Source organism: Macaca fascicularis, chromosome 15, assembly GCF_037993035.2.
Source record: "Macaca fascicularis isolate 582-1 chromosome 15, T2T-MFA8v1.1".
Classification (NCBI taxonomy): domain Eukaryota; kingdom Metazoa; phylum Chordata; class Mammalia; order Primates; family Cercopithecidae; genus Macaca; species Macaca fascicularis.
Window position 1 is genome coordinate 122,303,148 of NC_088389.1, and position 144,179 is coordinate 122,447,326.

Genomic DNA, 144,179 nt, shown 5'->3' on the forward strand with positions numbered 1-144,179 from the left:
AGTGAGACTCTATCTGAAAAAAAAAAAAGAGACAAAGTATAAATTCACCTTTTTCTCCTCTTACCCTCTAACGCCTCTGAAAATAACAAAATACCCTGGAAATCATTCAACAGACAATGATAAAAGAATTCTGAGTGCTTGACAGAAGAAGGGAGATAGGTTAGAGGCCTTAAAACTTCAGAAACGACAACATGGTGAGTTCTCTGGTTTTTCTTTTTATCTCCCATATGACCCCAGACTGGATGCCAGAGAGGCCTGAAACCTCCAATAGGCATAGACGAACAATCAGACAGACAAACAAAAGTCTGGCTCGAGAACTGGGTAAAGGCAAAGCACAACAGAGACCAAATGGGGAGCTCTAACTCCTGTTTCACAACTGGGCACAAACAGGTGGCCTGATTTTCCTCCAAAACCCTGCTGGGTTGACCCAACCCTTACTCCACACTTGGGTAATTGGTGAGTGGGCTAATCCATCTACAGGGGCAGCATTAGCAAAGCCCAGCATCCCCCTACCCTATATCACGAAGGGCATGCAGTGCACATGAAATGGCACACGAAGATATAAGCCCAGTGGCTTCAGCCCCCCCGCCTTTTTTTTTTTTTTTTTTTGAGACGGAGTCTCGCTCTGTCGCCCAGGCTGGAGTGCAGTGGTGCGATCTCAGCTCACTGCAAGCTCCGCCTCCCGGGTTCACGCCATTCTCCTGCCTCAGCCTCCCGAGTAGCTGGGACTACAGGCGCCCGCCACCTCGCCCGGCTAGTTTTTTGTATTTTTTAGTAGAGACGGGGTTTCACCGTCTGTTAGCCAGGATGGTCTCGATCTCCTGACCTCGTGATCCACCTGTCTCAGCCTCCCAAAGTGCTAGGATTACAGGCTTGAGCCACTCTGCCCGGCCGGCTTCAGCCCCTTTTAACTCCCATGGCAGAGGATGGCCTAGGAATATCTGGTGATCCAGGAAAGCAGCTTCCACTCCTTAAAGGAGCCGCAGCAGGAATCAAGAGAGAACTTCAAAAGTATCAGAAGAATGAGGCAAACCAGAATAGGACTGCAAGGGCTCTGAAAACTAAACTGTTGTTTAGTACATTTTCTGCTGATATAACAGAATACTTGAGACTGGGTAATTTATAAAGAAAAGAAATGTATTTGACTCACAGTTGTGGAGGCTCAGAAGTCCAAGATTGAGGGGCCACATCTGGTGAGGGCTTTCTTGCATGTCATCCCATGTCAGAAGGTGGAAGAGCAAGAGAATGTGTGTGAGAAAGCAAGAGATTAAACTTGCAGCCTCAAGTCCTTTTATAATTGACATTAATCCATTCATGACGGGAGAGCCCTCCTGACCCAAATGCCTTCCATTAGGCTCCACTTCCCAACACTGTTGCATTTGGGATTAAATTCTCAACACATGCTTTTTAGGGAACAAATTCAAACCATAGCAGCTGTCATTGGAACTATAGCTCACAAAAGTGGGCCAGAAGCCAGACTAAATTGGAAAAGGGTAACTGTCTGCTAACACAGAAGATTTAAGTGGCATCAGCAGCCTCGTAACATGAGCAACCAAAGTGCTCAGGATACAATAAAAATTTACTCATCATACCAAAAATCTGGAAAATCACACTTTTAATGATAAAAACTCAACTGATGCTAATACTAAAGTAAATATAACATGGAAATTATTTGACAATTATTTAAAAAGGTTTTAAAACTTTTGCAATAAGAATGCTTCAATAAGCAATTGTGATTCTCTTGAAACAAAAAATTAAAAACCTCAGAAAGAAATAGAAGTTATAAAAAAAGAACCATATGGAAATTTTAGAACTGAAAAATACAATTGAAATAAAACATTCATTGGATAGACTCAATACTAGAGTAGAGATGACAGGGAAACTTGAAAACAGATCAACAGAAGGTATTCAATCTGGAAAATAGAGGAAAAAGACTGAAAAAAGTGAACACAGCCACAGGGACCTGTGAGACAGATATCCAACTCTCTTAAGTATCTAACATTCATATCATCAGAGTTCCGGAAGGAAAAGAGAATAAGGTGGGACTGGGGCCAAGAAGAACTCAAAAAACTAATGGCTGACAACTTCCCAACTTTGGAAAAAGGCATAAAACTACAGAATCAAAAAGTTCAGCAAAATGAAATGGGATAAACCCCAAGAAATCCACACAGAGACACATCATAAACTTCTGAAAAACTGAAGACAAAAAATTTTTTAAAACAGCTAGAGATAGGCTGGGCACGGTGGCTCACACCTGTAATCCCAGCACTTTGGGAGGCTGAGGCGGGCGGATCATGAGGTCAGGAGATTGAGACCATCCTGGCTAACATGGTGAAACCCCATCTCTACTAAAAAAAAAAAAAATTAAAAAAAAAAAAAATTAGCCGGGCATGGTGGCAGGCACCTGTAGTCCCAGCTACTTGGGAGGCTGAGGCAGGAGAATGGCGTGAACCCAGGAGGCAGAGCTTGCAGTGAGCCGAGATCGCACCACTGCACTCCAGCCTGGGCAACAGAACAAGACTCTATCTCAAAAAACAAAACAAAACAAAACAAAACAAAACAAAAAAAAACAAAAGAACAGCTAGACAGCTAGAGATAAATGATGCATTACCTATAGTGGAAGACCAACTTGAATGACAGTTGATTTCTCATCTGAAACTATCAAGGCCATATTTTTCAAGTGATAAAAAAAAAAAAAAGCAAAAATCAGCCAAACAAAAATCCCAATTATCAACAATGAATACTATATCTAACAAGCCATCTTTCAACAGTGAAGAGGAAGTAAGACATTTTTAGATGGAAAAAACTAAGAATTTGTTGCTAGTAGATTTAGCCTTTTGCTAAACAATGGTCCCCAAACATAAAGAAAATGTTAGGTACTAAATTGTGTCCCCTCCACCCTCACCTTTCTTTTTTTTTTTTTTTTTTTTTTGAGATGGAGTCTCGCTTCGTCGCCCAGGCTGGAGTGCAGTGGCGTGATCTTGGCTCACTGCAAGCTCCGCCTCCCGGGTTCACGCCATTCTCCTGCCTCAGCCTCGGAGTAGCTGGGACTACAGGTGCGCACCACCACGCCCGGCTAATTTTTTGTATTTTTAGTAGAGACGGGGTTTCAACGTGTTAGCCAGGATGGTCTCGATCTCCTGACCTCGTGATCCACCGGCCTCAGCCTCCCAAAGTGCTGGGATTACAGGCGTGAGCCACCGCGCCCGGCCCACCTTCACCTTTCTATACTGAAGTCCTAACCTCCAATGTGACTGTACTTGTAAACAAGGCCCTTAAAGAGGTAATTAAGGTTAAATGAGGTCATAAGTGTGGGTCCCTAATCCACTAGGACTGGTGTCCCTATAAAAAGAGGCAGGCACACCAGCTGTGTATATACAGAGCAAAGGCCGTGTAAGGACACAGCAAGAAGATGGTCATCTGCAAGCCAAGGAGAGAGGCCCCAGAAGAAATCAAACCTGCCAACATCTTGGACTTCCAGCTTCTAGAACTGTGAGAAATAAATTTCTGTTGTTTAAGACATGTGCCCTATGGTATTTTGTTATGGTAGCACTAGCAGACTAAGACAGACAAAGGCAATAGATGAATGATTGTACCTTCAGAAAGGAAAGAATAATGGAATAGGTAAATAGAGAGGTAAGCATAATAGACTACTCTTCACTTGTGGAGTTTCTTTAACCGTACTTTGTGTTTGAAGCTACAGTTATAACACTATTCGGTATGGTATTTGATGTACGTAAACACTTCATACAATTATATTTAAAATGTTGGAAAGGTAAAGAGATCTATATAGGAGCAAGGTTTCTTAACTTCACTCAAAGGGGTAAAACAGTGACATGGGCAGGCTACAGTAAATTACATATATATGTGGTAATGCCTAGAGCAATCACTAACAAAATTGTACAAAGTAGTACACTAAGAAATATTATAAATTGGCCAAGTGCAATGGCTCACACCTGTAATCCCAGCACTTTGGGAGGCTGAGGTGGGCAGATCACGAGGTCAGGAGAGCGAGACCATCCTGGCTAACATGGTGAAACCCCATCTCTACTAAACAAACTACAAAAAATTAGCTGGGCGTGGTGGCGGGCACCTGTAGTCCCAGCTACTCGGGAGGCTGAGGCAGGAGAATGGCGTGAACCCGGAAGGTGGAGCTTGCAATGAGCTGAGATCGTACCATTGCACTCCAGCCTGGGCGAGACAGCGAGAGTCCGTCTCAAAAAAAAAAAAAAAAAAAAAAAGAAGTATTACAAATAAAAAGGAATCTAATTCCAATGAATGTTTAAATAACTCACAAGAAAGTAAGGCAAAAATACCAAAGGAATAAGAAACAAAGTAGACAAACAGAAAACAAATAATAAAATGGCAGACTTAAGCCTTAGCATATAAATGATTAATTTAAATATAAATGGTATAAATATACCAATTCAAAGATTGTCACATTGGATGCCACAGGACTTAATTAACCAAAGATGTAAAAAATAACAACACAGGTAGGAAACAAGAAATGGAGAAAGATATTCCATGCAAACATAAATGAGAAAAAAGCAGGAGTGACTATATTAATGTCACATAAAGTACACTTCAGAGCAAATGACATTATTAGAAACAAAAAGAGCATTACATAATAGAGAATTAATCCTCCAAGATATAGCAATCCTAACTGTGTATGCAGCACACAACAGTGTTTCAAAATACATGGAGTAAAATCCAATAGAGATGAAAAGAGAAATAAATTCAGAATTATAGTTGGGGAATTCAAGACTCAATTTGAAGCAATTGATACCACTACTAGAGATAAAATTAGCAAGGATATGGAAGAATAAACAGCACCATTAACTGATATTTATAGACTACTCCATCAAACAACAGCAGAATACATATTCCATTCAAGTGCTCATGGAACATTCATTATTAAGGCTCTATCCTAGGTCATACGATAAACCTTAACCAATTTAAAAAGACTGAAATCATGCAGAGTATATTCTCTAACCATAATTGAATTCAACTGGAAATCAATCACTTAAAGACAACAGAAAAAAATCTCCAAACACCTGGAAATTAAATAATACACTTCTAAGTCATCTATGGGTCAAAGAAGTCTCAAAGGATATTGAAAAATAAAAACAAAATGGACGTAAATGAAATTTAAAACATAGCTTTATCAAATGTGTGGGTTTCAGCTAAAGCAATGTTGAGAGCGATATTCGTAGCACTTAAATGCTTACATTAGAAAAGAAAAAAATATCAATTGATAAGCTAAGTTCTAGTTCAAGAGACTCGAAAAAGAAGAGAAAAAAATGAAATAAACAAACCAAAGCAAGCAGAAAGAACAAAATAATAAAACAGAAATCAATAAAATTGAATACATGAAGAGAAAATTAATAAAGCAAAAAACCTCATTTGTCAAAAAAATCAATAAAATTGATAAATCTCTAGTAATACTGACAAAGATAAAAAAGAAGACATAAATAATTTCCAGTGTCAAAAGGAAAGTATATCAACATATCCTGCAGCCATTAAAATGACAAGTAAATACTATAAACAACTCTATGCTCATAAAATTGACAAAATTTGGGCTTCTGTTCAATGAGACAGGTAATAAATAAATGACGAATATCTGACAGTGCAATTGCCTAAAACCTGTGAGGGGATGCTACCCAACCCAGCATAAACTAGGAACTCTTATAAGAATGAACACACAAAAGGCAGTAATTTAGATAGCACAATGGGGAAAGGAGATATATAAAAGAGTTACAAAATAGGAAATCCTCATTACTGCTGAAGGTTGATAAATCAGAAAATAAGGGCATCATATCATTTAGGCAAATGTGTGGTTCTTCAGTAGAATGAAAGAGAACATGGTTTAAGTGGTTCCCTCTTGAGAGTGTGGCTGAAGGTGGGGACACTTATGGTGGAAATCTTCCAATTCAATTTGATTTTTAAACCATATGTGTGTATTAGTTTGATGGGTTTTTATGTTAAAAGAAAAAGGAATAAAGGTCAAATAGCTTCACCTACATCTTTCAAAAAATTACAGGAAATATCTCACTTAAGAGTCACCCAGACAATAATATTTATACTTAGCAAGTTGCATAAAAATTAAAAATTAAAAATATAATTCCCAAAATGATGGCAACATATTATTCACAAAATAGGAGTCAAATAGGTAAAGACAGATATTTGACAAATAAAACACAGGTATAAATACAGAAATCTTATATAGCAATTAAATATATCCCATTCTACTCTAAAAAACATTTTTAGTAGGTTACAAGAATATAAAAATACATTAAATAAAAAAATAGATTGTGAATGTAGCAGTTAGGGAACACAAAAATGAAGAAGAATGCACAAAAATATAATAAATATTTAATTTCTAAAGTACTTTATAGTACTTCCAAGTATTTTCCTTTTCTAATACAGATTCATTTTTTTTCCTAAATATAAAATAAGTATATTATTGAATTTTCAAGTAACACCAGAAAATTATAAAGAATCCAGCATTTCTCGGCTGGGCGCGGTGGCTCACGCCTGTAATCCCAGCATTTTGGGAGGCCAAGGCGGGCAGATCACGAGGTCAGGAGATCGAGACCATCCTGGCTAACATGGTGAAACCCTGTCTCTACTAAAAATACAACAACAACAAAAAAATTAGCCGGGCGTAGTGGCGGGTGCCTGTAGTCCCAGCTACTTGGGAGGCTGAGGCAGGAGAATGGTGTGAACCCGGGAGGTGGAGCTGGCAGTGAGCTGAGATGGCGCCACTGCACTCCAGCCTGGGCGACAGAGCGAGACTCCGTCTTAAAAAAAAAAAAAAAAAAAAAAAGAATCTAGCATTTCTCAACATTCCAGCATCTAGAAATAATTACTATTAACATCAGCTGAACATTCCTCCAGACACATTACTTTGGGTATATGTATCTAAGACAGACATCTAACATACATACACACTCAAACAGAAAGAGCACCAAGAAAATGGGATCTTGTTTAAGAAAGCCGTGTGATTTCGTGGTCAGGAGCACAAACACTGCAGCCAAACTGCCTGGACTGTATCCAGAGTCCACCTCTTACAGGTGTGTGGCCATGGGTGAGTCCCCTCACCTCTCTGTGCCTCAATGTCCTCAGCCATAAAATGTGGATGTCAGTAGCATCCGCCTCCCAGGATTTTTGGGAAGATTAAGTGAGTTAACACATAAGGAGTGAATGGAATGGCATAGGGCACATTGCAAGCCTTTAGTCTAGGAATGTTGTTTTCTGGTGTGATTTCCAGTGGCCTGAAGGCACCAAGAGGAGCAGGAGGGAAAGGCTACCCTGGGTCTAGGCTCTGTACACCGGAGATTTTGTCAGACGTTCTAAGCAGAAGTTCATTCGTCATCTGAGGAGGTGTTCTCCCCGGGGCCACAGGCTGCTTCCCATGACTTCTGGAGGTTTGAGAATAGCATGTCTCTTGCTTCCTCCAGAGCCTTCTGCAGGAGTGGTGCATGGCAGACGGCTGTGGGAGAACGTTTCATTTCTTTACTGGCTTTTACCTGTATTTCCACCCTTTCATTTCATTAGACATGCAGCGTCACTGTAGTACATGTCTTTTTTTCTGTTTTTTTTTTTTTTTTTTTGAGACGGAGTCTCACTCTGTCACCAGGCTGGAGTGCAGTGGCGCCATCTCAGCTCACTGCAACCTCCGTCTCCTGGGTTCAAGTGATTCTCCTGCCTCAGCCTCCTGAGCTGCTGGGACTACAGGCACACACCACCATGCCCAGCTAATTTTTGTGTTTTTGGTAGAGACGGGGTTTCACCACATTGGGCAACAAGAGAGAAACTCCTTCTGAAAAAAAAAAAAGTTGGTATCTATCAAAGGCTTTGGAAGCCCTTTGACTCAGCCATTCCAATTCTAAGAATCCATACCCCAGAAACACTTGCAGATCTACGTAACACTACAGGATCAAGGATGTTCATTTCAGCATTGTTTGTAATAGGGTAAAAAAAGAAACTAAATGTCTACGAAAAGAAAATGGGTCAAATAAATTGTACTACATCCCAACTACAGAATACTATGCAAGAATAAAAAGGAATGGGCTGGGCGTGGTGGCTCACGCCTATAATCCCCACACTTTGGGAGGCTGAGGCAGGTGGATCACGAGGTCAGGAGTTCAAGACCAGCCTGACCAACATAGTGAAACCCTATCTCTACTAAAAATACGAAAATTAGCCAGGCATGGTGGCGCACACCTGTAATCCAAGCTACTCAGGAGGCTGAGGCAGGAGAATCGCTTGAAACTGGGAGGCGGAGATTACAGTGAGCTGAGATCGAGCCACTGCATTCCAGCCTGGATGACATAGTGAATGAAGTAATGGTATGGAAATTTTCCTACGTTAAATCAGAACAATGAAGTTGCTCTATGTTTTGTAAAAAGCAATTTGAATACAGGTACATATGTAAATGTTTAGAAACCATTCTTGGAGGATAGCCAACAAACTGTTAAAACAGTTACCTCTGGAGAAGGGAGTAAAACTGGGTGAAAATAGGATTTTCAAGTTTTATTCTTCAGGCCTCCTTACTGTTTGGATGTTTAATAGGAATGTATACCACTTGTGTAATGTAAACAGACACAACGGAATAGCAAGGCGTCTTGTCTCTAGGGACAACAAACAAGGAGCTCCCAGGCCCTGCTAAGTGAGAGTTACATGAAACACACACCGTGAGCCAGGAGGACCACACAGGCACCAGGTGAGGAGAAACAGACGAGGAACAAAGGACGGCGCACAGTTACCGACCCCTGGTCGCGCTCAGCTCCAGGCAGAGATTGTGGGCATCCGCACCAGGGCAAAACAAGGGTTTTATCTTCACTTGAACGAAATAAATCAAGAGTTTTGAAAAGGTCAATGTGACAGCCATTAAGACTGTATCTTCCAAAGATCTGGAGGCTGTGGAAATGGGAGGCTGAGACACACACTGCTGCTCAGTCCTGTTCCAACCCAGTGTCCACTCAGAAACCTTCCCAGGACTCTTCCATGGGGCCCTGCACCGAGCAGAGGGCCGGGGACTTCTTCCTGGGGAGGGCCCCCAGGCTTGTGTGTGTGTGGAGGGCAGCCTCACACTCAATTTATTCGCTCCGAGCTTGCGGGCTGAGGAAAGGCGAAGCTGCAGATAGGACTCTGTCACCTGGAAGGGTTGGGAAAGCCCCAGACAACACCAGCCTCCCGACTGTCACTTCTGGAGGCGGCTCTCCGTGCTGGGATGCTATTAGTGATTTGAACAGAGTTCTCTCTGACTTGTTAACTTTCTTTAGCAGGGTGGGAGGTGCAGAGGTCGACTGGGAACTGACTGCCAGGATAGCTGGATTTCTCAGTGTAGCATCCAGGAAGCTGATTCTAAAGCTGTGCATGTGAGTTAATAAGGACAGAAACATTCCTTTCTCTAAAGCAGGGGTATCCAACCCCCAGGCTGGGGAATGCTTGGTACCAGTCCCTGGCCTGTTAGGATCCGGGCCGCATAGCAGCAAGTGAGTGATGGCCAGCCAGCATTACCACGTGAGCTCCGCCTCCTGTTACATCAGTGTGGGCATCAGATTCTCACAGGAGCACGAACTCTATTCTGAACTATGCATGTGAGGGCTCTGCACGTTCCTTATGAGAATCTAATGCTTGGTGACCTGGGGTGGAACACCCTCAACTCCCTGCATCCCCCACCCCGGGCCAAAAAAGTTGGGGACCACTGTGCTAAAGGATGAACAGCAGAAAACACAGCTGCAAAGAAATCGCTTCAAAGCCATTCATTAGGGAAGGGTAATATTGAGTTTTGGGGGACAGAGACACTCCAGGATAAGTAACAAGAGTTCCAGGAATGGAATACAACGTTTGAAGCTTTTGGTTTGCACACTTTGGTCAAAAAGAACACTGGCACCATGGCTCACACCTGTAATGCCAGCGCTTTGGGAGGTCCAGGCAGGAGAATCACTTGAGGCTAGGAGTTCAAGACCAGCCTAGGCAACATGCCAAGACCCCGTCTCTCTAAAACATTTTAAATGTTACCCCGATGTGGTGGTGCACGCCTACTCGGGAGGCTGAAGTGGGAGGATTGGGAGTTCGAGGCTGCAGTGAGCTATGATTGCACTATGCACTTCAGCCTGGGTGACGGCATTAGCCATCTCTAAAAACAAAAACTAACCGGTTAGTGTGAACAAGAACAAAAGGGATTTTGAACTTTTCTAGAGAAAGGTATGTGTAGTAATTTCTCAATGACTGAGGTGTGTCTGGAGCCAAGCAGAGTTTCCCAATCTGGCCTGGGGAAAATACTATGAGAAGCGGAGGATTCGATAGTTCTGAAAAATACAGCTCTCCAGTGCAACCCCCTATTTTGCAGGTGAGGATGTGTTCAGCGAAGACCGTGTCCTCGGACTTGTGGCTAGGACTAGACTGGGAGAGGCTCTCTGTTGTAAAGTTTGCCTCATGCTGCCTCCTTTCTCTCAGTGTGCCCCGGTGCGTAGACATGCCACTTGTCCCACATCACAGACTTCTAAATGTTTGTTATGGGCAGTCCAGATAAGAAACTCTTCGCTGTAATGACAGAAAGTCGATTCATTAATGCCTCTGCTTATTGTCCTACGCTGGGGCTTGCACTTGACTCAACAGATTTTAGTATATTCACAGAGTTGTACAGCCATCACCATGATCATTTTTACAACGCCTCCATTACCCCAGAAAGATCCCTCCAGCTGGTTTTCAGTCAATCCCATTTGCACTGCTAGCTGTGGCCAACTACAAAATCTATCTTCTGTCTCTTTCAATTTGTATTTTTTTTTTTGTGAGACGGAGTTTTGCTCTTGTTGCACAGGCTGGAGTTGCCCAGGCTGGAGCGCAGTGGTGCGATCTCGGCTCACTACAACCTCCACCTCCCGGGTTCAAGTGATTCTCTTGCCTCAGCCTCCCAAGTAGCTGGGATTACAGGCGTGCGCCACCACGCATGGCTGATTTTGTGTTTCAGTAGAGACAGGGTTTTCTTCATGTTGGTCAGGCTGGTCTCGAACTCCCAACCTCAGGCGATCCACCCACCTTGGCCTCCCAAAGTGCTGGGATTACAGGCATGAGTCACTGTGGTCGGACTCAATTTGTTTTTTCTGGACATTGAATATATATAGAATCATACACTATGTGGTCTGGTCTATTGCATCTGGTTTCTTTCAGTTAGAATGTTTTTGAGATTCATCCATGTTGAAACACTTTGTCCATAGTTCATTTCTTTTTTTGCTGAATTGTATTCCATTGTGTGGACATACCACACTCTGTTTATTCATTCACAAGTTGGTAGGTGATGTGGTTTGGTTGTGTCCCCACCCAAATCTCATCATGTAGTTCCTCTAACCCCCATGTGTTGTGGGAGGGACCCAGTGGGAGGTGTTTGAATCATGCTGCTGTTCTCATGATAGTGAGTGAGTTCTCATGAGATCTGATGATTTTACAAGGGACGTTTTCCCCTTTGCTTGGCACTTCTCCTTCCTGCTGCCATGTGAAGAAGGACATGTTTGCTTCCCCTTCTACCATGATTGTAAGTTTCCTGAGGTCTCCCCAGCCATGTTGAAGTGTGAGTCAACTAAACCTGTTTTCTTTATAAATTACCCAGTCTCGGGTATTTCTTCATAGCAGTGTGAGAACAGGCTAATACTGTAGGCATTTGGACAGATTCCAGTTTTTCACCGTCATAAATAATGCTGCTATTAGCATTTGTTTACAAGTTTTTGCATAAACATATGTTTTTGTTTCTCTGGAAGCAGAATTGCTAGGCCATATTGTCTTAGTCTGGATGGGCTGCTATAAAAAATACTGTAGACTGGGTGGCTTATAAACAAAATCTTTATTTCTCACCGTTTTGAAGGCTGGAAAGTCGAAGATCAAGGTGCCAGCAGGTTTGGGGTCTGATGAGGTCTTGCTTTCTCACAGACTATGCCTTGTCACTCTGTCCTCACATAGTGGAAGGGGCCACTGGACTTCCTTGGGCTTTTTAAGGACTTTAATTCCATTCATGAGGGCTCCACCCTCATGATCTAATCACTTCCCAAAGGCCTCGCCCTTTAATACTATTATATTGGGGAATGGGTTTCAACATACAAATTTCAGGGGAACACAAACATTTAGACCACAGCACACGACACATTTGTAAACTTTTTAAAGAAACTGTCAGATTGTTTTCCAAAGTGATCACACCATTTTACATTTCTACCAGCCATGTATCAAGTTTCTCTTTTTCCATATCTTGCCAATATTTGGTATCTTCTTTTTGACTATTCCAGTGAGTGTGTAATGATGTTGCTTCATAGTTTTAACTTGCATTTTTTCTGATGCCTAATAGTATTAATGACTCTTTCATGTGCTTATTATCATTTCTATGGCTCTCATGTTGAAATACCAACTCTTTCACCCATTTGTAAATTGGGTTTTTAAATTTCTTATGACTGAGTTGTAAGTGTTCTTTATATAGTTGGATATACATCCTTTATAAGTATATAATTTACGAACATTTTTTCACAGTCTCTGGCTTGTTTTCATTTCCTTCATGGGGGTTTTGGAGATCAAAAGTTTTTAATTTTAATGAAATCCAGTATATCAATTTTTTTCTTTTCCATCTCATGCTTTTGGTGTTTTATATATAAGCACTTTTTGCTTAACTCAAGATTTAAAAGATTTTCTCCTAGAAGTTTTGTAGTTTTAGTTCTTACACTGATGTCCATGGGCAATTTGAATTAATTTATATACACAGAGTAGGTCTAAGTTTTTCATTTTCAAATAGATTCTGTATTAGTTTCCAATGGCCTCTGTAACAAATTAGTGCCAACTGGTGGCTTACAACTATAGGACTTTATTTTCTCACTGTTCTAGAGGCCAGAGTCTGAAATCACGGCATCAGAAAGAGATGCTCCCTTGAGGACTCCAGGGAAGAATGGGTGCCTTACCTCCTCTACCTTCTGGTGGCTGTTGGCATTCCTTGGCTTGCAGTTGATATCTCCTATATCTGCCTGTTTTCACACTGCCTTCTCCTCTGTGGGTGACCCCCTCTATGTCTGTGTCACCTCTTTCTGCCTGTATCTTACAAGGACTCTTTGATGGTATTTAGGGCCTACCAATGTAATTCAGGATAAGCTCACATCAAAATCCTTAACCATGACACCGACACAGATTCCCTTTTTTCCAGAGAAGGTAACATTTACAAGATCCGGGGATTAGGACTTGATTCTTCGGGTGGCCATCATTTAACCTACTACAACATCAAATTCTCCCAGTGATGTTTGTTAAGAAGACTATCATTTGCTTATTGAATTGCCTTGGCACTTTGTTGAAAGTCAACTGGCCATAAATATAAAGGTTTATTGATTTCTGGACTCTCAATTCTGTTCCATGGATGTATCCTTGTATCAGCAAAACACATTGTCTTGCTAATGCAGTATTATGGCAAGTTCTGAAATCAGATAATGTAAATTCTCCAACTTTGTTCTTTTTAAAAATTGCCATTGACTACTGTAGGACCTTGTATTATATTTTCACATACATTTTAGGTTCAGCTTATCAATTTCTTTTTTTTTTTTTTTTTTTTTTTGAGACGGAGTCTCGCTGTGTCGCCCAGGCTGGAGTACAGTGGCCGGATCTCAGCTCACCGCAAGCCCCACCTCCCGGGTTTACGCCATTCTCCTGCCTCAGCCTCCTGAGTAGCTGGGACTACAGGCGCCCGCCACCTCGCCCGGCTAGTTTTTTGTATTTTTTAGTAGAGACGGGGTTTCACCGTGTTAGTCAGGATGGTCTCGATCTCCTGACCTCGTGATCCGCCCGTCTCGGCCTCCCAAAGTGCTGGGATTACAGGCTTGAGCCACCGCGCCCGGCCCAGCTTATCAATTTCTGTGCAAAAATCTGTTGGAATCTTGATGGGAACTGAACTGAAACTATAATTTGGGATATGTTTTAGTCCGTGGAATGGCTCTCCATCTATTTAAATCTTAATTTTTTTTTTTTTTTTTTTGAGACGGAGTCTTGCTTTGTTACCCAGGCTGGAGTGCAGTGGCGTGATCTTGGCTCACTGCAACCTCCACCTCCTGGGTTCAAGCAATTCTCCTGCCTCAGTCTCCCAAGTAGCTGTGATTACAGGTGCTCACCACCATGCCCAGTTATTTTTTTTGCATTTTTAGTAGAGACAGGGTTTCACCATGTTGACCAGGCTGGTTTCGAACTCCTGACCTCAACTGATTTGCCTGCCTTGGCCTCCCAAAGTGCTAGAATTACAGGCGTGAGCCACCACGTCCAGCCAATCTTTTTTTTTTTTTGAGACGGAGTCTCGCTTTGTCTCCCAGGCTGGAGTGCAGTAGCACCATCTTGGCTCACTGCAGCCTCTGCCACCCGGGTTCAAGCAATTCTCCTGCTTTAGTCTCCTGAGTAGCTGGGATTACAGGCGTGTGCCGCCATGCCCGGCTAATTTTTGTACTTTTAGTAGAGACGGGTTTCACCATGTTGGCCAGGATGGTCTTGATCACCTCAGCTCGTGATCTGCCCGTCTCAGCCTCCCAAAGTGATGGGATTACTGGTGTGAGCCACCTCGCCCGGCCTGCCAATCTTAATTCTTATAGCAATGTTTTGTAGTTTTCAGTGTATAAGCCTTATACATTTTTGTTAAATTAATTATTATCTTATTCTCTTTGACATTATACATAGAATTGTTTTCTAAACTGGATGCTTTCCAATCTGGATGTTTTTAATTTTCTTTTTTAGCTTTATTATATAGGCTAGATTCTCGAACACCATTTTGAAAAGGAGTTAAAGATATTTGTGTCTATGTTCAGGAGGGAAATTCATATGCAGTTTTCTTGTAATTTGTCTGGCTTTGGAATCAACATAATAATCTCATAGAATGAATTGTGAGATGTTGCCACCTTCTCAATTTTTCTGAAAGAAATTTGTGAGTGATTAGTACTACTTTTTCTTTATTTGATAGAATTCACTAGTGTCTACCTGCATATGGATATTTTTGTGAAAATATTTTAAATTATTAATTCCATTTCTTTAGTTGTGATGGTCTGTCAGATTTTCTATTTCTTCTTTTTTTTTTTTTTTTGAGACAGCCCAGGCTGGAGCGCAATGGCTTCATCTCGGCTCACTACATCCTCTGCCCCTCAGGCTCAAAAGTGATTCTCTCTGGAGTCGCTGGGACTACAGGCACATGCCATGCAGCCCGGCTAATTTTTGTATTTTTAGTAGAGATGGGGTTTCACCATGTTGGCCAGGCTGTCTTGAACTCCTGACCTCAAGTGATCCACCCACCTCATCCTCCCAAAGTGCTAAGATGACAGGCGTGAGCCACCACCTTGGCAGATTTTCTTTTTATTCTAGAGTTTGATAATTTGCGTCTTTCTTGGAGTACATTTGTGTCATTTAAGCTGTCTAGTTTCTGTAGGGTTGGTAGTGATGTTACCTCTTTAGGTCCTAAATTGGCAATTTATGTCTTCTCTGTTATTTTCTTGGTTAGTCCAGTTAAAGGTCTGTCAGCTTTGTTGATGTCTTTTAAAGAAAGTCTTTTGATTTCATTATTTTTCTTTATTTAAAAAAATTCCTCTTTCTGCCCTCCCTCTCCCACATGCTGGTCTGCAGAACCCTACTCCCAAGGAGTACGGCCCTGGGTGGAGCTCAGCAGAGTCTGCCCACTCCCTTCGCTGGCCCACACAGGCCTCCAGGAGCCCTGAGAGGGACCAGCAGAGCAGACCCCTAGAGTGTGATGGGCGCAGCCCTGCCTGAGGCCCAGTCGGGGATCTTTCTGCAGATCTACCTCTGGCTCAGCGCATGCCCCCTGCCCTGAGAACAGGAAAGGGCCCAGAAGGGCTGACTCACCGGGCCGACACTCACACGGAAATAGGATGCACTTTATTTACCGGAGCAAAGGCAGGTGAGAGTGCCTCCTGTGTGACTGTTGGCCCTCCTGCCTGGTGGCTCTGAAGGGAAGGAGCCAGTGAGCCTGACCCTGGGAGCGGCCATCCCCATGTGCCCTGCTTGGCGGGCCCCAGGCGGCTTCCCCAGGCCCAGGTCTGGGACCCCAGGCTCTCCCCTGCCTCGTGGCCGCGAGTCCTGTGCTTTGGGTTTTTTAATGCCAGTTCTCAGTACAGAAGTGCATTCTTAAAGAGGTTCCAGCTATCACTTTTAACCACATATATATACATATATAGTCTACCTACAAAGTGGTTTATTTGCAAGATGTTTCAACAGTGAGCTCGGGCCCCGCCCGCCTTGTGACCATCTGTCCCCAGTCCTCGACCCCGCCCATGCCCTGGTCCCAAGTGGCATGGGGACAGGCCACTGTATGTATTAAAATGACTGCATCAAATAAATGTTTATTGATTTTTTTCCAAAAAAAAAAATCCTCTCCAGGCCAGGCATGGTGGCTCACGGCACTTTGGGAGGCTGAGGCGGGTGCGGATCATAAGGTCAGGAGACCGAGACCATTCTGGCTAACACGGTGAAACCCCATCTTTACTAAAAATACAGAAAAATTGGTCGGGTGTGGTGGTGCGTGCCTGTAGTCCCAGCTGAGAGGGGAGAATGGCGTGAACCCAGGGGGTGGAGCTTGCAGTGAGCCGAGATCGTGCCACTGCACTCCACTCCAGCCGGGGAGACGCTGGAGCGAGATTCCATCTCAAAAAAAAAAAAAAAAAAGCCTCTCTAATCTTTATTTCCTTCCTTCTACTTGCTTTGGGGTTTTACTTTAAGGCGGAAGCTCAGGTTATTACTGAGATTTTTCTTTTCTGATACGGGTATTTAAAAACCTGTATAAATTTCCTCTTACCCACTGCTTTAGCTGCCTCACATAAACTTTTGATTTGTTGGCCTGTGGTGGCAGCACGAGAGCAGAACATGAGCTATGGCTGCTGTAGGAGTCACGGCAGAACCAGCATTTAGAAAGTTTCTTCCACTCTTCAGAAGAAGGTATTGGTTGAAAGGCAAGTATTGGTTGAAAGGAGTACAGCAGAAACTGTAACCAAAGGAGACGTCAGGCTTATGAAAAATCTAAAGGAAAAGTATTGCAAGCAACAGTAGTAGCTGCTGGATGAGGCTATAAGGGAAAAGGTGGAGAGATTCAACCAGTTAGCGTTAAAGTCAGAAATAAATTTCCTCCAGGATAGAGAGACACCAAAATAGTTCTAGATGACAAGGATTGTATCTTATTAAGAGACAGAGGACATTCTTGAAAGTATGTAGACTGAAACAAATCACTATTGAAATGGCATCAACATGAAGCTGCCCACTGAAGTTCTGCAATCTTTCAACATGTAAATAATTTGTCTTTTATAATAAAACTGGTAACTAAATTTTTTTGATATATTGTATTTGCTTCAGTTCATAACATTTTGAAACCTCCTTTGTGTATTTATTTGATCTGTGGGTTGTTTAGGAGCATACTGGTTAATTTGGGTGTTTTCCAGTTTCCTTTCTTTTTTTTTTTTTTGAGTCTCGCTCAGTTGCCCAGGCTGGAGTGCTGTGGCGCAGTCTTGGCTCACTGCAAGCTCTGCCTCCCGGGTTCACGCCATTCTCCTGACTCAGCCTCCTGAGTAGCTGGGACTACAGGCGCCCACCACCGCGCCCGGCTAATTTTTTGCATTTTTAGTAGAGACGGGGTTTCACTGTGTTAGCTAGGATGGTCTCGATCTCCTGACCTCGTGATCCGCCTGCCTCGGCCTCCCAAAGTGCTGGGATTACAGGCATGAGCCACCGTGCCCGGCCTTCCAGTTTCCTTTCTACTGTGGATGTCTGATTTAATCATGTTGCAGCCAGAGAATATACTTTTTATGACTTCAATCTTTTTAGATTTACTGAGACTTGTTTTATGGCCCAGCATGTGGTCTATACTGGAGAATGTTTCATGTACACTTGAAAAGACTGTACTTTGGAATCTCTGGGTGAAGAGTTCTTTCTTACCACCCCCGGCTAATTTTTATATTTTTGGTAGAGACAGGGTTTCTCCACGTTGGTCAGGCTGGTCTCCAACTCCCGACCTCAGGTGATCTGTCTGCCTCGGCCTTCCCAAAGTGCTGGGATTACAGGCGTGAGCCACTGTGCTCGGCCATGTTTAGCTTTTCTTGTCTCTTGTATGTAACAGAGTCTGTGTTTTGCTTTGTGAACCAATTTGAAAATTTTTTCTCAGAGTAGAAATAAAGTGCATGGGCCACATGCGGTGGCTCATGCATGTAATCCTAGCATTTTGGGAGACTGAGGTGGGCACCCTGTTTGAGCCCAGGAGTTTGACATCAGCCTGGGCAACAGAGTTAAACTCTGTCCCTACAAAAATATTTTAAAAATTAGCCAGGCATTGCGGCACACACCTATAGTCCCAGCTACTCAGGAGGCTGAGGCAGGAGGATCGCTTTAGCCCAGGAAGTTGAGGCTGCAATAAGCTGTGATCGCGCCACTGCACTCCAGCCTAGGCAACAGGGTGAGACCCTGTCTCCAAAAAAAAAAAACACAAACAGAAAGTGGATGCCCATTCACTGTATGATATGTTTAAATTAGTCTCAACTCATGCTATTTTGTTGTATTTTTAAAAAATTTTTTATAGATTCAGGGAGTACAGTGCAATTTTGATACTTGGGTGTATTTTCTGTGTGTATTGCATTATATTTATTATTTTTCCCCTGTATAGGCTCTAATTTTGCTTTTTTTTGAATTTAGGAAGTTTCGTTTTTATTCTACTAGTTATCTTTATAATAAAACTTCCTATAATGTACCTAATCCCCCGTTTTTGTACTTCTAGTATTCCCTTTGTCTAAATATTTTTGTACTGTACCCCACCTATTTACATAATACACTATGAGCAAATTATTTTTTTTTCAACTTTTAGATTTAGGGGTACATGTGCAGGTTTCTTACCTGGGTATATTGCATGATGCTGAGGTTTGGAGTACAAATGGTCTCATCACCAAGGTGTTGAGCATAGTACCCAATAGTTTTTCAACCCTTGCCTTGCCTCCTTCCCTCCCAACAGTCAGCATCTATTGTTCCCATCTTCATGTCCATGAGTATGCGGTGGTTAGCTCCTAATTATAAGTGAGAACATGCAGTATTTGGTTTTGTTTCTAATTCGCAAGGTATAATTTACATACATTAAAGTATTTTACTTTTTAAAAACTCCAATCTCATGACAGATTATTCTGCTTTTTTTCTTTGAGACAGGGTCTCACTCTGTTGCCCAGGCTGGAGTGCAGTGCTGGAATCACAGCTCATGACTGCCTTGACCTCCCAGGCTCACATCATCCTCTTGCCTCAGCCTCTCAAGTATCTAGGACTACGGGTGCACACCACCATGTCTGGGTTTTATTTTTTGTAGACATCAGGTTTCGCTATGTTCCCCAAGCTGGTTTCAAACTCCTGATCTCAGGCAGTCCTCCTGCCTTGGCCTTCCAAAATGCTGAGATTACAGGTGTGACCCACCATGCCCGGCCTTGTATTTCTTAATCAGATGCTTTCCCCTAGTGGTTTCCTCAGGAAGGGCTCAACAAGAAGTATTAAATTCTAATTTTAAATTGTTTTTCTATAACCTTGTTATCTGAAAGACTGCTTTGTAGATATAAAATCCTTGAATCGTATTTCCTTCTTCCTTCAAATCTCTAGAAAATGTTGCTGTCGAGATGACTTATTTTACCTGTGTTCCATCATCCTTAAGCTTCCTACTCCTCTTCACCAGGAAATAAGTAAGGAAATTAAATTTAAGCATCCTCCATAGCTTAACCCGTACTCTGAGGTATACGTTATGAATGTTTTTATTTAAGTCATCACAAGGACAGTGTTCTGGAAAGATGCATGGAGATATTTCAGATTTAGATGTTGGACATCTCCATCTTCTGGGACTAAGGTTTTATGTCCACAAGGAAAGACGGCATGAGGCCCACACATCAGATGATTATTATTTCATAGACTTAAAGATACATCTTCTCCACCCACATTGCAATATCTCTAATATTGGAAGACATCTTACAGCATAATACAGGTAGAATTATTTTCTTCTAGTACATTAAAAAAAGTACACATGGTACAATTAGTGAAGTACTGAAATTGATGAAATACTGGTGTATTTTCTGTCCCAATTTGACCCAAAGCCCCATTTTTCCAGAGTTAGAATTTAGTCATAGACAATAAAAAGGTGGTGTGGTTCTCTTCTTCCCTGTGGATGTCCTGCTGAGTGGAAATGGGCTCCAAATGGTCTCTACCCTGCTCGCCCCAAGCCACCGCCTTTTAAAACACAGACTCGTCGGTAGAGCGCTCTGGAAACTTCCCACTCTGTGCAAGAGAAATTTGTAACTTGGTCCAGATTTGAGATGACTGTACTTTCTCAGCATTTTGCTTCAGTTTGATCCAAATTTTACTGTTTCTAGTAGACATTTCTTTGTGGTATATATTACTGGATTATGGTCACTCTATAATTTTAACATAAAAATTTTACTTTTGGTTCTTTTTGTTTACAATGTTGGTTTTAAGGATTGAAGTAATGTGCCTGATCCGCCATCTTTCCCAGAAACTTATGGTCATATTTTCAAAAAGTTTATTACAAACATGATTTTGATGTTGCTATTTTGACTTAGAAAGTATTATAAAAGAAGCTGAAAAGTTATTATTTAAGAAAATAATGGCCATGATATTTTTGTAGTCCTATGAGGTCAGCAGGAACCTAGGACACCTCAGATACCATACATTCTTTGGTTGGATGTGAAAAAAGGAACTAAGAAATTTAGTTGTTTTCTAAAATAAGACAAAACAACACACAGATATCACTACCCCAGTGCAAAAAAGTTAAAATTAAGACACTATTCTGTTGGATATATTACATATGCAAATAGACTAATAATCAGGAATGTAGGTTTATTTCATTAAAAAATAAAACAAAACAAACCAGACTCATCCCCCAAAGAGTACTTTATCCTTTAAAGCAGCAGCAATCACAAGGCACATATGTACAAAATACCTCAAGCAAAATAGAAACTGAACATTCAAAAAATACGTGTTATTTAAAAAGATGTTGAAGACCATTTGAGTAATATGAGCATAGATTATAAAAATGGTAATTTTATTCTTCTACCTTTAACAAGAGAAGGAATGATGGTGTAATATTTATATGCTATCTTGTGGCACATATAACAAACCTTTATACCACGTAACCTGGTTTGCTAAACAAAAAACAGGTGAAGTACTGCTTAAAAATGGTATTTTTAGTGCTTTCACATCTTTTGTACATATCGGGAATCTGTAAGCTGAAAAGAATTTCCTTAGCTTAGAAAAAGCTACATGTCCCTAGGGAAACCCACCATACAGAAAAGGAATACATTTGAGATATTCTCAAATATAAAGGATATGATTTATATTCTGGGATCAACATAATAACCAATCCTCTTCCTAAAACAGATTAGAGGTGAACACATAAGAAATGTAAAGAAAGGTCAATTATATTAAAATAAAATAGCATCTGATTTAAATTATTGCTCACTTAGGAAGTATAATGAACATTCTCTGGCTAGGGATGCTCAGTTTAGAAATGGTGTGACATCAATATTTAGTGTGTACAAAAGTTCTAGGATTCAAATACAACGTAAAGTTTATAATAATCACACAAAAAATGTTCCTTTTAGCCACCATTTAGCTTCACACGACGAAGAGTGGAAAATCTGTGGTTTAATTAGATCTTCAACACAAATTTGTACCACATACGTTGAAGTGTTCCTCTTGGCTTTAATGCTGCAGTCATTTCTACATGAAATAGTAAGGAGTTAAGGAGTGCTTACTGTATCATTACTGTTAGAAGGGAGGGAAGAGACACTGAAGCTCCAGTTTTAAACGACAACAAAAGAATATAAAATACTAGTATAAGAAAACATTTAAATAGTACTAAATGCACAATTTAAATATCAGTTATACACTGTCATTAGTTTTCCTCTTAAAAAAATCAGTTCCTGGGCTTTTAGATGTGTTTTCTTTTTAAAAAAATAAGCATCCTTCTCATGGTCAATTGGTCCATATTGACATCATTTGGTAACAATCCTATCAAAGATCCACATGTTCTTGCTCTCCTTCAGGCCCCTCCTTGGCCAGCGGGAGTCTTGAGTCCTGTCTGCCTATTGTGTGGCAGGAGGCCACGGTCCTGGGACTGTCCCTAGAGCAGGACGGCCTGGGCCACCTCCTTGATGGTGGACGCAGCTCTCTCCAGTTCTTCTGCTGTTTGTTCCACCGTGACCACAACCCGAATGCTGAGAACAGTAAAGGACACAAAGAATTATCTTTGTGGGCCAGGTGCGGTGGCTGACGCCTGTAATCCCAGCACTTTGGGAGGCCGAGGCAGGCAGATCATGAGGTCAGGAGATCGAAATCATCCTGGCTAACACGGTGAAACCCCAACCCCATCTCTACTAAAAATACAAAAAAATTAGCTGGGCGAGGTGGCGGGCACCTGTAGTCCCAGGTACTTGGGAGGCTGAGGCAGGAGAATGGCGTGAACCTGGGAGGCAGAGCTTGCAGTGAGCCAAGATCGCGCCACTGCACTCCAGCCTGGGTGACAGAGCAAGACTCCCTCTCAAACGAAAACAAAAACAAAAACAAAAAACACAACAAAAAAACAAAAAAGAATTATCTATATGAGGTGAGGACCTGCACTCACAGTCAGCCTGAGTTTGCCTGAGAGTCAAATCCACTGTCTCCTATTTTTGTAAACAAACCTCTCTTGGCAGTTGGCCTGTCTATTCATGTACCTGCTGCCCACAGCCGCTTTCTCACTACTGTGGCAGGTAGGTTGCTGTGGCAGGGACTCTGCAACCTGCGGGCCTGGGCGTACGCCACCAGTGCACACCCAGTTAAGAGTGAGTTGCCGTGGGCTCTGCCTCAGAGGCTGGGAAACAGCATCCTGTCCATCATGTACTGCTTCAGGCAGTGCCAGGCACAAAGCAGGAATTCCATCCTTCTCAAATCAACCAGAGTTTGATTATACATATTTATGTCAATAGCAATGTGAAAGCTTTGTAATACTCTAAGGTATGGCAGAAATGTTCAAGTTTTCAGGAAATCAAAGAAATAATAGCTTGAAAGGACAATGCTACCTCTGTCCCTCAGTTCCCTCTGCAAACATCTGCTTCATGCATGTGACACATATTTATTGAGCTGTACTATGCTGTGCATGGAGTCCCGAGGGCACAAAACCAGCATGGCTCCCGTCCTCATGCACCTACAGTCTTACTAACAAGTAAACGTAGGATGTAGGATTATACCTTTGGGTAAGTGCAATAAAAGATGAAGGGAGCAGCCCAGGCTGGAGTGCAATGGAGTGATCTCAGCTCACTGCAGCCTTCACCTCCCGGAACCAGGTGATTTTCCCACCTCAGCCTCCCAAGTAGCTGGGACCACAGGCGTGCACCACCATGCCCGGCTAATTTTTACAGAGATGGGGTTTCACCATGGTGCCCAGGCTGGTCTTGTACTCCTGGGCTCAAGTGATCTGCCCACCTCGGCCTCCCAAGTGTTGGGATTACAGGTGTGGGACACTGCGCTTGGCTGAGAAGGGCAGGGTCTTTAAGGTGCTTTGAGCTGCTACCACAGTGATCTTCCAAATCCTGATCTGGCGCTCCAGGCCAGCAGAGCATTCAAACTCCCCGGTGGGCTCTCCTGCAGCCTCCCTGACTTGGCACCTGGCCTCAGGACCCTTCTCTCCAGCTCTTCTGCAGCTTCCAGTCTGCACTCCCAGATGAACCTGGAGGTCTCCAAGCCACTGACAACCCTGAGCAAAGCACACACCACCGCATCTGATGGAAAGCCACGATGCCCACCCACCGGACGCCCGACACACACACTTCTCCAGGCTTGGTGTAGACATCACCTGCTCTCAAAAGCCTGGGCAATGAATGCCCCAGGGCAGAACTGACCATGTCCATGCCCCCTGCTGTGACTGCCTGGCCCAGTGTTAAACATTCGTCTTTTACTTTTGGTGTTTTTTCTTGATGCTGCAGCTTTTCCCCACCGTTGCCTGGTTTTCCCCAAGTGTTAGTGAGTGTCGCTGACTGAAGGAGCAGCAGAGAGGTGTGCCCGCCCCCACCCAACACTGCCGATCGTCTCTGCAGGACAGTCCTTGTGGCAGAACTCCTGGTCCGGCACGTGCCACCTTTCAGATGTGGCAGATATGAGCTGATGGAAACTCAGTTTGCCCGAGTTCATTCCTGGGCTCCCAGACATTTCTCTGAGTTAACTGAGAGGGTACTCACTGAGTCCTCGGGAGCTTTTCAGTTAAAATTTAAAACACTTCTAGTTTAAGAGCAGAAAACAGGTAATGTACTATATTTTAATGACACATATTCTTCCTTAGCCTATGATAGTCTTTCAAAATTTTTCAAAAGATAATGTATTTCATAGAGCTCAGAGCAGGGGAAAAAACTAAAGTCATATTTGAATGTCACCGACCTGGGAGGAGGGAGACACTTCTCTTCCTTCTCCAAGTAGCGCGCCTGAGTTAATGCGATACTTCTGTTCATGCACTGCAGGAGCAAAAAGAACATGTCAGCAACCTGGACTTCAGACACGGTGGTAATTAAACTGGGCGAATGCTGAAATCCTGCAATGGTAGCTTTAACTCACTTTTCCAATCATAATTGCTCGAAGATATCACCAAGATACTACACCACCACTTTGGCAGCAATGTCCACAGAACTTTCTGCGATGACAAATCCCTCTGTTCTGTAGTGCCCAGCAGTCGCCATGAGCACTGTGTGCCTGCTGGGCACAGGGAGATGTGGCTGGTGCTACTGAGAGGTCACAGTTGTGCCTTTTATTTCCACTTAGTTTAAATTTAAACAGCCATAGATAGCTAGTGGCTACCATTTAGACAAAGCAGAGTTAGAACATGAGGAAATGGTGCGAGCAAAGTCCTGCAGGCTGGACTTAAGACCACCACCACCAGTAGGACTGTGTCAGAGAAAAACCATTGCACTTCAGATATTAGCAAAAACGATGTCCACATGTGGCATCTGGGCATGGGGCCGCTGGGCACTGCAGACTCTCGCGTTAACAAAGTTTTACACAGCTTTCCTACATATTAACCATCTGTCAACATTAAGAAAAAATGAAAACAATCTCTACTAAAATAAAGAAAGCATAAACACCAGAGCAAGGTAATAGGCTACAGTGTTTTCTTTCTGGAGTGATGAAAATGTTTTGGAATGAGATAGTAATGGTTGCACAACCTACTGCATGTATGATACTAAAAGCCACGTAACGATATACTTCAATAGGGTGAATTTTATGGTATGTGGTATGTGCGTTATATTAAAAAAAAGTAGCAACAGAGCAAAGGCCAGTGTAAAGGAAAGAACCACCATTCCACGTGTCTGGCAGTAAAGGCATCTGCCTGAAGAGGGGTCACGTCACAGGCTGCGAGGAAGAGATGGAAAACCCATACCAGGCAATAACAGCCTCCCGCTGACTCTAGGCTCTGCAAGTGTGCCTGGAAAAGTGAACTCCTGCAAACATCTGGACTGGCTCTGTTTCTAGCCCTGGCTGGTTAAGAGACACTATAAACAATAGCTCAGTTTGTAAAAACAGTGTCCTATTGAGCAACTCAAAATAAACTTGGCAAAGCCTCTCGGATCTGCGAAACTTAAGTAAGAGTTACGGCAGCATGGTTCTTTCCTCTCCTTCAAATACTGAAAAGAAGATGAGGCGAGTGGGACGAAAGATCCGGAAGATTTTACAAATGGAAGGTATGATGATGCGCAGAAGTGGGATATATATAGATATATAAATGAAGTTTCTAGATAGTATTCTGTTCCCTACCCCAGACTGTTCTCTTCTCACTCAACTCGCAAGAGGATTTCCTTAAGAGAACCAGTATCAAACCAGGCCCACAGACAGGAGGTTGAGATCTGTGAGCTGTCCACAGACTTTTCACTTCCTCTTTCGTTACGTGGCTAATCCTTGTAAGCACAGTATTTTAACACCGAGTTGCTTCATTCACACGTTCTCCTCTGCGTCTCTCTTTGGTACAAAGCAGTAATAAGACTTTAGCTGTTGCTATCTAATGAAAAGAGAACACAGGTGGATTTACTATGCAATGAATACACTGGCATCTGAAGGAGGCGACTGTCCCTCATCATGAAGCATGTGTGGACAACTGTCCCGATGCAGTTCGAGAAGAGACTCAGTGAGAATGGCGGAGCCATCACTCAGACCCAACACTGGCGTGTGCAGCTCATGAGCCTGCTCTGCGAACACAGCTCTCAGCTGTCCCGCTGGGGCAAGTCTACTGAAAACAACAAATTCACCTGCCTCATGAAGGTAACGAAATGAATGGGAATTTTACTGGCTTGTCCATTTAGTATGTATTTAATTTATACATTTGTTTTGGTTTTCCATTTGTATGAGAACTCTAATCACAAACACGTCATGCTTAGTTTTGTGTTTGTATGTATTTAAGGAACGTCACAACACAAACGATGAGGTAGTAAAGCAGGCAGTGGGATGTTTTCCCTGTCGAGAGAGTCTTCATGTCCAGAGGTATTCCTGAGGGGACATCAGCTGCATTTCCTCACCTCACAAGATAAGCAGCTCCAGCCTGATCATTCATAATCTGACACGTTTCTTTAGAAGCTCAGATCCTGGGGCTTGTTTTATGTTTTTGTTAATGTAACTGACTCTAGAAGGCCACAAATTTTATGAAGTTCTCCACAAATCTGTTATTCCAGATTATGTGGCTCAAACATTTGGGACATAGGACAGCTGAAGCCAGGTAGGCAGCAGAGGCTGCCCGCACACCCGGTCTGTATACTGCACAGCCATGTGGCCTAGAAGAGCCTGCCTGAGAGGCTGTATAGGCAGATGAGCCTTAGGACAGGGCCTGGCCTCGGAAAGGCACATGATAGGTGGTAGCTGCCATTATGACCCCAGAAACCTGGTAGCATCGCTCATAGCTACAGCCTCTGGACAAGGAAGCAGAATCATGCCCATTTGCATTCTCAAATACATACTAGGTATATGTCAGACTTTTCTAAAAGCAGCAGCAGCAGCAGCCCACATAAAAGTCCAGATCCTTCTGAAAGCAGATGTCCAGCATCCCAGGACTTGGAGGAGGGGAGCAGGGTGGGTGGCATTCCACTGCCCCTCCTGAGTCCTTCCTGCTTAGGTTACTCCGCTGTTCTTCCTCCCCCGTTTAAAGAAACTTCTGTTGTCCCTGCACCACTGTAAACCTGCGTGCCCAGGGCAGGAAGCACTCTGGAGGGGCAGTGCTGCCAGATGAAAATGGGCAAGTGGTTTCCCTGGTGATGTGTTTCTTAGACAATTAGTAGTGAAATAACTTTTGGAAGATACAAGAGCATCCTGACTTCAGGGTGACTGTGAGTGGACTGTCCCTGAGCTGTGCTGTGGGGACAGTCAGCTGTCCAGGAATGTGTGCGATGCCCACACACAATGCCTCCCCCAACTACACATAGGAAAGCCTGGCTTTGTAAAACGGTCAGCAAGTGAGTTTTCTGCAAGGCTAATTTTTCAGAGGAGAGGCCAAGTATATTTAAATGCAAAGTGGTACAAAACAGAATAACTTTGGAGGGAGCCACATATTGACCCAATGGGAGGGCCTGCTGCCCGTTACCATGGCCAGAAGCTAGGAAGGACCTGGAGGATTAAGATTCCATGTCCAGAGTAGGTCACCAGCATCTTCCTTTCTACTCTCTTCTCTCAGGGCAAACAGACTTTTCTTAAAAAATAACATTAAAAAATTGCTTGGGGCAAGGGCAGAAGTGGTGTGGGGGGATTTCCTCAAGTAAATGGATACTTACTTGATCTACAATTTCCTGAAGCAGTCTGACATCTTGCTCGCGAGACCCAGTGCTCTCTTCCAGTTGCAGGTGAAAGGCTGGAGAAAGGGACTCCCCCACCACTTTTAATCCAGAAATCCTGAAGAAGGGAAACACACACACAGCCATAAGTTCCTTCCAGGCTCCAAGATCACTCACGGAGAAATAATGTTAGAAGTCCACAATGTCAAGGCACAGTGAATGTACAGAAGCTTGCGACTGACGGGAAGCATTATTCCAATTCCAACAAAGAAAGCGAAGCAAGGCACCCTGGGCGGTGCTTCCTCCTCTAAAAAAGTTTGCCTGTGATGTGGCTTCCTGAGCGCAGGACCAGGTCTCATGGCCCCAGCCTCCCACCAGGGAGTCTGTGCACCGTACTCCGGCCTGGGCGCCCCTCCTTATAGGCCCTCTGGGCCCCAGCTTGGTCTGTGATTCCCTTGCCATGTGCTCCCTCGCCCCTGATGTTTGTTCTTCCCTGTGCTGGCTGCACATGCTGGGGCCCAGCTCCAGCACTGCCTGCTGCTGGGGCCTTCTTCATCACCCACTTTAGGGAAGGCTCTGCTCCATCATTTGCTATTTTTCATCCTGTCTGGATCCTTCACAAGCTACTCACTACAGTTTATGTTATACTTATTATCTATGTCTTTAGTTTTTATTTTGTTTCTCATTAATTACAGGGATGATTTCTAACATTAACAACATTATGCCCCATCTTTACAAACAAAACAAAAACAAAAATACAAAAATGGGCCAGGTGTAGTGGCTTGCACCTGTAGTCCCAGCTACTTGGGAAGCTCAGGTGGGAGGATCGCTTGAACTCAAGAGGTCAAGGTTGCAGTGAGCTGAGATTGTGCCATTATACTCCAGCTTGGGTGACAGAGTAAAACCCTGTCTCAAAAAAAAAAAAAAAAAAAAAACCCCAACAAAAACCAAACATACATTATATTTTGACTAATAGCAATATGTTTAGATAGAAAAATGTCCTTATTTGCATGTTATGTTTTAGATTTTACTTGGATTAAAATTATTTTGTTTTCACTTAGGATTAACAGCACAAAAATCTGTAGCTTCTCAAAGACAGATCTTTAGGGGCCAAATCCTGTATTTTTAAATTAAATTAAATTAAATCCTGTATTTGTACTATAGCTGTCAGGAGATGCTATGCCACATTATTAATATCCAGTCAGGTTCACTTAAAGTCTATTTTATCCTATGATAACAAATATTATTTGAGTTTTGACCTACCTCCTAGGACACAAATGTGATACATGTCTATTTGAAACTGGGCTAAACATTTTAGATCCTTTCATTTAGTTTGTTTCACCTAAAATGATTTGTTTTTCCCTCAGAATGAAATAACAACAAAAAGCACTAGGTAGTACAACTGAATCTTCCCAGTTTAGGACTCGACAAGCCTTTACAGAATGACTACTGCATGTTACAATAATGTGAATTCTGGAAACTCATCTGACCTGGCCTTCCAATCACCCTTGGAACATTATTAATTAGCATCTCCTTCCCTTAAATATAATACATCATGCTAGATCTCTCAATAAAGCAGCCTACAGGTCTGAATCATGGAATCTTGAGGATGTGGAATGGAGGGAACCTCCTAGGTTAGTTCTTTACTAATGTAGAAACTAAGCAATACACTTTCAAAACCCATTTCCTGTGTAAATTCTGACCATGTTAAACACATACATGAAGTATCTTTTTTTTTTTTTTTTTGAAGGTCATATATTCTCAGAGTATTAAAAAATTGCTTTCAGCCAGGTGTGGTGGCTCATGACTGTAATCTCAGCCCTTTGGGAGGCTGAGGCAGGTGGATCACCAGAGGTCAGGAGTTCGAGACCAGCCTGGCCAACATGGTAAAACCCTGTCTCTACTAAAAATACAAAAATTAGCCAGGTGTGGTGGTGGGCGCCTGTAATCCCAGCTACTCAGGAGGCTGAGGCAGGGGAATTGCTTGAACCCTGGAGGCAGAGGTTACAGTAAGCCAAGATCGTGCCACTGCACTCCAGCCTGGGCAACAAGAGCAAGACTCTGTCTCAAGAAAAAAAAAAAAAAAACATTGCTTTCCAAATAGCATTTCATATGAATCAAATGGCCTCAATTTTCCTCAGGAAATACCAAGCGGCCAGGCATGATGGCTTGTACCTATAATCCCAGCACTTTGGGAGGCCAAGGCGGGGGGGAACACGAGGTCAGGAGTTCGAGATCAGCCTGACCAACATGGTGAAACCCCGTCTCTACTAAAAATACAAAAATTAGCCGGGCATGGTGGCAAGTACCTGTAACCCCAGCTACTCAGGAGGCTGAGACAGGAGAATCGCTTGAACCCGGGAGGTGGAGGTTGCAGTGAGCTGAGATCATGCCACCGTGCTCCAGCCTGAGCAACAGAGCAAGACTCCATCTCAAAAGAAAAAAAAAAAAAAAAAAAAAAAAGAAATACAAGGCACCTGAGGTCCAAATCTAACTTGTGCTTTTTGATCAAATGGTCTCATCTCACATGCTGGTGAGAGAAGGAATTAAACAAAATGCCCTATCTCTGGTTGCCTAGATGCTGAATGTCAGATGAGTTTAATTAAAACCAAATGGACACAGTTGTAGCTTGAGTTCAGAGAAGCCATGTTTCAGAGTCTATTACATTACTCTTTAACAAAAGACTTTGCTGGACATATCATCTTATCCCAATGGATAAACAAGCACTGGACTAGCTCCCAGGGACAGAGCAATCACCAAGGTAGCCACGGTCTACACTGTGTGCTTACAGTCTATAGGGAGAACCAGACACCAATAACCACAATTACAATGAAAACAGAGGCAAACCAGCATAGGATGTTAACTTCGTTTTCCAAACTCAACCTCAGGGATGAGAGAAGTGAAAAATTAGAGAAAAATTGAACAAAAAAATTACTCAGAACTAAGCATTGAAGATACTGCCTCTGAAAATATTTATCTTTAATATATTTATTAGAAAATAAGAAATAAAACTGGCCAGGCGCGGTGGCTCAAGCCTGTAATCCCAGCACTTTGGGAGGCCGAGACGGGCGGATCATGAGGTCAGGAGATCGAAACCATCCTGGCTAACACGGTGAAACCCCGTCTCTATTAAGAAATACAAAAAACTAGCCGGGTGAGGTGGCGGGCGCCTGTAGTCCCAGCTACTCAGGAGGCTGAGGCCGGAGAATGGCGTGAACCCGGGAGGCGGAGCTTGCAGTGAGCTGAGATCCGGCCACTGCACTCCAGCCTGGGCGACAGAGCGAGACTCCGTCTCAAAAAAAAAAAAAGAAAATAAGAAATAAAACCAAAAGCTAAATGCAAGAAGCTGAAGAAGAGTAAGAACACAATGCAATGAGACAATGCATTAAAATACGGAAGAAAACACTATGATGAAAACACACAAAACCAAACTTACACAAATAAAAAGTTAAAATAATATGGATATATGAGAAATAATCAACAACTATCCCCAAACCAAAGGCTCCAAGCCTATACGGCCTTAAAGTGGGAGACCTACTCTCAACTTTTGAAGAAACGATTAAGCCGTGTTTTACTCAGTGGAGCCATGAAGTAGAAAGAGTGGAAAATAGCCAAATCATCTACTGAAGCTATCCTAATACTGACTCCCATGTTACATAAAATTGGTATAAAGTTACAGATCCATTTAAATTATAAACATAGATATAAAAAGTCAAATTAAAATATTAGCTAAATAAATCTAACAGTGGAGAAAAACATATTATAATGAAGGGTTTTCTCAAGAATGCAAGGATGGTTTAACATCAGAAAATATTTCAATGTAATTCAGCCATAAGACAAATTTATGATTTACCTTAATAGATGTGTTAAAAAAAAAAAAAAAAGGATAAAGTTCAACATTTATTTACGATTTTAACAAAAGGTCTTCAAATTTAGGAATAATTTAGCCAGGTGCAGTGGTACATGCCTGTAGTCCCAACTAGTTAGGAAGTGAAGGTAGGAGGATTGCTTGAGTCCAGGAGTTTGAGGCTGTAGTGTGTTGACTATATCTGTGAATAGCCACTGCACTCTAGCCTGGGCAACACAGAGCAATCCCGTCTCTTAAAAAAAACACAAAACAAAATAAAACTAGGAGTAATTTGATAAAGGCTACTCACCAAAAACCCATAGCATGATGTTTTATATTTAATGAAGAATTGCTTCTATACTGGGAATAAGAAAAGAATGTTTGCTATTATTGCCACTGTTCAATACAGATTTAGAGACCCAGACCAAAGCAATAAAATAACAAAATGAACTAAGATGTAAAAGCATTAGGAAGCAAAGAGAGAACACTATTATTGCAGATAACAGGACTTCTATGTACATCATCATAACAGAATGAAACAACTACTGGAAATAATAAGAGTTTAGAAAGACTCCTGGATATAAGGTCAGTTTAGAGAAAACAGTAATATTCTTATGAATTAACAATAAAGTAGAAAATATAAGAGAAAAGACAACTCCATTCACAACAGCAACAAAATCTATAGGATGTCTGAAAATCCTCTTTAAAGGTTCCATGAAGGTACAAGGGCTTTATAGGAATTCCATTAAAACACACAAAGGGAGATTAATTAACTAAAGAGCTCTTGTTCATGATGACAATTCCCTCCACATTCATCAGAAAATTTAATGCAATTCCAATCAAGATTCTAGCAATAACTTTGGAGGAACCTGTATTCCAAAACAGTAATAAAAACAGACACTAGTGATAAACCTGTATTCCAAAACAGCGACAAAAACAGATAAAACAAAAACAGTCTGAGTAATGAGCAAATATACCAATGGAATGGAAGAGACAGTTCAAAAACAGATCTAAGTACAAATGGGAACCTGGTATATGATAGAGACAGTAGTGCCAACCAGTAGGAGAAAGGATGTTTTATACTTAGCTAGACGTTATTCAGAAATTGACCTCAGTAATCTTAAACTGAAATATTCTTCTCTTGACCAATTTCTTTCCCTAGCCACTATCTTGTTTCTCAGTACCTCTTTAGAGAAAAACTCCTCAAAACAGTCATCTAAGCTGTGTCCAACTGTCCGGAACCTCCTTCAAGCAGGCGTTTTACCCCACACTCCCGTGAAACTGCTCACCATGTCATAATACCTTTACATGATGAAGTCAAAGGATCAGTGTTCTGTTATCTGGTCTGGCCCGTAAGCAGTGGCATGTCACAGGCTGACCTCCTACATAAGCAATTTCTTCCCTGGCTTCCAGGACTCTAGGCTCTTCTAGCCTGCGTCTTCCTCACTGGTCACTCTTTCTCGGACTAGTCGTGGCTAAGTTTCTGACCTCTTCACATTGAAATGCTTCAAATAATATCTATACCCCAAGACTCAAAAATTTGTCTCTAGCTCAGTACTCTTCCTCACACTTCAGACTTGCACATCCAGCTGCTGCTCTGCACTCCATGTCTGACAGGCACTTCGGGCTTAACACAACCACTGCTGACCTTCCCCAGTAAGTGTTTCTCCCAGTTCTATCCCTCTCTCTCACTAGCGACTCTACCTACTTACTTTGACCAAACCCCCTAAGCTCCACCTGAGTCTTCTCTTTCTCACTCACCCTGCATATGAACTGCTAGATCCAGTGTGCTCTCCCTTCAGAAGATACCCAGACTTCTCACGTCATGGATCCCACCATGGTCAGAGTCACCATCACCTTTCGCCTGCGTCAATCTCCTAACTGGTCTCCCTGCTTCTGTTCTTATTGCTGTTCAATGTATTTTTTCACACCATGCAAAAGTAATTTTGCTAGGGTATCCGACAGGGTGTGTCACTTTTTTGCTCAAAACCATGCCAGGACTTTCTCTGTGTGTCAAAGCTCTCATCAGGGCTCACAAGTCCCTGTGTGTGGATGGCCCAGGACCCAGACCTCATTTTCCACTAGATTCCCTACTCCTTCCCTCCTGTAACTTTGACCTCTTTGCTGTTTTTTCACTCTTCTCTGTAACCATCTAGATACCAGCACGGTTTGCTCCTGCGACCCTTTTGAATGCGTGTTTGCTATGAGGTGCCGTGGAGCCTTCCAACTGTGGATACTGAGCAGGCAACTGGGTGTGAGACCTGGAGCTGCAGTGGTCCAGGGTGGAGATATGAAGCTGGGAGCTGTCTACATACAGGTGTCATGAAATGATGTGGAGCTCCAGGTGTGGAAGAAGGTAATGAGAAGAACAGAATCACAAAGCCTCGAAGAACAAGGTGTTGAAAGAAAGCCTTCAGAGACCGAGATGGAACCATTCAAAGATGTAAGAGGAAATCCAGGCGTGCAGTGTAGCAGAGTCCAAAGAAGGAAAGAGTGGTCACCTGTGCTGAAAACTATGGGGACATCAAGATGAGTTCTGAAGATGGTCCACTGGATTCAGTAGTCAGTGGAGACCTCCACAAAAACAGTCCAGACGAAGGGCAGTAGCAGAAGCCAGGTCTCAGAGCTGCCAGTGCAAATGAAGACGTGGAGATGATAGCTACTGAGAGGAGTAAAGACATGGGAAGTTGCAGAGGGAAATGTCGGGTGACAGGCAAGAGGAATTTAAAGTGGACGTGAATGCTAATCAAATGATGCAAAAAAGGGAACAGGCTGATGACAAAGTAGCAGGGACAAGCAAAGGCACTCAGTCCTTAAAAAAGGGCCTGTGGTTGTTGGAGCAACATTTATTGGTCTACAGGAGGGAAGACTGGTTCAGATACCCATAGGTGTGTAGATTTGTCAGGAAATATGACAGAGTCCCAAGTGACAGCATAAGGCCAGGTTGTTAGCTGAAAGTGAGGGGAGTGAAGACAGAGGGTTAGGAATTTTGGAAAGAATTTAAGTGTGACAGAGCTGGGGAAAGTGGAGGATTGGACTTAGAAACTAAGACAGGTTAACACCATAGAGTGAAGGGTATGTGAGGCTGCCGCTGATCAATTTCCAGTGACTCCAATATGCTAGGCTGTGTTGGCATATTAATATTTCACAAACCAATGGAACTGGAACCAATACAAATATATCTCCCTACCATAAATCATGCAAGAACTGCTGTTACTATCACACAGACACACCCAGAACTTTAATTGTCTCTGCCCCTTCTTTATCTGGAACAGCTGTGATATACTCATTTATCAATTGTCCTTTTCTTTTAGTTAAAGTCTCCAGTTTCCGTATCTGGAACAGAGAGATGACTTTCATGACCAAGAAAGCATGTTTCACCTTAGGAAAGGCAAAAAGAAATACCTTGGGCAATGTGAAATCACTTTCTATAAGACCAGGAATGTGCGTGGAGATAGCACCAACCTCGATCTTTTTTTAACTACAGAGGAATCTTAAAGAGTGACTCTTGTGTAGTTTAAAAAAAGAAAGAAAAAAGAAACACTCACAAAATTTCACTTATTTTTCTTGTGTTAAAACTTAGTAATTTACTAAAAAGTAACACAGATGGTATGAACCCAGTCATCTAATTATGTAATATATAATGGCATCCCTGTATGTGTGCGGACATGGAGAGATGCTTCAATGTTTACCTTGGTTATTTCCAGTGGTAAGACGTTGGGTTGTTATTTTCATCTTTCTATCTTCTGTACTGTTGTAATATTTTATTAATGAGTTTGTTTCATTTTCAGAAAAACAAAGTCATGATTCTTTAAAACAGATGATCTGGTTCTATACAAATTAACCAATGTGAGTGAACTAAGTTTTTGGTTTCTTAGTTGCAATTTGGTCAAACTGACCCAAGCCTATAAATTTAAAACTTTTCATTAGTTGTTTAAGTGTGGTGCAGATAAACTTTATGTTAGTTGAAAATATATAAAACTCACCCTTGTAAAGCTTTATGAATTTGTCTGCACTTTTCCTTCAACACTGCAAAAATACCTAGATGAAAAAAATACATTTGAGAGCCTCCTTGGAACGTATAATAGTACTAACCTAAAAATATTTTTGAAGACCCAGATCAAGTTCATCAATTTAAAATGCTGCAAATCCTTCTACATACGAACAGAGCCAGGAACCCATGCTCCCCTGAAGGCCCAGGCTTCGTCTCTGGTGCATGCTAACTGGCCCCTTCTCACCTCACTATCCCACTTTCAACAAACCTGGAATGATGCTTTCAAGAGCAATCAATGCCTCTTGCTCTCATCAAGATCCTACAGGTAATCTGGCTAAGAATCAAAGGGCACAAATTTACTGCTTATTTCTTTATCCTAAACAATTTGGTAAAAAATCAACTGTAGTAATTTTTACAATCTTTTCTTGATATTTTCCTTTTTTATTCAAGGAAAATCCCAAAACTAAAATATCTGAAGAGAAGTTAGGAGTGCCAGGCCATCTGAGAAGCAAGCATATGAATGAGCACAGAGACATACACCTTTTGGTTCTCTGTATCAGTGATGAAGATTCAGAAATACTTTACCGGGTAGGGCCTGCAGCTCCCTTTCTGTGTTAAGCTTTGCAGAGGTGGCCCTGTCATAGCCAAAGGCCACATTTTAAATTCTTAGACTTTTTATTTTTCCCACTGAGTAAGTTTTTTGCTGGTAAACCGGGCTTGGCTTCGGTACCAACTGATGATTCAAAGGCTAAAGGCGAAAACTCACAATATTTATAAAATTACACAGATAAAAAAGGAGCATGCTTCAGCTGATTTCTCAAAAAACTATTAACCAAATAAGGACTGGCTTATTTACACCAATGGAACGTTTAGGCCCAGAAGTGGCTGAGAGCCCCTCCTCGTCCCAGTATCTCCACCCACTATCTGAGCCAGCCTTGCTTTGGCTCTGGCTCTGGCTCTGGCTCCAAGCACAGGAGAGAAGCTCTGACCCCAAGTCCCCGGGGCAGGAACAGCTTCTTCACTGCCACTCTTCCTACGAAGGCCAGATAGTGTAATTGCAAACCAGTTTTGTCTGGCAAATAATTTCTCCAGTAAGTAAATCCGTAACACAACTAATGTAACCTGAAATCTCTTTGATTTCTCGGGTTTTTCAAGGGTTATACCTGGATTCTCTTCCATGATGTTGAGGGCCTCAATTGCTGCAGCAGCTAACAGGGGAGGTAACGAAGCTGAAAAGCAGTATCCCTGGCCGGAAAGTCGCTGAGAAGAAACAAATCAGTTGAAGACACATATATACATTCTCTGCCCTTTCTAGGTAAACATTTTTAAGGCATCAGTTCTCTAAAACAACTACTGAACAGCGTGTACATGTGGTGACGGGGGTAAGATCCAGCCATAAATAAACATGATACGTGTAACAGAAACAAGATTTTTTGTTAAATGAGAAATCATTTCTAAATAGAAAGTATTTTGAATGATTCTTTAAAAATTGACATTTAAATAAAAATTGTGTGATAAACTAAGTAAAATTTTGTATTTCAAAGTTATATTTTGAGGTGACCAATGGAGAAATTAGTTTCAGTTTTAGCTCCTTTTTTAAAAAAGAACCCACCTGATGGTCAATTACAAAAGACCTGCCACAGCAGAAACCTCCAATAGAAGCAAGTGCATTCTCCATGTTGGCACTGATAAGATCAATATCATCAATCTGCCAGAAAAGGAGTGACAGTTATTCCACAGTGTAAAAAAAAAAAAAGGCCAACTTCAGCCCTAGAGACAAAATTTAACAGCATCAAATGTCTGTTAACATCTGGATTCAAACTACCTATCTACATGAAAATAAAAAATAAACCATATAACATCTATCGCTGAATGAACTGTAGTTTCATGGCCCATCTCTGAAACTGTCTCATTTTATATATTTTTACCATTTCATTATACATGACAAATTAACTCATAGCAAAGACAAATAAATTATAAGAAGATAAAACCCAAAGCTGTTCAAAATTAAAAGCAGTCACAGGTACAAAATAAGACTATTTCCTTGCTAAAACAGTGGTCTAGCTGGCCTTCCCCATGGGATGCACCTGAGATAAATAAAAATAAGTCTCTTGAAGTTTTGAGCACTTTATTCTTGTATTCAACATGATTTTCAGCATTTCATAAATCAATTTATCCAAACGTCGTGGCGATGGAATCTTTGACCGACTGGACAGCAGAAGAACCTAATGTGCTCTAATGACCTAATGGGCTTTGAGTCCTACATCTTTCTGACCACTCAGAACTCCTTTGGTGCTCATCTTCGGCTGCAGCCCTCGGCACCGAGTTCCATTCTGGGCACAGAGTAGGCATTCAATCACTACTTACTGATGGGCATGTTAATGGACTGTCAGAACACAGCTAGTGTTTTCCTCAGTGTTTCATAGATCCAACAGAGAAACTCTGCACTCCTGCTCTTTTTAAAAAATGTTTTTAAACCTTTCATTGCGAAAAATTTCAAGCCTGAACAAAGTAGAACAGAACAAAGAATCCCCATCACCCAGATTCAATCATTATAAACTCAAGGACAACGCTGCTTCATCTATATCCCCTACCACCATCATCATTTCTTTGTAGTGAATCCCAGACTTCATGGGGTTTCATCTATAAACATTTCACTGTGTATTTCTTAACGATAAAAACTCTTTCAAAAACATAATCACAAAACTACTATCATACTTAAGATGTTAACAATTTTTAAATGTTAAATGTAAATTTGATGTTAAATATATTCAAATATTCAGTGTTCAAATTATCTCTGATTGTCTCACCAAATTTTCTTTTAACAGCATCTGTTTGAATCGGGATCCAAATAAAGTCCACACATTCCGCTCTCTACTCTCAGGCGCTTGTGAGTATTTCCTCAGTGACAACTGCTAGAAGCATTCAGAAAACTACAACAGTGAAGTTCGAGTTTTTTCCTTCATAAACATTTTCATGCCTTAAAAAAGGCTGTTGTGTACTGCTAAATTTGCTTGAATTACACTTCCATTTATTCCATTTATCTCCTCGGTGCATGTAACTGCTGAATGTCAGTCTGCCTTGGAGGAGGTGCTTATATCTAGCCTCTCAGGATATTCACTCTGCTCTACATTTTTCTCTGGGACTACATAGTAGTGGGACGTACATAATCTAAGGCAATTTATGTTTTATATTTCAACTCTGTAACATAGGTTGCACAGCTCTTATGCGCATGTTTTGGAGAAAAAGCTTTCTGTAACTCTTCCCTTGGTGGTTGGTAAGACAGCTGTTGAAGACTGGCTGACTTCCTCTGCCCTGAGGCTCCAGGAGCAAAACCCACTCACTAGGCACTGTGGGCAGTCTGGGTCCATTTCCCTCAGAAAAGGAAATATGACACCTCACTCTGTTTGGGACTTTAAGAGGTTTTGCTGAATGCATGCCAGTGCTGTTTCTGACACACACACACACACTGACACACGCACACACTGACACAGACACACACACACACACACATAACTGTATCTACCTCCCACAAACATATTATATAGAATACAGATTTTTAAATACTAGAAACAGTACTGTTTCTCTGCTGTCATGAATACTTCTGAAAAGACTACTCAGGAAATTCTTGATGATTTTAAGAAATAATTGGAAGGCAACATTTAACCATTTCTAGAGAAGAGACACTAAAGGCCAATTCAAATGCAATTTTGCAAACACAGCACAAACCCTGACTACCCACTCTGAGTTAGTAAGTTCAGAAGGAAGATGGGGTTCCCTCTTCTGGCTGACTAGACCCATCCTGGGCTCACTGAGGTGACAGACACCAAAGTTTCGTGACCCTTCAAACTGGTAAGGAGTGCTGTCTTGTGCCTATAAAAATATATGCCTCGCAGAATGGAACTACATGTCTCCCATAAGAAGCGAAACGTTCCTAAAAAGGGGAACTTACATTGATTCCATAGTGTTCAGTGACTCCTCGGCCATGCTCTCCTAGGACTCCAAACGAAAGGCTTTCCTCCAGGAAGATTCTTGCTTTGTATTTGTATTTTAACTTAACCTAAGTGTTATATAAAGGTTAGGATACTAATGATTAGCATCACATAGAACATTATTATGAAGAAAAAAATTAAGATTAAAAAGTATGTACAGCTGATCCTCGATACTTGTGAATTCTGTATGTGCAAATTCATCTACTTATTAAAATTATTTGCAACCTCCAAATCAACACTTTCTTCCTGTCATCACAGACATGTGCATGTGCAGAGCAGTGAAGAATTTGAATTACCTGACGCGTGTTTTCCCAGGTGAGGGTGAACGGGCAACTGTTTCAGCTCTGATCCTGTGAATTAGTACCCTATGGAAGGTCTATTTATTGCCACTTTTTTGGACTTCTGTGTTTTTTGTTGGTGAGTTTGCTATTTAGAGTGGCCCCCAAGTGTCATGCTAAAGTGCCGTCTACTACTCCTAGTGCACAAAGGCTGTGATGTCCCTCATGGAGAAAATTTGTGTGTTAGAGAAGCTCTGTTCAGGCATGAGTTGTAGTGCAATGAATCAACAGACTTTAAATAACACACCTTTAAACAAAAACACACATAAAGCGAGTTTTGTGTCAACTGGTTGATGAAAATGTTGTAACCAGAGGCTCAGAGGAACCTAACCCTATAATTTGCCAAGCAGCAATAGTTTAGTATTTCTTATTCCAGTGTTCATGGCAACTTTACAGAATGTTAAGTAGAGTGAAAGATGAGAATCAATTGTACTTTAGATGGTCTAAAATGATTCAACTTAACAACAGACAGCACAATACTGATTTTTTTTTTTTTTTTTTTTTTGAGACAGAGTCTCGCTCTGCCACCCAGGCTGCAGTGCAGTGGCAGGATCATGGCTCACTATAGCCTTGACCTCCTGGGTTCAAGTGATTCTGCCACCTCAGCCACCCAGTGTGTTGGGATTAAAGGTGTGAACCACCATGCCCAGCTTCAGTGCTTACCTCCACTTGAGCTGTTCCTACACTTCATCTTTAGTTTCACTGCTCTGGCTGTGTATCTGTCCATCAGTACTGCTTCATTACTGTAGCCCTACAGTATATGTCCTAGTACCTCTGGTTCACTACCTCCCTCACATTATTCCATCAACCACTGACACTCTTACAAAAACAGAAAGAAGAAAACAAATACGTCTCTTCTACTGACACTTAAAATATATTTAGATTTCTTCAGAAAGTGAAAAAATTAAAAAATAACATATGAAATCCTTATTTTGAATCCTTATTCAATTAATAGACTCCTAGATTAAAATCTCAATGGCCGAATGCAAGGGTGGTTCAACATGGAAAAATAAAATATGTATTACATACACATTAGTAGAATGTAGGGGGAAAAAAACCCACATGATCATCCCAATAAATGCAGAAAAACACGTTTGACAAAATCCAACAACCTCTCATTATAATACACTCAATAAATTAAAAATGGGAAGGAACTTCCTCAACCCGATAAAAGGTTATTATAAAAAACTCACAGCTAACATCATACTCAACGATAGGAGACCGAAAGCTTTCCTTGTAAGAGCAGGAACAAAACAAAGATGCTCACTTTCACCACCTCTAGTCAACACTGTAGTCGAGGTCCTAGCCAGGGCAATCAGGCAAGAAAGATAAAAGGCATCCAGATTGAAAAGAAACAAGTAAAACTATCTCTATTCACAGATGGCATAATCTTATATATAGAATAAGATCCACAAAAGTACTAGTCGAGCTAAAAAATTCAGCAGAAGTTACATTATGCAAAAGCAATACACAAAAGTCTGTTGTATTTCTATAAACCAGCAGTAAACAATCTAAAAAGGAAATTAAGGAAACAATTCCATTTATAATAGAATAAAAAAATCAAATACTTATTGATGAATTTAACCAAAGAGGTGCAGGATATGTATACTAAAAACCACACAACATTGCTGAAGGAAATATCTAAATAAATGGAAACATCCCAAGTTCATAGACTGGAAGACTTATTATCATTAAGATGGTAATACTTCCCAAAGTGACTACATATTCAATGCAATCCCCGCCAAAATCCCAACAATACCTTTTACAGAAATGGAAAAGCTAATCCTAAAATTCAAATGGAATTTCAAGAGACCCCAAACAGCTAAAACAATTTTGAAAAAGAAAAAAGTTGAACTCACATGTCCTGATTTCAAACCTACTACAAAGCTACAATAATTGACACAGTGTAGTACTGGCATAAGGACAGATATATAGCAAAGAATGAAACAGAATAGGGTCTAGAAATAAACCCATACGTCTATGGTCAATTAATTTCCACAAGGGTGCCAAGACCAGTCAATGGGGAAACATTCAACAAATGATGCAGGCAAAACTGGATAACCACTTGATGACCTATTCATCATCGCACATGCAAAAATGAACTCAAATGAACTACAGACCTAAATGTAAGATTGAAAACTATAAACTCGGCCGGGCGCGGTGGCTCAAGCCTGTAATCCCAGCACTTTGGGAGGCCGAGACGGGCGGATCACGAGGTCAGGAGATCAAGACCATCCTGGCTAACACGGTGAAACCCTGTCTCTACTAAAAATACAAAAAACTAGCCGGGCAAGGTGGCGGGCACCTGTAGTCCCAGCTACTCGGGAGGCTAAGGCAGGAGAATGGTGTAAACCTGGGAGGCGGAGCTTGCAGTGAGCAGTGATCCCGCCACTGCACTCCAGCCTGGGCAACAGAGCGAGACTCCGTCTCAAAAAAAAAAAAAAAAAAGAAAACTATAAACTCTTAGGGGGAAACACAGCAGTAAATCTTGATAATTTTGGATTAAACAAAGATTTTCTTTTCTTTTTTTTGAGATGGAGTCTCACTCCACCCAGGCTGGAGTGCACTGGTGTGATCTTGGCTCACTGCAACCTCCGCATCCCAGGTTCAAGCAATTCTCCTGCCTCAGCCTCTCGAGTAGCTGGGATTACAGGCGTGTACCACTATGCCTGGCTAATTTTTTTTGTATTTTTAGTAGAGACAGGGTTTTACCATGTTGGCCAGGCTGGTCTCGAACTCCTGACCTCAAATGATCCACCTGCCTTGGCCTCCCAAAGTGCTGGGATTACAGACGTGAGCCACCATGCCCGGCCAGATTAAACAAAGATTTTAAAATAAAACACAAAAGCACAAGCAACAACAAAACAGATAAATTGGACATCATCAAAATTTTAAAAACTGTGTGTCAAAGGGCAGTATCAAATAAACGAAACAAACCCCCACAAAATAGGAGAATATATTTGCAAATCATGTATCTGATAAACATCTAGTATCCAGAATATATAACGAATTCTTTTAAAAACAAAAAGACAAACAACCCAATTTTAAAAAATGGGCAAAGCACTTGAATAGATACGTCTCCAAAGATATACACATGGCCAAACAAACAAACAAACAAACAAAACAAGAAAAGAGGCTCAACATCATTAGTCATTTGGGAAACACAAATCAAAACCACAGTGAGATACTACCTCACACTCACTAGGATGGCTAAAACAAACCAACAAAAAACCCTAGAAAATATAAGTTCTGACAAAGATGTAGAGAAACTGTACCCCTGGTACATAGCTGACAGGAATGTAAAATGGTGCAATCGCTGTGGAAAACAGTATGTCAGTTCCTCATTAAGTTAAACAGAATTACCATATAATCCAGCAATTACACTGCTAGATATATACATGAAAGAACTGAAAACAGGAATTCAAACAAATACCTATACACAAATGTTCACAACAGCACTATTCGCAAAAGCAAAAAGGTAGAAAGAACCCAAATATCCATCTGTGGATGAACATATAAAACAAAATGTGGTATTATCCCTACAGTGGACTATTACTTAGCATTAAAAAGGTATGAAATACTGATACATGGTATACAATGTTAATGAACTTTAAAAACATTAAGTGAATGAAGTCAGAAAGAAAAGGTCATATATTATACGATGCCATTTATAGGAAATAACCAGAAAAGGTAAATCCATAGAGATAGAAAGCAGATTGGTGGTTGCTGGGAGCTAGAGGGAGAAGAAAATGGGGAGTGACTGTTTAATGGGTTTGAGGTCTTCTTTGCGAGTCATGAAAAGGTTTTTGACCTAGAGTTGATGATTGCACACGTGGTAAATGTAATAAATGTCACTGTCCTGTACAATTTAAATTGGTTAACTTTGTGTTATGTGAATTTCACCTCAATAAACGAAATTTCAATGGTCATGGTTTCTAAAAACAGTTATGTTGCTTTCACTACCAAAAAGCTAAGTTTTAGCCAGGCACGGTGGCTCACGCCTGTAATCCCGCAGCTCTGGGAGGCCAAGGAGAGTGGATCACCTGAGGTCAGGAGTTCAAGACCAGCCTGACCAACATGGAGAAACCTAGTCTCTACTAAAAATACAAAATTAGCCGAGCGTGGGGGCACATGCTTGTAATCCCAGCTATTTGGGAGGCTCAGGTAGGAGAATCGCTTGCACCCAGGAGGCGAAGGTTGCAGTGAGCCAAGATCGTGCCATTGCACTCCCCAGCCTGGGCAACAAAAGCGAAACTCCGTCTCAAACAAACAAAAAAAGCAAGCTATGCTTTCATTCATACACAATTCTATAAAAGGGAAAACTAATCTACAGGAAGAGAAAGTAGATTAATGGCTGTCTGGGGCCAACATGGGTACTTACTACAAAGAGGTATCAGGAAGCTTTCTGGATAAAGTTTTCTTTCTGGATAAACATTTTCTTACATAAAAATGTTCTGTATCTTGACTATGGTGGTGATGGTTATGGTGATAGAGATGTATATACATCTGTCAAAACTTATCAAATTTTACACTTAAAGTAGGTGTATTTTACACGTTGATTTCACCTAAATAAAGCTGGATCTTAAAAGCTAAGTAGGGCCAACGTGGTGGCTCACGCCTGTAATCTCAGCATTTCGGGAGGCCAAGGTGGGTGTATCACGAGGTCAAGAGATCGAGACCATCCTAGCCGACATGGTGAAACCCAGTCTCTACTAAAACTACAAAAATTAGCTGGGGGTGGCTGCGCACGCCTGTAGTTCTAGCTACTCGAGAGGCTGAGGCAGGAGAATGAACTGCCTGAACCAGGGAGGCGGAGGCTGCAGTGAGCCAAGATGGTGCCACTGCCCTCCAGCCTGGTGACAGGGCAAGACTCTGTCTCAAAAAAAAAAAAAAAGGCTGGGCGCGGTAGCTCACGCCTGTAATCCCAGCACTTTGTGAGGCTGAGGCTGGTGGATCACGAGGTCAGGAAATCGAGACCATCCTGGCTAAGACGGTGAAACCCCATCTCTACTAAAAAATACAAAAAAAAAAAAAAAAAAAAAAAAAATCAGCCGGGCGTGGTGGCAGGCTCCTGTAGTCCCAGCTACTTGGGAGGCTGAGGCAGGAGAATGGCGTAAACCCGGGAGGTGGAGCTTGCAGTGAGCCAAGATCCGGCGACAGAGCGAGACTCCATCTCAAAAAAAAAACCTAAGTCTTGGCCAGGCATGGTGGCTCATACCTGTAATACCAGCACTTTGGCAGGCTGAGGCGGGAGGATCGCTTGAGTCCAAGAGTTTGAGACCAGCCTAGGTAACACAGTGAGGCTCTGACTCCACAAAAAAGGGAAAAATGAGCCAGGTGCAGTGGCATGTGCCTGTAGTCCCAGCTAACTCAGAAAGCTAAGGTGGAAGGATCACTTGAGCCCAGGAGGGTAAGGCTGCAATGAGCTGGGTTCACACCACTGCACTCCAGCCTGGGCAACAGAGCATTCCTGATTACTCTGTGAAGGCCAGCACTGGCATTCAATGTTGTTCTTTTTCCCTGATCTGAGCAAATTATGCTTATGAGGCCTAATGTGCAAAGCAACGCAGACATTATACACTAAAAGTGGTCATAAACAAAAGGCACCTGTGTCAAATAGTCCAAATATTAAAATTATGACTGAACATGGTTGCTTACCAATTCTGGAAGAGGACAAATAGTTCCAGTATTCATATACAATCCTTCTACTACAATGAAACGCCGAGTTACACGAGCCTTGCGAGGATTCTTTAAAAGAGAAAAAGCAGACATCTTACATTTCAGTAACTCTAAAGACAAGATCTGTTAAATATTCCCCAGCACTTTCACCTTCCAAGATTTATTCCTAAAAAAATATTCCGAATGAACTGAAAGCTCAGTGTTTGTGACGGGTTATTTTGAGATGAACAACAGTGCTATCTTCTCTCAGACACATTTCTCAGCTCACAGCATTAGCTGGATGACCTCACACACACACAAACTAATTAGGCACTCTGAGAATATTAAAACACAAACAAAACCCTTCAACCCTCCAACTGGGAAGGGGCCTAAGGGAACTCTGTAAAGAAATGGGAATGTTTTACATCATAATGGAGCCGACATTCCCGGGTTACATGGGTATAATCACTGGTCAAAATTGTATAGCTGTATTCATATGATTCAATGTCTGTCAATTTTACCCAGAACAACTATAATGAAGATCATCATCATGAAGATGGGGTGAGGAACAGATGGCACAAGAATGATGTAATGCTGATAACAAAGCTGGGAGAAGGGTATAGGGGGCTTCACTATACCACTGTGTTTCCTTATTCTATGTTGGCATTTTTCCATAACAAAAAGTTACAAAACTCAAACCCTGTTTTCCTTCACCTCCCAAAACAAGGGGCAACCCTGCTCCTTCCTCACTCCCCACTGATCTATTATCGGATCAAGTAAAATTTGACTATGACTTTGTCCAATGATGTTCCTCGGCTGTGGGGTAGAGAGGTCTCCTTTTCTTTTTTTTTTTGAGACGGAGTCTCGCTCTGTCAGGCTGGAGTGCGGTGGTGCCATCTTGGCTCACTGTAACCTCCGCCTCCCAGGTTCAAGCAATTCTCTGCCTCAGCCTCCCGAGTAGCTGGGATTACAGGCAACTGCCACCACGCCCAGCTAATTTTTATATTTTTAGTAGAGATGGGGTTTCACCATGTTGGCCAGGCTGGTCTTGAACTCCTGACCTCTTGATCTACTGACATTGGCCTCTCAAATTGCTGGGGTTACAGGTGTGAGCCACTGCACCCGGCCAAGGTCTTCTTTTCAAAAAACACACACCTTCACACACTCCGCTCAGAGCAAGTCACTAATAAATCTCTCACATGTATGAAACTGTACATGGTTCAGGTGTGCGGGACTGCAAAAAACCCTGAGATCCACAGATAGAGTTTGCCATTACCTTCTTACTCAGAGGTTTCTTGCCTCTAAGCTTCTGCTCCAATGGACAATTAGAAATGATCAGAATTAGAAAGTATCAGAGCAATGCTTTAAAGGAGTATTTTACAACCCACAGCAGTAGCACTAAAAAAAAAAATGTTTGTTGAGGAATAAAAAAGTATACATCACTGATGTTGCTCAATCATCTTTACTCTGTCAACTCACAACTGAAAGCTGGGGAGCTAGCAATATGTTAGAAGTGACTGATGAAGAGGTGCCACCCTAATTTCTACACAGGGCATGCTACCTCTGCCTGTCTTTAAGGAAAAACATTTTTCTTAGATTTAAAAATATTCAAATTTTGGGAAATGGAAAAGTACAAAAAACAAATAAATTAGCTAATCATACCACATGGTGATAATTTTTGTCTTTCTTGCATAAACATATAAATTACTTTGTTCAGAATCAGGATTTTACTGTAGTTTTAGGACCTGCTTTTAAAAACATTATACTGTGAGCATTTCTAAATTATTTCAGATTACATGATTTTAATGGAGATGTTCTGCCTATGGATATACCATAAACTACTTAACTATTTCCCTAATGTTGGATTTAGTTGTTTCCCTCATTTGCTTTTTCATATCACAATATGAATATCCCTCAATATGTGACATCATTTCTGATAATTTTTTAAAGACACCACCACAGGAATGGGTCAAACGGCATGGTATTACTTGGATCCTGGAATGTATCTGCCAATTTACCTTCTAGAAAAGAAGTGCTAATTTAAACTCTTTCCAGAGTCATAGACTCTTTGTCTCAACACATCTGTGTTGGCACTGACTACTACTATTAAAAACATGCCCTAATTTAACAGGCAAAACTCCTAGCCTAATTTCCTTAATTATTAGTGAGTCTAGGCTATTTTTCACTTGTTCATAGTTATGTGTATTCCTTTTATGAACTACTGTTCATATCCACTGACCATTCTTTAAGAAGAATTAATATGGCACAAAAGAACCCTGTAGGAAAAGGGATAAAAAACAATTTATGAACCACAGCACTTGGGAAATGGACAAAGAAAACATTCAAAGTATTAATGACCAGATTATTTATGTGAAAATAAAATTGCAAATGAGTATTTCTAAAAACCAAAATGTAAAGTTACTTAGAAAGCCTGCTCTCATCAAGAAAAATATAAATTAGTAAAAAAGTAAAAATTATAAAGTAGAAATAAGTTTCAAGATATTTAATTTTATTTCTTGTTGTTGCTCATTAAAAAAAAAAAGTTCTATGGCTTACGGATCTTGTAGAAAAAGAGCACATACAAAACCTGAATCTGATGTTTTCCAAATTTATATAATACTAACTTGGCAAAACAAATGGCAGCAGACTGCAATTCTATTACTGAATACAGACTAGCATTCTATTACTGCATAATCATAAGAAACATCTTTTTATACTTTGTAGAAAGAAATTAACCAGTGGAATGGGCTCAGTTTTCAGATTTTCCCTATAGGTTTTTCTAAATTCTGTAAATGTGAAACATTAGCCTACAGCAGATTAAGTATAAAATGGCAAGATCATGCATATTCATCATGAGAATGTGTATATTCATGAAGTGATGCACTCAGGCTGACATCTGAACAAAGATGACAGAATCCTAAATGAATAATGCAAATATTTGGAAAATTGAAAATTAACATAAAATTAAGAAATGTGACGAGCATTTTTATAATTTATTCTAGTTATGAATGTGTTACACTGGCAAAGTCCACCTGAAACTGTGTCTGAGATGAAGACACACATCATGGTGCTCTGCTCAGAGCCACAGACCTGAGCTACTTTACTTACCCATGTCATCAGGGGAAAATAAATTATAATTTTAACAACGATGCTCTGAACACACTTCCTCTGTTTCACTCTAATCAGAACACCAAGGAGCTACTTCCAAACCACCACCACCTGAGGTTATGTTAGGCTCTTGAGAGGAAAGAGCTGAAGCCAGGGCTGCAAGCTGGAAGGAGACCATGTTGGTGCAGTCATTTCCCACGGGCAGCAGCTGCTCAGAGCAGGATACAGGTGGGGTGGGGAGAAAGGGCTTCACTTTGTTCATATATTAATAAAATAAGCTTGCTGCCATTCTTTCCTCATGTAATTGATACATGATTTATTCTGGTGTGAATAAGCCTATTCTGAATTCACTAGGTATATGTCATTAAAGGCCTAGTAAGTTTTGGTGTCATTACGCCCGGCTATGAGTAGACATCTCCCCGCCTCACTAAGTGCATGCTGTTTTTCAGCCTCTCTTGATCTCTTAGAAAGCTGCTTGGATTACCTCCCCTCAATTTGCTATATGTAATTATGGCAATGACAAGGCAATTACAATCAGACTTGGCTCTCCAATATGAAGTACATTTAATAAGCAGGAACACCCTTCTTAATATCCAAATGTGATCCACAGGCAAGTTTTCATGACAAATTACCATTTCATATATAATTTAGCTGGTTAGAAAGTACAAAAGAACTGTATAATTTTCTTCAAAAGAATCATACCTTTTGATCTTCGATCTCTTGTTCTTTTAGTAGTCGCTCGAGGTCAGCCATGTCATTATGCTTAAATAACTTAATGTCACTACGGGATGCCTGTAATCCTTTCTGAATAGCAAAGCAGGCAGCTCTGTCTCTGCAAGGATAAGAGATCCACCAAATTGGGTTTAAAGGGTCTTGTCAACATTCTCAAAAAGGAACGCTTGTTTTTGTAAGCTGACCAATCAGTGATTGTTAACACGAGCATAGCAAATAAATAAAACATGTTTGAATATTTATACATCATTGTGTGCGCTTCATCCGTGAGTCCTTTTCACATAACTACCATACTTAATCTGTTCCAAGAAGCACACTCTCACTATGTATTCATCTCTCTGAAATCAGCATGCATCTTACTATGGATGACGTATTAGTGTATTCACATACTTTCCTCTTTGTAAGAAACATAAAATACTGGTGTGCCTCGCGATCAGTGGCATCTGTGATTTGACTGACACATTACTCTACCATTATTTTGCCCTGAGAAGTAATACTGGCAGCCCAGCTAGCCAGAAAACTTTTAGATAATAACTATTCTACTGTAGCCAAACGCCAAAGAAAAAAATGAGGGGTACCCAGCCCCATCCATGTCAGCAAAGGCTGAGCAGGGAACCTAGACATTGACCCTTGAGAGGCTCTAACAAGGCAACGCCCCTCCTAGGGTGTTGTCAGGGAAGGCCAAGTAGGACGCTGAGCCTTTTATTCCTATCAGTTGATAACAACAAGTGGACCCCCTCCACCCCCACTGTGGGGTCAGCAAAGAACACATGGAGAGCCCTAACTTCCACCTGCACCTAGGAGTAGTGGGCACCCTCCCCATCTCCTCCTGGGCAGTGTCAGAGGAGGGCGAGTGGAGAGTCAGGACTATTACCATCACCCAGCAGCAACGAAGAAACCCACTGGAGGCTGAGTCGGGCCCCTGACTTGTCCCTCCTCCTGGCAGTATGAGGCAGCAGTCCCCCAGCCCCTTCCCCTGTCAGAGAAAGCCAAATAAAAGAGATGGCTTAAACTAGACATGGACTACAGCAGCGTAATATGAAAGTGTCTAGGTCTCCATCAAATATCCCTTATATCAAGAACCAGAAGATATAAAGTAGAATGAAACAAGTGTCAATAGTGAGATGACAGAGATATCAAGCTTATCTTACAACAATTTTAGAGCAGCCATGATAAAAATATTTTAATGAGCCACCATGAAGACACCTGAAGCAAATGAAATAATAAAAAGCCTCAGTGATGAAATGGAAGATACAAAGAAGAGTCCTATGGAGCTATCAGAACGGAAAAAACAAAATTACTAAAATAAGAAGCTTAGTGGATGGGCTCACAGCAGAATGAAGGAGACAGAGGAAGTATCAGTGAACTGAGACAAGCAATAGAAATTATTCACTGACGGCCGGGCGCGGTGGCTCACGCCTGTAATCCCAGCACTTTGGGAGGATAAGGAGGGTGGATCACGAGGTCAGGAGATCGAGACCATCCTGGCTAACACGGTGAAACCCCGTCTCCACTGAAAAAAAAATACAAAAAAATTAGCCGGGTGTGGTGGCGGGCGCTCATAGTCCCAGCTACTCAAGGGGGCTGACGCAGGAGAATGGTGTGAACCCGGGAGGCGGAGCTTACAGTGAGCCGAGATCACGCCACTGCACTCCAGCCTGGGATACAGAGCAAGACTCTGTCTCAAAAAAAAAAAAAAGAAAAAGAAAAAGAAAAAAAAAGAAATTATTCACTGAGCACAACAGAAAGAAAATAGAATAGAAAGAAATGAACAGAGTCTCAGGGAACCGTGGGATTACACTAAAAGAGTAATCTTTTACTCTTGTGTCACTGGAATTCCAGAAGAAGAGAAAGGGGGTGGGGCTAAAAAAGCATTCAAACAAATAATGGCTAAAAACTCCCTAAATTTGTCAAGTGGTTTAAATCTACAGATTAAAGAAGCTGAGCAGGGAACCTAGACTTTGACCCTTGAGAGGCTCTAACAAGGCGACACCCCTCCTAGGGTGTTGTCAGGGAAGGCCAAGTAGGACGCTTTGCAAATGAAAACGAGCAAATGCAAACAAATAGTTGCCAAGGCACATCATAGATAACTTCCGAAAAAAAATGACAAAAAAAGTCTTGAAAGCAACCAGAGAAAAATGACACCTTACACATAGAGAAAAACAATTTGAATAACGGGAGATTTTTCATCAGAAACCAGACACCAGAAAAAAAAAGCATCACAATGTGTTCCTAATGCTGAAAGAAAATAACTGTCAACCCAGAATCCTATAACCAGCAAAAATATCCTTTAGTAATGAAGGTGAAATCAAGACATTCTCCGTTAAGAAAAATGAAGAGTATTTGTCACTAGCAGACCTACCCTAAAGATATGGCCTAAGGAAGTCCTCTAAATAGGAAAAAAGCCATAAAAGAAGACTGTTAGATTATCAAAGGAGGAAGAAGCACAGTAAGTAAAAAATATGGGCAAATTCACTAGGCTTTTTTTTCTCCTCTGGAGTTTTCTAAATTATTTTGGACAGTTAAAGCAAAAATTACAACACTGATATGGTTCTCACTCTATGTATAGGAAATATTTAAAACAATCATAATGTAAATGAGGGAATAAAGGAATGTAAAGGAAAGTAAAAGTTTCTACACTTGAATTGGTACAATGATGACACCAGTAGTCTACTATAGTATACGTGTAATGTAATACTCAGAGTAATGACTAAAAAAAGCTATACAAAGAAAAAATAAATTCTAAAAACATGTTCGATTAGCCCACAGAAAGGCAGAAAAGAGAAAATAAACACAAAGTAAGTGAACAGACAAGAAACAAAAAACAAAATGGCAGACTTCGTTTTAACAGACTTAAACCCTACTGTATTAAATAATTACATTAAATGTAAATGTACAAATACATGATTTAAAGACAGGCAGGCAGAATAAATTAAATAACATGACCCAACTATATGCTGTCTGTAAGAAACTCACTTCAAATATAACAATATAGGTAGTAAAAAAATACAGATATATACACACAACTATATAATATACAAAATAAAAAGGGCATCTGACAAAGTAAACCTTGGAACAAAGAAAATTATCAGAGTGTTTGCTTTGGCAGCACATACACAAAAAGCAGAAAATTATCAGAGACAGAGAAGAACATTATGAAATGCCAAAAGGGTCAATTCATCAAGAAAACTTAGCAATCCTAAATATGCACTAAACAAAAAAGCTAAAAAATTTAAGATGCGGCCGGGCGCGGTGGCTCAAGCCTGTAATCCCAGCACTTTGGGAGGCCGAGACGGGCGGATCACGAGGTCAGGAGATCGAGACCATCCTGGCTAACACGGTGAAACCCTGTCTCTACTAAAAAAAATACAAAAAACTAGCCGGGCGAGGTGGCAGGCGCCTGTAGTCCCAGCTACTCGGGAGGCTGAGGCAGGAGAATGGCGTAAACCTGGAAGGCGGAGCTTGCAGTGAGCTGAGATCCGGCCACTGCACTCCAGCCTGGGCGACAGAGCGAGACTCCGTCTCAAAAAAAAAAAAATTTAAGATGCAACAGCTAATAAAACTGAAAGAAGAAACAGACAAACCCACAATTACAGTTGAAAACTTCATTATCCTTCTCAACAACTGATAGAAGAACTATACAGAAAATCACCAAGAGAGAACCCAGAAACACCATCAACCAAAAAGACCTGACATTTATAGAACACTCCACCAAATAGCAGAATACACATTTTTAAGTGCCCATGTAACATATTCCAAAATAGACTACAGTATTAGCCATAAACCAAACTACAACAAATTTAAAGTCCCCAAACACCTGAAAAGTAGAAAATACACTTCTAAATAATCCTTAGGTCAAAGGGAAAGTCTAAGCTGGGCACAGTGGTGTGTTCTCGTAGTGCCAACTACCCAGGAGGCTGAAGCAAAAGTATCCATTGAGCCCAGGAGTTCACAGCCAACCAGGGCAAAACACTGACACCCTATTTCTTAAAACGAAAATGAACTAAATACAAATGAAAACACAACACATCAAAATGTGTGAGACACAACTAAAGCAGCGTTGAGAGGGCAATTCACAGCACTAAATGAACATTCAAGAAAAGAGAAAAAGTTTCAAATTAATAATTTAAGTTCCTACCTCAAAATCAAGAAAAAGAACAAAATAAATCAAAAGTGAACAGAAGGCAGGAAATAACAGGAGAATTCAATCAATGGAACTGACAAGAAAAATACAAGAGAAAAATCAATGAAACAAACAGCTGATTCTTTCAAAAGATCAATAAAATGGACACACCTCTAACAAGACCGACAAAGAAAAAAAGGAGAAAAGGCACAAATTACCAATACCAGGAGTGAAACAAGGTATATAACTATAGACTCTGCAGACATCAGAATAATAAGGGGATACCATCAACAGCACCACACATACACATCTGACAACTTATAGGAAATGGACCAATTCCTTGAAAAGCACAAACTACCTCAATTCACTCAATATGACAGATAATTTGAACAGCCTGATAACTACTAAAGAAACTGAATTCAGATTTAAGATACTTGCAAAAAAGAAATCTCCAGGCCCACATGGTTTCATGGGAGAATTCTACCAAACAATTAAATAATTAAAAATAATTCTATACAAATAGCTCCACAAAATAGAAGACAGAGCACTTCCCAGTTGATTCTATGAAGTGTTATTCTGCGACCAAAACCAAAGTAAGTATCAAAAAAAGTGTATTATACGACAGTCTCCCTCATGAACACAGATTCAAAATCCTTAACAAAAGATTGGCAAATAGAATTTAGCTTTTTATAAAAAAAATTATTCCCCATAACCAAGTGGTGTTTATTCCAGGTATGCAAGGCTGGTTCAATATTTGAAAATAAATCAATGTTACCCACCACATTAACAGACTAAAAAAGAAAAATCACATGATCATACCAACCAATACAGAAAAAGTAGCTGACCAACCAAATTCAACATTGATTTACAATGAAAATGCTCAGAAAAAAAGGATGAGGTGCAGGAGAGTGGATGTAATAAAGTGCATTGTAAGAAATCTGCATCTAACATTATACTTATTGAGAGTAAATGATTTCTAATATCAGGAACAGGGTGAGAATGTCTTCTCTTACTACTCTTACCACAGTCCTGGAAGTTCTTGCCTCTGCAATAAGGCAATAAAAGGGAATAAAAAGTAAGTAGATCAGAAAATAAATAAAACTATTTACAGATGACATGATGACTGTCTACATGGAAAATCCTAAGCAATCTAGAAAAACAGTTCCTAGAGCTAAATAAGTGAGTTTGGCAAGCTTGCAGGATATAAGATCAGCACACAAAAATCCATTTCATCTCTATATGTTATCAATGAATATGTGGACATCAAAATTTGTATTTGCAAACCACATATCTGATAAAGAATTACGATCTAGAATGTATAAAGAACTCTCAAAACTCAGTATAAAAACAAATCATACAACTAGAAAATGGACAAAAGGCATGAAAAGACATTTCACTGAAGAGATGGCAAATATGCATACGAATGGATGTTCAACATCATTAGCCATCAGAAAAACATAAATTTCTCTCCACACCTATCAGACTGACTAAAAAAGTAGTGACAACATCAAATGCCTCTGAAGATGTGGAGAACCTCGATCATTCATATATTGCTGATGGGAACATAAAATGCTATAGACGCTTTGGAAAACAGTTTGGCAGTTCCTTTAAAAACTGTGCAATACTATAAACATAGCAACTGCATTTCTTGGCATGTATTCCACAGAAATAAAAACTTATGCTCACACAGCATGAATGTACATGAATGTTTAGAGCAGCTTTTTTTTTTTTTTCTTTTTTTTATAATAGCACAAAGCTGGCAACAACTCAGATGTCTTCAACAGGTAACTTCAATAATGGTGGTGCCTTCATGCCATGGAATAATACTCATCAATCAAAAGGAACCAACTCTGGATACAAGCAACAACTTGGATGAACCATCAGAGAATTACGCCAAATGAAAAAAGCCAACCCCAAAGCGTTGCCTACTGAATGATTCCATTTGTATAACATTCTTAAAAAGACAAAATTAACAAACAGAACAGATTAGTGGTTGCCAGGGGTTAAGGAGTGGGCAGGTGGGAGGAATGTGGGTGTGGCAACATGAAGGATCCTTGTGGTGACAGAAATGTTCTGCATCTTGACAATGACAAAGCCAATATCCTGGCTGTGAAACTGTTCATTCTGCAAGAGGTCCCCACTGGAAGACACTTAGGATTTCTGTATTATTTCTTACAAGTGCTTTTGAATCTACAATTATCTGAATGTAAAAAGTTTAATTTTAAAAAGATCTGTGAAGCAGCATGAACACAGACTTAGAGGAGTGATAGGACAGACTTCAGTCCATGAATGACCACTGCGCTGAGACCCACTATTGGCAAAGCATTAACACTGTTTACTGAAAGGAAGGAAATGAAGCATCAGACAGTGTCTATGCCTGACAAATTTATCAAAACAAATTTACCAAACACCATGTTTACCTCTAGCACTCATACATTCAAACACATTTCAGGCAGAATATTTAAAATTATGTAGCAGAATAAACAGGTTAGCAACTCACTGGAATCAGAAGTTTTAAGACACTGAGCAGGCCGGGCGCGGTGGCTCAAGCCTGTAATCCCAGCACTTTGGGAGGCCGAGGCGGGTGGATCACGAGGTCAGGAGATCGAGACTATCCTGGCTAACATGGTGAAACCCCATCTCTACTAAAAATACAAAAAACTAGCCGGGCGTGGTGGCGGGCGCCTGTAGTCTCAGCTACTTGGGAGGCTGAGGTGGGAGAATGGCGTGAACCCGGGAGGCGGAGCTTGCAGTGAGCCGAGATCACGCCACTGCACTCCAGCCTGGGAGACACAGCGAGACTCCATCTCAAAAAAAAAAAAAAAAAAAAAAAAAGACACTGAGCATAACACATGGAAGAGAATTTAGCCTGTTTCCTAGCAGTTTAAAAAAAAAAAAAAAAAAAAAAGAATGTATTTATCAAAGGAAGCGTATGAGTTCACCAGCAACCATCAACTTTTTCTGGACTTAAAAAGAATTTATAGTGGGGTGCTTGTGTATAAAGTGACACTGAATGACACTGCAGCTGTCTATAACTCTGCTTTTACTAAAAACCCAGAAACACTGTTTAAGTCAATGGCGCTCCAGTTAGTGATGAGTCTTCCACATTATTTTTTAAACTATGTGCCAAAAATTAATAAAAATATTCATTTTTATGCTCACATTAGTATACTACTTAGACCCAGGACATTTGCTGTAGTGCTCCTAGACTGTTGTAGAGCTATAGTGAGGAATGGGTCACATGTACTGCAGAAGCCCCAGGTAGAGTCAGCTCTGTAGTAATTGTGATAGAAAGTTCTGTCGCTGCACAAGCAAGAGTTCCAATGGTGAGTGGTAAGAGGCCAGTGCAGGGCTTGAGGGAGGCCAGGCTCTACCATATAGTTATCTGGCCCCTATTCTAAGCTCCAGCTTCCTTTCATTCATTTACTGAACTAGTGTTTATTGACCATTACTAAATGATAAATACTATTCTAAGTAATGGGCTCCCAGCAAGAAACAGAAGCAAATAACCACACAGATATAAAATTATAAACTATTACAAGTTCTACAAAATAAAAGTATAGTTAAGTATGAAGCAAATGAGCAGAGCAGAGTGTGTGTGAGAGTGTGTGTATGGGAGGGAGGCTTGAGAAGCAGGGTGACCTTGAGAGGCAGTTTGAGTGCTTGTGTGAGCATGGACAAACAAGAACAATAAATTCTCTCTGGTTGTAAGATTGTGTCCACATGCAGCAGGGGTCTTGACCTGCTCTGAGAGGTGTGGGATGGCTTCCCTGCAGAAGTATGTGTAGGATGAGAAGGTTAAGTAGGATAGGAGAGGAGGAACAGTGTTCTAGTCAGAACAAGCATGTGTGTGGGTCCCGAGGTGAGAGGACACTAGCATACAGGGCTGGCAAGGCTACAGCTTAAACACCTCAGGAAAATGGTACAAAATAAGCCTGAAAAAGTGGTGCAGAGCTCACAAGATCATACAAAGGACTTGGGTCTTCATTTTAGCAACAACAGAAGCTTTAAATTGTATTAAATAAAAAGTGACATAATAGGATTTACATTTTAAAAAGATTACTCTGGCTATGGTGTTAAAAAGGAAAAGAGGAGGCCAGGCGCAGTGGCTCAAGCCTGTAATCCCAGCACTTTGGGAGGCTGAGGCAGGCAAATCACCTGAGGTCAGGAGTTCAAGACCAGCCTAGCCAACATGGTGAAACCCCATCTCTACTAAAAATACAAAAAATTAGCAAAGCATGGTGGCAGGCACCTGTAATCCCAGCTACTTGGGAGGCTGAGGTAGGAGAATTGCTTGAACCCAGTAAGTGGAGCTTGCAGTGAGCTGAGATCACTTCATTATACTTCAGCCTGGGTGACAAGAGTGAAAGACCGTCTCAAAATAAAAAAATTAAAAGAAAGAAAGAAAAAAAAGGCCAGGAATGGTGGCTCACGCCTGTAATTCTAGCACTTTGGGAAGCCGAGGCGGGTGGATCACCTGAGGTCAGGAGTTCGAGACCAGCCTGGCCAACATGGTAAAACCCTATCTCTACGGATAATACATAAAATTAGCTGGGAGTGGTGGTGGGCACCTGTAATCCCAGCTACTTGGGAGACTGAGGCCGGAGAATTGCTTAGAGTTAGGAAGTGGAGGTTGCAGTGAGCTGAGATTGCGCCTCTGCACTCCAGCCCCAGCGACAAAGTGAGACTCCGTCTCAAAAAAAAAAAAAAAAAAAAAAAAAAAGGAAAAGAGAAAATAAAAGTAAATTTGAGACCCAAATTTTAGTCCACTCAAAGGACGACAGGGGCTTGGCCTGGGGCGGCGACAGATGCTTCTGACTGGTTTAATCAGCTGCCTGGAGCCTGCCAGCCCTTGCTTGGCTGCCCTCTGCCCTTCACAATAAATCTCCATAGCATGCATTCAGGACAGGCAGCGAGTGTGAAGATCTACTTGTGGGTAGTCAAGAAAGTGTCCAAGTCATGGCTCCTCTATTCTTAATAAGGTAGGAAGCAAGATCGGCTGAGGCCAGGAGACGGGGTGAACAGGTGATGAGACATGGAGAGACTTTGCCGGGCAGTCTGAGTGACAACGTGAGGTGGTGACCACGGATGAGGATAACACACAGCCACAGAGCTGCACAAAGAAGGCAGATAGCTGTCCTCATCCGGACATCAATAAAGAATTATCATGGCAGATAAATGACTACAGACACTGTTAAGCATCTTTTAAGTGAAGGTTTCACAAATTTTGAAACCTTTGGTGAGGTGACTTTCTTGAAAAACAATAAAAAGCAGTATTATTTTATGCAGATAACTTCTAATGAAGTATTTCTCTAAGGAATTTACCTCAGTATTATCTCAAAGGAATTGCTATTAGAAAACTAGGTAAAGGTTACTTACACAAAAACAATGTCCCCTCTTTTAGAGTAAGCAGGAATAGCACTGGCTATGGTGGCAAATCCATATGAGTATATAATGGCTTCTTCTGTCTTCATAAATTTTGCCAGGCGGTCTTCCAAATCCAAATGAACATCTATTTCAGTACAAAAATTAAATGGTTAAACTGTCTTATAATTCTTTTTCTCTACTAAAGAATAAATAAAAATGAACATCTATTTCAGTTAAAAAATTAAATGGTTAAACTGTCTTATAATTCTTTTTCTCTACTAAAGAATAAATAAAAATGAACATCTATTTCAGTTAAAAAATTAAATGGTTAAACTGTCTTATAATTCTTTTTCTCTATTAAAGAATAAATAAAAGAACACAAACAGTATAATTATCAGTACTTTCACCTTATGGCCAAAATGGAATGGTTTTTAAATGATAGATTATATAAGATCTATTAAAATAATTCCAGGCCCATACAACTTCTAAAATACACGAACTAAATCAGCTACTCATCTATCTGCAAAATGTGTTACTGGGGCAGTTCCAACTTCGGGTCATGCTTTGATATCACTCCACTGTAAGACTTCAAGGCCTACCAAGTTTCCCTGCGTTAACTGCCCTTGACCAAAACCACTGAGGTCTCACCAATGTCTGATGTTAACTTATTAATGTCTATTTGCATTTTAGCAAAAACAACTCTGTATACTTTGCATCAAGAAGGTGACACTTACTAGAACTCCAGTGACCATTCCTCTAACAATCTGTGTCAGCATTTAGTAGTGGCACCTCCCATCACTTTTTGGGGCTGGGATTCTGTCTGAATTTCTTATAAGTGTAATGAATAATAATTCAAATTTATAGTACAAAAGGAAATATAGTACTTTTATAGATGCACCATAAGAAGGATGTTGACATAACAATGAGGATAAATTATAATTATTAGACTGATTATTATTTTCCTCTGAAATCATGGCTCCTTACAGCCTTTTTTATTTTTTTTATTTTTTTTGAGATGGAGTCTCGCTCTGTCGCCCAGGCTGGAGTGCAGTAGCACGATCTGGCTCACTGCAAGCTCCGCCTCTCGGGTTCATGCCATTCTCCTGCCTCAGCCTCCTGAGTAGCTGGCACTACAGGTGCCCACCACCACGCCCGGCTAATTTTTTCTATTTTTAGTAGAGATAGGGTTTCACCGTGTTAGCCAGGATGGTCTTGATCTCCTGACCTCATGATCTGCCCGCCTCCGCCTCCCAAAGTGCTGGGACTACAGGCAAGAGCCACGCGCCTGGTCCTCCTTACAGCCTTTTAGCTCTCAGACTGAACCATGAGGCTTTATGCCCTCGGACGGAGGACCAGTGATGCTTAGAATAAACAGGCCACTGGCCAGTTTAGAATCTTAAAAAGTTTAAAGCAGTCTTAAAATGAGGTATTATCAAGGAGGGAAAGGGATTTTTTAAAAAAATTCCTTTAGCTCTTTTAACTATGGCAGGACCCAAGCCTGGAGGACTAGATAACAGAGTTTCACCACAGGTCCTGTGTGGGGAGGGCTCAGAGAAGCCAGGCCCCTCCAGTCTTAGAGCGCTATGTGAGAAAGGAGGGAAATCAGAGCCCACAGAGTTGGATTTTGAGACCCAGGATGAGGGAGCCGTGGTGTGCCTACTGATGAGAACCCAAGCACGGGCAACGGCAGGCGGTCTGGGCATTCCTGAGCTAGGGGCAGCAGAGAGGGCTGACGGCCTGGCAGGAGGCAGCGTATTTACAGACTTCCTAAAGAATGTTACAGAACTGTTAAATGAACTATTAATTTCACTCCTATCAAATAGTGATAAAATATGAGGCATGCTTCTTCCTATTTGTACGTTAACATGGTCAATATCATTTGATTTCCATTACCAATTGGTTATCGTTATTTTATAAAATGGACACTTTTCATTATACCAATATTAAACAAACGTGGGACTTTACAACACAGAGTTTAGAAGAACATATCCCAGGTGATCTTCGAGTGTAAGATCTCTGACATGACGATCACACGAAATCCAAGGTCGTGATCCCTTTTGTCTGCCAGCCACCCTCTAGGAGAGATGCTATCAGAAAAGGTTTCAGGTAAAATCTAGCAAGAAAGAGGAACACAGCCAAGGAGCTGAGCATGGGTTACTCTGGGGTATGTCTTCCTTCTCATCCTCATTACTGTTCTCTGAGTGCCACCACTTTGCCACCTCTCATGTTCCCAGGTTGGAGGCCTCCTTCAAATTATAATGGTGCTGCTAATTGAAAATTTCTGCCACAAACCTTCACAGTTCAGCCAGAAGGACAACCCGGGCCACAACGGTTTGCTTTCATTTGGTATCTCCATTTCAAAAAGAAAAACATGCTATGTATACAAACTATTTTTGCTAACCACAAAAGGGATTTTAAATCACTCTGTAGACTTCTTAGCTCTAAATGACTCTTTTCAGTGATGAATGATGAGACTGTAAAACTGAGTATGACCCTGTTTCAGGACTTTAGAGTGAGTTACCCAGTTGATGAAAATCAGCATGTTACAAATCTTCCTATCATTAGGTATACTCGTAACTGTTTATATACAGTTGCCATAAAGTGGGAAGAAGAATCTCGCAACAATAAATCAATGACTTATTTGTTCAAGCATAGTCCCAAAAGTTCAAAAAGACTAGTCTTTTCTTTCTATCAAAAGACACTGGGTTTTAGCTGATGACAGCCTTGCAAAGCAGGTTTTGTGACAGGTAAATATGGGTAACTGCAGAACTTGCTTCTCTTGATGCTCCTTTGTGCAATGAAGAAACTCTCAACCCAAGGGAGCGGAAGGCAGCAAGCAGGAAAACTACAAGGGCACCCACTTTTCTTCCATTTCTGATGTCCATATCTTCTGTATGTATGATCCACTTCACTAACTGGAGCTGTAGACTTGCATGGAATAAAACAAAAGTACTATATTCTACAATTCACTGTTAGCACTAAACATGGCAGAGAAGTGACCATGGAGGAAGGTGTCCTAGAATGCCTCCGCACACCTCACAGCCCTCGGCACTTTCTTGCACTTGCTGATCTGGTGTCTGGCTCCCTCACCAGAACCTCAGGGACGGGAGGCCTCATTACCTCCGTCATCACAGAGCTCAGACTGTAGTTAGGTCTGGGGGGGTCAGCCCTGGGCAGCCTCGGTGCCTTCCTCTGTCGAATAGGGGGGAGAGTCCTACCTTCCTCAAGGGTTAGCAGGAGGACTACATGAGTTAATGCTGATAAAACACTCAGAACACTGCCTGGCATGGAACAAGCAATACGCTATTTAAGAGTTTGTTTAATTACATTAATATTGTAGAATAAAAGAAAAGGTTTTATTTTAAAAGTAAAAACCTGGTCACACTTTAGGCAATCTTCTAATTAAGTTATCTGAATTCTGAATTGTTGAGGCTATCTTCTAATAAGAGCCACTTGGTTCAGCTTCTCACTTACAAGGAGGAGAGATTATGACCTTCCTGGATGTTCTCCAGAGAAAATACCATAAAATAGCTGACTTTAGGACAGTTTAGAAACAAACTACATTTTCTCTTAAGGCCTTCATATTTTTGCATACATACTGTCCTTTAAAAAAAAATCCCTAGAGGCCAGGTGTGGCGGCTCACACCTGTAATCCCAGCACTTTGGGAGGCTGAGGCAGGCAGATCACCTGAGGTCAGGAGTTTGAGACCAGCCTGACCAACATGGAGAAACCCCATCTCTACTTTAAAAAAAAAAAAAAAAAAATTAGTTGGGCATGGTGGTGTGTGCCTGTAATCCCAGCTACCCAGGAGGCTGAGGCAGGAGAATTGCCTGAACCTGGGGGACGGAGGTTGCGGTGAGCCAAGATCGCGCCACTGCACTCCAGCCTAGGCAACAAGAGTGAAACTCCGTCTCAACAACAACAACAACACACACACACACACACACACACACACACACACATCCCTAGAGACATGCACAATTTTTCTTCTTAAGAGTATAAATGATAGTGAAAGAAATCAGGCACATTCCTCAGCCCCGGGCTCAACACAAACAGGCCCAGTACAAACACATCCCACCATATCTCTCTCAACTTCCTGAGCCCAGTACAAACACATCCCACCATATATCTCTCAATTTCCTGAGCCCAGTACAAACACCACCTGGAAAATCCCCGATAAGGACACAGCCGTTTGTGGTTTTACTGAAAGCGCGGGAACCAATAGAAAAACTACTAAATGTGTAACTTAAAATGTAAACCAATTGTAATGCTGTAACCAAAAGAATTCCCTTGTTCCTCTGTAACTTTACGTATCCTATTTACATTGGGCTATAAAAGGCAAGCGCTCGCATTGTTCGGGGCCCTCTTGCATGCTGTGGAACGGAGGGACCAAGTTCGAACTTGCAGTAAAAGATCCTTGCCGCTTGGCTTTGACTCTGGACTCTGGTGGTCTTCTTTGGGGAACAAACGGTCTGGGCATTACATCAGCCCTTAGGTAGTCACTGGAACACACAGGGCCGAATGTCTTTCATGTTTTCACATGCAGTACCTTATGTGATCCGTAGCAAAGTGTTCTAAAGCCACGCAAGCAATGATTGTTCCCGCTCACACCTGAGAAAACCATGATTCCCACGACTGGTAAGAAGAAGTGGCAGATCTAGGAATTTTATGACCAAATTGTAAGGTCCCCTGAGAGCAGGCTGTGCCATGGTCAAGTCATCGTGACCCCTGTGACCCACACATATACATCCAGAAGGTCTCCTGCAGCCAGAAAGTCTGGGACAACAGGAAAACCACGAAAGAAGAAAAACGGCTTGTACCTGTCTTAGCTGATTAGCCAACCTTGTGGCATTCTACCATTGTAACAGGCTCTACCCTATGTGATCAATCAATCTCGTGATAATGTATCTTGTGACATTCTTCCCCTACCCGCAAAAACTGGCCCTTAACTGTAACTTTCCACTGCCTACCCCTAATCTATAAAACCATCTCCAATCTCACCACCCTCTGCTGACTCCCTTTTCGGACTCAGCTCGCTCGCACGCGGGTGAATAAACAGCCTTGTTGCTCACACTTAGCCTGTTCAGGTTGTCTCTTCAATTAGGCACGTGCATAACACAAATGTTCTTCCTACTGAAAAAGGTGGTCATGGATCAGTTGACTGTTCTAAAACAAAGAAGGCAAATATTTTTATAAACTACTGAAATGAACAACTTTTACTCTAGACTGGCTCTAGAACACAATTAAATGCTATTATCTCTCATAATGAAACCTTGCCACCCAATTGTTTTTTGACCTAGTTTAAGACAATGAATCATTACATATGCAAAACAGACCCCAGGGAACCAGGGATAAATCACATGTGAATAAGACCTAAATGTACTAAAAACAAAGAAAGAAACAAACAAAAAGTTTACCAACAGACACTATCCTAAGTACAATGGGATCCCACAGGCCTTAGAGGAAAGGAAGGTTCCATGACTCAATGAAACCACTTGCTGAGTTCTAAAATACACATCAGTGGGTGGGAAGAAATCTAGTTCACATGGTCCTAAGGCAACTGTTCTAATAACTTGCTGAGTTCTACACGCCTGGCCTTGAGGAGGTAGGGGAATGTTTAGCCTTAAAAAACTAGATGAATCTTAATCCAGTCATTGCTCCATTACTTTTTCTGAATTAATCATTCAACAGATATGTTACCGTGAAATAGCAAACAAGAGAGAATGTTTAATAAGGAAATTGACTCTTAAAAGTGATTCACATTCACTATTTCACGAGTTGGGAAGAAAGCTACAAGCGGTGTGCTTTGAAACTAGTTGCGATACATTGGAGGGCGAGAAAGACAATATTAAAAGCAATCATGTGGGAGTCCAGGGAAAGCTATCCTACACTTCAAATTAAACTCTTCAAGAATACATAAGCAATTGTAAACGAGAGAAACAGGGCTTCATGTCTGCGTTATTGCTCGGTGCAAAAGGCAAACATCCCCGACATATTTAGAATAATTTAAATGTATACGGTATTTTAGACATACAATTTAGCCTTAGATAGGCCGGGCGCGGTGGCTCAAGCCTGTAATCCCAGCACTTTGGGAGGCCGAGACGGGCGGATCACGAGGTCAGGAGATCGAGACCATCCTGGCTAACACGGTGAAACCCCGTCTCTACTAAAAATACAAGAAAATTAGCCGGGCGAGGTGGCGGGCGCCTGTAGTCCCAGCTACTCGGGAGGCTGAGGCAGGAGAATGGCGTGAACCCGGGGAGGCGGAGCTTGCAGTGAGCCGAGATCGCGCCACTGCACTCCAGCCTGGGGCACAGAGCAAGACTCCGTCTCAAAAAAAAAAAAAAAAAAAAAAAAACAATTTAGCCTTAGATGACTTCATGTAGCTTCTCCAATTGTAACTAATGCTAAAATTTCAAAGTATTTTAATACAACTGTAATAATTCAAGTTATTACTTCCAGAATAAGAAAAGACACAGAAAAAAATCCTGTCAGAAAATTTAAAAAGTACAAATATGGGCAATACATATATTTAAAGAAAGGAAAAACGATGACAAGTAAACATGGGCAACTGTTCAGAATGAATAAAACCATGTTTATCTGAAGGACAATGCACTCAGAAAACATTACACATTACTTTAAGTTGTAGATTTGGTGTCTTGTTTGAAAATAGTCCCACTGCAAATTATCTTGCAACCTTTGTCCAGAAGCCACAGTCTGTCTGAACCTGCACCTATAGCTTTAGGATAAGGATGATTCCTACCCTAAAGTGACCAATAAAGTGGCTTACAGAGGATGTGATCTATGCTTGTGCGTTCATTGCCTCTGACTGCATAGTTAGACATCTGAAGGATCAAACTCAGTTTAAATTTAAAACACACTCACTTCAACAGCAAGGTACAGAAAAATGTGTACGGTATGCTAGCATTTTTCTAACAATGGAGGAAAAAAAGAAATACGTGGAAGTGGTTCACATACGTTGATAAAAGGTCTCTGGAAGAATTAACAAGAAACTACTGACAGTAGCTTGTCTTTAGGTGGTAGGATGGCAGTGAGGAAAATAGGACCTGAGGTTAGGAGATTACTCATGTCTATCTTTGTACACTTTTTGAAGTTTCTATCATGTATTGAATTACCCAATCAAGAAAATTAATTAAAAAACCATTAATCTAAAGATCCCATGTTTGGAAACATCTAGCATGCTATTATGCAGGTGATTCAAAGGGAAAGGTGACTAGGATATTTTAACAATATATTTCACAGCTTTCAGAAAACTTGCCTTGAAGATTTGAAACTTTCACAGTTGGACTTGTCAATAAATCTCTCATTTGTCCAGATCAAGACTCAAGCGGGGCCAAGGTTACACAAGCCAATAAAATCCACTAGAAAGAGAGGCTTTTAAGAAACAATTCCTTTACCTCAGTAAGCAGTCACAGAAAGCCTTCATCAGATTACAACTGACAATGCCATAAAATGTGACTTTTCTAGTTTTCTAATACCTGCCAAGAAAATAATTCCCTACCAATTAAAAACCAAGCAAACAACCCCTGTTTGTATTAGACTGGAGGAACGTGGGAGGCTCTGATACGAGCTCATTTCTTCAAACTTGCCATCAAGAATGGAAGTCAGGATACTTGGTTTATATTATTATTATTATTATTATTTTTGAGATGGTCTCGCTCTGTCATCCAGGCTGAACTGCAATGGTATGAACACAGCTCATCACAGCCTCAACCTCCTGGGATCAAGGGATCCTCCTGCGTCAGCCACCCGTGTAGCTCGGACTACAGGTGCACACTAGTGCCCAGTTTATTTTTATTTTTTGTAAACACAGGGTCTCGCTACATTGCCCAGGCTAGTCTCAAATGCCTAGGCTCAAGCAATCCTCCCTTCTCGGCCTCCCAAAGTGTTAGGATTACAGGCGTGAGCCACTAAATCTGGCCAGTTTCTAATTTTAGGGTTAGAACTAAAGATTTTAAAGATCACTTTCAGCTGTAGGATTCCTGGACACTAATTCTCCTCATCTGTTTCCAAGACAAATAATGTAATCACCAAACTAGCTTAGGGATAATGTAAGGTGCTCCCTTACGTAAAAAAAATCACAAAAGTAAAAAACTTAACTGTTAAAGTAAAAAACTACAAAAAGATCCAGAAATGGAAATAAGAATAGAAGATGGAAGATATTTCCCTTGGTCTGCTTTCCCCACACTGTGACAATTTTTTATAAGCCAAAATGTTATTTCCAGCAAAAAATTCATCTGAACAATTTTATTATTTACTTATTTAGAGACAGAGTCTCCCTCTGTTGCCCAGGCTAGAGTGCACTGGCATGATCTCGGCTCACTGCAACCTCTGCCTCCCAGGTTGAAGCGATTCTCCCACCTCAGCCTCCCAAGTAGCTGGGACTACAGGTACCCACCACCATGCCCGGCTAATTTTTGTATTTTTAGTAGAGACGAGGTTTCACCATGTTAGCCAGGGGGGTTTTGAACTCCTGACCTCAGGTGATCCGCCCACCTAAGTCTTCCAAAGTGCTGGGATTACAGGCATGAGCCACCATGCCTGGCCTGAACAATTATTTAATAACATTTTCAGGAGCAAAGAATATACACTTAATAAAAACAACCATAAAATGCCAGAGTCTTTTTTGACGACTCCCAGGGAATTCACTGTATTTGAAATCATACACTCATCAAATATTTAGTTGGCCTGTTTCTGGCTTATCCATACACAAGGAAATCAATGATCCTTCATCTTCATTCTAGAAAGAAAAAAAACTACACTTTATCCCCCCTCCCTCCACCCCAGGCAATCTGCTCTCCACTTTCTTCCTAGAGCTGTTTCTCAGCCCCCTGCATGGCTAGTCAGGGCAGGGGTTCTGCTCTCATCAGTGGACTGTGGGCAGAAGTATGAGGCCATCTCCCCTGCAGAGAGAGTCCTGCTGCTCTGCCCTCGTTTCCCCACACTGCAATCCCCACACATGCACACGAGGATGAGCCCACCATGCCCGGCTAATTTTATTATTTTTTCTAGAGACAGGGTCTCCCTATATTGCCCATGCTGGTCTCAAATTCCTAGGCTCAAACAATCCTCCCACCTCAGCCTCTCCAAAGTGCTGGGATTACAGGTGTGAACCACCGTGCCTGGCCTAAAATCGAATCTTAACTATTGAAAGTAGTAGTCTGAAAGAGAACACAACAAAAACTTACCAAATGTGCCATAAAATCCTCTGGGTCCACAAGTCCCCACGCCATACTTCTTTAGAGATGCTAAAGCTGCTGCCTTTATTGAAGTAAAATAATTATACTTTAATAATTTATCTTGAAGAGTTCAAAACGAACATTTCCTATTTTTTAACCCATAGAGCTCCTTCCACCCTCCTCCACTTTTCTTCCTTTCTTAGAACTACGGCGACTCGAACAGAATATAAAGACAGATGTAAAGACTGAGGATATGACTTAAAACATGGAAAAGTTATACTAGCCTGATTCTCAAAACCTGGTTAACTTTTCTGCATTTGTGGGCCAAGTCTCTCCTGGAAAATGCCTGTTAGCCCACAATCCCAATAGGAGAGAGAGCAATTTCCTAGGCCCTTCTCCAGCTATTCTCCAGGTCTGGCCTGTTCAGTTCTGTGGTTGTTGCCCAACACTGAGCCACATAAGACACTCTTGCCCCTCTCTGTCTAGGTCCAGATCACAACGCTTGTCAGACAAAAAGTAATGGGAAAAACTTGCATAGCCCTTTCCGATACTCTTTTTTTTTTTTTGGAGACAGTGCAGTGGCACCATCTCGGCTCACTGCAACCTCCACCTCCTGGGTTCAAGAAATTCTCCCACCCCAGCCTCCCGAGTAGCTGGGACTACTACAGGCATGTGCCACCATGCCTGACTAATTTTTGCATTTTTTGGTAGAGATGGGGTTTCACCATGTTGGCCAGGCTGGTCTTAAACTCCTGACCTCAAGTGATCCACCGCGCCCAGCCTGCATTTGTCTTTTACGTCCAGTTTCTTAAATCAGTAATGTTATCTGTCCACTTCAGCATTATGTGCTACTCACCTTAACCCTAGGGTTATCCAACAATCCAAGAAAATTAAATGAGGCAAAATTTATACATTCTTTTCCATTCACCACAATTTTGTGGCTTGGAGGGCTAGGGAAGAGATCAAGAGAGGTACACGTCAATTACACATTCACGTTACATGTTATTACATTACCCTGGTGGCAGGCACAACAACAAAGCGTTGTCATCCTACCCTATTTGCATACTGGTCTTTGATTTCTTGTTTTTAACAAGTAGTATTAGAGCATGGTACATTAAAAATAAGATATTTTTCCATTATTTTTATTTTTAATAAACTACCTGTACTACTAAAATAAAAAAAGAAAAATAAGCTAGAATTCCAAGATGAATGAGTGGCAAATCTTAAATGCTTTGGTTTTAAAACTCGCTTAAGAAAGAAGCTGCCAAATAAAGTATCTCAGAAAAATCTGGAATAAGCCAAACAGAAAGAAAATATAAAATAAGATCAAAGGCAAGAAAAGGCAGAATGAGTTATGAATAGTTAAGTGGCTTAAAAAGAAATGGTATCTATAGGAAGTCACTAAAGAGTAAGTGGGATATGTTCCCAATGTCTAAAGTTAACGCTGGAATGCTGTTGAAGAGGAATCCCCATACTCCTGGGGAGTGGGGAGAATGTGGGTGGCAGCTACACTGGAGCCGGATATGAGCCCGGCTGGGACAGGAGAATGGGCTCCTGAGGATACTTCTGTTAAGCCCTCTGCAGATCTATATTCTAGCCATGAGCCATGCTTCAAAATCATGGGCTCAAATTATGGGTTGCAAACTGTTAAAGGGCTGTGAGACCAAGTTAGTTGGTCACAATCAGCCTATTTTAACCAGAGGAAACAGTAAAACAAAATAGAATGGAAAAGAAAACATCAGAACCATGGCACAGGGTGAGTGATGGGACTATGTATCTGTACTGGGCCATGTACTGGGTTGCTCGATAAAACGCACTGTAGCCAGAAAAGATGGAGAAACACTATTCTCATCGATACCTTTTAACAGCATTGGTCATCCTTGAGAAAACACAGATGCTGGGAAACCAGGAAAAGGAAAGAATGACAACGTGAAGTAAATTCATGAAAGCTAACTAACTCATAAAAAAGGCAAGAAGACTCAGTGAAAACAACAGGGGTTGTAGAGTCTGTCAGACAGGCCCCCTCTGTATTACGACTACTGATGACTTCAGAAGCTTAGGGACATCACTGACCTCTGGGATTCTCAGTTTCTTCATCATTAAAGTAGGCGGAGAGCCTACCTCCCAGGGAAACTGCTATTATGGAAGTGCCTGGCTCATAAGAGGTACTCTCCAAATATTTTCTTCCTTCTTCCCTAAGGCTTCAAGGGCTTCTCTTTCAAATCCAGTGCCACTCACTTCCTCAACTGTGATTCTGATTTTATCATGTTATTTAGGTTCCTACTTCTCAGGGTTTCCTTAAGTTTCTTAAGTCCTCCCTGATTCCACAGTCAGAAATTGGCAGTCACAAAAAGATTTTAAAAAACAAACAAACAAACAGCTAGGTAGACCACCTCTGTACCAAAGGTGCTGCAAACACTGAGACCATTCTACAAAAACTGTAATACACAGAAAACAAATGATTAAGAACAAGTACATCCAAAACCCCTCACCACGGCTCAAAAGCTATCAGGAGGCAGCATGATGTGATGCAGGGATGCTATTGCTGTCCAGCACTTGGAGTAGGGAAGGAACAAAGTTTCCAGTGAGAAATGGAAGTCTCAGACCTGTGCCCCATGCAGGCTAGCAGGAACAGGTCATAACGGGCACCTGATACAGGAATCCTGGAACCTAAAATCTTACAGGGTACGCTGCAGAATCAGGTAAAACCAACCAGAAAGACATCTCCACAATCAAGACCCGAGAGGACTCAAGAGAGAAAACAACTTTCCCAATCAAAAACCACAAACCCACCATGAGTGACAGTCAACACACAAGACATGCAGAAGGGCTGCCACCCAAGAACACGAGATGCTGGACATAGAAAGTGCTGAGGACCAAGAGCATAAATATAAGGAAAGATTAAAAAGCTACTAAGAAAACGACAGGCTGGGTTGGGCGCAGTGGCTCACGCCTGTAATCCCAGCACTTTGGGAGGCCGAGGCGGGCAGATTACCTGAGGTCAGAAGTTCAAGACCAGCCTGACCAACATGGTGAAACCCCATCTCCACTAATAATACAAAAAAATTAGCTAGGCATGGTGGCACACGCCCGTAATGCCAGCTACTCAGAAGGCTAAAGCAGGAGAATCGCTTGAACCCAGGAGGCGGAGGTTGCAGTGAGGCGAGACTGTGCCACTGCACTCCAGCCTGGGCAACAAGAATGAAATTCCATCTGAAAAAAAAAAAAAAAAAAAAAAAAAAACGAAAAAGGACAGGTTAACTTGCTAAATAGTCAAATATAACTTCCGGAAATAAAATCTAAGAGTCAATAAAATTAGAAATCCAAAAGACAGATTAAATACCCCATCAGACACAGCAGAAAAATGAAAGACAGAGCTGAGATTACCAAGAGATGCAAAAATATGAAAGAGTACATACTGAACATGCAGGATATGAAGGTTAAAAGTACACTGAACATTAGTTCTACTGGGAAAAACTGGAGGAAAAAAGTGAGAGACAATGTTTGAACAGATAACAGCTAAAAACGTCCCAGAATTCACGGGACACAGATCCACAGACTGAAGTAGAAAAATGAATCCCAAGTAGGATAAATATGAATAAATTACAACAAGACACATGACAGTGAAACTGTAGAATTTTACAGAGAAAAAGAACTGTGAAAGCCACTAGAAAAAACAGAAGATGAACAACAATTAGACTGACACAGTCTTTTCAGAGGCCAGGCCATGATAAAGAAATCCTCCAAGGGCCGCAGGGCAAATAATGATCCACTTAGAACTTATTATCCACTAACTGTCATCCAAGGAGGTAAAATAAAAACATTTCTCATTAAGAGACACAGATTACCTTCTCTGAATCTCCACATAACAATCTAATAGAGAATATATTTTAGAAAAAGGAATTTTAAGCCCGAAGAAGTTGCACAGATAAAGAAATAAATACCTAAAGATTGGCAATAAGAAACTGGTAAATAGGTAAAGAAGGTGATTCTCCTATAATAATCCTGGAGGATGTAAAATAAGTGGAAGTCAAATATCAGACCAGGACATCAAGAAAGGGGGAGTGGGGATGGGGAACAACTGAAGTAGGAGTCTAGTAAGTCCCTGTACTGCTCAGTAAGGAGAGAGGAAGATTAATTAACATTTGGGGCAAGGTGGCTCATGCCTGCAAACCCGGCACTTTGGGAGGCCAAAGTGGGAGGGGGATCATTTGAGGTCCGCAGTCCGAGACCAGTCTGGCCAACATGGTGAAACCCTGTCTCTACTAAAAATACAAACAATATTAGCTGGGCGTGGTGGTGCATGCATGTAATCCCAGCTACTCCAGAGGCGCAGGCAGGAGAATCCCCTGAATCCAGGAGAGAGACGCTGCAGTGAGCCGAGACGGTGCCACTGCATTCCAGCCTGGGCAACAGAGTGAGACTCTGTCTCAAAAAACAAAAAAAACTGGACAGGAATTGCTTATGTGAAGCATGAGGAGAAGAAAAGAATAAAGGAAGTCTAATCAAGAAAACCTGATCAAGCAGACTAAAGGCAAGGGGAAAAAAAAAAAAAAAGAAATGAAATAATTAAGGCCACTGCCCTGGAACAAAAGACCACATCTGTCAGCTGCTCCTGCAACTAGGTGTGGCCAGCGTTGAGGTCACCAAGCTGACAGGGCCAGAAGGAGCCTCTTTTCTGCCCGTCTGCCCGCCATCTTCCCTTAAGGTGACCACGAATGGAAGACACACACCTCAAGGGCAGAGCAGCAGGATGGTAGCCTGGGTCCCTGATCATCTGTGGCGCTAGCTACCTCGCTCCACACTTGTGAGGGCAAATAAACTTGTACTTTGCCGGAGCCACCTAAGTTTGGGTTTCCTATTATATGCAGTTGTACCCACTGCTAATTAGTTACAACTTCAACCCAGAATGATCTCTAACAATGCTACCTTTAGGTGTTTTGAAGAAATCAGTTTTGTTTTTTTTTTTTAAAGGGAGAGAAAATAATTTGACACAAATACTGTACTTATTTCCCACACATAATACATATTCCTGGGAGAGGGACTTCACAGTGAAACACTATACAACCAAGGAAGCAAGGCTTTTTAAAGACCACAACAAAAAGCAACCCTGAAAGGGGTCAAGCGTAGAATCACAAATACCGAATGAGCGTTGGGTAACCTTTTGAGGGACAGCAGCATACACAGATTCAAAAAGTTACGCATCCAGGTATTCAGACAGAAGTGAAAATGACAGACTTTAAACATACATTTTTCAATGCTTCTAATGGTATCCCAGATGCCTAGGAAGACTTAGGATAAAACTGCTGCATGGGGCAAAGGAAGCAGCAGTATTTTTGAATATATTATTTGCACAATGACATTTTAAATATATACGTGCAATTAAATTAATAAATCAAATAACATTATTTTTGGCTATTTCCTCTTTAAGTTTACATATCAAATGGGCCAACAAACTGTTTTAAACGTCATTGGGAAAATTGTGAATCACCTCATATTTCAGCAGAAATAGTGTTTCCTACACAAATGAGTAATCAAAATAAATGTAAACAGATTAAACTCCTCAGTTAAAAAATGATACTAGGATTAAAATCCAATTATGTACAAAAGAACTACACACAATGACACAGTAAAACTGAAAATGGAGTCCTATTAATCACATAATAACTAAATGAAAGGTGGTGTAGCTACACTGCTATCAGACAAATGGACTCTAAGGTAAAACGTAAGTTTTGTTAGAGATAAGGGACATTAAAAAAGATGTAGAAATGCTGAGCCCACATACATCTAATAACATACCTTCGAACTAAACAAGTTAAAAACAAAACAGAGACAGAGAATGAATCCACATGGGGGGTAATACTGATCTTCACTGTCTCTTTCTTTCTCATTCACTTACATACCAGACAGAAAATGGCTAAGACTGTCAACTATTTGAATAATAACTAAAATGCTTGATGTAATAGACACAAGACACCTTGAATAAAAGGAATACATAATATAAATTTTTGTGATAAAGCCGTGGAACATTTGCAAAATTTACAATGAAGACATAAAGCAAGTCTCAACAAGAGCAGCAGAATCATTCAGGAAAGCTGTCATCCAGAACATGTTTTTTAATCACATAGCAATAAATTATAAATTACTGAAAAGACAAAAACTCAAGGAAAACATTATGCTTTAGTCAAAGAAAAAAAAAACCACAAAAAAAATTAGAAAATATTTAGGTCTGGGCCGGGCATGGTGGCTCACGCCTGTAATCCCAGCACTTTGGAAGGCCGAGGCAGGCAGATCACCTGAGGTCAGAAGTTCTAGACCAGCCTGACCAACACAGAGAAACCCTATCTCTACTAAAATACCAAAGAATTAGCCAGGCATGGTGGCGCATCCCTACAATCCCAGCTACTCGGGAGGCTGAGGCAGAAGAATCACTTGAACCTGGGAGGCGGAGGTTGCGGTGAGCCGAGATCGCGCCATTGCACTCCAGCCTGGGCAACAAGAGTGAAACTCCATCTCAAAAATATAAATAAATAAATAAAATATTTAGGTCTGAATAACACACATTAAAATACAGCCTACAGGCTGGGTGCAGTGACTCAGGCCTGTAATACCAGCACTTTGGGAGGCTAAGGTATGTGGATCACCTGAGGTCAGGAGATTGAGACCATCCTGGCCAACACGGTGAAACCTCATCTCTATTTAAAAAAAAAAAAAAAATTAGCTGGGCGTGCTGGCGGGCGCCTGTAGTTCCAGCTACTGGGGAAGTTGAGGCAGGAGAATGGCTTGAACCCGGGAGGCGGAGGTTGCAGTGAGTCGAGATCGCACCACTGCACTCCAGCCTGGGTGACAGAGCGAGACTCCATTCCCCCCGCCCCCCCAAAAAAGTATAGCCTACAGCGGAATAGTACTTAGAAAGGAATTTATAGGCTTAAACACAGAAAAGTTCATTATCCCTCATACACAATTTTGAAAGTTTGCAGCAAGTTCATTAAGTAGCAAAACCTGTCCTAAACATACATGAAACTCTTTACTGATTTTATTTATTCAATGGAATGAAACTATTCTGGGGGTGCTGCCCTAGACTACATGAGAGTGGTTCTGTAATAAGGAATATGTACTTTATTATCTTTCAAAACCTTTTTTTAAGCCTGAATTCTGAATTACACTCAGGGTCTTTTGTAAAGAGAATGTGAATCAGTACTAGAAAAGATCAAAAATGTAAATTAAGTGTTCAGCTAAGTTAGAAAAAGAACAGAGTATATCTAAGAGATATATGAATAGAAGTTAAATAACAAGAATTTCAGAAAATACAACATAATAAAGAAAAGTCATGCAATGATCTTAGATGCAGAAGTGACATTTGATGAAGTTTAATATCTATTTATAAAACTTAGAAAACTAGGATCGGGGGGAATGGTCTCGAACTGATTAGACTATAATACCTAAAATCTACAGATATTAACTGGGAAACAAGAGAGGCTTACTTTTACGAACATGAACAAAACAGATGCTTGGTATCTTTTCACTATTCAGCATATTACTAAAGACCATACCAGTAAAACTGTAAGTCCAAAAATGTGAATAAACAAGTGTGCCCACACACACACGTCTGAGAAGAGTCACATCGTTATCAGCAGGTGATATGATCACCTTACATAAAAAACTCAATGAAATCAACAAACCATTGGAATTAATAGTAATAAAGGCAACAAAATATAAAGTATTTACAGTATCAAGAAAAATATAAAGACAGTAATAAATGATAAGATATAATGGCTCAACATTTTAAAGATATTATATTTTGCCAAAATAAACTACAAACTCAATGCAATCACAATTAAAATTCCACCAGAATGTCTAACAGAACTCTATAAACTTCAATAATTACACAGAAGGATACAAGTTCAGGAATGACTAACTGAATTTAGAAACAGGGAGGTGCTTTCCCGGAAGGAAGCAAATATTACAGACCCCTGTTAACAACAGGTTTGGTACTGCAGCAGGTAGGCAGAGACCAATGAAAGAATCTAGAACTCAAGAGAGCTGTGTACATATGAATACCTGGAAAATGACAGCAGTTACCCCACAAACCACTAGGTTTCATACAAATTTTTCTCTATGGATAAAGTTGAACAGCCTGGTACAAAGTGAATTCCAGATATATTAAAAACCTAAAAGGTATTTTAGAAAAGATAACAAAAAGTGGAAGAATGTCTTTGGGACCTCAGGATAGGAGGGTAGGATATGATTTCTTAACCAAGTCTCCAAGAACACAAACCAAGCCAAGATGGATGCATTTGACTAAGTCAAAATTAAGAAATTTGGTTCAGCGAAAGATACCGAAGATAAAGTTAACAGACGGATGATAGAAGAGGTTTATTGTATTTCACTGAATCTAAGATGTCATCAATTGCATTTTATCCATCACTAAGGAAGAGAAAGTGTCAATTAAAATACATTGATATTTTCTTGTCATGTACAGCTTTTTAGTTTATGCTTAATGAAAAGGTCTATTATACATTCTTAGATACAGATTTTTGTTACACTACATTTGTACTTATGAAAAGGAAAATAGAAGCAAGATAAATCAGTCGAGATATTCCTAAAACCTCTTTAGCTGAGTTCTGTCCCTCTCCTCTAAGTCACTGATACCACAAGTTTTCATACCATGATCTCCTTCTTGCTCTTGGCAGTATCTTGGCATTTTTTACCAGCATGCTCCACTATCATTTCTGAGATTATCTGACATGTTAACTGTCACCCATTCTCAAGTTCTGATGCTGCAACTTTCCTATTGAATCAACCTCACAGTTTTATCATCCTTCCAATTAAATCACGTTTCTAGAAAGTGAGCTGATACTACCCAAAGGCAACAGGAAGTCTGACAAAGAGATCTTCAAAGCCTTTCGTCATCCTAGCCTCTGTGAGCCTCTGCTCTGCAGATCTGGCCATTTCTCCGGCCATCAGCTGACCAGCAGGGCACGCACCTCAGCTGGAGTGCTGACAGTAAGCTCACCACCACCAAGTTCACCGGTATATAGGCAATGAGAACCATGCCACAAACTCCCTTCCTGGCTGACAATGACTCACCAGTGACTCTCAGCAGCTTTAAGATTCATCCCCACTTCAGGGATCTTAAACTAGGGAAAAAACAGTATGTGTCTTAGAATCAATGTAATACAGTACTAAATCAAAAACTGACTAAGGATTCAAATCTACAAGGTATACAGAACTTTTGCTAATCAAAAGACAGACTGGGAATCCAGTGGAAAAATAGGTAAAAGATATGAAGACACATTCAAAGAAGCAGAAAACTCCAACAGCTAAAAAGTAGATGAAATGATGCTCAAAGGCTCAAATAGCAAAAGAAATCCAAAGCAAACAGTATTGCTAAACAGAGATGTAGGGAAAACTTGAATTCCTGTATACTATCTCAGGGGACCACAGACGACACAGGAAGGTCCTAAGGGAAAATCAGGCAGGCATGTATCAGTATCCTATTCCTGGCTCTATACCCCCAGAGAAATTCAAGGGAATATTAGGTTCATGGGGGAATATTAATCAGAGGATTCTTTGCAGCAGTGGGAAATGGGGGCGGTTTAGGTGTCTATCATGAGGAAAATGGAGAAGTGAAATTTGGTGGCTGTACACAACAGAAGAATATGTGACAGTCAAAAGAAATGAACAGGCCGGGCGCGGTGGCTCAAGCCTGTAATCCCAGCACTTTGGGAGGCTGAGACGGGCGGATCACAAGGTCAGGAGATCGAGACCATCCTGGCTAACCCGGTGAAACCCCGTCTCTACTAAAAAAATACAAAAAACTAGCCGGGCGAGGTGGTGGGTGCCTGTAGTCCCAGCTACTCGGGAGGCTGAGGCAGGAGAATGGCCTGAACCCAGGAGGCGGAGCTTGCGGTGAGCTGCGATCCGGCCACTGCACTCCAGCCTGGGCCACAGAACGAGACTCCGCCTCAAAAAAAAAAAAAAAAAAAAAAAAGAAATGAACAAGAAATACATGCAGCAACCCCACCTCTCTTTACTGACCCTGCTTTGATATTTCTTCATCCCATTTAATATTAGCTAACATTAAAAACCACCTCACCCCTTGATCTCCTCTGAAAGCACACTCGGAAAGCAAATGCAAAATGCATACAAAGTTTAAAGGTCTAAACCTACCCAGACCAGAACAAGGAGAAGAGCTGACAAAATGTTGGAAACCGGAAAGCAAATGGACAAGTTATATTTGATAAGTCAAAGAGATCAAAGAGAAAGACAAGCCTGGGCCAGCAGTGAAAAGCCAAGCAGCAATGCCTGAAACATGCTCCCAAACTGGGGTACCAGCTTCCTCTAAACATGGGAAAATGGGAAAGGCTGACAACAGGAGGACTGGCTGGGTGCCTAGACAACAGGCAGTCACTCCCCTCCACCTTGAAGAAATGCTCTCTGGAAAGGCTGTGTATAAACTGGAAGTCCTTAAGAGAAAGAACAAGTGAAGGCAGGGGTGCCACTCTGAAGACAAAAATTAGTGTAAGTTACATAATGAATGGTAAGACCCTGGGCCTCTTGCCTTCAACTCAGCTCCCAAATGGTGGAAAGCAGCTTTTTACCTGCAAAGTAACAGATTAGAGGACTCCTCTCCTGGGAAACACAAAGCCAAGAGAATAAAAACTACAAATACTAAGTTTGGGGGTCCCCTCAAATAAACGAGCAGGTCCCTGTCTGATTATCCTAGTGCAAGCCCCTCAGTCAAAAAGCCCACCCCATCCTCACCCCTCTAAAACACAAACGGTAACTATATGTGGTGATTGATATGTTAATTAATTTGATTGTGATCACTATTTCACAATGTGTGTGTGTGTGTGTGTGTGTTTGTGTGTGTATACATAAAAATATAAAATCATTATACACCTTGAATATATACAATTTTTATTTGGCAATTATGCCTCAGTAAAACTGAAGAAAATTAACAGGGCTCTCAATGACCGTTTTAGTGTGTCATTCTTGAAAATAGATAGACCATCCTTAGATTTATGGTCAACTGATTTTCAACAAGACAACTCAGAAGGGAAATAGTCTTTTCAACAAATGGTGCTAGGACAACTTGACATCCACCTGCAAAAAAGATAAAGATAGGCCTCTACCTCACACCATATACAAAAATTAACTTGAATTACACACTAAATTGTTAAGGGCAAAAACTATAAACGGTTAGAAGACAGCAAAGAGTAAATCTTCATAACCTTAGATTAAGCCAAAGTTTTTACAGATGACAAAAAAACACAAGCAACAAAAGGAAAAATAGGTTAGACTTCATTAAAATAAACTTTTGAATTTCAAAGATCACTATCAAAGAAGTAAAATAAAATCCCACAGAATGAAAAAAAAATCTGCAAATCATATATCTGACAAGGGACAAGAATTCAAAATATATAAAGAACTTTTACAGTTTTAATGACAGAAAGAACCCCCAACTGAAAACATTCAAGTGATTAAAGTAGACTTTTCTCCAAAGAAAACATACAAATGGCCAATAAGCCGATGAAAAGATGCTCAACATCATTAGTTATCTGGGAAATGCAAATTAAAACCACAAGATCCCACTTCCCACCTACTAGGATGGCTACAATAAAATAGAAAATAATAAGCATTGCTGAGGATGTGAAGATACTATAAACCTCATATGTAGCTAGTGGGAATACAAAATGATGCAACCACTTTGGAAAACAGTTTGGGGATTCCTCAAAATGTTAAACACAGAGTTATCATTATGACCCAGCAATCCTACTCCTAGATACATATCTAAGAAAAATTAAAACATTATGCCCACGCAAAAATGTGTACACATTATTTCATAGCAGTTTTATTCATACATATTTTATTTTTTCATATACTCTTACGAGGGAAAAAACCCAATTGTGCTTCAACTGATTAATGTATAAACAAAATGTGTATATTCATAAACTGAAATATTATTCCATGATAAAATGAAGTATGGATACATGCTACAATGTGGATGAGTCCTGAAAACATTACGCTAAATGAAAGAACCCAGAAACTAAGGCTAAGTATTGTTTATTCCTTTTAATGTGAAATGTCCTGAATAGGCAAGTCCATAAAGAAAGTAGATAAATGGTTGCTAAGGCCTGCGCAGAGGAAGGAGTGGGAAGTGACTGCTAATGGCTTTGGGATTTCTTTTGGGGTGATAAAAATGTTCCAGAATTAGATGGTGGTGATAGTTGTATAACTCTGGGAATATGCTAAAAACCACTTAATTATACACTTCAAAATGATGGATTTTACGCTACATAGATTATGTATCAATATGGCTGCTGTTTAAAGTCAAAAAATCTTACACTTCAAAATGGTAAATTTTATGGTATATAGATTATATATCAATAAGGCTGCTGTTTAAAGAAAAAAACTTAAGTAAATTCACTTACTCTTGTGTCAACTCAGTACTGAATATAAATAGGTATTGCATAAGTTGAAGAAAAGTAACACTCAACGTATGACTATCAACAAAACATCCTTCTATTTTCTTGTAGTTTTCTGCAAACAATTTACATAATGTTCTTGATGACAATAAAAATATTGTGCATATTGGAAAAAAAGAAGGGATGTTAACAATCACCAGATATTGAGGAAGTGTCTAACAGATCAATAAAAACTGATAAAACAATCAGTACAGTGCAAAAGGGTAAAAATAAAAAATTTTAAGATGTGTAGGTTTCAAAAAAGAAATTCACCTCCCATGACCCTTCTCCGAAATCCATCTATAATCTACTGTAAACCAAGAGATAGGAAATAGCCAATGCAGAACAGAGAAATGAAATTCTCAAGCTAATGGTGATTGGACACACCAGGGCCACCCTGTGTAGCGGCTGCAAATAACCAGTCAGGAATGGAGCAGGATAGAGAAAGAACAAAGAAAGTGAATCCAGCAGATAACTAACGTGTGAACATTCCGAATGGAGTTTTATGCTTCTAGAGGAAAACAACATTAAATTAAAGACCAGTATAGAACCAATCAAGTGACCAAACAAAAATGATTACCTCTGGGGAAAACGAAAGTATCCGATAAAGAAAATACAGTCTCATAACATTGGCCTAACTAATGAGTAATACTAATGAAGTCATAAAAATATAACCACTAAATTATTTAAGGACACATTATGCTATATCTGAACTCTGCCAGAAGAAAGAGCAGCGCAAGGCCGCTGCATGAGCTGGGGTCCTAGAAGGGGCACCCAAGTGTTGGCACCACAGCCCAAGGTCTGCACCAGGCTGCTGCACTTGCTGGAGGAAGAGTACCCTCCCCTAATCCACACAAAGGCACGACAGGAGCTAGTCCAGGCCTGGGGACAGTGAGTGTAGATGTGTTTTCCGAGAGCCAGTCTCAATCACCTACAATTAATGGATATACAGTCATGTGCCACATAACGACATCTCAATTGACAAAATGGACCACATATACAACAGTAGTCCTATAAGATTATAATACTGTATTTTTACTGTACTTTTTTTTGGGGGGGGGGACAGGGTCTGGCTGTGTTGCCTAGGATGGAGCACAGTGGCGCAATCTTGTCTCACTGCAACCTCCACCTCCCGGGCTCAAGCCATCCTCCCACCTCATCCTCCCAAGTAGCTGGGACTACAGGCCTATACCACCACACCCAGCTAATTTTTTGGATTCTTTGGTAGAGAAGGGGTTTTGTCATGTTGCCCAGGCTGGTCTCAAATTCCTGGGCTCAAGTGACCTGCCCACCTTAGCCTCCCAAAGTGCTGATATCACAGGCATAAGCCACCATGCCTGGCCCTACTGTACCTTCTCTATGCTTAAATATATTTAGATACACAAATACAAGTTTGCTACAACTGCCTAGAGCATTCAGTAGAGTAACATGCTGTATAGTTTGTAACTTAGGAGTAACAGGCTATACCACATAGCCTAGGTGTACCAGGTTATAGGTACACACTACACATCTAGGTCTGTGTAAGTTTACTCGATGATGTTTGCATGACAATGGAATTGCCTAACACATTTCTCAGAACGTATCTACGTCATTAAGTGATGCATGATTGTAAGGAAACCTGGGGGAAAAAAATCAAGAAGAAAATAAAGAACAACATAAGCAAGTTTCTTTAAAAAAAAAAAAAGGTAGGCCAGGTATGGTGGCTCACGCCTGTAATCCCAGCACTTTGGGAGGCCGACGCGGGCAGATTACCAGAGGTCAGGAGTTTGAGACCAACCTGACCAACACAGAGAAACCCCATCTCTAGCAGCCTAGTTTAGGGAGCTGCTTGATGTCCACAGGGCTATACTGCCCCAGAGAAGGAGCGCACATACAGCACCATCTAGAAAACCAAGCCATAGCTGTGTATATCTGCTCCATGAACTAGTGGTCACTGCCTCCTCTGAAATGACAGAGGCTACCCTGTCATTACAACAGCGTTCTCCAGGAAAGCAGCTACTGCTCTCTCTATCCTAGAAACAAACTCTCAAAGAGGTCTGCCTTCCACATCCTAGTGACTGCGACACTCTAACTGTGGGCTGATTTCTCATGCCATTGGTGTGCTCACCAACTGGGCCTGTTGCTTCCAGAGGATCCCCATCTCAAGCCTGCAGACCAGCCCCAGTAATCCACAGCCAGGCGAGTGTTTCCAGGAGAGTCCCATCTCAAACTGGTGAACCAACCCTTATGACTCAGTAACACACTCACTAGCTAGGCATGCAGCTTCCTGAGACTGCCGCCTTCCTCCACAACCCCCAGTCCTGAGCAGAAAAACAAACTGCACATGCTCCTGCAGCCTAGGTCACCAAGGCACTCAGAGGTATCGCCAAAATGGATAATAGCAAAAGAAAAAAAAAAGGCAAGAGAAAAGCACAGATACTACATTATTCTGTCCTCCCGGAACTAAAGCAGATGCAGCCCATCCAACTGTCACCCTAAGACACTTCTCCAGGTGAAAGTCTTTCTCTACATAAACTACTCTATACAACTGGAAAAGGTGACCATGTCAACAGTATCATAAATATAAACATAGGAGATAAGAAACATGAAAATGCAATGAAACTCGACACCACCAAAGGTGCATAATGTTTCACAAAGTTACCCTAAATAAATGGCAATTTTCAAACTGCCTTAAAAGGAATTTCAAATATTGATCTTAAGAAAATTCAATGAGATACAAGAGAATACAGATAGAAAACCTAACAAATAATTTAAAAAAGCCATAACCTGAATGAGAAATTCAACAAAGACATAGATATCATTAAAGAAAACAAACCAACAGAAACCTTAGGAATGAAGAACTGAACGAGTGAAATAAAAAGCACAACTGAGCTTCAACGGCACACTAGGTCAAACAAAAGAAAGAATTTCTGAACTTGCAGACAGGACTTTTGAAATAACCCAGCCTGAGGGAAAAAAGGAGAAAAAAAGAGGAAAAAGAATCAAAGAAAGCCTATGAGACTTGTGCCATGACATTACGATAACAGATTTTGGAAATATAGAAGAGAAACAGAGAGAAGAGACAGACAAAGACACAGAAAACTTATTTAACAAAATAATAGCTGAAAATCTCCCAATTCTTGGGAGACATATGGACACCCAGTTCCATGAAGCTTAAAGGGTCTAATACATATTCAACCCAAAAAGGCCTTGTCTAAGGTACATTATAATCAATTTGTCAAAAGTCAAACACAAAGAAAAAATTCTAAAATTAGCAAGAGAGAAGCATCAAATCCCAAGTAAGCAAGTCTCCTTTAGACTATCAGGAGTTTTCACAGCAGAAACCTTGAAGGCTAGGAGACATTAGGATGATATATTCAAACAAAGTGCTAATGAGAAATCTGTCAGCAAAGAGTACTGTACTTAGCACAGCTACCCATCAGAAATTAAAGAAATAAAGTCTTTACCAGACAAGCAAATGCTTATGGAATTCATCACCATAAGACCAGCCTGACAAGAAATGCTTAAGGGAGTGCTTCAATCACAAGTGAAAGAACAATAACTACTAATGCAAAAACACAGGACATTACCAACCTGTTAAAAATAAATTAACATTCAAATTGAGAATTCTACATTACTGAAATGATGCTTTAGAATCTTTCAAATCACCCTTGAGAAAGGTGAACATCAAAATAGTCAAAGATATTTATATCCACAATGAGTTCTTAACAAATGCCCAATACAGAACAATATAAATTAAGGCAAAAAAGTACAAATTCTGTGCATTGACAGGGGATGTGGGGACAGTATAGCAGGTTCGTGTGTGATCAAAACTTTTTATCAGCTTTAAATAGTCTATCACAACTATAAATTTTTAAATGGAAGAGTAACCAAAGAGAAAAAAATTACACCAGATATGTCAATGAAATAAAGAATCAAAGTTTATCAGTACAGAAACTCACCAAACCATAAAGCGAACAAAAGAAACAAAAGATCTACAAAACAACCAGAAAACAATTAACAAAATGACAGAAGTTAACTTCTTGCCTTTTAATAATATCTTTGAATACAGACAGTTTCAATTCTCCAATAAAAAGATGTAGAGTGGCTGAATGGTTTTTCATACATGTTTCCCTAGTCCAGACACCCAAGAGTATGTCCTTCTCTAGGGCATAAGAAAATCTAGAGTTACATTTAGGGCATCATAATGTGTGGTGAATAGTTGACTGAGCTGGCATGCTCACAATGACCAAATTATGTTCGCCATATTTTAATCCAATACATTGATCTACTATTAACTTGTAAATAATGTATTTGTTTTCTAGACACATTCCAGGAAGACCAGAGAAACTGACTTTTATCTATATGGAATAATCCACTGGCAAATTTCTTTTAGGATAGACCAAAGCTGATCTAGAACATAATCTTTACATACTTGGATCCTTCCCATCAGACAAGAAAGAACATCTGGGGTGAAAGGTTCCATTAGAAGAGCAATGTGGGATGGTGCTGTGTTAATTGGTAGTCCCTGCCCTACATCTTTGTAGAGGACTGGAGCCCAGAGTGGGCCATGGTCAACTTACATGTTGAAGTGAAGACCTCCTTCTAGGTGTGCATGTGCTTATTACAGATATGCCACGGTGTGAAGTACCCCAGGACTACAGGAATAAATAAGAATACGTGCTGTATCCATGATCATGAGGCACACAGGCCAGAGTGCCAGCTGTGGAATAGCACAGCTCGGGTCCAAAGCCTGGCTGGGCCATGACCACCTGACTGACTTGAGTAATGATCTCAGACAAATTTGTAAAAAGAAGTGGAGGCCCTGCCTGCCAGGGGGCTATGCGGTAAGAGGCAGCATCCAGTCAGGTCAGGGCACCGTGTCCTCTCCTTGGAAACCTGCTCAGCGAGGCTGGAGGTCCTCAAGGCCACGGCAGCCATGGAGAAGGCGGGCCTGGCTCCAGGCGGCACAGAAGCAATGGAGAGGCCCTGGGGAGCCTGATGAGATCTGGCTGGTCCTGCCCCTGCTTCCAGCAAGTTCTGGCACTGTAACCCGGGGAACAGGGCCAGCCAAGACAGGGCCACTGGGTGCCAGCCAGCACCTGGGCCAGGCACTAGGCGGGAAGGGCTCTGGCGGATCAGCCCTGCACCCCCAACAGCCCCCAGGCCCCATCCAGAGCCACACATGTGCCCCCAGGAGCAGGTCGTCCCTGAGGCTAGAGTCCAGCTGGACCGGTGGAGGGGCCCCGCCCTTTGTCCTTTGACTCCTCTTGCAGGCGCCCTCGCTGGGCTCCTAAGCACTGCTCCACACCCTGGCTCTGTTACCAGCCCCATGGTGATGTCATAAGCTCCCAGGTGCCCAGTGCGCACCCAGCCACAGAGAAGTGGGTGACTTAGGAGTATCCTCTCCACTTCTGACCCCTAGTTTCGTCCGCGCACAACTTGCTCAAAATGGGCAACTCACTAAGCATATTTTGTTCCTGGTTCCGCCGCAGGTCCCGGCGAGGCCAACGGCAACGTGCTCGTCTCAGCGTATTTTGTTCCTGGTTCCACCACAGGTCCCCGCCATGCCATTGGCAACCTGCTCGTGTTATCCGTGAGGCCTTACCAGCTGGCAGGGCTCACCCTGCGGCTCCTGCACCTATGCCTGCCCCTGGAACCCTGGGCTGTTCCCGATTCCTCTTCTACCCTCAGCGACATCCTGGGCCTTCTTTTCCAGCCAGGTGGGACGGCGCCCCTACGAGGCTGTGTCTTCTCCCTCGGAACAGGGGCACCCCACCGAGGGTCCCGCGTCCTGTGGTATGGAGCCCCCCCTCAAGGAAGAAACCCGTGCTGTCTGCTCGCAACTCCATGATGTTCGGACACCCCAGCACCGTGAGGATCCCTCGTCTCAGACGCACGTTTAACCTCCGACTGCCTTCATTAGATGAGCAGGTGATCCCAGCCAGGCTCCCGAAGACGGAGGTGAGGGCAGAAGAGCCCAAAGAAGCAACGGAGGTGAAAGACCAGGTAGAGACGCAGGGGCAGGAGGACAATAAAAGGGGCCCCTGTAGCAATGGGGAAGCAGCCTCCACCTCTAGGCCCCTGGAGACTCAGGGAAACCTCACTTCCTCCTGGTGCAGTCCCAGGCCCTTGGACGGAAATGCCCACCTCAAGAGCTTGACAGAAAAGAACCAGAGTGACAAGGCCCAGGTGCATGCAGTGAGTTTCTACTCCAAGGACCATGGAGTTTCCAGCTCACACAGCCCTGCTGGAGGCATCCTTCCCTTTGGGAAGCCTGACCCAGCTCCAATAGTGCTCCCTGCCCCAGTTCCGGGCTGCTCCCTGTGGCCAGAGAAGGCAGCCTTGAAGGTGCTGGGTAAAGACCACCTGCCCAGCTCTCCAGGCTTGCTGATCGCGGGGAAGGACATGCAGCTCAAAGATCCTGCAGCCCTTCTTGGATCAAGTAGCTCTTCTCCACCCAGAGCTGCCGGCCACGGGTCCCGCAAAAGAAAGCTGTCAGGGCCACCACTGCAGCTGCAACCCACCCCTCCCCTGCAACTGAGGTGGGATAGAAACGAGCGGGCCCCACCCGCTAAGCTTCCCTGCCTATCTCCTGAGGCACTGTTAGAGCTGGGTCAGGCTTCCCAAAGGGAAGGACGCCTCCAGCTGGGCAACATGGATAAGAACATGGGGGTGTTAAGTAGAATATCAAAATCCAGGAGACGAAAACAGCCGCTTGGGAGGAGAAAGAAGATACGGCAGCGCAGGCGCGGTGGCTCACGCCTGTAATCCAGCACTCTGGGAGGCCGAGGCGGTGGATCAGGAGGTCAAGAGATCAAGACCTGAAGAGCATCTCTGCCTGGTCCCCGCACCATCTGGGCAGTGACGAGCGCCTCTGCCTGGCCCCCCGCCCGGTCTGGGCAGTGAGGAGCGCCTCTGCCCCGCTGCCTCACAGTCTGGAAAGAGAAGAGCACCTCTTTCTGGCCGCCGTCCCATCTTGGCAGTAAGAAGCGCCTCTGCTCGGCCCCCTCACCGTCTCTGTCCGGCCCCCTCACCGTCTGGGAAATGAGGAGCGCCTCTGCCAGGCCACCACCCCGTCTGCGAAGTGAGGACCCCTTCTGCCTGGCCTCCGCCCTGTCTAGGCAATGAGGAGCACCTCTGCCCGGGCCCCTCACCATTTGTTAAGGGAGGAGCGCCTCTGCCCAGCCCCTGCACCCTCTGGGAAGTGAGGAGCGCTTCTGCCCGGCCACCGCCCTGTCTGGGAAGTGAGGAGCACCTCCGCTCGGCCCCCTCACCATCTGGGAAGCGAGGAGCGTCTCTGCCGGGCTGCTGTGCAGCCCTCCAGGTGTGAAGTGACAGTCTTGTGTGTGATTTTTCTGCCCTTCCCAACTTTGTATTTTTGACATTAAAGCTTTTAATTAAAAAAAAAGAGATCGAGACCATTCTGGCCACCATGGTGAAACTCCATCTCTACCGAAAATACAAAAATTAGCCAGGCATGGTGGCTCGTGCCTGTAGTCCCAGCTACTCGGGAGGTTGAGGCAGAAGAATGGCTTGAACCCGGGAGGCGGAGGTTGCAGTGAGCCAAGATTGCGCCACTGCACTCCAGCCTGGCGACAGAGCAAGACTCAAGTATACAAGACAAAAGACCCAAGTATGCAAGCAATATATATCACATAAATGGGTAGTGAGATTAAGTATCAGCAAGATACCAAGCCTCCTAAATTAATCCATAAATTCAACACACTTCTAATAAAAAACCCAAATGCATTTTTTTGGTTAAGTATGATCACCCAAACCTAAACTCACAGTGAAGAAGGGTCAAGAATAGCCTAGACAATTCTGAAGAACATGGAGGTAGAAAGACACTCTAATCAACGTTTATTATAAAGCTGTGGTATATATGAATGAGTCTCTGGTACACAGAGATACAAATATACCCAATGAATAAAAATAAAAGCCAGAAACAGACCCTTTAGAAGGGAATCTGGCTTACCAAAGAAGGGAAATTTCCAAGCAGTAGGTAAATACTAGATTATTCAACTAATAATGCTGGGACAACTGGCCATCATATGGAAAACAATCAAATTAGACCTTTTGGGTAGGAAAGGATTCCCTAAGACCTCAAAAGACCAAATTATAAAAGACTGCTAAGTTTGGGCCGGGCGCGGTGGCTCACATCTGTAATCCCAGCACTTTGGGAGGCCAAGGCGGGCAGATCACAAGGTCAGGAGATCGAGACCATCCTGGCTAACACAGTGAAACTCCGTCTCTACTAAAAACACAAAAAATTAGCCAGGTGTGCCGGTGTGTGCCTGTAGTCCCAGCTACTGGGGAGGCTGAGGCAGGAGAATGGCGAGAACCCGGGGGCGGAGCTTGCAGTGAGCCAAGATCGCGCCACCGCACTCCAGCCTGGGCGACAGAGCGAGACTCTTGTCTCAAAAAAAAAAAAAAAAAAAGATTGGTAGGTTTGATTTCAGAATATATAAAACTTTTATAAGACTAAAGAGATCTTCAGAAGTGAAGAATAAAAGCTTCTCTGTGATCAGATCAGAATCAGAACAATAATACTCAGGAAAATATCTCGTATCACATTCTAAAATAAACTAAATATTTTTATGGCAACAGGCATATATGGTAAAATTATAAATATAAGCAAAGACAATCACCAACTTCAAGACGGTGGTTATCTGTATGAGAGGCAAGAGTAAATGACGGAGGCGAAGGAATTTCTTAAGATACATTTGTAATATTGTATTTATCTGTAAAAGTAAGTTTGAATTAAAAATAGCAAACTGTTAACACCTATTAATTCTGGATGGCAGGTATATAGGTGTCTGATATCAACTTTCTGTATTCTTAATATATTTCTTAACTAATGAAAATACATACAATATAGCAAAGATAGCCAAGAGAATGAAAAGTGAAAAATAGATGAGACACTGGAAGCAAGCAGGGAAGAGGCGTAAGTGAGCAGAAGCTCCATAATTCATACTGTGGGATCAACAGGTGTTGTCTGTAGTTGGTGAATCAACAAACAGTAGTTAAGCATACTATAGTATCTAGAATTATGAAGGTAACATGTAACAGATTTAAAATCAGAAAATAACCAGATGGGTAAAAACCAGGAGTCTGTTGCTTTTCATTTTAAGTGTTCGACCATTTGAAATATTAACACGTGCACATTCTTGGAAAAAAGGGCAAGCATTAATGCTTACATTGGAGATTTTAAAAAATGTCTATATCATCCCTAGAATAAATTTTTTAAAATCAGGAGCTAAAGCTGTTACTCCTGGGAACTTTTTTTTTTTTTTTTTGAGACGGAGTCTCGCTCTGTCGCCCAGGCTGGAGTGCAGTGGCCGGATCTCAGCTCACTGCAAGCTCCGCCTCCCGGGTTCACGCCATTCTCCTGCCTCAGCCTCCCAAGTAGCTGGGACTACAGGCGCCCACCACCTCGCCAGGCTAGTTTTTTGTATTTTTTTAGTAGAGACGGGGTTTCACCGTGTTAGCCAGGATGGTCTCGATCTCCCGACCTCGTGATCTGCCCGTCTCGGCCTCCCAAAGTGCTGAGATTACAGGCTTGAGCCACCGCGCCCGGCCTACTCCTGGGAACTTCTAAACGTCTTGTTTCAGATAAAAAAGGACTACTACATATAAAGCACTATACACTGCAAGTTACTACAAGAAGCCAAATACAAGTATTTCAGGTAGCAAAATCAATTTACCCTGAAACGATGTTGTAGTTGAGAGCGGGATGGTCTTTCGGGACAGGAGGAACAAGAGGTTCTGGCTGCCACTCTTCAATCAGTTCTTCTTTTTCCTACAGGAGAAAAAGAATTAAAATACAGTGCAGTGCTAATATTATCAATTATGAGTGTCTCTGCTACTTCACTATCTCTTATTATTCTAATTCTACTAACTATTCTCAAGTTCGCTGTCACTCTTATTCAAGCTTATGTCTTCACATTATTAGTAAGTCTTTGTTTGCATGATAATACATAATGACCCACCAGATACATGCCTACCATATAGTTGTACCTAGCCCTTGACCGCTAACAGGAGCTCTCTCGGCTCTCCGAATAACATCTGGCCTAACCATAGGATTACTTTAATTCTACCACTCTTAAAAGTTAAAACTTTAGGCCTACTAACCAACACACTGACTATATATCAATGATGACGTGATATTGTCCGAGAAAGTACATTCCAAGGCCACCACACAGCAGTTGTCCAAAAAGGCCTGATACGGGATGCTCCTATTATCTCTGAAGTATTCTTCTTCGCCAGTTTTTTCTGGGCATTCTATCACTCCAGTTTAGCACCAACCCCAGAATTAGGAGGACACTGACCCCCAACAGGTATTCTTCCTCTGAACCCTTTAGAAGTACCTCTCCTAAATACGTCTGTATTATTGCATCAGGAGTTCCAATTACTTGAGCCCATCACAGCCTAATAGAAGGTAACCAAAAACAAGTAATTCAAGCACTATTTACCACAATCCTCTTAGGAGTCTATCTCACCCTTCTAAAATCTCAGAATATTTCGAGGCCCCCTTTATTATCTCTGATGGAATCTACAGCTCAACATTCTTTACAGCCACAGGCTTTCATGGACTTCATGTTATTATTGGATCAACAATTCTCACCATCTGCCTTCTCTGCCAATTAAAATTTCATTTTAGGCCAGGCATAGTGGCTCATGCCTGTAATCCCAGCACTTTGGGAGGCCGAGGTGGGCAGATCACCTGAGGTCGGGAGTTCGAGACCAGCCCGACCAACATGGAGAAACACCGTCTCTAATAAAAATACAAAATTTGCGCGTGCCTATGATCCCAACTACTCGGGCAGGCTGAGGCAGGAGAATTGCTTGAACCTGGGAGGCAGAGGCTGCGGTGAGGCGAGATTGCGCCATTGCACTCCAGCCTGGGCAGCAAGAGCAAAACTCTGTTTCAAAAAAAAAAAATTCATTTTACATCCAACCACCATTTGACTTTGAAGCCGCCACCTGATATTGACACTCTGTAGATGTCGTATGACTATTCCTATGTGTCTCTATCTACTGATGAGGGTCCTACTACTCTTTTAGTATAAGCAGTACCACTGACTTCCAATCAACTAGTTTCGACAAAGTCTGAAAAAGAGTAATTAACCTAGCACTAGCCCTAATAACTGACACCTTATTAACTCTATTAGTAGTAATTACATTTTGACTCCCATAACTTAATACTTATATAGAAAAATCCAGCCCTTATGAATGTGGATTTGATCCATTAACCTCTACCTGCCTCCTCTTCTCCATAAAATTCTTCCTAGTAGCCATCACATTTCTCCTATTCGATTTAGAAATCGCCCTACTACTACCCCTGCCATGAGCCCTTCAAACAAATAACCTTATCCTAATAATCAGCACAGCCCTTCTACTAATTACCATTCTAATCCTAGGCCTAATTTATGAATGAACCCAAAAAAGGATTAGATTGAGTTAAATTGGTAAATAGTTTAAATTAAATGATTTCGACTCATTAGATTATGATAGACCATATTTACCAAATGCCATTTATTTATATTAACATTGTATTAGCATACACCGTAGCACTGCTGGGAGTACTAATCTATCGATCCCACCTAACATCATCCCGATTATGCCTAGAAGGCATCATACTGTCAATATTTATCATAAATATGCTCGTAACTGTAAACATGCATTTCACTCTAGGATTCCTCATACCCACTATCCTCTTGGTATTTGCTGCCTGCAGAGCCGCAGTAGGCCTTGCTTTGCTAGTCTCCATCTCCAACGCATCTGGCCTAGACTATGTACAAAATCTAAATTGACTCCAATGCCAAAAATTATCATTCCAACAACTATAGTGTTACAATATGACTCTCCAAAAACTCTATAATCTGAATATAGCTACTCGTAGCCTATTCATCCGCCTCACTACCCTATTTTTTAATCAACCTAACAATAATTCATCTAACTTCTCATTAACTTTTTCTTCTGACCCATTAACATCACCTCTTCCAATCCAAACAGCCTGACTACTACCTCTTATAATCTCAGCAGGCCAACATCACCTGTCTAATGAATCACCCCTATGGAAAAACACTCAATATTTCCAAATTAATTTTCCTACAAACTTTTTAAATTACAGCATTTACAGCCACAGAACTAGTTATATTTTACATTCTTTTCAAAGCTACAGTCATCCCTACCCTAATCGTTATTACCCGCTGAGGTAACCAACCAGAATGCCTAATGCAAGCTCATATTTATTTTATACACTAGTAGGATCCCCTCCCTTACTTATTACACTCATCCATACCTGAAATAGCTCAGGTTCACTAAATATCCTAATAATAATGTTTACTAATTAAGAACTATTGAACTCCTGATCTAACAACCTTATATGACTAGTATGTATTATGGCTTCTATAGTAAAAATACCTCTACATGGACTTCACCTATGACTCCCTAAAGCCCACATAGAAGTCCCTATTGCCAGCTCAATAGTACTTGCAGCAGTACTACTAAAACTAGGCGGCTACGGTATCATATGACTTACCCTCGTCCTCAGCCCCCTAACAGAATATATATCCTATCCCTTCCTCATACTAGCCTTATGAGGAATAGTTATAACAAGCTCTATTTGTCTAAGCCAAACTGACTTAACATCACTTATCGCTTATTCCTCTGTAAGCCACATAGCACTTGTTATCGTAGCTATCCTTATTCAAACCCCCTGAAGCTTTTCAGGCGCAGTCACTTTACATCAACTTCGGCAGTATCAAAATTGTCTGTTGCAACGCAAAAGTCACAGGGAATACACTGCTAGAAATACCATGTCTAGGTGTGGCTAGAATAAAAACAGAATCACTTGTGAGTTTTGTGCACTTACCACGCGCGCCTCTTTCCTTATCACTAGAGCTAGAGGCTCTTTTCCATGTAGTTTTGTGGGTGACTTGACAATTTATGAAAATTTAACTTCTATGCTCAGAATTTTTTTTTCTTTACCATACACAACACATCAAAATTCCATGTGGGGTGGGTATGAGGAGGATTCTTTTCTACTCTGACTCTCCTTCAGGAAGCCCACAGGGGAGACTTCATCCCACACTTCAGAAATACTTGTGCTATTCTGCAGCAACTCACACAACCCTCATATGAACATTCAAACTCCAGCAGCCGCTCAGGCTTCCTCTAACCATCTATTTGCAAGACTGCTGTTGACTCCTAGCAAAGTATCCAAGACATAATATGGTCTTCATTTGGGTACTGACTTTATTTCTAGATTTCCCCATATTTTGCCTACCCTGATATTTCATTCCCCTTGATTTCCTTACATTACAGAAAATGCTTTAACACACATAGTTGAGCCACCAAAAATCCTTTCTGGAAGGACAGAGCAACTATAATCACATACTCAATAATTAAAACAGATTTAATTTCTTACCTTGACTGTAAGATCAGATCGTTCTTGTAATTTGTAAGTCTTAGAGAAAAGAAGTCTGATTATCCAGAGTATCAGAATCCCTTCCAAAATAAGATGGTAAGCAGGAGCCTAAGAGTGAGTCAAATACAAGTAAGAAATGAACCATACACTTCTAACACCTGCACATAAAATTTACTACACCTGCATATACTGCCGCCTATGACTTTTAGCCTATTCGTAACAATTTACTTTAGAAGCTCCCTTAATTTCTATTCATTCCTTTCCCCATTTCTAATAGCAGGCGATTTCTCCTTCACATGAAAAACCCCTAATATTTTTAGCTTTTAAAACTTCTTTGGGAATAAAAATTTAAAAAATAAAATCTAGGCCGGGCGTAGTGGCTCATACCTGTAATCCCAGCACTTTGGGAGGCCGAGGTGGGCAGATTACCTGAGGTAGGAAGTTCGAGACCAGCCTGACTAACATGGAGAAACCCTGTCTCTACTAAAAATACAAAATTAGCTGGGTGTGGTGGCGCACGCCTGTAATCCCAGCTACTTGGGAGGCTGAGGCAGGAGAATCGCTTGAACCCAGGAGGTGGAGGTTGTGGTGAGCCGAGATCATACTGCTGCACTCCAGCCTAGGCAACAGGAGCAAAACTCCATCTCAAATAAATAAATAAATAAAATCTAACACAGAATCCCAATATTTAAAACAATATCAACTATCAGATTATTTAATTTCAGTGGTTATTTCTTTTTTGGGTACACTATACAAGATACTCATATTCTACATTCAATGTGCATAGGAATTGGGAGTAAGAAGTTTATTTTTATCAATTTTAAAATTTGCTCATCCCCCTAAATACAATTCATTTATGAATGTCTAAATACCCTTTTAGTTTTCTCAATAGTTGGATTCTAGCAAGCAAACATCTACCCAAGCCACTAGTTAAGAGTTCACTCCAAAAAGAAATCACCTAAGTTGAGAAACTATTTGTCTAGTGAATAAAAATCACAAACGCCCCTTCTTTTCCTTCCCAGGAAATGTTACATAAAGGAGTTCTCCCAAGTCTCACTGCTGGACAGTTTTGGGGAATGAAAAGTTACATTACTGTCAATCTTCAAAAAGGAAGCAAACAACATTTAACAGAAAATAATCCATTTCTTTAAAAAATCATTTATAAAAAAGATTATTCAATTTTAGTGACTCATTTTAGGTCACTATAATTAATCTAATATTGGGCATCACTTAATATATGAGCATAAGACAGAGCCATATCTGCTGTCTCTGCTATGTTTCAAGATAAAATTTCCAGTATGTCCTGCAATGGAAGACACCATCATTACCCCTACCAGTAGACAGTGATATGAAGTTTGGTGACACTAAGTCATTAAAAGTAACGTGAAATTCACTTGAAATGAATGTAAGCTCTATAGGCACAGGCACTTTTGCCTATTTGTTCACCGCACTATCCCTAGCATCTAGACTTGTGTGGTCCAATGTGGACAGTCACTAAGTTACATGGGGCTATTTAAGTGAAATTTAAAATTCAGTTGCAGCTGGGTGTGGTGGCTCATGCCTGTAATCCCGGCACTTCGAGAGGCCAAAGCAGGAGGACTGCTTGAGGCCAGGAGTTCGAGGCCAGCCTGGGCAACATAGCAAGTACCCCGTCTCTATTTAAAAAATAAAAATAAAAAGATTACTTGGGTGTGGTGGTATCTGGTCCTAGCTACTTGGGAGTCTAAGGCAGGAGAATCGCTGGAACCTGGGAGGCGGAGGTTGTAGTGAGCCGAGATCGCGCCATTGCACTCCAGCTTGAGCAACAATAGCGAAATTCCGTCTCAATAAATAAGTATCTACTAAACTAGTTGTATCTTTATAAGATAGAAAACTGACGTGCGCAGAAGAATGACAAACTATTTCTTATTCACAGATCCTAAATCACTTGGTTTCTTTTCGACAAAAACAAACTCCAATTTATTACAATTTTATTCCCCAACGAACTGTTCCATAGTTCCAAAGAACTGACTTCCTCAGGACGTTCCCAGACCAAGGTTTTCCACTCATTTTCACCACTTCGTTTTATCGTCCGTCTAAACTCTGGTTTTTGCAGACCTGTCTCCTGCGACCCCTTACACATGTTCCTTTCCTGACCCTCCAGGGGACCCGGAGCATAAGAACTCAAACCGAGACCCTCGGTCCCAGCCCCCACCCGTTCCTCCCTACACTCAACCGCTGGGAATAGAAGCTCCCGGCAGTCCTTCCAGCAAGAGACGCCGAGTCTGGGCGTGACCGAGCCAGTCCCGCCGAGGTCCCAGGCCACAAATCCACACGCGCCGTCCCACCCTCCCCAGGCCCGGGTGTGGTCGCGGACCGCTCACGGCGCGGAGCCCACCTCGTAGAGTGCCTGAACCATCTCCACCAGGACCCACTGCTCCGTGGCGGTCGCCATAGTTAACCGCTTCCTTACGGAAGGCGGGTCACAAACACGTTTTAAAAGTGCGCGTCGCCGCTCAGTGACGTCTTCGCCTCCGAGGAGGGCGGGGCGGTGGAGCGCTGGGCACCGCCTCCTCGCACTCGCGCACTGGTTGAGGGGAGGCTGGGAGGGGTCGGGTGGGATTCCGCAAAATTCTTCCAGGGATTGTTTACCTTGTGTCCATTACGCACTCTGCTGGATTTGGGATGGAGAAAGTAGTAATGAACGGGCCTTACCCTTGGCCATCAGTTGGGCGCAGAGTATTAAAATGATTGAAATACGTTTACTTTTTTTTTTTTTGAGACGGAGTTTCGCTCTTGCCCAGGCTGGAGTGCAATGGCACGATCTTGGCTCACCGCAACCTCAGCCTCCCGGGTGCAAGCGATTCTCCTGCCTCAGCCTCCCGAGTAGCTGAGATTAGAGGCGTGCGCCACCACGCCTGGCTAATTTTGTATTTTTAGTAGAGACGGGGTTTCTCCATGTTGGTCAGGCTGGTCTCAAACTCCCGACCTCGGGTGATCCGCCCGCCTGGGCCTCCCAAAGCGCTGGGATTAGAGGCGTGAGCCACCGCGCCTGGCCAATACGTTTACGTTTAGTAACATAAGTAATCCAGGAATGCATTATCATTAAGAAATGCATAATTATACACAAAAATAGCCAACTCAAATAGCACTTCTATTTGTCAGACACAGGCCAAGGCTTTGCAGGTATTAAATCTATAGCAGTTTGGTGCAGAACCTTTTGGAGCCTTACAATGCATATGCAAGCAGTATGCACGCACACATACTTAATTGGATTGGATTTCTTAAATATGATTGAGATCATAGGGACAATACTCTTCTACAACTTACTTTTTTTTTTTTCCCAGCATTTTTTCCCCTAATATATCTCGTATTTAATGGCTGAAGACTTTAATGGAATAATTTATGTATATTTCTCGTTCCATTTTATTTAAACATTTACCTATTGGTGAATACTTATGTTGTTCCCACCTTTCCTCTCTTACAAATAATGCTGCCATAACTGTCGATGTTCCTCCTATGTATATCTTTCTGTGCATGTTGGAGTTTTTCTGACTGGTTTCTTCAAAATGGAATATATCTAAAGACTATGCACGTTATTAATTTTGATAAGTACTGCCAAAATGGCTCAACCAATTAAAATAATTTGAAAGTTTTTCCATGCTGTAGTCCATGATGGATATTATCAATCTTTTAAAAAAATTTGCCAGTTTAATGGAGATAAAATGATACCTCACTAACCTTCATTATTGATGCTTCTGGTTACTCATGAGGTTGCGCAGCTTCTTATATATTTAGTGGCATTTATAGACTGTATGAATCGCCAATTAATATTCTTAATCCATTTTTCTATTGGTTATTTTTGCTTTCTTATGGATTTATAGGAACTCTATACATTCTGCATATCTTACATTTTTCTGTTTCCTATGTGAAAACTATTTTTGCTCAGTTTCCACCTAGTGGTTTCTGCTCTTTCATCATACTTTAATTTTAAATTTTATGCAGTGCTTCAGTCTGTTCCCTTTTTGTCTCTGGATCTGCATATTGCTTAGAAAGGCCTTCTTCACCACATCTGTGATTTCCAACCATTCATGCAGCAGTTTGTTGTTATTTGCAATTAGCTCTTTATTCTGGAAACTACATTTTTGTATAATGAGAGTTAAGGGACTTAATTATGTTTTTTTCTAAAGGAATAACGATTTTTTGAGTGCCATTTATTTGAGTAACCCTGACTTTCCCCAGTACTCTGAAATGGTACCAGTGATATTGATACAGGAGTTAAAAAGCAATTATTTAGGCAGATAGTGAGGGTAAGAGAGTCCTCAGCAGAGCTTCCTTCTGAACAAAAAGCAACCCCAAAATTATTTCTTTACTGACAAAGAGCAGCCTGAAAAATTGAGCTGGAAACATAGATAAGCAAGCTGGAAGCGCATAGGAGAATGCTGGCAGTTGTGCCAATAGAAAAGGGCTACCTGGAAACCAGGTATGTTCAACATGGAGACTCCGTCTTCCATTTTCTTTTTCACCACGTGTACAGTGAAGGAACAGGCAACAGGGCATCAGCCAGGTAGAGAAGCCATCTGCATAATCAAAGATTAGGGTGGGAGGCTAGCTTCTTCATGCACTGTGCAAATGGCACACCCGGTCCAACCAATCTTTCATTCCCTATGTAAATCAGACACTGCTTCCTCAAGCTCATCCATAAAACCCTGTGCATTTTACCGCAGAACTGGCAACCCATTTTCTCTGGGACCCCTTTCTCTGCACAGAGAGCTCTTCTCTTTCGTTTGCCTATTAAACTTCTGCTCTTAACCTCACTCTGGTGTGTCGCATCCTAGTTTTCTGTGGCTGTGGACCTCAGATATTACCCCAGATCATGATGCCGCTACATTATGTCCTACATTTCCACATAAGTTGGCACTATGGAACCCGTGTCAGTGCTCTGCCCACAGTCCTGTGCTTGCGTGCATTTCCTCCCCCAGGTGCTTTCCTTCCAGCAGCCACGCCTGCATTTCTCAGAGGACCCCCTCGAAGGCTGCCATTCCTACATTTCCTGCTCTCCTAGAGAGTTGGAAGTATCTGAGAATGTATCTTCTCCTGGGCAGTACTTACACTGTGGATGACGGATGGTAGCTGGAATATAAATATTGCAGCTTCCTTGCCCCACTTAGCAAGACAACTCTGAGGGGTGAACTTCACCATACTCTCTGCAATTCTGAGTCAATGGTACTATCTGCAAATTCTTTTATATACTTATCAAAAGGTGGAGTCTATTTTTCCTCTCCTTGAGACTGGGCGTATCTTTGTGGCAGCTTCTATAAGAGAATGCAGCTGCCATGTAGAAAGATCATGTGAGAATCACATAGAGGGGGAAAGAGATGACTAAGGGGCCCCAGCTGCCCCAGCCCCTGGCTGTTTGAGTCTTACTAGTCCAGGTACCAGACGTATGAGGGATGACACCTTCAAGGTGGCTCCAGTTCCAGCCACCATCTGGTTACCACCACTGAGAGACCCTGGGTGAGGTATGCCTAGCTAAGCCCAGATGACACCCAAATGTGTGGGCAAAATAAACGATTGTTATTGTTCTAAGCCACTGCTTTGGGATTGTTATATTTTGGGATAACTGGAAGGAACACACCGTGGGATTTTGCTTGATTTGGCACTTTTGCTTGGCCTCTGTATCAGTTTCCTAGGGATACTGTAACACATGATCAAAAACTGGATGCTTTGAAACAACAGAAATTAATTTTCTCACATTTCTGGAGGCCAGATATACAAAATGAAGGTGTTGACAGGGCTATACTCCATCCAAAGGCTCTGGGGGAGAAGACTTTTTTGCCTCTTCCAGCGAGAGCCTTAACTTGGTTACATCTGTAAAGAACCTTTTTCCACATAGGCCATGTTCCCAGGTTCTAATCCCTGGTTCGAATGTTAACATGTCTTTTTGGGGTCTGCCATTTAACCTACTACAGTCCAACCTCTGGCCTTCCAAATTCACGTCTGCCTCATGTGCAAAATACATTCATTCCATCTCAACATCTCCAAAGGTCTTAACTCTCATCTAAATATCATAAAAATTAGTTCAAAGAGTCTCAAATATTCACATACAAATAATCTAATACTCAGGTGTAGGTGACTCTATGGGGATGAACTAGGAAAGGGCCATATTCCTCTGCATCTATTGACTGGTGAGACTAGAAAACAAGTTACCTGCTTCCAAAACACAAAGGTGGGCCATGTATATGATAAACAATCTCACTGCAAAGCAGAGAAAATAGAAGGAATAAAAGGGTCATCAATCCCAAGCAAGTTAGAAACCCAGCAAGGCAAAGTCATTTGGTTTCAAGGTCTGGGAATAATCCTCTGTGGCTTGAAGCTGTGTCTTTTGGGCCCATGTCTTCACAGGTCTCTTTGCTCATGGCAGCTCGGTAGGTCTCTACTCTTGAACATTCAGCCTCTACCCCTGTGCCCATGACCCTGTCCTCAGAGTCATTCTTCCTTTTTCTTGCAAGGCAGCGCATGCTGATACCTGAGTAGTTCTATCAGTCCTCTTCTTGCCTGAAGAATTGTGCATATCTAACAGCCTGTCTTTCACTTTGTCCTGTCTCAGTCCCTTCAGGCCAAGCGGACAGTGTTTCTTCTGGTACAACCTGCTCAAGAACTTTTGAGGCTCCCTCACAGGGATCCATGCCATTCGATAAAAGAACCCCCACAGATCTTTCCTGGATAACCCTGGATCTATCCTTGGATCTGTGAGATAATTGAGGGATCCATCAGTTGTACAGCAGATCTCTTCAGTGCAATATTGTCTAGGCACACCCTCTATCCAGAGTATACTTTCCCAACAGTGAATTTCCCAATTTTAGCATCTTTTGCAATCTGAATAGGCCAATAAACTCTCAATCATCAAGTGTTGTTTCTTTTAGCTTAACAGCTGCTTCCTCAATTTACTTCTTTCCTTTTGTATTTTATTACAAACAGAACGAAGAAACCAGGCTGCACCTTCCACACTTCGCTTAGAAATCTCCTCAGCTAAATATCCAAGTTCATTGCCTACAAATTTTGCTATCCACCTAAGTAAAGGACACAATTCATCCAAATTCTTTGCCACTGTGTCACAAGGATCACTTTGCCTTCGGTTTCCAATAACAGGTTCCTCATTTCCTTCTTAGCCTTCAACATAAACCACCTTTAATATCCACATTTCTACTGACATTCTGCTCATGCTGAGATATACATTTCTAAGATGATGGAAGAATTCTCTACCATACCCTTCACTTCCTTCTGTTCCCTCACCAGAATTGCCTTTAAAATCCATAACTCCACTAACAGTCTCTTCAAGAAAGTCTACGACTTTTCTCTCAAGTACCTCAAAAACCATCCAACCTCTATTTGTTACTCAGTTCCAAAGTCACTTCCACAATTTGAGGTCTTTATTACAGTAGCACCCACTTCCTGGTACCAAAATCTGTATTAGTTTTCTAGAGCTGCCATAACAAATTGCCACAAACTACTGTGGCTTAAAACAGACAAAACTTTTTTCTCCAAAGTCTGGAGATCAGAAATCCAACATCACAGTATTGATGGAGCCGCTCTCTGTCTGAAGGTTCTAGGAGAGTATCATTCTTGCCCCTTCCAGGTCCTGGTGGCTCCAGGAATTCTTGGCTTGTGGCAGCATCACTGTAATTTCTACCTTAGTCTTTTAATGGCCTTCTCTTCCTGTATGTGTCTCTCCTCTGTGTCTCTTATAAAGTCACTTCTCATTAGATTTAGAGCCCACCTGGATAATTCAGGATGATCTCATCTTGAGATCCTTCATTACATCTGTTAGGACCCTTTCACCAAATAAGGTCACATTGACATGTTCTGGGGTATAATAGGGCTCTCCAGGGAAACAGGATAAATAAAACACATATAGATCTCTACATAAGAGGAGATTTATTACAATGATTGGCTTGGCCGGGTACAGTGGCTCACGCCTGTAATCCCAGCACTCTGGGAGGCTGAGGCGGGTGGATCACCTGAGGTCAGGAGTTCGAGACCAGCCTGGCCAACATGGTGAAACCCCGTCTCTACTTAAAATACAAAAAATTAGCTGGGCATGGTGGTACGCACCTGTAATCCCAGCTACTTGGAAGGTTAAGGCAGGAGAATTGCTTGAAAACAGGAGGTGGAAATTGCAGTGAGCCAAGATCACACACATTGCACTCCAGACTGGGGGACAAGAGTGAGACTTTGCCTCAAGAAAAAAAAAAAAAAGGCTCACATGATTATGGAAGTTGAGAAGTCACACAACTGCCATCTGCAAATTGGAGAACAAGGAACATCAGTGGTGTAATTTAGTCCTCGTCCAAAGGTTTAAGAACCAGGAGCACCAAAGTCCAGGGGCCGGAGAATATGGATGTCCCAGCTTACACAGAATGAAATGTACCCTTCCTCTGCTTTTTTATTCTACTCAAGCTTTCCATGGATTGAATCATGCCCACTCACATTAGTGAAGGCAATCTGCTTTATTTAGTCTATGAATGCAAATGCTAGTCTCTTCTGGAAATACCCTTACAGACGCACCCAGAAATAAATTTTACCAGCTATGTGAGGACCCCTTAGCGCAGTCAAGTTGACACCTAAAACTAACCATCACATGGAGATTAGGACATAGGCATGCCTGTTTGAGATCCACCATTCAACTCATTCCAGTTGCCTTCCCTTCCTCATCCCAACTCCCCTCTCTTTTACCATTTTTTTTTTTGTGAGACTGCTCACTAATAAATTACTTTTACACAAATCCTTGTTTTGTGGTCTGCTTCTGGGGAAACAAACCTAATAGGGTTTATATGTGGAGTCTCTATTTCATTTCATTTGTCTATTTGTTTGTACCATACCAATACAATATTGCTTTAAAAATTATTTATTCTGGGATATTTGTTGATTCACATGCAGTTGTAAGAAATAATTCAGAAATAGCACATCCACTCTTTACCATCAATGTCATCAATATCCAGTTTTCCTCAGTGTTAACATCTTCCAAAACTATAGTACAATATCACAACCAGGACATTGACATTGACACTGTCAAGATACGGAATCATTTGTTTGCCACAAGGATCTCTCATGTTGTCTTTTTACCACTGCACCCAGTTCCCTTCCTCTCCCTGCCTTGGCCCCTGTCATCCACTAACCTTCTCTTCATTTCTATAGTTTTGGGTTTCTAGAATGTTATGAAAATGGAATCATACAATAGGAGACCTTTCAGGATTAACTTTTTTCATTGAGCATAATTCCCTAGAGATTCATCCAGGAAGGTGCATGGAATACTGGTTTGTTCCTTTTGATGGCCATGTAGCATTCATAGTATGAGTGTACCACAGTTTGTTTAGCTATTCACATATTAAAGGACATCTGGATAGTTTGCAGTTTTAGGTGGTAATGAATAAAAGATGCTATAAACATTTGTGTACAGATTTTTGCGTGAACATCAATTTTCATTTTTCTGGGATACTTGCCCAGGATTGCCATTGGTGGATCACATGGTAGTTTTATAAAAAATGTCCAAACTATTTTCCAGAGTGGCTGCATCATTTTGCATTCCCACCCGCAATATATGAGATGTTGAGATGATGCCAGTTGGGGCCCCAGGTGGACCACAGCTCCTGTTACAGTGGTAACAGGACACACAGACTTTATACTCAGCACCACGCCAGCATGCCTCCCATTCCAAGGTCCCGCTTTGAATACCCTCTTCCCAGCCTGAAGTTTGAAGCCATTTCTGGATGTGTAAACTGGCTACTTTCCCACTGCTAGCTCAAATACAGTCACTTTCCTATCCCTGTACTTCATCCTTGTTACCAGCTGTGCAAACTGCGAGCGGCCAGGCCTGAGTTTGGTTACAGTGCAAACTTAAAGACTCCAGATGAGATCACCCGAGGAAGGAATGGAGAGAGAAGAGGCTCAAGCCTGAGCCCCTAGGGACAGCCAGCCAAGGGGACTGAATGGGAATGTCCGGAATGTCTGAGGAAAACCAGGAGAGGGCTCTGGGACAATGGAGTGGCCACCTGGTTGAGCAGTGCTAAAAGGCCGAGAGGTAGACAAAGAAGTGACCACAGCTTTAGCAATGTGGGCATCACTGATGACCTCAGTAAGAGCAGTTTTGGTGGAGTGGTGGAGATGATGACCTGGTTGCAGGGGCAGTAGGAAAACGGGGGCGGGGGGAGAAAAACTGAATGTAACGCATATAAAACAATTTCACTTGTTCCTCTGAGAATGCAATTATACTTACCTCAGTGTTTCCAAGTATTTGATTTATTAACTGTTTCCAGGAGTAGTAATTCTCATTCAGGTGTTGATTTTCTACAACTTCTTAGTAATATCTGGGTATACATATTTTTAATTTTTATTTGCATTTATTTTATGCTGAATTTCCTCCCTGGCAATAAGTTTCTGTTTCTTCAGTCTCTTCTGAGGTATCCTTTTATTCTTTGCGAACTCCTCTTCTGGTTTAGGAACAATTTTTTTTTTTTTCAGTAAGGATCTGCTCAAGGGACACTCATGTGTGGGTTATCCTGACCATGAACTCTGCAAATATAATTGGACGCACATCTCAAGGGGCTTTGTTCCCCAGGATAAGCTCAATGACCAGCCAATCTGCAGCTAAACCCTTGAGTTCAGCAGGACTCTCTGCATTGTTAAGCACGTGCAGCGAACATTCAGCTCTCTTTTTAGGCCACCAACCCTCTGTCCAGCCCCACTATATGGCCTGCACACACTCACCATCTCCACCCTGGTAATGATGGAGAGGCACACATTGCTTTTGTAAGGTGGCATCTTTCACATACATGGTGGCTTTTTGTGTATGCATACTGGGATGGCCTGGGCAGTTTCTTGGATGCTCCTAAAGTGAATACCAAGATTTGAACCACTGGATTTGCATAATTTTGTGGGGTGTTCTGGGTCAAAGGGAATAGTGAACTGTTTTTTTGTTTGTTTGTTTAGATGGAGTCTTGCTCTGTGGCCCAGGCTGGAGTGTAGTGGTGCAATCTCAGCTCACTGGAACCTCCGCCTCCTGGGTTCAAGTGATTGTCATGCCTTAGCCTCCCCAGTAGCTGGGATTACAGGAGTGTGCCACCATGCCCAGCTAATTTTTGTATTTTTAGTAGAGATGGGGTTTCATGTTGGCCAGGCTGGTCTCGAACTCCTGACCTCAAGTGATCCACCCACTTCGGCCTCCCTCCTCGCTCTGGGATTACAGGCAGGAGCCACTGTGCCTGGCCCTGTGTGTGCTTTTTGATGTTTGATTTCTCCTGTTGATGTTTCTTCAAATGCGGTATGTTTTATCTCAGCCTTTCCACAGAGGATTGTTTCTTTTATTATAATTAAGTGATCCTGTTTGTCCTATTTCATGTTTGTATCTTGGAGGCTGGTTTGTGTGATGTCTGTAGTTCTCTACCTCCTTTTGTTAGATTGATCTGTTGACCTGTTACCTTGAAAATTTTCTAGAATGTGAAAAATATACATCCAGTTTATTTTTACCCACATTTACATGAATCAATAAGGATACATCTCAAAGACACTGTGCTGATGGAAAAAGCATATTTTCAGAGGATATGATCTATTTATGTGTGTGCTTAAGTGCATGTAACAATATAGCATGTACCTGTGTATATATACATATAGGTATTATGGATAGTAAAGATAACCATTTTTATTTATTCTGCTGGATACTAGGTATGTTTCTTCAAGCTGAAGAATTGTATCTTTCTTCAGTTCTAGAACAATTGTTTTCAATTTTTTTTTGTTTTTACTATTTCTTCCTCATTATTTATGTTCTTTCTTAAAACAAACAAACAAACAAACAAACAAAAAGTCCTCCTGTTTCTGGAAGGAAATATTTGCAAAGCCTATATCTAATAAGGACTTAACATCCAGAATATATAAAAACAACTCCTACAGCTTAACCACAGCAGCAACAAACTCAGTTCAAAAATGGGCAAAAGACTTGAATAGACATTTCTCCAAAGAAGATATACAAATGGCCAAGAAGCACATGAAAAGATGCTTAATGCCACTAACTTATACACTTAAAAATGATGAAAATGGTAAACTTTATATTTATGTATATTTTGAAACGATAAAAATTCCCTTTTCTTTAAATATATGTATACATTTATCTTTTATATACATTAACTTTTTCCAACATTTTCAATTTTTGTCCTTTTCTGTTTCATTTTGGCAAGATTCCTGATGTTAATATTCTAGTAAACTGATTTTATCTTCAGTTGTGCCTGCTTACCCCATCAGACCAGTCCGTTAGACTTTCATTTCAGCTTTAATTTCACTTCATCCATTCATTCGTTCACTCATATTCAGCATTGACTCTCTTAGTCACTGGAGATGTAGAAATGCATAAAATCATGTTTGATTTCCTGGGAACTTACATTCTAGTGGGTAGTTGACAATAAACAGATAGAGAACTAAATATTTAAGTTAACATCATAAAGTGCTATGAAGAAAGCGAAAGTATGTGTGGAGATAAAGAATTACAGAGAGTGGACAGGGAAGGCCTCTCCAAAGAGGTATTGTTGGAACGGAACTATTTTTAAAGTAAAGGAATGAGATCGATGAACGTTTGGTGAAAAGGTGAGCTAAGAAGGCAGAAGACCAAGTGCAAATGTTTTGAGACGGGAAAATGCGAGTGTGGCAGGAGAGCATGAGTGAAGTAGCTGCGCAAGTCCTGACTGAGGCCCAGTGGTGGTGATGGTGAGGTGAGAAGTTGTCACACCTGAGACATCAGTGGAAGACAGGATTGGCTGCTGTAGGATGAGAGCAAAAGGGGGATCGAGGGTGCCCCCAGCTCTTTAGCCTGAACTGTGAGTGAATGGAATGACCATTTTTGAAGGTGGAGAGATTAAATGAAGAACAAGTTTGGGAGTGGATGTTACATACCCAAATAGAGAAGTCCCACAGGCGGCAGGATTCTTGGATCTGCAGTTCAGAGGAAAGATGGGAAATAGAAATATGAAGTGGATGGTCCAGTGACCAGGTGACATTTTGCCAGAAGAGGCATGAAGACCCTGCCTTAGAGTACTCCTTACCAGGCATGTCGATTATATTTACTTTAAAAATGTCTTCTGTTTTCCCAAATAACTATATTTCTTAGCTATCCTTTTTTAATTTTAATTTTAATTTTTTAAATTTGAGACGGAGCCTCGCTCTTTCACCAGGCTGGAGTGCTGTGGTGCAATCTTGGCTCATTGCAACCTCCGCCTTCTGGGTTCAAGCGATTCTCTTGCCTCAGACTCCCAAGTAGCTGGGACCACAGGCACATGCCACCACACCCGGCTAATTTTTTGTAATTTTAGTAGAGACGAGGTTTCGCCGTATTAGCCAGGATGGTCTCAAACTCCTGACCTCATGATCTGCCCACCTCGGCCTCCCAAATTGCTGGGATTACAGGACTGAGCCACCGCTCCCGGCCTTATTTCGGTTTTTTTAAGAGACAGGATCTTTCTCTGTCACATAGGCTGGAGTGCAGTGGTACAATCACAGCTTTCTGAAATGCAGTGGTGTGATCACAGCTCACTGAAGCCTTGAACTCCTGGCCTCAAGCAATCCTCCTGCCTCAGCCTCCCAAGTAGCTGGGACTAGAGGTGTGTGTGCCACCATGACTGGCTATTTTTTTTATTATTTTTTATAGAGACAAGGTCTCATCAAAGAGGCTGGTCTCAAACTCCTGGCCTTAAGCAAACCTTCTGTCTTGGCCTCCCAAAGCACTGGGATTGCAGGTGTGAGCCACCACACTCATCCTAGATTTCATTTCTACTTGATCGTATTACATATCAATTTCTAGTTAGTGTATTTCGGGAGAAAAAAAGCAGAATTTTAAACATTCTAAAATTTTAGCTTTTTCCTGCTGTGGACTATTCCCCTCGAGAGAGACTGAATCCGTGGATATTTATATAGTGTCAGACTCACGATAGTCTCTAGAAAGACTTTATTTAAGCTCATCAAAAATCTGTTTATTTATCTAGAGTGTCCTAGCTGTTAAACATAAAATGGCCATCGAGAGTCACCACGGAATTGAGGAAAGCCTCTAGGATGAAAGATCAATTCCAAAGAGTAAAAAGAACTTGGTAACATTGGCTCCTTGTGACAGATATTGTGACAAATGTGCCATTCTAATGCAAGCTGTTAATACCAGGAGAAACCGGGTGTGGGGTAGAGAAGAACGCTTTGTACTACCTTTGTAATTTTTCTGTGACATTAAAGCTATTCTAAAATAAAAATCTTATTTAAAAAAAAGAACTTGGAGAAGCAGAGTTAATGCACAGAGGAGAAGGAAAAACATAACATTGATATGTTCAGGGACAAAAGAAGAATATATTGTATTCAGGAGAAAACAGCCTATGATATATAAAGGAACATTTAGATAAGAAAGAGCTTTGGGGGCTGGACGTGGTGGCTCACGCCTGTAATCCCAGCACTTTGGGAAGCTGAGGCAGGTGGATCGCTTGAGCTCAGGAGTTTGAGACCAGCCTTGGCGACATGGTGAAACCCTGTCTCTACAAAAAATACAAAAGTTAGCTGGAGATGGCAGTGTGTGCCTGCAGTCCCAGCTACTTGGGAGGCTGAGGTGGGAGGATCATTTGAGCCCTAGAAATCGAGACTGCAGCGAGCTGTGATTGCGCCACTGCACTCCAGCCTGGGTTACAGAGTGAGACCCTGTTTCAAAAAAAAAAAAAAAAAAAAGAAAGAAAAAAAGAAAAAGAAAAAGAAAGGAAAGAAAATTTCTTTAAGTCTCTCATAAATCTACAGTATTTTGGCATACATGTAGTTTTGAATACACACCCTTGACTCCATTCCTGAAACTTTTCCTTAGATGTCTTTTAAGTGCCTTCAGTTCATCATGAGGTTTTTCAATGTAGGGGTATAAAACTGAGTTATTCAGACTAAGTTTAAAATAACTTGTAGTTCATTTATTTATCCACCGGCATATTTTCCCGTTTGCATCAGAGCCTCACTCGCATTCCCATCCCTTGTCCTTCTGCATACTCACTCTAATGCCTTTGAGTATACTTGTAGCTTTGCAAGACATACAATGCCATTCAGTGTCCCAATTAGTCATGTAAAATTTAAAAAATGAGGTTCAGTCCACCCCAAGATAGCTCTAGTCCTGTGGCCCAACAAAGCCATTGAAGACCCTAGTTCCTTTGAGATCCTTGCTCTGCTACCTACCAGAATATTAACTTCCATTTAAGACCAATATCAAGATCATCTGAAGGCCAACATTCCTCACTGGTTATAAGACATCAGTCAACAGTCAACGGTTCTGTATGATTGCATTTACGCCTAGGCAAAGAGAGACTGGTTTCCTGAGGTTTTTCTTAAAAGCAAGTAACCAGCTTTCTCAGAGACTCTCAGAGCCCGGCTCAAATCTCAGAGACTCAAATTGGCTTAGCTCTGCCCATCCCTGAAACAATCAATGTAAAGAAAGGAAGGAATGATCCTAACAAGGTCCACCTTGGAGCTGTAATCTATCACTTAGATGGTACCATTGCTACCCAATGGGAAGGATAGAATGAGTATTGGGAGTCACAATCCTCTAAAGCCACCTCACTGTCTCCCTGACTTTATTTTGCTTTCCTCCAATTCATACAACACAGCAACCGTCTGACTGTGTAACGCATCACTTATAACCCTTCCATGGTATGGTAGCTGGTCTTCAAAGATGGCCCTCCCACTTAATTATACCATCTAGTATTCCACCTTGAATCTGGGTTGTGTCAGTATTTGCTTTTGACCAGTACAGTATAGTGGAAATGATGCCATGTGACTTCCAAAAGCAGATAATAAAAAAACCTTACTGGCTCTGCCTGAGACTCTAGAAACACTTTTTCAGGATATCCCCTCTAGGAAACTAGTCTCCATACTGTGAGATGCCCCAGCCACAGGAAGCAGCCATGTGTAGGCACAGTGATTGACAGCCCCAGCTGAGCTCCCAGCAGCAGCTGGCATCAATCACCAGCCGTGTCAGTGAACCACCCTGGACATCCTGCCCAGCTGAGCATTCGGATGACTGCAGCCCCCAGCCAAGCCTTCACATGACTTCCCCGACTGACACCTCTCCCTATGTGAGACCTCAACTGAGAACCATCCAGCTGAGCATGGTCAACCTACAGGACTGGGATAGATAATATTACATTGTTGCTATTAAACTGTTGCTTTATGCCATTAAGTTTTGGCATAAAGTAACAGTTTAATATTATCTACCCCAGTCGTGGGATAAAACACCCTCTGAGAACTCTAACTTTAGAATGGCATAAAACCCCCTCTTAGAAATCTGCACTGCTTTGTTTCACATGATGAAACCTAAGGACGTTATTGTGTATGAATGGACTAACATCTGCCTTCTCCATAGATCAAAGATTGGAGCTGGGACTATATATGTATATGTATATTTTTGTTTGTTTATTTGCTTTGTTTTGTTTTGGTTTGAGAGGGAGTCTCACTGTCACCCAGCCTGGAATGCAATGGTGCGATCTCAGCTCACTGCAGCCTCTGCCTCCTGGGTTCAAGCGATTCTCCTTCCTCAGCCTCCTGAGTAGCTGGGACTACAGGCATGTGCCACCACACCTGGCAAATTTTTGTATTTTTAGTAGCGACGTGGTTTCACCCTGTTGGTCAGGCTGGTCTGAAACTCCTGACCTCAAACAATTCACCCGATTTGGCCTCCCAAAGTGCTGGGATTACAGTCATAAGCCACCTCACCCAGCAGGGACAATATTTTTGTTACTGTATTCTCAAATATCTAGAAGATAATAAAGAATTATTAAATAAATGAGCACCTGTTTTGCTCCCTTAACTCCACCCACACCTCTCTATGATAAACACACATGTCATTTAAAAAAGTTATTTTGGACCCTAAGTCCTGAAAATGTTCAACAGGGTGGTCTTAAATGGCCCGTAAACTAAATTCCGTTTTGCTTAAATAGGAGCTTATTTTATGCTTGGAGAAATTTACAAGTTTCTGTTCAGGATACTACAAATAAGCAATTTATGATGATACAGAATCATCTCCCAAATCTTGCATTACTATGTCACACACTTTTTAAAAAGTCTAGATTAACATGTTTAGACGACCCTCCCTTAAGGATGAACTAAGTTGATTGTCTAACTGATGTATTTCATTAATATGCCCAACTGCTAGTGCTTAGGGATGACCAGTGAGGAGGTTTTTGGGGGAATTAAATCTTAGTATTGTCTGGGCGCGGTGGCTCATGCCTATAATCCCAACGCTTTGGGAGGCCGAGGCGGATGGATCATGAGGTCAGAAGTTCGAGATCAGACTGGCCAACATAGTGAAACCCCGTCTCTACTAAAAATACAAAAGTTAGCCAGGCACGATGGCGTGCGCCTGTAGTCCCAGCTACTCGGGAGGCTGAGGCAGAAGAATCGCTTGAACCCGGGAGGCGGAGGTTGTGATGAGCTGAGATCGTGTCACTGCGCTCCAGCCTGGGCAACAGAGGGGGACTCCATGTCAAAAAAAAAAAAAAAAAAAAATCCTAGTATTGGAGGAGGTCTTGAAAGTTAGAGTCTTTGGTAGTGGACAAATATTCTACACATAGATGTTAAAAACAATCTTTTCATACTCTATTATAAAAAAGTGGAAACATCATTCAAAGTTATGGCTGGCTGTTATGAATGTTTCTCCTACACATACTATCTGTGTGACCTTGGGTGGGTTGCATAACCTCTCTGGACCTAGTTTCTTCAACTGTCAAATGGAGATAAGACTGTGGATTGGGCGAAATTAGTACCTGCAATGTGCTGAGGACGGGGCTGGCCCTAAGAGAGTGCTGACTGCGGGCTTTTTATCCCAGTGTCTATCACGGCAGCAGGATCTCGATGCACAGTCACTAAAAACACGGTGTTCAAGGTCTGAACCCAGACTCCATGGCTTAACCGGCTCTAAGACTGTTGATAAATTATTTAACTTCTCTAAACCTCTGTTTTCTCATCCATGAAATGGGGATATTAATAGCTACCTGATGAAATGAAGATTGGATGAAATCAAGCTGTGGCTGTTAGCACCTGGCACACTGTACCTCCCTCCCTCCAGGAATGCCAGGCCACAGCTTGTATGACTGTTGGGCAGGAAGGACCTTAGGAAGCCATCGAGTTCAAGTTCTGTCATTTTTCAGAGGCAAGAAGCCACGGCCTGAGGGAGAGGGGATGAAGTGACTTGTTCGAAGGCACCCAGTGGAGACAGAGACAAGTAGAACCCGTGTTATAAATGAAAACAACCATGTATAGCTGTGTTCTATGATAACATCTACATTTCCACTGTGTTACTTTGCAGTGGCATGGTGCCTTTGATTCCAGAATTTGGAAACATTTCCTGTTATCCTGCTGTTACTCAATGGGATACAGAGAAGCAGGCATGAACTTGTCCCAATCACCAGCCCCCTTACCCCTCAACTGTCTTTTAGTAACGTTGTCACAGACAGTGGGTCCTCTGTGGAGGAGGGGCTCAGCACTGGGGGACCTCTGCCCCTTAGGGCCTGGGGCAGAGGCTGCTGGGGCCAGGAGTCCTGGCTTCTTTCAAATGACTGTATTGGTTTTTCATGAAAATTAGTTGCTTAAAAATCAGCAATCTTTAATACTACTATTGTGCATCTAAAGAGAATATCTACAAAGAGTGTCAAAGGCAGAATCTGATACATATTTGGAATGTGGAAAATGGTCCCAGTGCCTCACCTCCCTTGGAGGCTCATTGAGACAAACCTGGAGGGGGGTCATGAGCGACCACTGAGTGACCCCCCCAGGGAGCTGGGCCGCTCCAGGACCTGACACGCCTCTCTGGGGCGGCTGGGGCAACTCACCGTCACAGCAGAGTGCTGGAGCTCTGCCTCTCACATGAGAAGCTGTTGCTTAGTGTGGCTGCTCCTGAACTGGGCATTGCAGGAGACCCTGATGCTCTGTCTCTGGATCAACCCAGACCTGCTCCAGTTCAGCTGGGGAAATCCCCTCCGCCTCCTGAAAGAACAGAGTCTCACTCACTTTTCAAGTCTGAGTGCCACTTTATTTTTATAAAGAAAACAACATTTCATCTACGTCTAATTTCCACAACAAAGAAAATAAATCTAGTTTCCTGTGGAAGGAAGAGAGTGAAGATTCACACGGCCAAGGAGACAAAGTTAACAATCAAACTGCTTATAGGACACTTTAATCATGAATTTCAACTGCTAAAACGAACACATGTAAGAGGAAAAAAAATCCCATTTCCATGTTTAACTCTGCTGGCCACACCAGACAGAACAGCCAACCTAAAGTGACTAGGTCCTTGGGCCTCAGTGAAAGGAAATTTGATTTTGAGGTGACCTTCCGATCCTGCAGGGTCTGTGCTTAGGGTCAGAGGAGAGCCAGAGGCTGCGGGAGGGGTTAGGCGTTTGGGTTTAAATTCCGCGACCACGCCCCCTGCTTTCTGTCCTTGCCACACAGGAACAGAGCAGGACTCGCCTCCTGGGCCATTGCAGGGAACAAAGGAGATGGCACCTAGTGAGTGCTTAGGACCACACCTGGCACATAGGCCTTTGCTATTATTATGATGTCCCAGAAGAATCCTAATGTTTCAAAATGAAAACTTTCCACAAAAAAAAAAAAAAAAAAAAAATCTCTCTACATTTTAACTTTCATTTTGCTTTCTGTTCATCTGATTTTCAACATACTCATGATACTTCTGACTTTTGAGTACCTGTCACATTTTAGGCTTGATGACGGGAGATTTATTGTAGCTCATCTCCATTACTCCTCACAACAAAGAATAACTTCACAAGGTGCGTAGGGTTTCAGACTAGGAAAGTGGAACTGTGAGCTGCCATTGGTCAGGGACACTGTCCTGGAGCAGATAAGACTCAAGTTGGGTCATTTGGGAGGTGGAAGGTGACTGAGAAGGGCTGGGTAGAGGGTTGGCAGAGGAAGTTTTCCAGGGGAAGGGAACGGCCTGGGCAAAGGCGCGGAGGCAGGGGTGGGTCACCGTTTACCTGCTCAGCCAGGCCACCTTCCCCAGGGAAGAAATCAAAGCTCCCCAGATCCGCCAGCGGTCTCTGAATGCCACTGATAAATTCAGTTGCCCAGGCGTCTCCTATTCCTGTTCTACTGGCTGAGATGGGTAACTTGGCCTGAAATGCAGAAAGTAGCTTTTCAAAGGCCTTTAGCATGTCCATTTTAGCATGACTTACATGCATGTTCAACCGAGTCTTTATAGATTTTATGCATTAGAATACATTACCTATATATTCATATATCTACACACACCTACATATATTTACACACTCATGTATGTGTGAGGTATATATACATAGCTATCAATATTCTATTGGTGCACTACTACAGGTATCTTCAGGGTAATAAAATATCCTGATATAAGAAGGTTTTGCTTTAATAACTCTGTCTCTCCCTTCTTCCATCTCTTCTTTCTTTCCTCTCCTTCCCATCTAATACATTTCTTTGTTAGAGGAAGGTCCTGAGCATGAAATAATTGAGTCAATCCTGCTTGTTAGATTGTCAAGGATCATGGGGCTCTGGACCCAGCTTGGGTTCCAGATGTGGCGTGAGCATGGAGGAAGACAGAATTAAAATTGGGTTCTCTTGAGAGGGTTCACATTTGGGGGAGCTGGGCTGTGGAAGGAGGCTACAGCCAGCAGAAAGCACAGGAGAACCAATATAACCCAAGACCAGTGAGATGGATTGGCCTCAAGTCCTAGCTTTAAGGCTCTCAGCACATTAAGAAATCCCTGTTCTTTTGGTTTACTCATCTGTACAATGGGGATGGATAATCATGAAGATAAAATAGGTAAATAAGAAGTACCTAGCAGGAACTAATAGACAGTAATGATTAGCAGGTGCTGTTATCATTAGACAAGTTCCAGATTGAACGGGGACAGGAAGGCAGGGAGCCTTTGCCAGAGCCAGCTCAGGGAGTGACTGTCTCCTGGTGATCCAGCAAGATCCCCTGCCAAGATAGGACCAGACATGCCCATATGTGGCTTCGTCAGGTCGCCTGGGATGAAGAAAGCATTCACACATCGTCTGGATAAAAAACGGCTGGTGGATGAGAAAAAAGGAACAGGTTTATGATTTCAGCTCCCTTCTTCCTTCCTGCATGTCAGGGTTAGGGTTAGACTGAGTTAGATCCTGTGAAAGGAAATTAAAATTTGAGACCCCAAACTCATATAGCCAAAGGGAAAAGTAAAGCTGGGAACTGGGTCACGCAAACCTCCCTCCCCCTTTTGGCTCCTAAATAAGATGGCTACAAGATGAAAAGCTCCTTGCCTCCGCCATATTTTGCCCACAAGGAAATTCCTAGTGAGCTGTTAACATTTCACCATGACAGTGTAAATTCCTAGCTTATGATTACAGACGCAGTCACCCCTGGCCCACCAGACACAAATGCATATGGGATTGTTTCCCTGCTCTGTTTTCTCCATGTTATCTTATGTAAAATACAGATTCCCTGCATTTTTCCTCTGCCCCATTTGTCTATGTTATCTTATGTAAAAATGCAGATTCACTGAACCAGACAAAAAGGCATGAATGACTATTTTTCCCTACCCGCCTCTTACATGAAAATTATGTACTTCTCAATATATCGCCCTTTCCCCTTTAAATTTGGAGCCCTCAAAATCATCTTCGGAGAAAGGCATAGACCTGTCTCCCAGGCACGTCCTTAACTTTGGCAAATAAACTTCCTAAAATGATTGAGACTTGCCTCGTTGTTTTTCTCAATTGAAAATCCCATTAGATCTTTAACACAAAACTCTATTGTACTTTGTGTTTGAAACCTCAAGCTCCCAAATGGAGTTGCTGGTTATTTATGCCACTGGCTGGAAGACATTAACGACCACTGTTGCTTCACTCCAACTGTGTGAGTGTCCAGGTGCGTGGTCACGCTTGTCCTGAACCCAGACAGCATCTTCTTTGGGTGGGAAAAGTTGAAGGAGCCAAGGAAAGGAGGCGTGTCCTTTGGCTTCTTGAATATCTTGATTAGGATCAAGTCCCGGGGTTTCTGGAGTAAAAACACGGGAGAGCTACAAGGAGCAGAACGAGTTCGACAGCATCAAATCTCCTTTGCTGGACTCCTTTGAGCCCGATTTCCTAACAGCAGGTTTGCACAATAGCCTCCAGGAGGTTACAGGGCTACCCATTTTCCCACTGTGTTCCCTTTTCATTCCTGGGATTAAATACGGGTTTAAACCCTGGAAAATCTGTTCCAGAGTAAGCGGTTTCCCCATTCCAAACCATTGCTATGGACACATGAGTGCTGAAACCTTTCAGGATTCCTGAGGGAATGAGCAGGTGGTTAGAAATGTACTGACTGGCTGGGTGTGGTGGTTCACGCCTATAGTCCCAGCACTTTGGGAGGCCGAGAAGGGTGGATCACTTGAGGTCGGGAGTTTGAGACCAGCCTGGCCAGCATGGAGAAACCCCGTCTCTACTAAAAATACAAAAAATTAGCTGGGTGTGGTGGCGAGCGCCTGTAATCCCAGCTACTTGGGAGGCTGAGGCAGGAGAGTTGCTTGAACCCGGGAGGCAGAGGTTGCAGTGAGCTGAGATCACACCACTGCACTCCAGCCTGGGCGACAGAGCAAGACTCAGTCTCAAAAAATAAAATAAAATAAAATAAAATAAAATAATAAAGTACTGACAAAATAAAATAAAATAAAATAAAGGTACTGACTAACATGCGTTGCTGGCCCTACTTCTTCTCTCCCTGTAAGGAGAATTGGCCATGTAATCACCATAAAAATAATGAGGGCACAATATTGTTGGTGCCTTTGCTCCTCTAGTTATGTTGTTATTCTACACATCCTTGTTGTAAAAGACTCAAGGCATGATTAAGGGTATAGAAGAAAACACAGGGCTTTTTTACCCACACGCCTATTGTCACTTCCCTTCCCAGCAGAGGCAAACACTTAACATTTGGTGTGTCTATCCTGGGATCTTTTTCAAAGAATTTACGTTCATATTTATGGGTACATTCACCTATGTCTTTTACAAAAACATCAATGTTACCTTACCACACTTTTACATTTATTCAGAAATATGTGGCCAGGTGCTGTGGCTCATGCCTGTAATCCCAGCACTTTGGAAGGCTGAGGCAGGAGGATTGCTTGAGCCCAGGAGTTCAAGACCAACCTGGGCAACATGGTGAGACCCCCATCTCTACCAAAAATTGAAAAAATTAGCCGGGTATCATGGCACACACCTATAGTCCCAGCTACTCGGGAGGCTGAGGTGAGAGAATTGCTTGAGCCCAGGAGTTGAGGCTGCAATGAGCTGAGATGGTGCCACTGCACTCCAGTGTGAGCAACAGAGCAAGACCTTGCCTCAAAAACAAGCTAGCTAACTAACTAGCTAACTAACTAGCTAACTAACCAGCTAACTAATGAAATGTGTGGCAGGGCCTGTGAGGAAGATAAAATGGTAAGAAAACTAGACCCAGTCTTCATGGCACTGCTTAGGGCAGGAGACAGAGATGAATCCCAAATCGCACACACACAGACCGTCCTCTGGCAGGCACAATCCAGGAGCAGAGGAGACAGTGCTCCCAGTGTCTGGGGGAACAGCATATGCACAGGGCTTTCAGGGAACTGAGCGGGCAGAGGGCCAGGGCAAGGCGAGGCAGAAAATGTTCTGGAGCTTCAGCTTCCTTTTTAAAGGTGAAAAATGTCTTTGAGACACTTCCTTGTCAGTATCAATATGACAGGGCATTTGGATAGCTTTCTTGTCGCAGACAAAAGCTGCACAGGAGATTTTGCAAGAAATGAGTCAGATTGGGAAACTAGGTCGATGCTCCAAGCATTGGGGGTGTGTAAGAGAAAGAGGGAAACCAGCACGCCCTGTGGGGAGGAGTGAGTCATCCATTCACCCGTTCAATAGGTACTTCCTGAGCACCTAGTGTATGCCAGGCACTGCTTTGGGTCCTGAGAAGGCAGCAGTAAAGAAAGCCCTCGTGGAGACCATCAGTAAAGGAGGTGAGACACATGGGAAGACAAGTAGTCAGGAATTAATAGACCTGGTACGGTGGCTCATGCCTGTAATCCCAGAGCTTTGGGAGGTCAATGCAGGAGGATCGCTCAAGACCAGAGTTTAGGACCAGCCTGGGCAGCATAGCAAGACCCCATCTCTACATAAAATAAATGATCACAGTGGTGTGCACTTGTAGTCCCAGCTACTTGGGAAGCTGAAGCAGGAGGACTGATGGAGCCTAGGAGGTCAAGGCTGCAGTGACCTGAGATTGCACCACCTCACTCCAGCCTGGGGAACAGAGTGAGACTCTGTTTCAAAACAAAAACAAAAACAAAGAATTAATAAGTAGAGTTGGAGTTGATTGCTATTCTCACGAGCCTCCTGAATTTTTTTCTTTTAGTAACTCAAATCTGGGCTAAGGAAAAATGATAAACAGAGGTACTGGCCACAGGGAGCGGAAAAATCCAAAACACGACTAAGAAATTCAGCTTTGGATGAGGTCATTGTTATGTGCCGAATTTTGTCTCCTCAAATTCACATGTTGAAGTCCTGAGCCCCAGTACCTCAGAATGGGACTGTATTTGGAGGCAGGGCCTCTAAAGAGGTAAGTTAAAACAGGGTCATTAGCCTGTAATCCCAGCCCTTTAGGAGGCTGAGGCGGGCGGATCACCTGAGGTTGGGAGTTCGAGACCCACCCCCGCCTCCCAAAGTCCTGGGATTACAGGTGTGAGCCACCACACCTGGCCCTAATTTTCCTCTTATATGAAGTTATCTTGACTGTCTAGTCTTTAATGTCTGGCTCCCAAAGTGGTGCAATAACAATGGACACCCATCCCTTTGTGTCTCTGTGATCAGAAGTAGCAATCACTAATCAGACCACAGATCCCCAGTAGTTGCAGAATAGGGATTTTTTTGCCTACCCTGGTTCCTGCAGGCTGTGTGCAAGTTGCTTCAGGAACATGTACACAGCTGCCTGCCAGGGTCTGGGGGGCTGGTGGTGGTGGTGGGCAGCTGCTATTGTGTTAGGAGATGAAATTGACCAAAATCAACTACAAGTAATCCCAGCCTTCCCCTGAAAGTTAGAAGCCTTCAATAGACTCTAGATTTTCAAAATACTACATCAGAAAGATTCCGCCAGTGCAGTTGTTGTCTCGGTGGGGAGACAGACTCCGGGTGCCTCCTACTCTGCCATCTACCCAGAATTCTCTCAGGAGCTCAGTCACTTTTGCACAAGTGGAGGAGCAAAGCCACTTCTGAGTGGAGCCACAGCAAAGCTTCCTGACACCCCGCTGTGTCCCTCCATGTACTCTCCACTCACAGAAGTAGCACCTCATCCATCACACTGAGCTGGCCAGGGCCCATTGTGGTTAACACAGGGAAGACAGTGGTAGCAGGTGGAGTGGTCTTACAAGGAGGCTAGAGCCCTGGCTCTGCTGCAAACTGGCTGGGTGACTTTGAACTGGCCTTCACTTTCTCATTTGTAAGATGTAGTCGCTGGAGTCAAAATCATTGGAGAACCTGAATAAAGCTGTATTCAGGCCCACCAGATGATACAGCCATCCTGTGACCAGGAGAGCACCTTAAGGATAGAAGGCTTATGTTAAGTTTTGTGCAACAGAAATATAGAGGAGCCTGGGCTCCACTGCCCATTTTTGGGTTTCTTTTCTTAGAGAGAAAATAATTTGGGGTCCCTGTGACAGTGGCTTATGTATTTTTTTTATTGTCTGCCCCCTTCCTGCCCCACGGGAATAAGAATTTGCCTAAATGTCTAGTAGAACGCTTGGCACAAAAGAAATGCTCAATAAATATTTTAAAAGCAGTTTTGTTGAGATATTCACTTACTATACAATTCACTCATTTAAAGTATATGCTTTTAGTATATTCACAGAGTTGGGCATAGAGTCTCACTCTGTCACCCAGGCTGGAGTGCAGTGGTGGGATCTTGGCTCACTGCAACCTCTGCCTCCCGGGTTCAAGCAATTCTCGTGCCTCAGCCTCCTGAGTAGCTGGGATTACAGACGCCCGCCACCACGCCTGGCTAAGTTTTGTATTTTTAGTAGAGACTGGGCTTCACCATTTTGCCCAGGCTGGTCTCAAACTCCTGACCTCAGGTGATCTGCCCGCTTCAGCCTCCCAAAGTGCTGGGATTATAAGCACATTAAATTTTAGAGTGTTTTTATTACCCTCAGAAGACACATCATGCCCCTTCTCCATCACCCTCCACCCCAGCCATTCCTACTAAATCCTAGGAAAACACTAGTCTACTTTCTTTCTTTCTATATTTGTCTATCCTGAGCATTTCATATAAATGGAATCATGCAATATATAGTCTTTTGTGACGGCTTCTTTCACTCAGCAGAATGTTTTCAGATTTGTCCATGTTGTGGCACAGATCAGTACTTCATTCCATTTGATAGCTGAATAATATTCCACTGGATGGATATACCCTCTTTTTTTTTTTGAGATGGAGTTTCACTCTTGTCACCCAGGCTGGAGTGCAATGGTACAATCTCAGCTCACTGCAACCTCTGCCTCCCAGGTTCAAGCAATTCTCCTGCCTCAGCATCCCAAGTAGCTGGGATTCAGGTGCCCACCACCATGCCTGGCTAATTTTTGTATTTTTAGTAGAGATGGGGTTTCACCACATTGGCCAGGCTGGTCTCGAACTCCTGACCTCAGGTGATCCTCCCGCCTCGGCCTCCCAAAGTGCTGGGATTACAGGTGTGAGCCACTGCGCCCGACCGGGAAATACCCTCTTTTGTTTGTCCATTCATCATTTAGACATTTGGGTTGTTTGGACTTTTTGGCTATGATGAATAATGCTGCTGTGAACATTGTGTAGACATACATTTTCAATTCTCTTGCAGATCTAGGAGTGAAACCTCTGGGCTATAGAGTAACTCTGTTCAAACTTTTGAGGAACTGCCAGAATTTTTTCCTACACCAACTGCACCATTGTATCTTCCTCCCAGAAGAGTATGAGGTTTCTAATTTCTCTATAGTCTTGACAAGACATGTTGTTATCTGTCTCAATAAATGTTTTGTGACCCACGAACGAATGAAGGGGAGGGACCAGAACAATGCAAAAAGGATGCTGAGATAAGAAGGGATTGAGATAAACCTGTGAGAATGGGGAGCAGGGGGAGGGGAGAGCAAGCAGAGACCGGGCTGGGTGTAGGGAAGGCTGGAGGAAAGTGAGGTGTGAACAGGGAACATGTGAAGTAACGGGAAGGACAAAAGCACATTCTCCATATGGTTGCATTCTTTTAAGTTTACTGAAGTATGACCTGGATATGATCTATCTTGCTGAATGTTCTGCATGTACTGGAAAAGAACGTGGATTCTACTCTTTTTGGGTGCTTATGTTGTAATTGTCCTATGTATTGCACATATATCCAAGACTCTATATGACAATGTTATCATTTTTATTTTAATTGTCATACATATTTTAAAGGACTTAAGCAGAGAAAAATTATTATATTCACTTACATAGTTAGTATTTCTTTTGCTCTTCCTTCTTTCCTGAAGTTCTCATTTTTCCTTGAGCATCATTTCACTTTCATCTGAAGCAATTCCTTCAGTCTTTCTTTTAGAGCATGTCGGCTGGTGACAAATTCTTAGTTTCCTTTCATCTGAGAATAGAACAATTTTGCCTTCATTCCTGAAGGATATTGTAACTGGATATAGATTTCTAGGTTTACTTCATTTTTTCTAGCACTTACAAAACATTCCACCCAGGCACGGTGGCTCACACCTGTAATCCCAGCACTTTGGGAGGCAAAGGTGAGCAGATCACCTGAGGTCAGGAGTTCAAGACCGGCTTGACCAACATGGTAAAACCCAATCTCTACTAAAAATACAAAATTAACTGGGCATGGTGGCGCATGCCTGTAATCCCAGCTACTTGGGAGGCTGAAGCAGAAGAATTGCTTGAACCTGGGAGGTGGAGGTTGCAGTGAGCCAAGATCTCGCCACTGCACTCCAGCCTCGGTGACAGAGCAAGACTCCATCTCAAAAACAAAAACAAAAACAAAAACACAAAAAACATTCCACTGTCTTCTGACCTCCATGGTTTCAATGAGAAACATGTATCATTCAGATTACTGTTCCTCTATGTGTAATGCATTATTTTTCTGTTTTTTTTTTCTATAGTTTCCAGCAGTTTGATTGTGATACATTGAACATGGGTTTATTTGAATTTGCCAAGTTTTTTGAATCCTAATATTGGGAAATTTTCAGCTGCTATTACAAAACAATTATTTTTTTATCTACCACAATCTTTCTCTTCTTTTCTGGGATGTCAATGACATAAATATTAAACTTTTTGGCTTTGTCTAACAGGTTTTTGAGGCTGTATTCCTTTTTTTGTTTTTCAATCTTTTTTTCTGTCTAATGTATTTCAATCCATGTATTTTTCTATTGCTGCACAACAAATTACAATAAATGTAATGACCTGAAACAAGATGTACATTTATGATCTCACGGTTTCTATGGGTCAGGAATCCAGACACAATTCAGGTGGGTCTTCTGCTCAGTTCTTCATAAAGTTGTAATCAAAGTGCTGGTCAGGGTGTGTTCTCATCTGGAGGCTTGACTGGGGAAGCATCTACTTTTAAGTTCATTCCTGTTGTTGGCAAAATTTATTTTCTTGCAGCTGTATAACTTTTTGCTAACAATCAACTGGAGTCTACCTTCAGATCCTAGAGGCCATCTGCTTTTATTTGTCATGTGAGCTTTGTCAACCTGACTACTTACTTCACCAAATGCTGCAGGAGACTCTGTATCTTTAGTCTGCTAGCAGGATGGAGTCTAATACAATGTAATGCAATCACAGCTGTGACATCTTGTCATCTTTAGCATATTCTATAGGCTAAAAGGAAGTCACAAGTCCCATCCACACTTAAGGGGAGAGGTATATAAGAGCATACCAGAAGACAGGGGTCACTGGAGAGATCACCTCAGGGTCTGCCTGTCAGAGTCCACCCTCTGTCTCCAATGCTTCATACTAGTTCCTGTGTAAAAAATACATCCATCCTTTCCCAAGGTCCCCAAGAGTTTCATCCCATTGTAGCATCAGCTGAAAATCCAAAATCTCTTTATTTAAATCAAGTCAAGGTGGTACAGATGAGGCTCCTGAGTCTAATCTATTAAATGTAGCTCTTAGGGCATAATTCCTCTTTTCCATGTGTAGATCCGTGAAAATAAAGAGACAAGTTATCTGCCCCAAACTTACTCAAAATATAATAGTTGGGCAGGCGAAGCATTACAACTGTAGACATTCTGGTTTAAAAGGGGAAAAATGGAAGATTAAAAAGGAGTCACTGATCCATCAAAGTTCTGAAGTCCAGCCAGGCAAAATGTTGGAAGTTCCTCAATTAGGTTTCAAGTCTTCCAGGTCTTGGCTCCAGCTCTTGGCTCTTGATTCTGTCCTCTGAGTCATCCTTTATTATTTTGTGAAAGGATGATGAGAAACAGAAGCCTTCTCTTGGAATTCATTCTATTCACATCAAGCATGCAATTTCAGGTTTCAAGCTGTTTTGAATCCAGGCCAGAGGATTCCAACGGAAAAACAAATCCAAGAACTTCATGGCTGCATTGTTCTTACTTGGGCTCTAATCTCCTACAGTGTTCCTGCCATCATCTACTTTTCAGAGTCCATAGACAGTCGCTTCATTCAATCCAAGGTTTGAGCTGCATGCTATCGCAGAGATAGGGTATTGTGCTTATTCCATCTTCACCAGAACCAAAACCATCAATTATTTATCTAAAACATTTAAAAATAGAATAGACAGTAAATTTACATGGTACAGAAGAGTGAAAAACCTCTGTTTGCACTGTCTGCCACTTCTCAGTTCCCTTCTCTGGAGGCTAGCAATGTTGTTAATTTCCAATGTATTTGTTCAAAGAAAATTTACACATATGCATGCAAATACTAGTATAAACTTTGTGTCCCTCCTTTTCACAAAAAGTTGCACACTATATACTGTTAGACGTTTTGCTTTTTTTTTTTTTTTGCTTTTTTCAACATGATGGAGATTAATCCATCAATACGGCAGCATTTTCTTGATGTCTTATATATGGCTGCTTAGTATTCCATTGTGTTGAAGTACTAAGATCTGTTTAACTATTTACTACCCTGAAAACAAAGCCACAGTGAATAATAAACTTACCCACACATTCTTCCAAACAAGTAAGAGTTTATTTGTAGTATAAATTCTTACAAGTGGAATGGTTTAGTGAAAGAGTATGGTGAGTTTCTAATTGTTATAGATATGGTCAAAATTTCCTAAGAGTTCATATCAAGTTATATCCCCTCCCCCTACAATCTGGGAGAGTCCCTGTTTCCCCACATCCCTGTTAACACAGCAAACTATTATAGTTTTAATCTAAAAATATTGTAGTGTCATTGTATTGGCAAACTTCCTTTTAATAGAGATAAAATCATCCATATGATAAAGTTGAAAATATTACATTTAATAAAGTGAGTACTCCTGTGAAATCTCCATCCAGATCAAGTAAGAGAATACCACCAATCCACCAGAAGGCCCTCAGCTTCCCTCTTGGTTATCAACCCTCCCCAAAATAGCTACTCTTCTGAGTCTATTACTGTGGAAAGTTTGCCTACTCTTGAGAGTGTATCAGTAGAATCATGCACTACGGGCCTTTGGACATCTGGCTTTTCCCCTCCTTAGTATTATGTGTGAGAGGTTTATTTATGTTGTTGCATATAGCAATATTTTATCATTGTTGATGCATTCCTTTATGTGAATGCAAAATACTTGTAAAATATATTCTCCTCTTGATTGATGTCTGTATTATTTTGTTTCTTGGCAAGCACAAAATAATGTGCTATGAACATTTGTGTCCATGTCTTCTAGTCTATATATCTAGGCATTTGTATTGTGTTGCCGGGGGCAGAATCACTGCATTCTAAGGGACACATACGTTCAGCTTCAAAAGATGCTGCGAATCAGTTTCCAAAACAGTTTTTATCAATTTACTTTCTCCCTAGAAATGTGTGGAAGTTCCAGTTCCTCAACACCCTCACTGACTTGGCATTTCCTGTCTTTTAAATTCTAGCCATTTTGGTGGTCCTGTGGTGGTATCACACTGAGGTTTTAATTTGTGTCTCCCTGATGAAGGTAAAGTTGATATCTCTAAGGCGGTGCCTGCCTTTTTCTCGTTGGTTGTATGTATGCATGCGTATACACTCATAAAGTACATTATACATAAAAGGCATATAATTTGTATATTTTGTATACCCATAACTGATGTCTAGATACACCCTGGATATGAGCCTTTACATAGACACATGAATTGCTAATATCTTCTACTCAGAGACTGGTCTTTTTGTTCTCTTTTGGTCAATGGAAGCTCTTAATTTAAGGTACTTCAATTTATTGTGTCTTCCTTTAAAATTGGTAGTTTTTGTGTTTTATTTGAGGAAACTGCCTATCTCAAGTTCATCACAATCATCTCCTAAGTTTCCTTTTAAATGTTTAATACTTCACCTTTAGATTTATCATCCACATAAAATTTAGAATGTATTGACAGTGTGAGAACCCTAAAACATGAGCTCCACTTAATTCCTTTCTGCCACTTGTGATATTATCATTTATGTCCACATATATTTTAAAGCCCTTGTTATGACTGCTGTTTGAATAGTCACTGTTTATTTAGACTTATCCCTATATTGGCCATATATTGGTTCTCTTTATTCTTTTCTGCATTAACATATTTTCATCTATAATCCCTTCTGACTCAAAACTTCCTTTTAGTATTTCTTTTAGTGTAGGCCTGTGGAGGTGAATTTTTTTTTAACTTTTTGCTTGTGTGAAAAGCTTTAACCACTTTCATTTTTGAAGTACAGGTGACTCTTGAACAACATGGGTTTGAACTATGCAGGCCCACTTACATATAGATTTTCTTCCATCGCTGTCACCCTGAGACAGCGAGACCAAGCCCTCTTGCTCCTTCTCCTCCTCACCTACTGTATGTGAAGATAACAGGATAAAGACTTGTATGATAAACTACTTCCACTTAATAGTAGATATAGTTTCTCTTTCTTACCATTTTCTTCTTTTTTTTTTTTTTTTTGAGATGGAGTCTCGCTCTGTCGCCCAGGCTGGAGCGCAGTGGTGTGATCTCGGCCCACCGCAAGCTCTGCCCCCTGGGTTCACGCCATTCTCCTGCCTCAGCCTCCTGAGTAGCTGGGGCCACAGGCGCCTGCCACCACACCCGGCTAATTTTTTTTTGTATTTTTAGTAGAGACGGGGTTTCACTGTGTTAGCCAGGATGGTCTCGATCTCCTGACCTCATGATGCACCTGCCTCAGCCTCCCAAAGTGTTGGGATTACAGGTGTGAGCCACTGTGCCTGCCCCTCTTACCATTTTCTTAATACCATTTTCTTTCTTTAGCTTACTTTATTGTAAGAATACAGTATAGAATAAATGTAACATACAAAATATGTATTAATCAACTGTTTATATTATGGGTAAGTTTCCAGTCAGTAGTAGTTAAGTGGTTAAGTTTCTGGGGAGTCAAAAGTTATAGATTTTCGACTCCATGAGGCATCAGCAGCCCAGCCCCTGCATCACACTAGGGTATAGGATTATAAGCTGACAGTTTCATTAAAGTACCTCAAAGATGTCATTCCATTATTTTCTCACTTTCATGATTTTTTGAGGAAAAGTCTTATTGTTGTTTCTTGGAAAGCAAAGTGTCCCCACCCTCACCCAGACCCATTCTCATGAATTTGCAGCAGTTTAGTAAGATAAGCCTAGGTGTGGTCCTGTATTTATTAGGTTCAAGGTTTGTAGAACTTCCGAGCACTACAGAAGTTATGTAGAGTATCTTTACTCTGTGGTTCGATATTAATTTTGGAAAATTCTTGGCCAGTATTTCTAACATTGCCTTTGTTCAATTCTCTCTTCACTCCCCTTGTACTCCAATACGTTCATGTTATACATTTTCACTGTTTTCATGTGGTACTTTGATAATTTTCTGTATTTCCCATTCCTTCCCCCATTGGTCTATCTGAAATATTTGTATTCATTCATTTTCCTGTTCACTAATCCTTTCTTTTGGGTTTACCCTATAGTTAAACCCATGTATTGGATCACTATTTCCAATGACGTGTTTGTGTGCTATAATTACCATGTGTGATGGCCATGAGAATGCACCCCTCTCTCCAGCTGCAGGGAGTGTAACTGACCATTGGTTTCCACAACTGCGCTCTGACATCTATCACTGTGTTTGTGCCAACGCTGTGATTCCCACAGGCTGCTCCCAGCCAATGGCTGAGCTCAGCAGGGATAGGACGCTGGCCTGACTCTGAGAGATGGGGAGCTGATTGGACAGGAGAGTGTGGCTTAAGAACACTCAATATCCTTGGCAAACATGCCTTAAAACTGTGCTGCAGCCAAAAGTCCTTCTACGTAATCTTCCTTCACTTCCTCCTTTCTTCTCCCAGGGACACAGGAGAAGGATTTTCCCAACGGATTTCTGGTTAATTTATCCTATCTAGATGTGTTATTGAATACGGTATCCTGAAAAGATGCATGGTTTTCAAATTTTCAATATTTGTGTATGTGCGTGTGGTGTGCATGTGCATGTGTATGTGTGTGGAGTGTACATGTAGTTGTATTTTTGTGTGTGGGGTTGTATGTGCATGTGTGTGCGCACGTCTATGTGTGGGGGTGCATATGTGTGTTTGTATTTGTGTGTGGTATGTGCATGTGTGTGTTGGGGGCTGTACCAGGGGTGGTGGAGAATGAAAGGACACACACAAAGACAAAGACACACAGAGAACATGGCGGCCGCGCTCAGAGCCTCCGCCTCACTTTATTTATACTCCATAAACCTCACGTCAGCAGAAAGAATGCAATGCAAAACAAACTTTCTTTTCCCACATGTAACCTTTTACTCAGTTCCTTGTTTCTATGCTCTTTCTTATCTGCCCGCCTTCTTGGCGCCTATAGGAGTTCATTAAAAGTTCAACTGGAGATGCTGTCCTTGAGCCCTATCTATTCTCAGCATACTGTTTTCAAAGGCCCCTGCATTTTTTCCCTTTTAATTTTGTTTTGCCTCAATCCTAAAAAGGTAGCCCGTATTTGTTTCTGTGTTTTCTTTTGTTTTTGGAGGCGACGGAGGGAGCATCAAATCACCAAAAGAAGTAGACCCAAACTAAGTGCCCAAAGCAATATACTTCTAGAGATTGTAGAAATCCATGTTTTCATCTGGGTCCATGGGTTAAAGGCAGCAAGGCGCTGCCCCAGCTCCTGCAGGGTTACAGTTCCAGACAACACATGCAATTGTTGTCGAAATGCTTCGGAAATGTTCTGAGTGAGCTCTTGAATGTCCAAACTAATATTTTTATGGCCAACTAATAATTTTCGGATTACAGTCCAATTTTGAGAGATGTTAAAAGGCACAGGCGTTACACAAAATTGAGTGGAATTCCAATCACATTGTAATGTTACTCGAGTACTGAGTACAGTGAGCTGATCTCCAAGCCATGTCAATGCTTGCTCCATGTTGTCCAATCTTTCAGCAAGTTGAGAATCAATGTTTCGTTGTTGAAGCCATAACCGGTGAGATTATTCGTGCCATTGCTGCACAAATTCAGCATTTTGTATGCTTTGATGAAGAGCAAGTCCTGCTACGGCCGCAGTGGAGGCGATGGCAACAAAACTCATCACCGAGGCAATTATAAGTCCAAGGGCACGGCGGGTTCGCTGAAGAGAAGTCCAAATATAAGTTTCAAGAGGTGATGCCCCCCACGGTCGCATAAGGTTAACAGGTAGCCAAATTTCCTTACGAGCCCTGAGGATATAAATATCCCCAGCAAAGTTGTGCCACCAGGAATGATTGAGGCAAGACAAAAATGTACACATATCTGTACAATTAACAATCCCCATATCATTATCCCATGTCAAATTCCCTGCTAATAATAGGTAGGGCTTACGGACACAAGCAATAATATATCGAGAGGTATTTCGATATAACTGAATATAAAAGGAGTTAGTTGGGTTAGAAAGATTAAGGGACATATTCCCCACAAAAGTGCTAATGGCATCGCCTGCAGCTAACAACTTCCAAAGATGACTCTGTACTTGTAAAGAGTGTCTAAGATGCGGCATAGGTGGCGACAGGCCTCCTTCACGCCAAACCAAGGTTTCATTACCATCAGCAGCAATACTTTTATTTACCCGGTGCCATTTCAAAGGTATGTGACTAAATTTTGTTTGAAAATCACCGTGTACACTCCAATCAGTTATTTGCATACCATTGTATTCTAATAAAATCCAGGGTTTAGTTCCCCTACATTGTTGCCATTCCAATACCTCTATATTAGGGGAAACCTCTGGAATAGGACAAACAGGTAAAGAACTAGGAATAGTCTCATTACTATAGACAATATGATTATACTGAAAACTTCTAGTTACAATAATAACAGTATTAGCAGCCACATGACTATGATTATAGCGAACAGCCCAAGCTTCATGCGATTTTCGGAGACAATGAGGACTATTTCCCATACATATTGGAAGTCCTTCCACACCAAATTGGTATGTGTTGTTTATAATTCCCGTTTCCCGTTCTATATTGTCTTTGTCTATATAGGGGGACGGCATCCAAGTAGTGTCATTGGTGAAAACCTTAATTTCCGCCTCTCCCCAGGCGACTCCCTGATACAAGGGCGGAAAGGGAATATAAGTCCAATATTCATACAAAGCCTCACTAAGAGAAATAAGTCCCCCGCCGAGGCACATCCAACAAAGGAAGAAATGCATGCTGAATCCAGTTTTCTTTTCAACAGGGTTTCAATCGTCTTATAGGAAACCACTCAGGTCCGCTCCCTGTAAGGACAAGAGCATATCCCCGTCCCTGCTTTAGAACTTGGCCCTGTACATACTTATCTTCTTCATTAGGATACCAGACCTTTAAATTGTCAGCAGGGACTATCACCGAGGGAGGTGAGGAAAGGTGAATTACGGCAGCGGAGTCTTGCAATTGTCTCCACTGATTCAAAAAATTTAAAGTAAAAAGAACCTTCAAAATCTGGTTTCTGGGGGACTCATTTTTTCCTTTTTGTTTTAATAGTTGAGTTTTTAAAGTTAAATTTGCGTGCTCAATGATGGCTTGACCTTGACTGTTGCCCGGGATCCCGGTGATATGTTGAATATTGTATTGCTGTAAGAAAACTTGTAATTTATGAGAGACATAGGCAGGGGCATTATCAGTTTTAAGTATAAGAGGAATGCCCATGATAGCGAAACAAGCTAAGAGATGTGTAATAACAGAATCAGCTTTCTCAGATGGCAACGGAGTGGCCCATTGAAAATGAGAAAAAGTATCAATGGTATGATGAACATATTTTAATCGTCCAAAAGAAGGAATATGTATAACATCCATTTGCCAAATTTGATTAACTTGAGTACCTCTCGGATTAACTTCAGGATGGAAAGATGGAATGCTCAAAGGAGCACAGGAAGGACAAGCTCGAATAAGAGAACGAGCTTGTTTACGAGTTAAATGAAACTGTCGTTGAAGGCCAGAACTATTAGTGTGATGTAGAGCATGTTCTTGTTCTGCAGCCTGCAAGTGGCTAATTAGAAGTGAATCAATCTGAGTATTACCATGAACTAATGGTCCAGGAAGTTGAGAATGAGAACGAAGATGAGTGATGAATAAAGGAGCTTGACGTTGGCTCAAAGTAGAAAATAACAAGGAAAAGAGTTTCTGAAGAGAAGAAGTAGCACAAAGAGGTAAAGTGGCCTGAGAAATATAAGAAGTAACATAAACGGTATATTGAGAATCACTAACAATATTACAACCAGTAGTAGGGAAATCAAGTAAGACCATGAGAATAGTAAACAATTCTCCCTGTTGCACTGAGGGATAAGGATAAACTGTAACTCGAGATTGATGAACACTCCAATATCCAGCCTTACTATTGCTACTAGCATTGGTAAAAAAGGTAGGACCTTGAACAGGAAATACAGAGATTGGTGAAAAAGGCAACACAGAATGTTGCCTAAAAAATGAAAAGATCGGAGATTTAGGATATTGGGTAGAAAATTGTCCAACAAAAGAAGCGCAAGCAACTTGCCAAGAATCAGAAGTTGCAAGAAGATGAGTGATCTGACTATCAGTGAATTGAGAAATAATTACGGAAGGGTCTCCTCCCCAAAGTTGTCGACAACGATGTCGTCCTTTGATGATCAGTTCAGCTAAACGATCAATATAAATAGTTAAGCATTTAGATGTTTTATTGGACAAAAAGATCCATTCTAGCGGCCGATTGGTCTGATGAATCATTCCTGTAGGAGAATGCAAAGTATGAAATAAACAAAGGGAAAGGGGAACATCAGGAAGGATATAATGTAAATGGGCCTTTTGAAGTTGCTCTTCCACAAGCTGGAGTTCCTGTAAAGCCAAAGGAGTTAAATGACGTGAGCTGTCCAAGTGACTGTCTCCTTCTAGAATAGAAAAAAGATGTTGTAACTGATATGTTGGTATTCCTAAAACAGGACGCATCCAATTAATGTCTCCTAGAAGCTTTTGAAAATCATTTAATGTTTTTAAATGATCACGTCGAATTTGAATTCTTTGGGGTCGAATATTTTGCGCCCCCAAGGTATAGCCTAAATATTGAATAGGAAAATCTAGTTGAATTTTTTTCCTGAGCAATATTAAGTGAATAAAAGGAAAGCTGAGTTTATAATGATACAAAAGCATCTTGCTGCTTTTCTCTGGTGGGTGCAGCAAGAAGAATGTCATCCATATAATGATATAAAAGAACAGAAGGATGACGCTTTCGAACAGGATCCAAGGCCCTATGGACAAATTCTTGACACAAGGTAGGGCTGTTTAACATACCTTGAGGTAAAACTTTCCATTGATATTGAGAAAGTGGTTGTGAATTATTAAAAACAGGGACAGAAAAGGCAAAATGCTCACAATCTTTTTGATCCAAAGGAATAGAAAAAAAACAATCTCTTAAATCAATAACCATGAGCACCCAGTCTTGAGGAATCATAGAAGGATTAGGAAGGCCAGGTTGTAAAGATCCCATAGGTTGAATACATGTATTAATAGCATGAAGATCTGTTAATAATCTCCATTTTCCATTCTTTTTCTTTATGACAAAGACAGGGGAATTCCATGGAGAAGTACTAGGCTCTACATGGCCTAAGGATAATTGTTCCTGAACTAAGTTTTCCAAGGCTTCAAGCTTTTCACGTGTTAAAGGCCACTGTTCAACCCATACAAGAATATTAGTTTTCCACTTTAAGGGAAGGGCTTGAGGCTGCTGAACAGTGGCTACATGTTTAAAGACTTTTTAAGGGGGTTGTAGCCCATGCGGAACATCATATTGTTGGCAGAATTAGAAACATGAGGAATAGAAACAAAAGCTCCAAATTGTTGTAATAAATTTCGCCCCCATAAATTTAGGGCAATAGGAACAATATAAAATTGGACTTGGGCCATTTGACCATTTGGCCCTCGACAATTCAAAGATTGGGAACTTTGATACACCTCTGAAGTGGAACCTAATCCAGTAAGAGACACAGCAACAGGCTGTTTAGGCCATTGTAAAGGCCATTGGTCAGAGGCAATAATGGAAACATTAGCTCCTGTATCTACCAAGCCCTGAAAAATTTGTCCCTCTATTTCGAGAGAAAACAAGGGTTTTTGTTGAGTTACTAACGTTTCCCAAAAAATATGTTTACCTGTGCTTCCAAAACCTCCAGTTCTTTTTTGCTTTCGTGAAGGAAACTGAAAATAGGGTAATAAAAGGAGCTGTGCAATTCGTTGCCCCTCTTTAAGGGATATGGGTTTATGAGCCTGTGCCATAATTTGAATTTCTCCTTTATAATCAGAATTTATAACACCCAAATGAACTTGTAAACTCTTTAAAATACTACTACTACGTCTTATAAGCAATCCAACAGTATGTGGAGGTAATGGCCCAAAAATACCTGTAGGCAATTTAACAACTCCCATTTCTGGGGTGAGTTCAACAGTCTGTAAAATTGACACATCAGCAGCAGCGCTACCAGAAGTAGCGGAAAAAAGTTGAGTTAGTGAAAATTGGGGGTTAACATTGATTGATTTGCCTGCTGATGTTGGTACCCCGAGCTGATTGGAAATTGCAAATGAAGAGGGCTTGTATTGTTGCTGGGGCCCCAAGCTGAAGGGCCCCTCTGCAAGTTTCCTGATTCGGAGGTTAAAGGGTTACCGTATTTGTCTACTTCAGAGTGACATCGGTTAGTCCAGTGTCGCCCTTTGCCACAACGGCGACAGAGCTCAGTGGGAAGCTTTTTAAATCCTGTTTTAGGGGAGTCACTCTTATTAAGTAACTTACGACACTCCTTTTTAAAATGACTAGTCTTTCCACATTGAAAACAGACCCCCCTTTTTTCCATGAGTACTTTAGATAAAGCTCTAGCAAACAATTGTGCGTTATAGGCAGCCCCTCCCACTCCGGCACAGGCTCTAATAAAATCTTCTATTTGCAAATTTCCAGCAGCCTTTAGAGGGCGCAACAACCTCTGACATTCTTGATTAGCATTTTCAAAAGCTAGTGTGGTTATCAGAATTTTGCTTGCTGTCCCATTACCCACAGTTTTCATTACAGCATGTTGGAGCCGAGCAACAAAATCAGGGTATGGTTCGTTAGCACCTTGTAAAATCTTAACAAAAGACAAAGCAGTTTTTCCCGATGGTTCTACTTTACACCAAGCTTTTAAAAAAAGTCCTTTAACTTGTGATAATGCTATGTCATCGAGCCCAGATTGAGCCGCTACGGTAACAAACTGACTAGTACCTGTTAATTGCTCCTCTGTTGGTCCTGGAGGATTTCTAGCAGCATTGCAGCGGGCCTGTTCTTTGGCATCCTCCAGCCACCAACTACGTAACTGGAGCCACTGAGAACGGTCCAAAACAGCCTTCCCCAAAGTCTCCCAATCAATAGGCAAAAATAAATTTTCAGAGGAGAAAGAGTCTAAAAGCCCCATGACAAATGGAGATTGAGGGCCATAATTAGCAATAGCTGCCTTCATTTCTTTAAGGAACTTAAATTGAAGGACATTATACTGCACATTCACACCTCCTTGAGGAAATTGATCATTAGGGCCAAAAGGTTGCCTAGTAATGGGGAACAACTGTAAAAGATCCTCATCCTCTTGAGAATCCAATACCTTAATTACAGCTTTAGCAGTAGAAGCAGGGACAGTAAAAACCGTGCCTGAACGAGGCAACATTTCCACCGGCGGTGGTGGTGGTGGAAAACTATCCTCCTCTGCTGCTTTAGGTGCTGGCAGAGATGGATGAGCCACGGGAAAAGTAAAAACAGGAGTGGCTGGAGGAGTAGGGTGAGGGGGAGATAACTGCAATTGCAAAATTTGTTGTAACAATTGAACAACGGGCTGAAGCTCCTTTTGAATTTTTGATTCCTTTTCCTGAGACACATCATTGTGCAAAGGACCTTCCCCCTCAGTTACAGAATTATCTAAAGGAGGGGAAATAGCTATCGGAGACTTCAAAGATTCCTCATCTTTACCCTCCTCTTTTTCAGAATCTGTCTCTAAGAGCTCCAAAGCCTGAGTAATAGAGGCACAGAGAGCCCACAAAGGTGCCGGCATTACATCACCGCGCTGATGCGCTTGACGAAGGGTCTTAACAACCTGTTGCCAATCTCGTTTATTTAACTGGACTTCAGTTTGATATTGAAACCAATCACAATGTTGTTCCACATGAGCAAACAATTTCCGCAAAGTTCTCTCTTTTGTATCAACTCCAGTTGAAAGTAAAAGCCCTTGTAATAATCTTAAATATTCTGAGGCCAAGGAACTGGAATTCCCCATAATGAAAGCTTAAGAAGGTTCCCCTTAATAATATCCAGGCCTTACCCGCCCCTAGGGGGTTCCCCTTCTTGTTCTCCCCTACTCACCCGTGCTGACCCTGCTCGCTGCGCCACTTGTTGGGGGCCGCACCGGGGGTGGTGGAGAATGAAAGGACACACACAAAGACAAAGACACACAGAGAACATGGCGGCCGCGCTCAGAGCCTCCGCCTCACTTTATTTATACTCCATAAACCTCACGTCAGCAGGAAGAATGCAATGCAAAACAAACTTTCTTTTCCCACATGTAACCTTTTACTCAGTTCCTTGTTTCTATGCTCTTTCTTATCTGCCCGCCTTCTTGGCGCCTATAGGAGTTCATTAAAAGTTCAACTGGAGATGCTGTCCTTGAGCCCTATCTATTCTCAGCATACTGTTTTCAAAGGCCCCTGCATGTGTGTGTGTGCGGGGTGTGTATGTGTGTTTATATTTGTGTGTGGTTTTTATGTGCATGTATGTGGGGTGTGTTTGTATTTGTGTGTGGTGTTTGTATTTGTGTGTGGTGTGTATGTGCATGTGTGTGGGTGTGCATGTTTATGTGTGCAGGGTGTGTATGTGTGTTTGAATTTGTGTGTGGTGTGTATGTGCATGTGTGTGTATGTGTGTGGTGTGTATGTGCATGTGTATATGTGTATTTGTGTGTGGTGTGTATGTGCATGAGTGTATGTGTGCATGTGCATGTGTGGGGGGGTGTGTATGAGTGTCTGTACTTATATGTGATGTGTATGTGCATGCGTGTGTGTGTGCATGTGTATATGTGTATTTGTGTGTGGTATGTATGTGCATGAGTGTATATGTGCATGTGCATGTGTGGCGGGGTGTGTATGAGTGTCTGTACTTATATGTGATGTGTATGTGCATGCGTGTGTGTGTGCATGTGTGCACGTGCCCAGTTCTCTCTGCTGAGAGGGCCCAGAAGAATGACAGGCCAGAAACAATGAGCTCACATACAGCAAGCATACATTGTTTTCTGAATATCACTCTCCACAAAGGAAACAAGGGTCCTTGGAAAATGCCTGATTCCAAACATGGGACAGAGAAGAGACAAGATAACTCAACACATCTTATGCCAGAAAGTAATTAAGTGCCCGACAATATTGGAGCTTGTGAAAGGACACAGGAGTTGGCCTGAACTCTCTCTCGCCAATCAATAGGAGATAACTGGCTGGAGGAGATGTTATAGGGTAAAGGTCTGTGTCCTCCCCAAATTCATGTTTTGTAGCCCTATCTGTCACCCAGTGTAAGGGTATTGGAGGTGAGGCCACAGGGCTGTAATTAAGATTAGATGCAGTCATGAGGGTGGGACCCTGAAGATGGGATTATGGATCTTATAAGAAGAGACACCAGAGAACTTGCAATCCAATCGCTCTCAATCTCTCTCCCCACAAGCACAATGAAGAGGACACGTGAGCACACAAGTGAGACAGTTTCCACCTAGAAGCCAAAAGAAGAGGCCTCAGAATGATATCTACCTTGCCAGCACCTTGATCTTAGACTTATGGTCTCCAGAACTGTGAGAAATAAAATGTTATTGTGTTAATGACCCAGTCTATGGTATGTTCTTACAGCAGCCAGAGTGGACTAAGATAGGAGACAATTAAGCATCAAAATAAACATTCACAAGAATAAAATAAAATAGGAGCCTATGAGTACATACTTATGTAAATTAATGAATAAATAATAAATGAGAGAAAAGGAAAAACTATTCCTTGCAGAGAAAACCAATTAATAAATGAGAAGGAATGATGTCTGTAGGGCTCTGCATTGCAAGCATCATAGTAACACATAATTCAGGTTAAAAAGAACAGTGGATGAGCCAGGCGCAGTGGCTCACGCCTATAATCCCAGCACTCTGGGAGGCTGAGGCAGGCGGATCACCTGAGGTCAGAAGTTCAGGACCAGCCTGGCCATGGTGAAACTCTGTCTCTACTAAAAATACAAAAAATTAGCCGGGCATGGTGGTGTGCACCTGTAATCCCAGCTACTCACAAGGCTGAGGCAGGAGAATAGCTTGAATCCGGGAGGGGGAGGTTGCAGTGAACCGAGATCGTGCCTTTGCGCTCCAGCCCGGGCAACAAGAGCAAAACTCCATCTCAAAACAAAACAAAACAAAACAGTGGATGAAAGTGTGTGACAAAGGCCAGGATATCTTAGCCTTCACATATTTCCCCATAAAACAGTTTATTAGTTACAAATGGAAAAAAAGGAAACTTACAGTGGAGAAACCTAGTGAATATCTCCTTAACCCAATAGTCAAAGTTCCTATTACCAAACTGAGGCAAACGGACCCCATGGGACCCCAAGGCACATGGCCTGAGAGGTAAGTGCCGCCCTACAGGGTGAGCTGAGGACAGAACACCAGTTTTATGATAATCCTCCCCAAACACCTTAACGTGAATCATGTAGACAGGCCAGACTAACTGAAACAAAATAACTGGTCTGTATTCTTCAAACTTTCAAGGTCATAAAAGACAAAGACAGCCTAAGGAATATCTTTACATTAGAGGATAGTGATGAAGAATATTACTGGGACAATGGACAAAATTTGAATACGGACTGTGCTTTCGTTAGTAGTATCATGTCAATGTTGAATTTCCAGGTTTTTATCCTTGTACTGCTGTTATGCAAGAAATGTCTTTGTTCTCAAGTATTTGAGGGGTAACAGGGCAGAGTATCTGTAGGTTATTACATACATATGTTATATATATAATGTAAATATACGTGTGGATGTGTATATATATATATAGAGAGAGAGAATAACAAAGTAAATAGGGCAAAATATAGGAGGTCTTTATATTATTCTTATACTTTTCTGCAATTGTGAAATTATATCAAGATTAAAGATTGAAGATTATCAAAGGAAATACCTCAACAAAGAAAAACAGAAAAAAGCTTATAACAATTTCTGCTTTTCATATATAAATATTAAATATATATGATATAAATATATGATATATAACATATATTTCACATATATTATATATGAAAAGCAGAAACTGTATATATATACAACTGTATATATATTAATACATCTATATATTTATATTCCACACCCCTCTGAAGTTTCATAATTCAAAGGCCATGCTGAATGATCAAGTATCACAACGCCATCACCAAAATGCCCCTCCCCGATTTGTCCCATCCTATAGTCCAGGGATGGCTTCCTCCTTTCCCACAGGCCAGCTCATTGTAGATGGGCGACCATCCAGCCTGCACACTGAGCCTTCACGTTTAACTGCCACCTGTGCCAGAGCTCCCTGGAACTCCAGGGCAGGAGCCTTGCAGCCGCTGGGAGCAGCCGTTGGCCTAACAGCAGCAGCTCCTCCAGGTTGTTGGAGAACTACAAATAGACTATCAGGCCTCCTTCTTCCGCTAAGATCTTGAAATCTCCCCAGGCAGGGAAGCCCTTGGATTGTGGTGTCACCAACAGCAAAAAGAGAGCTTCCTTATTCTGTAGGGTGATCAATTACAAGCCCTTGCAGAATTCCTCAGGAAGGGTATCAAGACCTACATCCTCAATTCTTTCCCTATTCATTTTTCAGTAACAGCCTGCGATGCTTTTAAAACATGTCATAAAAACCTGTGTACTTATAGCTGGGTTTCTGCTTTCAAGTGAAGTTTTCTTTTTATTTATGAAACAAATTTCTATGTTCTTTAAAAAATTGTGACAGGAAGTGGTGCTTTGAAATACAGGTAGCACTATGTTTAAAACATGTCATAAAATTAATGAGTTAGGGTCGGGCATGGTGGCTCACACCTGTAATCCCAGCACTTTGGGAGGCCGAGGCGGGCAGATCACCTGAGTTCGAGACCAGCCTGGCCAACATGGTGAAACCCCATCTCTACTAAAAATGCAAAAATTTGCCGGGTGTGGTGGTGTGAGCCTGTAATCCCACCTACTAGGGAGGCTGAGGCAGGAGAGCTGCTTGAACCCGGGAGATGGAAGTTGCAGTGAGCCGAGTTTGTGCCACTGTACTCCAGCCAAGACTCCGTCTCAAAGAAAAAAAAAAAATCACACAAACACAAATTAATGAATTAGGAAATTAACTGGGTGTATAACTCCTAAACATTCTTCAGTTCACTTTCCTGATTTATCAATGTTAAGGCTTTGACTGAGACTTAAAACTAATGTTTGTGTGTGTACTTATATACAGGCACACACACATATAAATACAGTTTTATCATGTTTTGTAACGTCCAGGCTCACAAAACTCCTAGAACTTTAGCGCCTGATTTGGCACCTAAGGACTTTGTGATCCCAATGCCTGTGCTGTTTCACTGTTTACAGAAAAGCCTGCACTAGAAAATACTTTTTCTCCTAAAAGCCTTTCATAACCATGCATCACATGTATGTATATTTGAGACGCAGCCTTGGTTTCAACAAGCTCCCTATAATTACATGTAATATAAAAGCATCCTAATTGAGCCCGACAAAGTCTGTAGATCAGATCCAAAGAAATACGCTTTCCAAGTACATGAAGTTTAGTTGCAAGGGAATCTGTGGTATTTCCTCTTACGATAAGAATACAAGATGCTGTTAAGTTTTGTTTTAGCAACAGAAATATTCAAAATTGTGTAACTGATTTCTCTGTGGCACATCTTTTCTAAGGAAATTAGTGTAGGAATTGATTTTGATAGAGAAGTCGCAGTGCCACCAGTGTTGCTGCCTTCATGAAAATCACATGGCTGGAGGAGGAGGTGAGGGTGTGGTCCTTACTGCATTCTGTTAGTCCAAACTGTGTCCACCCTTTTGCAGGCCTTGGTCAAAGTGAAACCTTCCAAGAGGGTTCGGGCGGTATGAGACATCCTGCCTAACCACTGACCACAAGGCAGACAAAGGCTCAGCTGAAGAAATATCCCCATTACATCCTGCAGCAAACAGCCAAGGAACATCCCTATCACATCCCATTGGGAAAAGGGCCAAACCACCTGATCATAGGAACATCTTATCAATATCTTGCCGGGCAGCAAGCCGCACTGACCAGACGCCTCCCACCTCGGTCTATAAAGTACCTCAGCCTGTAAGTGGAGGTGGGCTCTGGCATGAAGCTAGTCCCCCACCTCTGCAGATTTATGCTGGATGTAAATGCCTGCATTTACTGTTGATCTGCCCCCTCTTTCTCTCTGTGTCTTTCTTTAACCCTCGCCTTCCCTTCAAAACCTAACACATTCTACCTGTGTTTGATCAAGAACTCTTATCAGAGTTCCACTCCAGCATATGCTGGGATCATCTGGCATTTTAGTTCAAGATTGCTTTTATCTACTGACAGTATTTTAGACTTAACCATAAGTTGCTGCTTATGTTGTTGGCATTCTTGTGTCCTACCTTCCCCTCTTTCTTGAATCCAGTTTGTGTTTTGCACTAGAGAGAAGCTGCTTGATGAATTCTTTCTGAAAAGTCTGTATGTAGTGAATTTTCTATCTTTTCGGATGCCCCAAAGTGTCTTTAGTTTGCTTTTACACTTGAATTATCATTTGCCAGCCTTAGAACCTTTGAGGAAGTGATGAGACTAATCATCTGAGTGACTGGTCGGTCCCTCTGGAGATGGGGGTTTCATGCGGTTACATTAATAAATGGTGTCCATGGTACACAATGCTCACCAGTAAACTATTTCAAGATGTGCTCAGTGTAGAATTTCAGTGCCTATGTTAAAATTTAAAGTAATCTCTAACTAAGAAAACAAAATTTTAAATAGTACTCATTCTTAATCAAGCAAAAACACTGTTTTTGCCCATAAAAGAATTAACACTTTCTCCAACTATACAATCTAAATTTAGAAAATAGTCTATTCCCAACCAATGTGTCTTAAATCTGGCCAGTCACTTCAGAGTTTCTAAGAGCTTTGTGAAGATCCAGGTTTATACATTTTGCTATTATCTCTATGTTTTTACTCTTTTCTATTGGTAGTAAATTATTTTTTATGACTCTTTAAAGAGTCATATGTTAAAACCTACTATAGTGTCTCTTTTCTATATACATATTTAGGTTGTTTTACTTTTTCCACATTTGCATTGTGTGTGTGTATATATATACATATATATTCCCCCCCACCCCCACAGGCTCTTGCTCTGTTGCCCAGGCTGGAGTCCAGTGGCATGATCTCAGTTCATTGCAACCTCCACCTCCCAGGTTCAAGCGATTCTCCTGGCTCAGCCTCCCAAGTAGCTGAGATTACAGGTGCCTGCCACCATGCCCGGCTAATTTTTGTATTTTGAGCCAAGATGGGGTTTCACCATGTTGGCCAGGCTGGTCTTGAACTCCTGACCTCAAGTGATCCGCCTGCCTCAGCCTCCCTAAGTGCTGGGATTACAGGCATGAGCCATCACACCCGGCTTATGTGTATTTTTTAAAGAAGCACCTCTCTTCAATGCTTTTGTTGGTTAGTGGAGAATTTCCTTTCGTTCTTACTATAAAAATAGGGAAAATTAAGCTTTAACAGTGTGAATGATAATTATGCAAATAGTCAATAAATGTGGCTAATGAATACATTAGAATGGTGTAATATTGGAGGGTAAAAGGGGAAAAAAAAACCAAAATTGAAACCAGAGTAAAAATGCAACACTGGTTTTCTACATAAACGTGCTCCAAAAGTCACTGAATGAGCTAAGGAGAAATATGAGCCTTTGAGGGCCGGCTTTCATGCCTAAAGCGCTGTTCACTTAACTGGAGTCATTAACGTTTGGATCAACTTCAATTCAAGAAGCTGAATTACAAAGCCAGAAGCTTTTTATATTACATGTGATCCAGTTATAAGACCAGTGTAGTTTATTGAACGTGAAAAGGAAAAGGCAATGCTCAGTATGTGAATGGTGCAGTGTAAAAAGCTGCTGCATAGCATCTGTGCAGCGTTTCAGAACACACATATTACCTCTTAGGCTCTGGGCCATGCAGATCACACATTTGCCCAAAAGTAGGTACGTATGTGAATCAAGTGGAAGAGAGTATACACATATTCATTTATTTGCTCCATTATTTTTGTTCCCCATGAAACAAATCCCAGTGTAGTTTCGTCAGATTACCCTTAATGGCATGCTGTTTAAATATGAAATTCAGTTTGACTGAGGATTCAAACCCCATTAGTCCCACATTCCAGTTACGTAGGATCCAATTATAGGTCAGTCTCTATCAGCTATCAGCACTTAATGACATGTTCCCTTCTTTCTGCCTCTTTAAGTGAAATGAATGCCAAAGAGAAGTACCAGTCTGACCTGTGGTTAGAAATCGAACACCTGAATAAGGGTGAGGTGCTCAGATCGAGAAGGGTGTGGGGCTAATTGTCATCCAAATCGGGACCACTTGTACCACACTTTCTTAGTCCATTTGGCCACCAGAGAGCCAGCTTACCATGCAGCTGTGAGAATAGCTCCCATAAGCCAGCCTAGGGATACTGCCTCTGTGTGTGTGTGTGTGTGTGTGTGTGTGTGTGATTTTTTTTTTTTTCTTGTGAGACAGTCTCACTCTGTCGCCCAGGCTGGAGTGCAGTGGTGTGATCTTGGCTCACTGCAACCTCTGCCTTCCGGGTTCAAGTGATTCTTGTGCCTCAGCTTCCTGAGTAGCTGGGATTATAGGCGCCTGACACCATGCCCAGCTAAGTTTTGTATTTTTAGTAGAAACAAGGTTTCGCCATGTTAGCCAGGCTGGTCTCAAACTCCTGACCTCAGGTGATTCGCCCACCTTGGCCTCCCAAAGTGCTGGGATTACAGGTGTGAACCACCACACCTGGCTGTGTCTCATCTTTTCAAATAAAATGTGAAAAAGCCATTTTTTTGCTTTTATTTTTAACACTACAGAGGTCTTTCTATGATAGTAAAAACAAAATATTTTGTTTTAAGTGGAACTACCTTTTTTTAATACCAGGAAATATTTCATAAAAATATTTTTTGTAATTGGTTACAGTTTTAAATTTCACGCCAGGTTTTACTTCCCAGTTTTGGGATGCTCCCATGTATCCAGCATGAGACAAAGCTGTCCCGGCAATATGAAAGTGTTTCCACGGGGCATGGTGGCTCACGCCTGTAATCCCAGCACCATGGGAAGCCAAGGTGGGTGGATCTCTTGAGGTCAGGAGTTCGAGACCAGCCTGGCCAATTTGATAAAACCACGTCTCTATTAAAAATACAAAATAGCCAGGCATGGTGGTGTGCACCTACAATCCCAGCTACTTGGGAAGCTGAGGCAGGAGAATTGCCTGAACCCAGGAGGTGGAGGTTGTAGTGAGCTGAGATCATGCCACTGCACTCCAGCCTTGGTGACAGAGTGAGACTGTCTCAAAATAAATAAATAAATAAATAAATAATAAAGAGAAAATAAAGTGTTTTATGTTCAAATTGGTGGTCATTTTTCCATTATGAATGAGTGGCCCATCTACTATCTGTATGCGTTCCCTGCTGTGGTACACATTGGACTGGATCAGGGTGGGGTAGGCCTCCCCAGGCTGATGAATCTCCGGGGATGGGGGCCGATTAATGAAGAATTTAGGCTAGGAAAGCAGTGGTTGTCCAATTAATATGTACAGATTTACTTTTTCATGGACAACAGAAGAAACAGTGATTCAGTTGAACTAACTTGTCCCTGTAGGTGCTGCAGGTCAAATCCCTCAATTACGGCAGGTCAAATTTCTCAGTTGTGATCAACCCCTGCAGGTCAAATTCAAATTTGTTTTCTTTAGTGGTTTGATTTTTGGGAACATTTTTTATTTGAATTGAGAAAATTTTCATTTAACCTCTCCCAATGGATTGATGTTTATTTCAAGATACACTGCATCCCATACTACGAATTTTGGGCCATACTATAGTTGATACCTGCAATTTTTTGTCACAGAGTATGGAAGCATTACTTTGAACTGCATCCGATACAGCTTAGTGGTCCAGGTCATTACTTGCAAATCAACTAGTCCTGTTTAAGCCACAAAATCAAGTATCATTGCAGCTAAGAAGAGGGAAATATGGGTTTTTGATGTTGTAGAAACTACCCATCAACCAGCTAGTGGTTATGTGGAGCTCAGTAGTGACTCTTCCCAAACTCCACAGCCTATTTTGTAATGCATAGTTCTACCTTTTACGCTGATTCATGAGCTACTTGTCATAACATCCAGCGTCTTCTTGGTTTCCAACATGCTCAGGTTAACTATAATGATCCCAACTTCCATTTTGTGACACCTCATGGCACACATACCCCAAAACCAGAGTTAAATGTAAAGCAAAGTACAA

General features: G+C 41.7%; 3 protein-coding genes across 8 annotated transcripts; 1 reads left to right on the top strand and 2 right to left on the bottom strand.

The window, feature by feature from the left end:
• Positions 1–19,759: 19,759 nt before the first annotated feature.
• Positions 19,760–96,525, bottom strand: SPTLC1 (serine palmitoyltransferase long chain base subunit 1). 6 transcript variants are annotated; one of them, XM_065530809.2, is made up of 16 exons: positions 96,431–96,525; positions 94,054–94,161; positions 90,326–90,420; positions 69,026–69,119; positions 68,179–68,251; positions 58,981–59,113; positions 49,449–49,578; positions 45,639–45,728; positions 39,603–39,710; positions 38,461–38,562; positions 37,263–37,358; positions 36,814–36,910; positions 35,643–35,697; positions 27,810–27,927; positions 24,445–24,518; positions 20,082–20,292 (listed from the first exon to the last, which is right to left on the bottom strand). In XM_065530809.2, the coding sequence occupies exons 1-16, from the start codon at positions 96,485–96,487 to the stop codon at positions 20,139–20,141; spliced, it is 1,584 nt and encodes a 527-aa protein (XP_065386881.1). In that variant the 5' UTR covers positions 96,488–96,525; the 3' UTR covers positions 20,082–20,138. The 6 variants fall into 6 exon arrangements, with proteins under 6 accessions (XP_065386882.1, XP_065386881.1, XP_065386880.1 ...); XM_065530808.2 differs by having other exon boundaries at positions 38,461–38,565; XM_074017850.1 differs by lacking the exon at positions 20,082–20,292 and adding an exon at positions 20,857–22,250.
• Positions 84,414–87,420, top strand: LOC102119659 (putative UPF0607 protein FLJ37424). Its single transcript, XM_005582235.5, has one exon. The coding sequence runs from the start codon at positions 86,070–86,072 to the stop codon at positions 87,387–87,389; it is 1,320 nt and encodes a 439-aa protein (XP_005582292.5). The 5' UTR covers positions 84,414–86,069; the 3' UTR covers positions 87,390–87,420.
• Positions 96,526–127,858: 31,333 nt separating the features above from the next.
• LOC141408686 (endogenous retrovirus group K member 25 Env polyprotein-like) lies at positions 127,859–135,125 on the bottom strand. Its single transcript, XM_074017851.1, has 2 exons — positions 135,018–135,125; positions 127,859–129,918 (listed from the first exon to the last, which is right to left on the bottom strand). The coding sequence occupies exon 2, from the start codon at positions 129,850–129,852 to the stop codon at positions 128,656–128,658; it is 1,197 nt and encodes a 398-aa protein (XP_073873952.1). The 5' UTR covers positions 129,853–129,918; positions 135,018–135,125; the 3' UTR covers positions 127,859–128,655.
• Between the last annotated feature and the right edge of the window lie 9,054 nt (positions 135,126–144,179).

Bases quoted from the DNA above. Each gene is read 5' to 3' on its own strand.
- SPTLC1 (XM_065530808.2), bottom strand. From the start codon at position 96,487: ATGGCGACCGCCACGGAGCAGTGGGTCCTGGTGGAGATGGTTCAGGCA. The intron at 68,252-69,025 runs GTGAGTAGCACA...ACTTCAATAAAG, and splicing joins TGGATAACCCTAGGGTTAAG to GCAGCAGCTTTAGCATCTCT. The intron at 59,114-68,178 runs GTAAGTTTTTGT...GTACTGAAATAG, and splicing joins AGGATTTTATGGCACATTTG to ATGTTCATTTGGATTTGGAA.
- LOC141408686 (XM_074017851.1), bottom strand. From the start codon at position 129,852: ATGCATTTCTTCCTTTGTTGGATGTGCCTCGGCGGGGGACTTATTTCT.
- LOC102119659 (XM_005582235.5), top strand. From the start codon at position 86,070: ATGGGCAACTCACTAAGCATATTTTGTTCCTGGTTCCGCCGCAGGTCC.